Source organism: Rhineura floridana, chromosome 8 (genome assembly GCF_030035675.1).
Source record: "Rhineura floridana isolate rRhiFlo1 chromosome 8, rRhiFlo1.hap2, whole genome shotgun sequence".
NCBI lineage: Eukaryota > Metazoa > Chordata > Lepidosauria > Squamata > Rhineuridae > Rhineura > Rhineura floridana.
In genome coordinates, this window is record NC_084487.1 from 26624784 (window position 1) to 26768962 (window position 144179).

The 144179-nt window shown below is 42.8% G+C and overlaps 1 protein-coding gene across 1 annotated transcript; it reads right to left on the reverse strand.

Moving 5' to 3' along the window:
* Nucleotides 1–15493: 15493 nt before the first annotated feature.
* On the reverse strand, nucleotides 15494–94305 carry IQSEC3 (IQ motif and Sec7 domain ArfGEF 3). Its single transcript, XM_061582698.1, has 12 exons — nucleotides 94230–94305; nucleotides 68534–69627; nucleotides 59793–59954; nucleotides 40308–40430; nucleotides 32680–32846; nucleotides 32064–32203; nucleotides 28845–28970; nucleotides 23125–23224; nucleotides 19199–19360; nucleotides 16394–16486; nucleotides 15652–15695; nucleotides 15494–15568 (listed from the first exon to the last, which is right to left on the reverse strand). Exons 2-12 carry the CDS (start codon nucleotides 69619–69621, stop codon nucleotides 15494–15496), a joined length of 2280 nt encoding a protein of 759 aa, XP_061438682.1. The 5' UTR covers nucleotides 69622–69627; nucleotides 94230–94305.
* Nucleotides 94306–144179: the final 49874 nt, after the last annotated feature.

A 144179-nucleotide genomic window follows, 5' to 3' on the forward strand; every position in this document is an offset into this window, starting at 1 on the left:
GAGAAATTCAATTCAGTTTGCATTTGAAGGCAACTATATTAAAATTGCACTTTCTGAAACTCTGTGAGAACTGAAACACAGCCATTACTCAAAATTTGCACATTTGAATTTTGTGATGCAGTCTGCCAACCAAACAATGTTAGGGGAAAGTGTGCATAAATATGCAAATGAAAATAACATACAAAAATGCATTATTTGGTGAGAAATTGTTTGCAAGATGTGCATATTAGTCAAAACTGCCTACAAAAATGTGTTTGTTAGGAGAAATTTGCTCTAAAGCGCTGGAGAAATTTCATGATTTTTTTTTTAAAAAAATCACAAATTGCTGTTGAAAAGTGAACAACTAAATTTAAGATTGGAAAAAAATGAGAAACTGAAAAAAACGAAATTGACAAAACTTTCCATCCCTAACTGGGACCATGATATTTTCCTTACATGAGTGTACACTCATGTATGGTGTGTGTGTGGGGGGGGAGGAACTGTCCGCCATCACTGGAAGTTGATTAAGGCTGCAATCGCACAGACTCTTCCTTAGGAGTAAGTTCCATTAAATTCAGTGGGACTTTCTTCTGAGTAGACATATAGAGGATTGCACTGTAAACTGTCTACAGATGCTCGGCAACGTTTATGACTACTTGAAAGACTTCAGGTTTTTGCAACATGTTATGGTAATCAAATGTATTATGGTGCTTCAGGGGATGGTAATAATGAAGCCGCCCACAGAATTATTTGTAAAGAGCTTGCTTTATGTTTACTCTCATAATTCACCTAGAACTGAATGACTCCCATTGATTGGATTCATCCCCTGCTGACTCGAATGGGAACCACAGCTGGTATGTAAATGTTGGGCAATGTGTTAACATTAAAAGAAAAATTGCATTCAAAGGAAAGCGAAGGCAAACAAATGCAAACAAAGCTCCCTGTGAATCAGAAAAGGATACCTATACAATCTTTCTAAAGAAACCAATGCAAGCGCCATGTGGATTTTCATATTCAGACCACAGGGCACGAGCCACTAGGTAGCTGTCAAGGACAATACAATTGAATAGAAGCTGTCTAAGAGCAAAAGCCCTGCTATGGTCTTCCCCTCTACTACAGGGGAACGAGCAGCTGAGGAACATAAATGAGAGGAGGGCTCTGTCAAAAAACCAAATCCTCTGCTGCTGCTTCCACTGCGTCAAAAGAGGTTAAAGAGTCCTTTGATTTTCTCTTAGTTCTTATTGAAGAGATTCAGTGAGTGGGATATGGTGGCGATAACTCCATCCAGAGTTGTACATTCTGTTTCAATGGCAATTTCACAGGTGTATCGACCATCAGATGGATTGTGTCCATACTTTAAAAGACACCTTCTTAGAGGCTTCAGTAAATATCAGTCTGGGGTTTAATAAAAGTATTATCCTGGAAGGGAATTCAATCACATTTCTGTAAATGGCAGGGTACTGACTTTTTGTTTGCAAATAATGACTTGCTTTTCACAACTGGTGGCTGGTTTACTGTCCCATGTTTCATTTTAATTTATATGGCTATTTCAGCAGTGATGACCTGTCAGGGTGTGTGTGAGGGGACTTATTTCAAGCACACCCTTTCTCCTTCTGCCTCCAGATCAGTGCTATCAAAACTGACAGACCACCACCTTTTTGACACAGAAATCCTGCTGTCATTTGTGTGTGCAATGACTGAGGATTAGGTACAACCATTCCCATCCAGTCTTCACAAGACAGGATGGCTAAGCTGTGACTCTCCAGATGTTGCTGGGCTCCCAACTCCCACCTTCCCTGACCATTGGCTATGCTGGCTGGCTCTGATGGAGTCCAACAACATCTGGAGGACAGCCATAGGTTTGTTACTCATGTCCTAAGAGAGCACAAGGTCTCCTCTTCTGGAAACTGCTTTTCAAAAATGGCTGTCAGGCTAAACTAAACAGCATGTTTGTGTGTGACATAGTTTGATACTAAGATACAGGCATTTGGGAGTGAGCAGCAGAGGTGAATGAGGAAAAGGCTTTGGCAGAACTGCTGCTCAAGGTTGGGAAGACGTGGATTGCACGGAAGAAATCAACTGAGGTGAATAATGGCGGAGGGGAAAGAGAGATTGGAATCATAACAAGATTATGTTGAGGGCTTGACTGAGCCAGTGGGAAATGAGGCCTATCTTCATGCTGTGTTCTCGCATGTAGGGATTTGTGAAACGTTCTGAAAAGGGTTGCACCTTTGATTAAAACTGCGGCTTTTTCCAGAATTGACTGCGAAGGAACTTCCAGATATGCTTCAAGTTTTCATTTTGTCAAAGCCCAATGGCAACTTCAAGATAGGCAGAATCACTCTTGGAAGTTTCTCTAGTGTTATAATTCTTATGGTTCCCCCAGAAATTCAGTCAGGTTTTTCCTGACGCAAACTCTCCCCAAATTATTTTTGGATTTTGCTTCAGCTGTGATTCTCGTGGCAACTCAACTCACAAGGTGCCAAGAGCATTCAGGAGCAGTGGGGAAGGACACTGGATGTGGTGGAGGCAAAGAAGACATATTTGCACAAGTGACATATCTCAATATAATTTCTAAAACTCTATTAATTGAACAGATAAAATACATCTTGTCTATTTCTTTTACAAAATATTAGCCGTTTGGCATCTTTCCTAGATGTGAGCACACTGCTGTTCTCAAAGGAAGCTTCTCTTGAGAGTATGTACAGCAGGAAATAGGTACAGACAGACGAACAGACAGGTGCTCTCGAATAGCCTACACACATAGGTAAGTAACATCATTTGTTTTCTTGCTCAGAGAATGAAGAGACATTTGGTGGGTTGTGTTTCCAAGTGATAATTGAATGAAGAGAAATGAAACAAAAACAAAGCGATCTTTAAAGCTTCTGACCCAGGTGTGGCTGTTATGGAACAATGAAGGGACAATGGGCTTAACAGCCACTAGAGAGTTACAGACATCACTCAAGAACTACTAACAGTCCTAGGCTCTGGCTTCATTGGTGTGCTTACAGCAGATGGAATATACTATGAAGGCCCAGCAGAGCAAAATGTTGCAAATCCTTTCCTTCCCCACAAACTGTGATTTTTTAAAAAGGCAGAATCTTCCTGGCAGGCATCAGATCCAGAAATCTAAGGAGCACTGTTCATTTCAGATATCCCATAAACTTCTAACGATACTACAGGATGGTTTTAATAGAGTTAGACTAAAAAGAGACACTCATCCCTATCATAACACTACTGTGGAACAAAATTTGGTTGTGCCATTAATTACTGCTTTCGTTTAGAAGAAAAAGACGATGCTTCAGACGCATATATATCTTTAGGAGCAGAAAAGAGCAGAGAAAAGTGTAAACACATTTTCAAAATATGTCCTATAAGATCCTGCACTGTAATAGCCAGAGACCAATGGCTCAAACTATGATTTATTCTACATTTCAAATAGGGGAGGAAAAAGTAATTGAGCTTATGTCCTACATTCATTCTTCAGATACAACCAGCAGCTTCCCTTATTAAAGAATATCACTCAGAAAAGCTGGGGGGAAATTCTCTATGCAAGGTGCTGTAAGTCCATCTTCATTTACGACTGACAATACTGAGCTAGATGGATCACTAGTCTGTCTCAGAAACATGTCCATTGCAAGAATCCTAGGGAGCTAGCTACACTGCATACTTATGTGGCTTTTATACCAGTTTAACCATCCCGACTTACCCCAAAGAGACTTAGCAATGGTAGACTGGTGAGGATGCTGAGAATTCTCTGCTAAAGCCCCTCCCCCACTTTAGAGATCTATAGTGCTCAGGGACAGAGACTGAATATTAAATCAGGTTAAGTCTGTAGTGTAGCTCTATTCCTAGAGTTTTTTGACATCTTTTATTTTAAAGGGTATTCAAAAGGTGCATCAGTTATTGCAAATCATTTCAGACTCATGTAACATAATGGGCATTGCTCACTTCAGCCATTGTAGCTCTTGAGCAGGGATGTGGCTAGACTCCAACTCCCATCTGTCCCTGTGATCGGGCATGATGGTAGCTGTTGTCCAACAGCATACAGAGGGCTAGAGGTTTTCTATAACTGCTCTAAAGCAACCTTTGTCAACCTGATGCCCTCCATAGGTTTTGAACTTCAACTCCCATCAGCCCCAGTCAGCATACTCATGCTGATGGAAGCTGTGGTCCAAAACATATGGAGAGTACTGGGTTGGTGAAGACTGAAGGGTGCCCTTCATTTTGGCCTTGTTGGCCAGGACTAATGGGAACTGTAGCCCAAAACACCTGGAGGGCACTAGGCTGGTGAAGGCAGTAGAATTTCCTTCATTTTGGCCATGCTGGCCAAGGCTGATGGGAGCTGTAGTCTGAAACATCTGGAAGGCACCAGGTTTGTGAAGGCTGCTCTAGAGTGTACATTTTGAAAATGTTTATCAGCCTACTCTAGCTAACTCCTAATTTAAGGCTAGAGGGCTCCTTAACTAGAATGCAAGTGTTTGAGAGTGACTTATATGTGCAGATCATAATCCAGAAGTATGTGCACTCATGTCCCACTGAAATCAGTGGGTCTCTGCATGCACATAACCATGTGCTGCATTATGGCCCAAGAATCTGATGAGATGAACTTGCAGGTATTGATTTTATGGAATGCGTGATTGTCTTCTAGCCTTGGTAGATGATTATTTCATGCTTACCTCAATGGTGTTGCATGAATACACACTACTCCAGCTAAGAAACTTGATTATTTCTCTAAATAAGTGCTGTTTGTTTATCTTTTTAAAATACAGGATAAACTAAAGGCAGCAGCAGAAATCAGCAATGCGGCATGGCTTGCAGACTTTCTTCAAATAAAGCTCCCTACTGGAACTTGTGACCACAAAGTTTCCTGCTGTTCTCACCACTGGAAAAACACCATCCCCTAAGTCTGTGAATTGCTTTAGGCAACATCATCACACACAGCAAGTGGCATGTCAGGTTTTGAAATTCACTACTGATTTTTTAAACTTCCATCTCCCTAACTGCACACAACATAACAATTAGACTGGCTGCGGTTGTATATCTGGGAGGGTGTTGGTGTGAACATTTTCAAATATCTATTTGACCAGGTACTTGTGGCCTTTTAAACATGGGCTTTAATTTACATGTACTTCAATTAAATACTTTTGTGCTGTCCTCAAGAAGCTTTCAGGAACAGTATGGGGCTACTGGATCTCAATTCTGAAGGTGATGGAAAATATCTGATTCCCTTTCACACTATTATATCTCATTGCTTTCCTAAGTCATACCTTACTATATGACAGTTGGCCAGTCCTGAAACATGGACACACATAGGTGTGGTCATAGAAATCTAGAAACTCCTCTAAGGGCAGTCTTTCCCAACCTGAAGCCCTCTAGATCTTGGACTCCAATTCCCATCAGACCCAGTGTGTATGTCCAATGGCCAGGGAACATGTGTAATGCACAACATCTGGATGGTACCAGGTTGTGGCAAGCTGTCCTGGGGTGTCCTTGAGCATAACTTCAAAGATTGGCCCAGGTTCTAAAACTGCTCAGCCAAATCCGCAAACACATACTAGCCTTTGCCGCCCTGGGCTCCTGCTGGGAGGAAGGGCGGGATATAAATCAAATAATAAATAAATGATAAATAAGCCTATGTTATGGAAGCCATTTTCTCTTTTGCCTGCAACTATATCTGCCTAAGCCAGCCTTTCGCAACCTAGCACCCTCCAGATGCTTTGGATTATGACAGTAGAGATGGGGGAGAAATTCAATTCAGTTTGCATTTAAAGCCTAATCTATCAAATTAACACTTTCTGAAACAATTATGAGATCCCAAACACAGCAATCCTTTGAAATTTGCACTTATCCAAATTTTGCAATGCACTTCTCCAACCAACATTTTCAAAAATGCATATATTAAGGGAAAGTGTGCATAAAAATTCATATATTAGTGAAAATAACCAAGAAAAATACATTATATTAGAAGTTGCTTGTAAAACTGTGGACATTTATCAAAATTGCATAATGTATTTATTAGGAGAAATTTACACTAAAATGCTGAAGCTTTTTCATGAGAAATTGCTGCAGAAATGTGGCAAACTCAATTTCAGTGGAAATATGAGAAAGAATTGATATTGACAGATCCTTCCATCCCTAATTCATGCTAATCCCAGGTATCATGGCCAATGATGATCAGGGATTATGGGAGTTGTAGTCAAACATCTGGAGGGCAACATGTTGGGAAAGACTAGCCTATGTCTATCTAGATATGCTCAAGATTTAAGAATTGCCTGGAAAAAATGTATATACCATTAAACACAACATAATATATATGGCAACCATCTAAGTAAATGGCACCTACCCTGTGGAATTCCCTCCCTTTGAATATTAGGCAGGCACCATCTCTGCTTTCTTTTTGGTGCCTTTTGAAGACTTTCCTCTTTCAACAAGCCTTTTAGGTTGAGACCTATCCCAGTCTGAGTCTGTTAGAATTGCTTAATATATTTCTTTAATAATGTTTTTAACCATTTTAAAAGCTTTTTTAAAAATGTTTTTAACACTTAATGTATTTTAAGATCTGTTTTTATGGTGTTTTAACGTGTTTTTAGCGCTTTGTTTGCCACCCTGAGCTCCTGCTGGGAGGAAGGGCGGGATACAAATTAAATAATAAATAAAAAATAAGTAAATACTTTACTTAAATATTTAAAGGAAGTAGAAGTAGAAATTCTACATGGTTATTCATTATGGTTCTTAGGTTCCTGAGCACTGATATTCTGATTTCAATCCTCTAAACTGGAGTAATTTATCATCCAAGCATTCTACACAGAAAACAATTTCACAGGAGTACCAGGCCCTTGTTAATAGAAGCAACACTTTCTCATTCAGTAGCTTGAGTTACACAAGTTGTTGAGCTCATAGTAGTCTTATACACTCATTGTTTGTGGGTCAACTTCAGCCAAAACCCAAAACCCTAGAGAAGTCCTGGAGTTTCTGAACTAACAATACTAATTATTAGGGATGCAGAATAATTTCAGAAAAGGGGGATGATTGCACACTAACACCCTCCCTGCTCAGAAATATCATTTCCATTATGAGCTACATCCAGCCATCACACTCAAACCCTTTGAATTGTGCCATGGCTGGTGATCTCTGGTACCAGCCTACACTTATCAAACTTGGGAGGGGGGAGCAGAGAAGGAAAAACAGTAGTCATGTCTGAAACCAAAGTCTGTTTCCAGTAGGTCCCTGTACTCTAAGCTCTTCCTGCAGATGTGAATTCTGGGAAATAAAATCCCCCCGAGGATTTTTTCTTTTAAAAAAACACAATTCTCAGGTTTCTCTAGAACAGTGTTCTTCAACTTGGGGTCCCCAGATGTTGATGGACTACAACTCCCATCATCCTTGACCATTGATAATGCTGTCTTGGGATGGTGGGAGTTGTAGTCCAACAATATATGGGGACCCAAGGTTAAAGAACAGTGCTCCAGAAGGATTTGAGCATGCACAGAAACCTTCATTGCAGATAGTTCAAAACTTGGGTTCTTCTTGGTTGCTCTTTTCCCTCCTTCTCTTCCTCCTCCATAACCCCAGCAATTTGTATGTTTAGGGAACTCTGTGTGTGAAAGGAAATTGCCAGACACATCTGGTAGTGATGGTGAAACTCTCCCAGAATCTATTTTTCTGGGCTTTCGAGAATTCATACTCTGGCCTCTGCCAGTAAGGGTCACCGGGAGGCTGCCTCCCAGGAAGAACCCCATGGCAAGACCAAACTGGTCCCATCCATTGACTAGTGAAGGAGCAGATGCTCCAATGTTTACTTTCCTCTTCCCTCCCCATCCCTTTTCCCTTTTGTATCTTGTTTCTTAGATTGTGACCCAGTGGGCAGGGACTGTCATTTTTTAATATGTGGACAGTACTCAGAAAATGTTAGGTACTGTTAAATTGTCGTCGTCATCCAAAAAGGCTCAAAAAGACCCCCAATTCACTAATCTCTATGTAATATAGTGCCAATCAGTCAACCAACCTACCAGTCAAAGCCACAAGCAGGGATTGTGGAGAAGCATTCCAGATCTGAGACTTTAATACACAGTCATTCTTGAGGCCTAGGACTTTACAATTTAGAAATTAAACGGAAGGGAGGAATGGAAGAGACTGACATCTCAAACAAAATGTCCTATGATATCTTCACATCACCTGAAATCTATTATTAATTATCCTGAGCCTTCTCTCTCCTCTAAACTCCATACTCTCATAAAAAAACAATTATTTCATCAAATATTTCAAGGTTTTTGTTGCCAATTTGTGTTAAACGTCAAGTAAAATCCAATTTATTTAGCTAAACACATCAATCCTTCCCTGCTTTAACTAATGCACTGTGTGGAAATGTACATGCCTTCCAAGGCAGAAGATGCCAAAAGAGAAAACTGACAGTGCATCCTAGACCCTCTCAACAGAACCAGGTTAAAGACTTGGGCCCTAAAATTATGATCACAGCAATGATTAAGAGGAAGGGTTACATTGTCCTTTGCAGTGTAGATTGCCTCCATTTTTGCCCTGAGCCACATGCCCCCTGAAAGTTTGCCGAAACTGGGGTGACACCTTCATGGCTGCATATTGCTTAGAGCCACCTCAAATGATCTCAGTCTTAATTCTTAATTTTGCAGTTTCATGTCTCCTGTTCAAGGATGTTTGACCTGTTTCAGAAGCCACACCAAGGCTAGACAGTTGTCCATGCTGTAGTATGAACCTTGTCACAGTTCATGGGTGACAAGACCAAAGCAGCTGTCCTAAACAAGGATCGGCCTACCATTAGGCAAAGTGAGTGCGGTTATCTGATTTTGGTGTCATGAAAGTAGAAATGAATGGATCTGTCCATTTGGATTCTCTGAATTTCTCATTTTTCCAGTCTTAAATTCAATTCCCTGCATTTCCTCAACAATTTGAGATCATTTTTAAAAAAATCCTCATGACAATTTATCAGCATTTTAGTACAAATTTCTCCTAATACACACATTTTTGTATGTAATTTTGACTAATATAAAAACATTTTGCAGGGTAGTTTCCCCTAATATAATGCATTTTGTATGTTATTTTCACTAATATATGCATTTTTCCAGAGCTTGGAAAAGTTACTTTTTTGAACTACAATTCCCATCAGCCCAATCCAGTGGCCATGCTGGCTGGGGCTGATGGGAGTTGTAGTTCAAAAAAGTAACATTTCCAAGCTCTGTTTAGCACACAGTATATAGTTTTTTGTACTTATTACTTGGCTGAAGAACTGCATTGCAAACTTCAGAGAAGTGCGATTTTCTAAGGATGCTGTGCAGTGTTTCGGGAAGGTTCTCCTTTAAATGCAAATGGAATAGAATTTCTCCCCCCATCCCTACAGGAAAGGGAAGAACATTATTTATTGTTATTATTATTTTATTTTCACTGCCAGGGAAAGGGAGTGGACTGGTGGGATATTCTGCCTCAAAAGCCAAAATAACTGAACTGGCCTTGAGTACTCTGCACCTTGACTTGAGTGTTTTTTGTGTGTGCACCATTTGCAATTCCATCTCAGGCAGCAACATGTCTTGGGCTGGCCCAGCTTGGAAATAAGAGTTAACAAAGCACAACAAAGAAAGATAGTAGGGTGTGGAGTAAGTGGCCAGGGAGAAAAACCCTTCTCCCTTTGTCATAATACTAGAATCTGGGCTCACCGAACAATGCCGAACGTTGGGAGATTCAGGACAGACAAAAGGAAGTGCTTCTTGACAGTGCATAGTTAATGGCCACCAATTTGGACAGCTTTAAAAAATGATTAGACAAATTCATGGAGGATAAGGCTGCTAATCAAGACAACTATTTACTAGCTCCAGTATCCAAAGCAGTATGTCTCTGAATATCAGTTGCTGGAAACATGAACAGGAGAGTGCAGTCGTGATCATGTTCTGGGGCTTACCATAAGCATTTAGTTGGCCACTGTGGGAACACAATGCTGGGCTAGGTGGGCCTTTGGCCTGATCCAGCAGGGCTCTTCTTATGTATGCATTATGAAAAACAAGAATGAGATTGAATGAAAAGAATGTAATGGAAAGACTGAGTTGAAACTAATTTTAGCACAATTCAGTGATAACATATTCTTAATCTAAGCCAGAGGTGGGAAACCTTTTTCTGCCTGAGGACCACATTCCCTTCTGGGCAACCTTCCAAGGGCCACATGCCAGTGCTGGTTGGGGCCAGAGACAAAAGAGGGTGGAGCAATAAATGTAAGTTGTATTTTGTAGGCTTATTTCCACCCATACTCAGGTGAAGAACAGATAGAGAGAATTGCAGGGCTACATCTGGCCCCCGGTCCCGAGGTTCCACACCCCTGATCTAAGCCATACATTTTAAAGAAGCTCTAAACAGTCAGTGGGTCATGAAACCTGATGTGGAAGGCATTGCCTTATTCCTCAGCCTCTCTTTGTGTGATTAAGAGTCTCAAAAGCCCCAGAATAGCAAAGGTGCTGCTAGCAACCATCTGAAGTAAAGTCACACTGGGTCTATCTTAGAGCCACCTAACTTGATGACTCTATAAACAGCTCCCAGGATGGCCAGGGCAAGCCAATGAAACTGCAGCTTCGACACCATCTGACTCTTGTGTTTCTGCCTCATGTGAGAAGCAAAAAGCCAAATGTGTCTCTCTCTCACACACATTTATTAGAAATAAATAAATAAATAATAGACTTAAAACTTGTTGTGCCCTATTTCCAAATCCTAAACTTGATCTTCTTAAGCATTGCAGAGAGATAGAGTAAGCAAGAGCAAAGCCCTTAAGCTAATTAATACTCCTCCCTCATGCACGGGGAGATACTTTTTTTACAAATACAGCCAGAGCCTATTTTAATACCATCTTTCTGCATGTCAGCATCTCTGATAACAGTGAGGCTCTGAGAGCTTTGTTTTCTTCTCCTCCTTCTGCAACCCTACCCTCTTTGCCATTTGGGGGACAGGGGATTATGAAGAGAAGGAAGGCGGCATCGACCTGGTGTTAATCAGTTTGTGCTTACATGACTGGCTACACTGAGACAGTATTAGAGCCTGCTCTGAAAGGCAGGGTATAAATAATTGCAATAAATAAATAAACCCTTAATTCACTCCTGTATTTCTGATTTGTTTACATGTTCATAAAAGCAAAGCAAAGAGGCTTTGGATAATGAGTTGCTCCTAGCCTCTCCTCTATTTCATTTCAACAAACAATATTTCATCCCCTTGGAAATGCTAAGGCAGGTTAAGGTCAGAAACTCAATACAAGCACACAGAAATGTCCGAAACATGACCCAGCGTGTGGTGTGTTTCCTTGCCTGCATAAACAATACTACTAACATATATTGCTGATTCTTGGATAATGTCCCCAAACAAACATCTGAGAAGCAGGAAGCCCTGCATGTAAAGAGGGAGGCCTAAGGGAATGTGAAGGTGGAGAGGAGAACAAGTACACTCATGGCATGACAGTGAGAGTGATACAATTGCTACCCTACTTCTCCCATGCTCTGTTTCCCCTCCTTTTCTAGGGACATACTATAACACCCAAAGCAATTTGGGGGTCCCGTTACTTGTTTGTGCAGATTCTATGTGAAGGGAACCAAATGTTAGTGGAGAGGAGATAGGAGGATATTGTGGGAGTTTCCAAGGAATGGGAATATCTTTGCCAAATTAGCCCTGTTCTGTTTGGTGACATGCCTTGTGGGCCTAGTACAGGCTGCAAAGCAAGATATAATTACAACAAATCACTAAATACAATAAAACATATGAGAAAGGGTCAGCCTCAGTATGGGAGAACTCTGAGAAAATGGCTGTGTCAGGAAGATTTCTAGATCTAATCTCTGCCTTCACTCAGAACTGCCCAGGTCTTCCCTTAGTGAGCAGGGTCCATACACATTCAGTCATATAGGTGTATATTTACAAGGGGTGCATTTCTGACGGTGTCCAGCAAAGTTTTCTGAGTACAATGCAGAAGAATTTCTGCTCTCCAAAGTGAGGCTGCCTTTGAGTGAGTGGGGAAGGGCAGCCTCTGTCTTCTACTTGCCTTTCCTCTTTCTCTCTGGCTTTTCTCTTCCAATCAGCTTGCTGTGGGGGGGACAAGGCAGTCCCAAAAGGCAGTGAGAAGGAAGCATGATGAGTGGCACAAGACATTGTCAGCTCCCGTTTCACCAGCTGCAGTGGTGGTGGCTGCAGCAAGAGCGGCAGCAGTTCCTCAGCCCCAACAAGGTGGATTATCAAAGTCAACGCCCCAAAAGGAAAGTTAAGTCACTTTTGGTCAGAAACCTGTGACAGCTGGGAATGGTGAGAAAACAGGGAAGCTGAAGAGGTAAGGAAAGAGAGGCAGGAAATGGAAGGAACGGAAGACACAAAGCAAAGAAGGCAGAGAACAGTAAAGCTCATCAGAAGCAGGGTAGCAGAACACTACCAGAGGGAGGGAGGGAGGTTCATGTGTGCACCTGAATGGATGGATGGAAGGCTGGGCAGTACACATCTTCAGAAGCTCTCAGGCAGTTTCTACAGGCTGTCTCCTCACAAACAGAATCATTCCAGGAGATATGATAACCATCCCCATTTCCATAACAGTATATTTGTTGTACAACCTGTCATTTTATGTTATTTTATTTTTTGCTTTTCTCACCCTCTCTTGTTCTTTTTGTTCAGTTTTACTAAAAAATAAAGCACAAACTAGATTTTTCTTTGAAGACATAAAAGGGTCCCAGGGTAAGTCTGTGCTGTTTGGCCAGTGCTGGTGGAGCTGCTACACTAGACTGCGTGAGCCGCTGGAATACCGGCGCCTCTGAAGCAAGGAGCTGGGGGGGCAGGTCTGGTGTGGGTGGTTGTAGGGCGGTGGCGGAGGTGGAAGTGGGGGCTGATGGATGATTTTCACTGGGGTCCCTTGGAATCCGCTGCCTAGACTGCGCAAGGAGGTGGAGCTGCAAGAATCAGAAGACACATAGCGCGTCAGAGTCTGGTTGAGGGCTGGCTCCATGTGAGCGAGGCACGGCTTGTCCAAGACTATAACTTTGACAATCTGCTGGCACTGTACAAGTGTCCCTGCCGAGACAGGGTAGGAGGGCACCAATGCTGTCTCCAGCCGCTCCTGTGGCATGTTAGGATGCGTGCTGGGCTGTGTTCCACTCTCGAGCCCCAGGATAGAGTTGTGCTGGTACGTTTGAAGCCTGTTGTGAATTGACACCTAGTTTAGAAACAGTCAAAGAAGCATTAAATGTTACAAGACTTCTTCCCATCTCCTGCTATGGGCTGCCCTCTACCCTGCCACCCTCCTATCAATCTTTCTTCCCCCACAAGCCACAATCCCACCTTAAACATCACCCCTAAATTTCCTCCTCCCCAAGCCCCACCAATGCAGTTCTCCTTTCACCCAGCGTTCCCCCTCCCAAACTGCGCATGAAAGCTTCTTCTAGAAATAAAGATCCCCACTGTAGCAAAGGCAGCAATGCTGTTTCCACATACAGCACAACCTCAACTATCCAGGTCCAAGCAAATGCAATCAGATAGTGGCACTTAGAGCAGGTCAGGGAGAGATTTTAACTTGACAAGATGAAGGCAATTGATGGCCCGGGCCCTGACCACCTCTCATTCTGACAAGAGAAGTCTTATTATTTGAGTTATTTTTTCCCCAATTACATCCCCTTTGTCCCTTTTTTCCCTGTTGCTATACTTAGAGAATGAAAGCAATTTGGGATAGGGACTCTTTTATTTTTGCTTTGTAGTTATACAGCTTCCTATTCAATGGAGCTCTGTTCTATGAGCAGAGCTCCCAGGAAGCCTTGAATCATCATGCTATCCATAGGCCAACAAGGCAGAAAGAGGGGAGGATAATTGAGGTTGCACATCTTTGCAGGGAGGAAAATAATGAGATTTGCTGACGCTCAGAGAAAGACTTGAGCTCTTCCCAGCTCCTGTCTTTTTGAGCAGGAAGGTGCACACATGACTCACTAATCTGTTTACAAAAGGAGAAAATTAAAAAAGGAACAGGGACAAAAAAAAGCAGAAATCTAACATATTTCAGCAAACTTGCAGCTCGCTCTGATCCACTCAGTGGTTTGCAAGTGAAAGAAAATGATTTTACATATGCCAAAAAGGAAAAAAGTACCCATCCAACTTGTACAATGATCAAAAATAAGAAATCTGATGAAATGGCGGCAGATTAGATAATCTCAGAGGAAATGGAGATGCTCGCTTCTGCGGAGGAGTAAGAGGAGGGAGAGGGGTGGAAGAAGAGCTTGAAGTGTCTTCAAGGAAAAAGCCCACTGGGTTTCCCCAATCTTAGATTGCCAAAAGGAACTAAGATGAAATGGGGTTCCCTATGGAAAAGGATAATCTATGGGACAAAGGACAAAACTACTAGAAATAAAGAATTTTGATCACAGCTCTCCAAGAGACTGGGGACAGGAAAGCAGGGAGGAGAAGGGAAGTGGGAATGGAAGGAGAAGGATCTCTTCCACAGGCAGCTAATGACAGATCTTCAGCCCTGTCTACCTGATTCTAGAATTACCTTAAGGAACACATATTTGTGAACTGCCTCCTTTGAATTCTACAAGCCTGAAGTGAAAACCCTTCATGAAGAAATGCTTGCAGGCGCAGAAGCTGTGTATGAGGCCACGGAGATGCCCGTCTCTTCTCCACAGCAGCAGGGGTGTCAGCAGGGTAATGAAGTAGGTTTTATGAAGCACTTCATCATGGGCAGGGGCCTGAGGAACAAGCATAACTGTGGCAGTGGATTTTCTCACTGGTTGTGGAACAGAAAGCTGGGGTGGGGTAGGTGGCAAAATGCCCTCCGAGGTCAGAGGCCCAAATGGCAGCAATTGAGAAAGAAGTGATGGAGCTGGGTGCCAGCCTAGGAATGGAGGTTGACTGAGGAAACGGGTGTTCATGGAGAACTTCAATAGTATATAACACCTGCAGGGGAATGGAGATGGAGATATCTTCTAAGTGAAAGAATATTGGGAAATGACAAAGCCAGGGCAAATGAATCATTCAGGACATCTCTACCAGATGATAGTTTTCCTGGTGAGCTGGGATCCATAGAAGGACACCTACAATTGAGTCCTTGCTCCCAAATAAGAACAGATAATAAAGTTCCTCCATCAACCCTCTCCAAGTTGGGTAACGTTTAACCTAAGCTTTCAACCTACAATGAGTCCCAATGAATATGGGAAATGTTTGACCTACACTTTCAACATATGAAGTCCCAATGAATGCATTCTAGGCCCTGACACAGGGCCCAGTATCTAGGGGAGAAGAGTCTACAAGGGAAAGGTCTTAGCAGTCAGCTTTAGCAGGGGGGCTCTGCAATGGCAATGGCCTGTCAGGGGAGTTCATCTCAGCTACGTCTCTGATTTCTCCTGAAAGTGTGTTGGGTGGGGATGAGGAAGGAGCAGGTTAGTCTCCAGAGTTCGGGCGCTCGCTCCATGAAGGATGTGTTAACAGTTATAGAAACGGCTTGAAAAAAAATGCTTTGAAGTTTAATCTGGATTTGAAAGTTGTATTACCCGTCCTAGCAGTAACTTTTTATTGTATCTCTGGAAATTGGTAAAATTGTCAGTCTGGCAGGGGAGGCATTGATTAAAACCTGAGAAAAGAAACAACAGAGAATGTAAGAAGAGCTGGACTGAGGGAGGATTACTTACCTCAGCTGCTGTGCGTTCTACTTACCTCGACTGTGCTGTCCGGAACCTTGTCTCCCAAATCTTTTTTGCCTTTGAAAATAAAATAGACAACTTCCTCAGTGATGACATACAAGATTTATTTACTTAATTGTTTATGACATTTGTATGCCACCCCAGAACATAAAGTTCGCTGGGTGGCTTACAATAAATAAGCATACAAACAATTTAAATACAGAATAAGACATAAAACCAAAACCAGCATAAATACAAGGAAACAAAACTCACCGCAACCCCAAAGTTAAAGCACAGGTGTTAAAACTGAGAGGCCTAGAGTACAGGAGTTATTTAAAAGGCCTGGGTGAATGGAAAGATCTTACACTAGGTGCTGAAAAGAACACAAAGGTGATACGAAGTACTATGAGATTCTTTCAGTCAAGAGTTTCTAAAAGTGTTTCACCCTGCTTCTGTCCTTTCCTCTCCCAGCCAGCCATTGAATGGATGGTTGGTTATAAAAACTGAAACGTAATTTTGGAAAAACGTTTAAAATCTGTGTTTTTTCAAGTATTTTAGCTTGTAATTCCTTGGAAAATACAAGAAATCTTTTTTTAAAAAAGCCCAGCAACATCTTCTCTGGTATGTTTCAAGGATCAGCTCTATAGAATTACCCCTCAAAGAGACTGAAGACACTTTGTCATTCCTATTCCTACCCAGATGTCCTACATGCCATGTCTATAAGGATTAACTAATCTTCAGGGTAGGAAATGAAGTACCCAGAGAAGCAAGCCAACCTGTTGGAGATCCTTGCTTGGATTGTGCTTCCATCTGAGCCCCATTGGCCTTTAATGAAAAGTTCTTTGTCCCGTGTTGCTTCTCCAGCTCCCCTGAGATACAAGGAAACAACACTGTTTTAAAAAGAGAATGGAGACAGAGTTAAGGAGGAGAGCAACAGGAGAGGGGGGGAAAGAAGATATATAAGTGAGACAGAAGGAAGCAACAGAGAAACAATGAATAGAGAATGTGTATTCAATGCACACACACACACGCACACACATTACGGCTAAATCAGATTACAGACCCAGAGTAGACCCACTAAAGTTAATGGGCATAACTAACTTCATTGGGTCTACACTGAGCAGAAGTTGAATACAATCCTGTGTTTTGCAAACCATCAAACATTCTTAGTCTTGGAATCCGCATTCTCTGCCAAGGAAATGCAAATTCTACACCCTGTATAAATTATGCACAATAAACACATTCACATATGTTTATTTGACCTGAAGTATTTATTCTGTGGCTGCTGGTCAATTCAAAGCAAAGGGCATGGAATGGCAAGGCACTAAAACTCTGCCTTCTGGAAGTCTCAACCAAATATTCATTTGTAGCCCTGTTTATGCATTTCTTATGGCTTGTAATAAGCCCTCTGTGAATAATTGAAGCCAGCCAACAGGTTGGCTGGGACAGGAGTAAGCAATATGGGAAGCTGGCCACGGAGAAGTTCTTCGGGAGAAAAGGATCTAGTGGGAAGTATAAATCAGTGCTAGTACACAGGGGAATCTTGCAGGATTTGGTGCACCCAGGCAAGATTGATAGTTACTGATCAGGCAAGTCGGAAATGCACAATTTATAAGGTCCTTCCCCCATCCCCACCTGGTGGACCACTTGAAAATTGCTTCAGGGTTCAGCAGACCACTTAATTTTATTTATTTATTTATTTATTTATTTATTTATTTATTAAATGTATATCCCACCCTTCCTCCTAGTAAGAGCCCAGGGCAGTAAACAAAATCACTCTAAAACCTCATAAAAACAGACTTTAAAATATATTAAAACAAAATATCGTTAAAAACATCTTTTTTAAAAAATCTTAAAAAGCAATTCCAACAGTAGCAGACTGGGATAATGTCTCTACTTAAAAGGCTTGTCGAAAGAGGAAGGTTTTCATTAGGTGCTGAAAAGATAACAGAGATGGCGCCTGTCTAATATCATAGGGGAGGAAATTCCAAAAGGTAGATGCCACTACACTAAAGGTCTGCTTCCTATGTTGTATGGAATGAGCCTTCTGATAAGATGGTATCTGCAGGAGGCCCTCACCTGCAGAGCACAGTGATCGACTGGGTATATAAGGGAGAAGATGATCTTTCAGGTATCCTGGTCCCAAGCTGTATAGGGCTTTGTACACCAAAACCAGAACCTTGAACTTAGCCCAGTAGCTAATGGGCAGCCAACTTAAAACGCCATTAGTATTAGTATTAGTCAAATCAAAGCACATGCACAACTCATATTTTAATACCTTAGCCTCTTTCTAATGTGATAGATGTGGCTATTGTTCTGAACAAAGTTCTGTTTAAATTGGATGTAATTTAAACTGGGTGACCTTGGGCCAGTCACTGCCTCTCAGTCTCAGAGGGAGGCAATGGTAAACCCCCTCTGAATACCGCTTACCATGAAAACCCTGTACACAGGGTCACCATAAGTCAGGATTGACTTGAAGGCAGGCCATTTCAATTTTCAATGTTAGTGAGTTTTAGCAGGGCCAAATACAAATATTCCCATCTGTTCTGCACCTGTTCTGTGGAATCTGCCAGTTTGGGCAGACCTTGGAAAAGTTACTTTTTTGAACTACAACTCCCATCAGCCCCTGCCAGCATGGCCACTGGATTGAGCTGATGGGAGTTGTAGTTCAAAAAAGTAAATTTTCCAAGCTCTGAGTTTTCTCATTTTTTATATGGGTAGAGAGCCACAATGCAAAATTGAGAAGTGTAATTTACAAAGGATAGCTGTGTTTTGGTTTGTGTATTGTTTCAGAAAGTGTGTATTAGGTAGTTAGCCTTTAAATGTCAACTGAATCAAATGACTTCCCCATCCCCAAGACTACCAGTGGCCCAGATACCCTGTTATAAAGTATTTTAGAAATTATATCATCTTTCCTGATACGTGCATAACTCTATGAGGTACTTATTGTACTCACATATCAGATTCAGACAGAACAATCCAGTTTATACATTCAACTTCTAATAAAATTTCCCACCAAAGAAGATAGAGACCTCCCTTTACCCTCATCCAATCCCACAAACAAGGGCACCAATTTTGGATAGGGGGCATGGTGGTTCAGACCATATGTGATTATTCATTAGGAACATTTTATCTGGCAAATTCACTGGTTCTCACACTGAGCAATTAACAGTGTAAACAATTGGGGTGGCATGCCCTAGTTGCACATGCCAAAGTCATGAAACCCTTTGCTTAAAAACAGTGGTGCATGATGATCCAGTATTGATAACATTTTTATAATTGTTTTGTAGCATAAATGGTATTTTAAAGTCACAACAAATATTCTTAAATACACCATTTTATTTTTTGCATTTTGATTTAATCTTTAATCTTGAATATATTCATTTTTATTTAATCTTGCATATATTCAAGAGAGGATCTTTAAACCTTGTTGGGAATCTTGCCCCTTACTGAAACCTGAAATGGCACCCCTGCCAACAACAGACACACACACACACACACACACACAAACATGAGACACAGACATATGTACATACAGACTGAATGACTGCAAGGAGTTTGGACCACGCTGGGAGCCTTACATTCAATTCGAATCTGTTCTAGCTCCATCACCTCTGCTATTGACTCTTTTAGGTCTTCCACAAATTTCTGCATTTCCTCTGCGCCCAAAGCACAGAAATGGAGTACCTGTTTCTTCTCTGAGCCTGAAACTGGAGTCACCAAGGTGATGCCGTGGGGGTAATCTACAAAAAAGAAGGAGGGGGGACATAAAACTAGTCTTGTGGGTATATTAAAAAGATTGATGAAATCTGAGAAGGGACCATAGCTCAATGGCAGAGAACATGCTTAGTGCACAAAAGGTCCCAGGTTCAATCCCTGGCATCTCCAGTTAAAAGGATCACATAGCAGGAGATGGAAAAGACCTCTGACAAAGATCCTTGGGAGCCATTGCCAGCTGAGCAGACAAATCCTGGGTGAGACAGACAAATAGTCTGAGCTACTTAAAAGCAGCTTCCTACGTAATCCAACTAATGAGACCAATAAGTACAATAATAAACACAGCTATACTCTGCCAGGTTTGTACTTGCTAACAAGCGGACAAGTTAGGCTAAAAGAAAAAAAATCTCCAGAAGACCAGGCTGAGTTCTGGATGAGAGTGTGGAGGTCTAAGTCTGTCATCCTGTACAGTCTTACCAAAGAGTAAGTTCCATTGCAGTCAACTGGGCTTACTTCTGAGCAGACATGCTTAGGATTGCACAGTAAGATTCTAATAACCACCTCTTGAAACTGTGCCATTTTGTTGTAAATATATAGCTAGCAAAAAAAAGGTTCATGTATGCTGCCTGTGTGGATCTGTCCTCTCTACATTTAACCTCATCCACGGAAACAGACTGTGGCATGTTATTCCAGACAAACAGTGATAAATGCCTCTTGTTGCAGGATACTTACAACATTCTCTCCCTCTGAGTGTCTCCTAGGATTCTGTGGTTCCAAATTACCTGGTTTTGGTGGCATCAATGCAAACATTATCTGCCATTATTTTGAACTGGATTTCTAGATTTTGAAAACACTGGGTTGTATCAGCCAGATAGCATTATACACAGAGTAGACACATTAGAATCTATGGACTTCAGTTAATCATGCCCATTGATTTCAATGGTCTACTCTGAATATGACTTAAATACAACCTATTACTGTAAATGTGAAGCTTATTCTTGCTTCAACTTCACATTCCTTCATGTTTTTCCCTTCTCTGTAAGGATCAAACAAGATGTGACGCGGGAGATCCGTGTTTGTTTATAAAAATATTTATATACCACTATTTCATTAAAAACATCAAAGCGGTCTACAACATGTTAAAAACAGCCATAGAATTAAAAAAACATTAAAAATACAATAAAAACAAGGTTTGTTGCAAAAAAAGCATTGTCTTAATTGCCTGCATAAGCTGGGCAGGACAGAAAGGTTTTCAGCAAGAGCTTAAAAGTTAACACAGAAGGGGCCTGATGAATCTCTGTTGGCAGAGCATTCTAGAGAACTGGGCCGATGACACTGAAGGCTCAGTTTCGTGTCAATGTTAAATGATCCTCGCCAATGTGGAGGACAATCAAAGCCACTCCTGCAGATGACCTCAGTGATCAAGCTGGGATATAAGGGTTCTGGCAGGCCCTAAGATATCCTGGACCTAAGCTGTTCAGGGCTTTGTAAATTAATACAAGGACCTGGGATCTGGCTTGGTGGCCCACCTGGCGGATGGGCAGTCAGTGCAGATGTTTTAAAAGTGAGTCACATGTTGTCAGCCACATGCATTCTGGCTGCTGCATTTTGCACCAGCCAGAGCTTTCAAACCAGGGCCAAGGGCAGCCCCACATAGAGTGCACTACAGTAATCCAGTCTTGAGGTTACCAATGCATGGACTACAGAGGTCAAGCTATCCCTGTCCAGGAACAGCAGTAGATGATGAACCAGACAAAGCTTGTAAAATGCACTCCTAGCCACAGAGGATACTTGGGCCTCTAGTGACAAAGATGAATCCTAGGCTACAGACCTGGTTCTTCAGACAGAGTGTGACCCCATCCAGAACAGGTAACCTGCTTATCTCCTGGACATGGGAGCTCATGATATCTGAAAAGAAAGCTGCAGGGGGAAGTGGTGATGAGATTTGGATCAGAACTACAGTCTGAGGTGAGAGGGTCCAAATTATCCCCTATGCCAGCTGCTATTAGCTTCAGAGGTGAAAAGTTACGGGTTTAACTGCACAATCAACATAAGCCTATTCAAAAGTAATTTCCACTGAGTTCAGTGGGACTCATTCCCAGGTAAAATAAAGAAAAATACATCCGGAGTAGCAAACAGAGCTCTCATGCCTTATCTTGTTTGATCCTGAGTCATATACATAGTACATGTATGCATAGAAATACTGCACACGATCATGTTTGACAATGTGTTGTGCATACTTGGAAATACTTGAGAAGACAGCAGTCACTCTGGGTTGCATTCAACTAAGTCCTACTCAGAGTAAACCCCCTGAAATTAAGGAACTTAAGTTAGTTATGTCCATTAGCTTTAATGTGTCTATTCTAAGGAGGACTAGTGTTGAATACCACCCTTTGCATATCCACACCTGCATCACAGTGCTCTGCTGGCTGGCCTTGTCACATGGAAATGCATATCCTCGCTCCATCCTGGGCCCTATTTTTGATTGATGTGAACATTTCTTCACAGGTACCATTGCAGATTTCTTCTTTTCGATTCTTTTTTTTTTTTTTAAGTGTGCTGGTTCAATTTGCACAGTCACATGTGTGTGAATTACTTGGAGAGAGAAGAATCAACATGAATGAATGGAGGCAAAACATCACATGCAACAATTCCAAAATTAATTAGAAATTCTCCATATAAAAATGGAAGACGGATGGAGTGGAACACAAGGCACAGCCTACCCATAATTTAAAAAAGAGCTGGGGAAATCCACTTGTTCCTACTTGTTATTCATGATGTATTTGTTTAGAAAATGTATACCCTCTCCTTCCAATGCATTTGCATCACTCAGAGTGGCTCACAACAGTTAAAACAAAACAATGCCATAAAGGAAACAAAAGAACAGCGTAGAAATGGAAACAGCTCAGCAGGCAAAAACATTCTAAAATGAGGGTCTGCGACATAAAAAATTATCTACCTGGCAAGAAAAATGCTTGCCAGAACAGGGAAGTTTTAACCAGCTGCAAAAAAACAACACAAGAAGCATTCATTAAGGCATTATGCTCCAATAATTGCCTCAGGGTGAAACTAGGCTTACAATATAAAGATATCTCATCTCTAAGTGGGGTTCATAAAGTATGTTTGCCTTCTTTTATATTAAAAAATGATATAATTTTTATATTAAAAATTGCAACAGAGTTAAATTATCTTGGATACCTTTGTAGGTGGCTTGGTGATGTGTTACTTTGTTAATGTACATAGATTATATGTCCCTGCCATTATAATCTGTGATACCAGCTTGTTGATTTTGTTAGGGTTTTCCTGAAAATAAACTGTAGGAAGATGAAGTTGGTAGTATTTGGTGGGAAGCCAGTGAAACATAAATGTAACATTGATGGCAGCATTCTGGAGCAATTTGAAGTTTTGAAATCCCTAGCCATTTGGTTTTCAGCCAATAAAACTAGCCATGTATATCTAAGTAGCACCAAGACCAAAGCAACAAGATCCTTTCCAGCAGTTCTCCATTCCTTTGCAATACCTGATAGGAAAATCTTTTTGCCAACATTAAAAGGTTGTGGGGTTTTCCCCCCATCTAAGGTGCCTGCACTGTATGGTACCAAAATATATGAGTTATGGGTGGCAGATGTAACTGAAATTGTACCCTCAAACCATTACGTCATTAAGCAACAGGCTAAACATCTTTCCAACCCAAGGTGTCAAACTACTACTACTGCTGTATGAAAATCCATACTATGAATCTTGTCCTCCAACGTAATCTGGGAAATGACCAAGACTGTGACAAACTTACATTCATTCTCAAAGAGGTGGAACTGCATTCCTAAAAGGCCGACTGACTTGCAAAATGTGTATGTTGAGGAGCTTTTCTTCTTGGGACAAAGCTTGAGGATCTGTTAGAGGGCAGAGAAAAGAAGAGCGATTTTCAGAAGCAGTAGCAAAGGGCTTTGGGAAAGGGTGAGGCCAAAACAATGCAAAGCCTGAAGAGTGCAATTTAGGGGAGGTACTGCTCATTGGGCGCTGCAAATGCAACAGCAGCATAATAATTCAGGGTAACCTATGGTAAAGCTAGCCAACATGGTATCTCCCAAATGTTGTTGGATTCTAACTCCCATCAGTCCCACCCAGCATGGCCAGTGGTCAGGACTGATGGGAATTGTAGTTCAACAACAGCTGGAGGGCACCATGTTGACTGGAATGTCTGTAAGGTGATGTTCCTGCTTTGACTCAGACCAAGACCCTAGAAATCTCTTTTACTGAAGAGTCTATACCAGATACCTCAAATCTTCCCTGGTTCCTACAGGCTAAAACAACAACAACAACAACAACAACCCATCAGTGAGCTCATAGGCTATGCAAATCTTCTTTGATAAAATTCCAGACCTCACTAATAAAACTGGGAGTGTACAAAGGTCCCTTCACAAACCTTCGTCAACCTTTGTTTTCAATGATAACCTATGGAATTTGCTACCACAAGACATGGTGATGGCCACCAATTTAGAGGATTAGGCAAATTCAAAGATAAGCCTATCAATGGCTACTATCATGATGGGTATATGCAACCTCCTGATCAGAGGCAGCATGCTTATGAATGACAATTACTGCGGAACAATGCTGGGCAAGGGCTATTGCCTTCATGTCCTGCTTTGTGAGCTTCACAGAGGCATTTGATTGGCCACTGTAGGAAACAGAATGCTGGACAAGATTTAGTTTTAATTTAATCCAACAGGGCACTGCTTAGACTCTTGTGCAATTTTTTCCACTCCAAAGCAGTGGCTCATAAACAATGTTGTAGGGCAATGCAGACCACTGTTCTGGTTTGCTTTTATTTTGTAAACTACCAAGTTTGTTCCCTCACAGCTGCCTCATGGGAGGATACATGGGATGAACTCTCTCACCTACAGCATTTGTCCTTTGTGTTTATGATCCTAGGGACGCTTCCAGTCAGCCTGTTTATTGAGCATTTATCCTGATTTGTTTGTGAGGAGGTTAGATGACGTTGCGTCAAAGCATTATCCCACACTTTCCGATGCATTTTCCCATCACTTTCCTTATTTCAATAAAAGTCTGATCTTTGGGGGAATCAGCTGTAATTGCACAACCTGAATTAGCTGCTATGTGATAAAGCCATAGTGTGCACAGAGAACCACACACACACTGGTAGTTTCTTTGGAGCTTTCATGGCAGCACCTGCCAGCACTGCTGATGAAGGAAGCTGCTTTTTTCAGATGCAAAATAAGCATCAGGAGGGTGGGGGGAATTGATTGCTTCTTTGCTGTTTGGCCCTAGATCAGACCTCTCTTCATTTGCTATTTGCACTGGAAGGAGCATGCCGATGGAGGCTTTTCTTCCAATGCAAATAGTAGGCATGGCGCAGGAGGAGAGGCAACCTGGATCAAGCAATTAATCAGTCAGTCAGTCAATCAAATGTTTATCACAGCTGAGTGACCATTAAACAAAGTACATAATATAAAGTAGTACAAAACCACAGCCTCAGTAGAACCAAATATTAATTGTTAATTATTAAAGGTTTTAAGCTAGAAACTAACAATCATAAGAACATAAGAAGAGTCCTGTTGGATCAGGTCATCTAGTCCAGCACAGCGGCCAACTAACTGCTTAGGAGAAGCCCATGAGCAGAACATATGTGCAACAGCAATCTCCCCCTTGCAGTTCCCATTGACTGGGATAATAGCCGGTCTAAGAGATATTACAACATTCAGATATATTTCCACCGGTTTGGTAACAGATCTATTTGGTAAAAGATCTATTAGACCCCTTCAAGGAAGATACTCAAAAGAATCTCTAAGGATTGACCAGGAAACTGCCTCATTAGGGGATAAATTGTGCATTCTCTAACCCCCTGATACAATCAACAGGTGAAGAACGCATGAGAGACTGTTTCAAGCATTAAGTGGTTGCAAGGACAGCACCTGTCTTTGAACTGACTGACTGGATCAGACTGTCGTGGGGGCAAAAGGTTAAAGCCCCCTTCCCCCTCTATGATGGTCACAATCTAGATCATGCCCCTCACACCTGCTATTTACTTTTTAAAAAATGCAAATTGCTAATTGAATGAATGACATCATGTCAAGTTTGGCCCAAAGAAATGGTGCAATTTAAAAATCTGATGACTGTCACCATAAAAACACAGCATAGGCAATCTAGTGAGAACTATGCTGTAGAGAGGACTTTTGTCTACTCTCCAGGGAGCCCTGTCAAATCACCTTTATCAAATTCACAGATGTTTTATCTTATCAGTTTCACTGAGCTCCTGTGAAATTTATTCAGATGGAGATGCATTTTTATTCTGGAATGACTTTTCCTGTCACCATGCATGGGAACATGACACTGTATTCTCTGAGTGTGCATCCACAAAGTTGTTTCTTGCACTCACTTATGCACTGATGGGCAAAACCAGCCCCTTTGTTTCCATGAATAATTTTGACTTTTCAACAGCTGGCATGTCATGTTTTAAGCATAGGACAGAATATTAAACAGGGCATCTTCCCGCTCTGATTCTAAACTCCTTTATACTTCACATCTTAGTCTCAAAATATTTACTAACTAGATGCTAACAACCTAGTCCATGCAAGATTTTTTCCCTTCCAAATGCAAACACCCATGACCATCCTTAAGCAATGCACTTGTGTTGCTGATATAATGTGTAAACCAAGTCACCAGAGATACAACAGGCAGCAAGTCCCGCCATTGCAGGCTCACTGTTCCCAATCACCACTATGTAAAAACTGATATCAGCTGTATCTGGGAACACTCAACTCTCCTGTTCCATTATGAAGAACACAAGCCTAGGAGTGCTTACACGTAGACTAAAATGTGTGGACCAGCCTTTAGGGTTATCACTCCAGTGAATCAGGAATAATCTAAATATTTCATTGCCTATTGTTATTCAGCACTGGTATTACATCAAATTTGATGAAGGATAGGATCATCCCGTGCTGTTCTCATTCTGAATGAAGGGCAGAGGTGGAGTAACGATTGTGGGGCTCCCACTCCTATCTATCTGGCCACCATCACTCATAACTTGGGAAAGGTTACTTGAGAGACTGCCTTATCCCTTATATACCCGGTATGTCACTGTGTTCTGCAAGGGAGTTTCTCCTTCAAGTCCTGAAAATATCAGAAGCCCACTCCACAGTAATTCTAAGCAGGGCTTTCAATGTAGCTGCCCCTGTTTTATGGAACAGCATCCTTGGTGAGGTACGATAGGCGCCTACTACCTGTACTTTCCATAATCAGCTGAAGACATTTTTTATTTGTCATGTTTTTCCAGCTGGATGAAAAGGTCTCCGTCTTAGGTGTTCATTTTCTATTGTTTTTAAATCTAAACCGTTCTTTTTTATACCAGTTTTTTGTACCGTTCTTAAAACTATTTAAGCTGTTTTGAAGATAGTTGGTAAATCACCTCAAGACACATGTGAAACATGATTCATAAATTGAAAAATGGAAATGGACTGCCTTCAAGTCGATCCCGACTTATGGCTACCCTATGAATAGAGATTTCATGGTAAGCAGTATTCAGAGGGGGTTTACCATTGCCTCCCTCTGAGGCTAGTCCTCCCCAGCTGGCTAGGGCCTGCTCAGCTTGCCACAGCTGCACAAGCCAGCCCCTTCCTTGTCCGCAACTGCCAGCTGGGGGGCAACTGGGCTCCTTGGGACTATGCAGCTTGCCCACAGCTGCACAGGTGGCAGGGCACGAAACCCCTGAGCCACTCACTGTGGGGGTGATCTTTAGTTGGCCCTTTACACGCAGGAGACACAAGAGGGGATTTGAACTCACCGACTCTGGACTCCCAGCCAGGCTCTCCTCCCCACTGTGCTATACCAGCTGTTGTGATTCATAAATTAATAAATAAAAATAATAACATCAAGGTAGAACTACTGTAAGGCACTTTATGAAGAGCTGCCTTTGAGCAGTGTTCTGATACTCCAATTGCTTCAGCATGCAGCAAGAAGTTTACTGAGTGTACACATGGAGCAAACAACGTTACTTCCATGTCAACCTCACTGGCTACTAGGGACTGAAAGCTCCTGAGATGCATATTTTCAGAACCCACCCTATTATTGTGATTGAATTGTGTTCTAATTAATTTTAATATTGTATTTTAGATTTTGTAACCCACCCTATTATTGTTATTGTTGTTGTTGTTGTTGTTGTTGTTGTTAGAAGAAGAAGAAGAAGAAGAAGAAGAAGAAGAAGAAGAAGAAGAAAGAGGAGGAGGAGGATCTGTTAATTTTCTCTCTCATTTTTTCAATCTTAAATTCAAGTCTCCACACTTCTGCAGCAATTTGTAAACTTTCTAAAAATATTCTAACCCTAACCCTAACCCTCAGTTTTAGTGCAAATTCACACTAATGGACACATTTAATATTTATGCAATTTTAATCAATGTATACATTTTTGCAAGCAATTTCTCCTAATATAAGTTATGCGCACTTCTCCTCAAATATGCATTTTTGTAAACATTGGTTGGAGAATGGCATTGCAAAATTCAGATTAGTGTGATTTTGAAATAATGGCTATGTTTTTGTTCTCATGTTATGGAAAGTGTAAATTTAATAGGTTCAGCATTAAATGCAAAACTGAATCGAATTTCTCCCCAATCCCTACTGGCTCTTAATTGGTTTTGGGGACTCAGTGCAGGTTTTGAGCTTTAAAGACTGAGATGGTCTGGAGCCAGCATACTTGAAGGACCACTTTCTCCCGTATGGACCTATCTGTTTACTGAGATCATCTTTGGAGACTCTGCTCAAAAAAATAATAATCATTAACTGTCTGATATATATTAGGAGGCAGCAGCCTCTCAGTTATACACTTAGACTACTGATAGGGTTACCATCATTTTGTCATTTCAAAAAGAGTACATTTGGCTTTGATAAGTGAAAAGTAAGAGTATGCTGTTGCACCATCTCAAAAAGAGTACACGTACTCTTAAAAGAGTACAGTTGGTAACCCTAACTACTGAACTCCTTCCTGAAGGAAGCATGCTTGGGTATGGAACTTAGATAGCAAGATATTTCAGAGGACATCTGAGAGAGCAACAAAACAGTTCTTTTACTGTATGTTTATATTTTATTCTGCTGCCTTACTGTCAAATTGCAGTCTTTGAGTCATGGAAGGACACTGTACAAAATGGTCTTAAGGACTGGCCTATTAAAAAAAAAAGCAGCATGTGGTGCAGTGTTTGGAATGCAGGTAGAAGATTTCATGACTGAATGCTTCCCTGAGCCAAAGCAAACCAAAACAAACCTCCAGCACACAGAAAACTAGGATATCACAGAGAAAAGGGATCTAAGCATAATCTTCTCCTTGATGTGCTACCTTTCTATGTACAGGGAATTTTATAAGTTGGGGAGAATTCAACTATGTGATGCCCCACCTGATATCCAACCTGGCACAGTCCTAGGGGAGAAAAGTGCTGTGCACTTTTGCTGAATGCTGGCTCTAAGTCTCTTGCAATACTACGATTCTCAAGCCCAAAGGCCACTCACCACCAGCAAGTCATTGAAGAGGAAGACCTCCCTCTGGTGAGCAGCTTGCTTCTGCACTTTGTTCACATCCGTCACTTCGTAAAGGCGGCTGCAACAAACTAACCGGCGATGCGGCACTGACAGGACCTGGAAGAGAGAGACTGAGTGGGAACAGTCCCCTTCCTTATCCACCATCCCCAGACTACTGCACATTTATGACTCCATGCAAGTCCCTCAGCTCTGTGATTGCTTTGCCCTTCCCATCTGCAACCTGCCTTCGTCAGGAGGTGTTCTGCTTAGCCATGGCAAAACAGACCATGGCACTAAGCATTCCAAATCACAGTTATGACAGGCATTCATTCATTCATTTCAGGCCTTTCCCAGCTCTCCAGCTCCTCACCCTACCCAATGGGAGTAGAAGACCTACCCACCTGCATGTCCACAATAATAGAATATGTCCCCTAATGCAAAATCTGCTCTGCGTATTCCTTTTTTTGGAGGCGGAGCAAACTAACCCTCATGATAGCAGAGCGGCAAATGAAGAATGAAAGGGAGATGCTGATTATTATGGATTACAAGTGGGATCATCAGCGAAGTGTCTCAATTCTATCTTCCCACACAAAAGGACATTTTCTGTTCGGGGTTCCAGCCAGCCATTTCCTCCAAGCAGGCCTTTCCACCACCCACGCCCAGGTTTTCCATTTTTCTCTTCTAAAAGACTCTCAGCTTTCTGTGACTACTCAGCATGCTCAGTCCTTACTGGACTGATTTGAGGTTTATTTCTTTTAAAATACATTTTGTACGTCTCCAAACCTTGAGGTTCCCCGAAGCATGCTGCTACCTCACTCTTGTTTTTCAGTGGCTCCATTTTGGCACTCCTCCTGTTGGCATTCATCACCTGAGTTCACTATTAGGGGGCATGATTTCTACAGCACCATCATTGTATGTGGCACTTTGCAGAACAACAAAAGCAAAAAAAGACAGGTCTCTGCTTCAAGGAGTTTATAGTCTAAATTGTGAGGCAAGGAGAACAAAACAGTGAGGAGGGGAGAGAGAAGAAAGAGGGGGAAAGGAAGGAATATGTAAAAATTCAGTCATGTGCTGACGTTTAATTCCAGCAGGGGTAAGGACCAAGGAGCTAATTACTGCTCATGGCTAGGAATGGGGGAGAAATTCAATTAAGTTCACATTTAAAAGTGAATTTACCTAATCTGCACTTTCTGAACCAATATGAAATCAGAAACACAGCCATCCTTCAAAATTCACATTTCTCCGAATTTTGCAATGCAGTTCTGCAGTCAAGGAATGTATACAAAAAATGCATACACTGGGGTAAAGTGTGCATAAAAATGCATATATTACTGAAAATAACATACAAAGATTGATTATAGTGGGGAAATTGTTTTGCAAAAATGTGTATATTGGAGAAAATTGTCCATGAAAATGGTTATATTAGGAGAAATTAGCGCTAAAATGCTGAATTTACATGATAATTTTTTTAAAAAACCGCAAACTGATGTAGAAATGTGGCGAATTGAACTTAGGATAGGAAAAATGAGAAACCAAAATTGACATATTCACACATCCCCACTCATGGTTTAAAAATCAGAAGGAAAATAGCCGGACAGACATGACAATATCGACACACAATGGACCTCCAACTAGGGATAAACAAATTTGTCTACTTCAGCATCTCTTGGTTTCTCATTTTTCCAGGCTTAAGCTCAGTCCTTTATATTTCCTCATTAGTTTGCAAACTTTGTCAGCATTTTAATTTGTTATCTCTTAATATACAAATGTTTGCATACATTTTTGGCTGGTAAACACATTTATGCAAGCAATTTTCCTTATGTTATTTTTACTAATATATATATTTTATGCACACTGAATATTCACATTTTTGTACAGATTATTTGGTTGGAGAACTGTATCACAAAATTCAGAGAATTGCACATTTCAAAGAACAGCTTCATTCCGATTCATGTAATGTTTCGCAAAGTGTGAATTAGGTAGGTCCACATTAAAACCAGAAGTGAACAAAGTATCTTTCCCATCCCTAGTCCTTGTGCCTTTGCAGAACCCATAGTCCTGTACCCCAGGCTCCTACATAGCTACTCCCTATTACCACTCAAACGTCCAGTCATTCCTATCTTCCCTTGCCTTTCATAGCCTCACAGCTTTGATATCAGAACAGAAGGTGAAAACTGAATGAATGTGTGCAAATGTGAGTATGTTATGCAGTGTTTCCCGCCTACAGAATTAAGAAAGGATGGCTGCATCCAGTGTTTCCTGCTTGCATATGCAACTTCCATGCACACAGAATGGCCCTGAGAAACTTTTCTGCCTTCCTATGGAGCTGCCTTCCAAGTTATAAGAATGAATGAATGAATAAGTTATTACGGTGCATAGACCAGGAAAAGTTGCACAATAAAAAACCATTAAAAGAATATAAGATTTAACAATTAAAACAATTAAGCCAAAGATGCTGCCGTAATTGAGTTCATAATAGTGTCAGTATTACATTAGTCCTCCATAGTTAAACACTTTCTGCAGCATGTGGCAGCCGCACAGAAGCTTGCCACCTTGGCAGTCACTTGGGGGGTGGAACCAAGTTATAAGGGTCTGCAAAAACTACTGTTGAAAGGAACATCAAACCAATCAAGTCTGACCATTTGCAAGGTCGAGCAAACGAAAAAGTGATAATGATGGGGAAACATTAGAAACGAGATCAGCGAATAGCAGAAAGAAAGAAAAGATGACATGGGCATATTAAAGGAGAAAGAGAGAAAGAAGAATCATCATAACAAAGTGGTAAAGCACATGCTTTGAATGCAGAAGACCCCCACTTGGCATCCCTAGTTTAAAAGCAGCGTTGGACAGCAAAGACTTATCCTGAAATTCTGAAAGGCCCCTGCAAGTCAGTGTAAACCAGCGATTTGGATCTCTGGCCCTCCAGACTACAGTTCTCATCATCCCTAACACTGGCCATGCTGGCTAGGGCTGTTGGGAGTTGGAGTTCAACAAGATCTGCAGGGCCACAGGCTCCCCATTTCTGGGATAGACAGCACTGGGTTAGGTAGACAAATAGGCTGACCTGGCATAAGGCAGCTTACTATCTTCCTAAGGAAAAAGCAACTGCAGAGCAAACACGACTGCAAGAACAATTAATAAGGATAAGACAATGAGAGCAACAACAATAGCAACAAAGCAGGCTGCCATTTGGGAAGTGTAAGGGCTCACCGTTTTCATTCCAACAATGGATTTTTCTACTTTGGTGACATAGGTTACATGATCCTCATTAGATTTGAGCTCTCTCTGTTGAATCCTCTCATAAATTCCCACCACCAATTCCCGCGGAATATCGGCTCCATCATCCACTCCTGTGAAGAATAAACAATGTAGGACAGTGTACACAGAGAGAAAATTTGTATCTGAGCTACAACAGTTTTTTCAGAGACTTTAACAATATAAGATACAACCATACTTGTCTGTGAGCACACTTGGTCATTATTACTATCCCAGTAAAGTCTTTGGCCAAAGAGGCATTGCCTCTGCAAACCTGTTGGAAGAGGTGATGGTAATTTGCAATAACTATACATCTGTAGAACTATAACTTTCTTTTCAGTTTCATGATGAGCCAGTGAGCAATTTCAAATGTGCACATGCTTAAGAGATTAACAATGCAAGTGGGCAAAGGTTGTTGGCTTTTTCTCCTCTCTTGGAGAGAGGGCAACTCTGCTTTCTCTCCTTCAGACACATATATTTTAGCTACTTTGTATCCACTACTGGCTTTGATTCTACTTCATACAAGATTTAGGATAGTAGTGAAGATAGCTCAGCTAAGCAATGCCCTCACCTCTGAGGTTCCGAATGAAGTCCTCCAGCATCATCTTCCTGTCGGGTTTGATGTTAGGACTGTACATATCTGTGTTAAGAAGGATGATGGCAAAGGCCAGGATGAAAATGGTGTCTGGGTTATGGAACTGCTGGACCACATCTGGGTTACACATGCAGTACCGCTGGCTGCAGGTGGAGGGAGACAAAGTCAACACACCGGAATGAAAATCAATGGATACGTCACTAATATGCTTATGTCTGGGAATCTTCAAATTACTTACAGTCTGGCAATTATAAAACCAAAACTGTACCTACAATCCCTGAGCTGTACCTCAGAAGAAAATAATAATAATAATAATAATAATAATAAATTTAATTTCTGTGTTGCCTATCTGGCCAATGGCCACTCTAGGCGACGTACAACAGTTAAAACATAATATGATAAAATACAATACAATGATACAATATAAAAACAATATAAGAACAATACAGCAGCAGACAATAATATTAAAACAGGGTAGGAGGCATTCCAATCTTAGTAATTAACCCTCCCCGGAAATCCCGAAGGCCTGTTGAAAGAGCCAGGTCTTTAAGGCTGTACGAAATGTATTTAGGGAACAGGCATGCCGGAGATCTTGTGGGAGGGAGTTCCAGAGTGTGGGGGCCGCCACTGAGAATGCCCTCTCTCTAGTACCTGCCAATCTAGCTGTTTTTGTCGGCGGGATTGAGAGAAGGCCCTGTGTGGCTGATCTTGTCGGGCGGCATAATTGATGGCGTTGAAGGCGCTCCGTAAGATAAACTGGGCCGAGACCGTATAGGGATTTAAAGGTTAATACCAACACCTTGAATTGGGCCCGGAAAACAACTGGAAGCCAGTGTAGATCGAACAACACTGGTGTGATGTGATCCCGGCGGCGACTGTTCATAAGTAGTCGAGCCGCCGCATTTTGTATAAGTTGTAGTTTCCGGACCGTTTTCAAGGGTAACCCCATGTAGAGCGCATTACAGTAATCCAAACGAGAGGTGACCAGGGCGTGTACTACCAGTGGGAGCTGATGAACAGGAAGGTAGGGTTGCAGCCTTCGTATGAGGTGTAGTTGATACCAGGCTGCCCGGCTCACTGCCGAAATCTGAGCCTCCATGGACAGCCTGGAATCAAGTACAACCCCAAGGCTGCGGACCTGGTCCTTCAGGGGTAAACTCACCCCATTGAACTTCAAGTCAACATCTCCCAACCTTCCTTTGTCTCCCACAAGCAGCACCTCGGTCTTATCGGGGTTCAGCTTCAGCTTGTTCCTTCCCATCCATCCACTCACGGATTCCAGGCACTTGGACAAGGTCTCCACAGCCGACTCTGGTGAAGATTTAAACGAGAGATAGAGCTGAGTGTCATCTGCATATTGGTGACACTGCAGCCCAAATCTCCTAATGATTGTCCCTAGCGGCTTCATATAAATGTTAAACAGCATGGGAGAGAGGATAGAGCCCTGTGGCACACCACAGTTGAGAGGCCAAGGGTCTGAAACCTCCTCCCCCAATGCTACTTGTTGATACCTATCGGAGAGAAAGGAATGGAACCACTGTAATACAGTACCTCCAATGCTACTTGTTGATACCTATCGGAGAGAAAGGAATGGAACCACTGTAATACAGTACCTCCAATTCCCAATCCCTCCAGGCGATGTAAAAGGATACTGTGGTCGACAGTATCAAAAGCCGCTGAGAGATCGAGGAGGACAAGAAAGGAGAATTCTCCCCTATCTAATGCCCTCCTCAAATCATCTACCAGAGTGACCAAGGCTGTTTCAGTTCCGTGACCAGTCCTGAAACCCGATTGGTATGGATCCAAGTAATCCGTTTCATCCAAGTGTGCTGACAACTGGTTGGCCACCACTCGCTCAATGACCTTGCCCAAAAATGGTAGATTTGAAATTGGGCAGAAGTTATTGAAAACTTGGGGATCCAAGGAGGGCTTCTTTAGGATGGGCTTTACAATTGGCTCCTTGAAGGCTGATGGCATTACACCCTCTTTCAAGGATGCATTTACCACCGCTTTAATCCCCTCGCCCAATTTCTCTCTGCAGCTCATAAGGAGCCACAATGGGCAAGGATCAGTTAGACAAGTGGTAGGCTTCACAGTTGTAAGCACCTTGTCCACATCCTCAGAAGGGAGAAGCCAAAACCGATCCCAACTTACCGGCATGCAACTGGCCAACTCTGGTTCATTCACTGAATCCATGGCGCATGGAATCGAGCTCCGCAAGTGTTCGATTTTATCAGCGAAGTGCTTTGCTAATATGTCACAGGAGGCCTTTGACTGTTCCAAGGGTTCCTGAGCAACTGGACCGACCAGGCTTCGGACCACCTGGAACAGCCTCCTGGGACAGCATTCCGCAGACGCAATAGAGGCAGCAAAGAAAGCCTTCTTTCCTGCCTTTATTGCCACCTGGTAGGCAGCTACTGCTGCTCTAACCTGTGTCCGGACATCTTCAGAGCGGGATTTCCGCCACCGGAAAAGAACAAGTCAATCACTTAAGGTAGATTCAAAAGACCAAATAATAAGTAATAAGTTTAACATAAGCTGTTTATCTCGCACTGGTTTTTATTTATTTAATTATAGAAGTATTTATACACTGCCTTCTGGCAAAACATCACAATGGTGTACAGCAACTTGGTCCTTTTATTCGCATGATCAGAACATTCACCTGCAATGACTGATCCATGAAAACTGTTTTCTATCACACATTTGAAGCTTCTATCATGTGAGAACATGTCATCTTAATTTGCCATAGCTAAACATTCAATCATGTTTTTCACAAGATTATTTCACATCTGAAGCCTTTACCACACACTTGTTCTCTCTCTGATAGCGGCAAGCAGTTCTCTGCAACAAAAAGGTGTGCCTGAGATGAGCTTCTCTCTTAATTGTCTGAATTCTGCACTCCTCTGATGGAGGACTACATGCCCCAGAGGTGAGCTTAGTTTGTACTAGAAGCTGGGCTTTTAGTGCTGCAGCTCCAGCCCTCTGGAAACACTTACTACCTGAAATTAGTCATGATGTTCAGGTGTTGAGGCTGTTTTTGTTTCACTGAGGCATGGCCCACTCATTTATGTTATATTTAGCTCTGTAGAAATAGTTTTATTGCATTTAAACTTTGTAGGAATGGTTTTATTCGTTTCAGAGTGTGTAGTTTAGAGATGGTATAGTTTGTATATTATCTTACTCTTGTCTTCTTGTACACCACTCTGATGGCATTGGGCTCTGAAGTGGTTTATAAATTTGTAAAACAATAATCTTTTTTATTTATTTAAAAAATAAAATAAAAGACAAAAATGAAAAACAGGGAAGGCTGGTGACATAAAATAACATGACAAACAGTCCAAAACCAAATTATGAGTCCCAGATTTCTCAAAAGGCCAATGGGCAGGTGCTGCTGCATTCGATGTTATGAGGTATACAAATTAAAGTCCCACCATACCACATGAAATGCATCCAGTTTAGCTTTGCCTTGAATCAATTGTAAAGAAAGTGTGATTAAATAATAGTTATAGCAGATATCTTCTCTACTCACTATTCACAATTACAGCTGGTTCATAATTGCATGTACATCATTATTTGATGATTAGATCTTGAAATGTCTTGGGTTCCATCAAAGAACCCACATTTTAGCATATGTTTTTAAATGTGTATATTTGTTTTGAATGTTTTTAATTGCTGTAAACCACCCAGAGAGCTTCGGCTATGGGGCGGTATACAAACGCATTAAATAAATAAAAATAAATAAATAAGTTAGTAAAGTAAAATAATAACAATAATACATATAAGTGATAACTTTAAAAAACTTTTGCAGACCTGTGATCATTTCACTGAGACAATTGCCTCACAGATTTTGTGGAGAGAGGAAATAGACTTAAGGACTGGCTGCACTGCACTTTATGTTTTGTGGTAACAGGAGGAAGGGTCACAGTACCATTTTAGCTATTAAACAAAGAAAGTTGCCTAGGAAGATCTTGGTTTTCTAACAGATAAGTACAGTGCAGAAATATCAAACGTGTTAAAGTCAGAAGGGTAGCCTTGTTGTAGCAAAAACAACAGAATATCTTGAGACACCTTAAAAATAAAGTAATTTGTAATGGCTTAAGCTTTTGTGAACTAGAGCCTCTTCATCAGAAGCGACATGTAATCTTCAGTTGATAGGTATATATAATCATGGGTAAAAAGGAAGGGAATGAAAAGGTTGGAATTAAACAGCAAATGAAACTGCTGAATTACGTCTTATCAAGAAGTTCAATTCTTTTCATTTGGATGTCAACAGAGACAATGGTTTCCTGTCCCACCCAGCTATGTTAAGATTATTGTGTTATCACCAATTACTGTTGCTGTGAAGGATCTCTGTACTTATTTTACATACATTTAAGCTATAATTGAAATGTCAAACTATAGTTTTTGCATTTCTTAGCCATTTAAAGCAGCTGCTTTATCTTCGATTTAAAGATATATTAATCTTTCTGCCCTGGGTGGGATATAAATTTAATCAATCAATCTTTACCCAAATGTAAATGTGGCCACCTTAGTACAACAGAATAAAAGAGAAAGCCACTCACCTGAAATACCCCTCACCTCCCCACTCTCTCTTTCTCACACACACAGAGTTAAAGAAATCTTAACTCAATTAACAAAAAGGTTTTTAATCATTTGATCAGTTAATTAATGGACAAAACCTGCATAAGCCTGCATATGACTATATCGGAGTAGATGGATCTATCTCCATTCTGTCATTTTTCCATGTGTTCACTCATAAGTCTGTTCTGTTCTGCACTAATCAGTCATTGTTGTGGCCCAGGTTGGAAAGGGAGGCACTGACGAGAGCGATACTGACTTTGAGGACTGGGGTGATGAGTTGAGGGAGGGGTTGCGCAGTGAGGAGAATTCACAGTGCACCCAGACCCTTGGCCCTGTCAATTCAACTCGCCCCCGATCCTGGCCCCCCTGCTGGTGCGCAACCTAAGCTGTCAGAGACTGCCCTGTCAGAGATTGTTCCATTAGACATGCCCACCTCACCTGAGTTGCCACCTTGTCAACCTGACATTCCCCAGCTGAGTACCCCACAGCTTCCCACACTTGAGGAGACAGGTAGCATTTAAATACATACCTAAAATACACACCTCTAAACATATTTTATCTCAAAATATCGACTTCTGAAATGTATTTTGATATTTTTTTGAGCTGAGGACTGTGTGGCAATATTCAGAGAAGTGCCAAATAAGATGGATAATGACATTCTGATTTGCACATTAGTATGGGAAATCCAGATCAGGTCAGTTCGCATCAGAACTCACAACAATCATATTTCTCATACATCCTTATGATCAGTGCTTTCTTTGGTTAAAAAAAATGAGATGCCAGTACTTATGCATAATACAAGTGCTGTGAGTACCAACACAAAATGGGCAGCCAAAAAAAGAAGAGATGCCAGTACTCCATAACAGTGAATTCCATCACAAAAACCCACTGCCTATGATTAAAAGATTTGCTTTGAAGAAAAAAGGCACACAATTTAGATCCAAGGTAAACAACATGGGAACTTCTAGATCAGTGGTTCTTAACTTTTTTTGTGGTCACAGACCACTTTGAGGATCAAATGAAAGCTATGGACCCCCATAAATAAATAAATAAATTTTATTGCATTGGAAATTTATTAATTTTTTTTTTGCATCAGGTTCACAGGCACCCTGAAGCCTATTCATGGACCCATAGGTTAAGAACACTTGCTCTAGATGCTGTTGGACCACAACTCCCATCATATCCAACCATTGGCCATAGTGGCCAGGGCCTTTGAGATTTTGAGTCCAACAACAGCAGGACCAGACTATGTTGGCTACCCTGGTTTACTTAGTTACAGCAGGCACCGTCTTAGGAGAGGCATCCCTTTCATGGGAAAGTGGAGGAGGAAAGCTTCTAAGATGGTGCTTGCCATCTGCCATTTTCTATATATGTATAATAAGATAGTTAACTTTTTTTTAAAAAAAAGTATTGTCTGGTTAGTTGCCATTTTAGCCAAGTTTTTTAATCAATTGATTTAATTGATTGAAGGTGTCATGAACCCCAAGGAAAACCTTTGGCAAGATTGGGAGAATGCAGAGTGGGTTATAGTTGTCAGGGAGGGGGCTGAGGAAAACATGGGATAAATGTTTCCAGAAGTCTCTGGTAGCTCTGAGTCTGGTGACCATGACCCCCCTGCATCTATGACAGGAAGAAAGGAATTCCCACTGGCACCCAAGCCCAGGCATAGTTGTTGAACAGATAAAAGTTAATGAACACCTTGGAGTCTTCCAGAGGAAGCAAAGTGAAAGTGGTATGCCAGAGTAAGATATTACACTTTTGCCAAGGTCATGTAGATTAGACAAGGGACACCAGCAGTTGGTCTCTGCTTCTAGGAAAAGCCTTCACCTTGCAGCAAAAGCAGGAAAGTACTAAAGAATGCTTGGACAAGTAATGTGCCTGTCCACCTCTCTTATACTTAGGATGGGTGGATGAGATTAGGTCATTGCAACAGCAATCTGCTGTTGCCTCCATTTGCCTAGTTTATATCAAGAGAGATGCCTAGTCAGTTTCACTGATATGCCTAGTCTGTTAGCGTTCTGTATCCTGAATCATGCCTAGAATGCCTGATGCTGCATTCCTCTTCTAACTTCTGGAATAAAGATTTGTGTAAAACCCAGTTACTAAGTCCCTGAGTCTGCTTCTCTGGTTGGAAGCCAGGACAGAAGGTTGCCTAACACACACACACATACAACACACACACACACACACACATCTTTGCATCCTTGGCAGTATTGTGCCACTAGAGTTCAATCAGCAGCAAACACATCAGCAGGAGCACCAGAATGTCTCTGCTAGTGCATTTGCACTGTGCCAACCTCCCCACCCCACCCTTTCCCGGTAAGCAACAGCAAACCTGCCAGGAAGCTAGCACAGTGGCTCCGCCCCACTCAGCAAGCTGCTTCTGAGTACAATGGAGGAACAATCCCCATTGGCTGATACAATGTATGTGAGGACATGGAAAGGTGTCTGGGTTTTGCCCCCATTTTGTTCAGTATGACAATGCAGGGGCCTGCCCTACTGTATTTCCATGAAGCCAAATCAGCCTGAAACACTATATTCCCAAAAGACTATCATCCAATTCCTGGGATATAGACACTTAATTCTCATAGAGAGCTCCTCCTGCTTCATTTTTACCTTAAGAGATATTTCTGCTTTTTTCTTCAGCTTTATTACTCTCTCTGTTTCCTCCCACCATCTCCTCTTCTCCACATAGACTGCAGGTAGCCTATATGGTGCCTTCCAGGTGTTGTTGGACTCCATCAGCCCCAGCCAGCATGGCCAATGGTCAGTGACAATGGCAGTTGTAGTCCAACAATATCTGGAGGGTACCCAGAGCTTGGAAAAGTTACTTTTTTGAACTACAACTCCCATCAGCCCCAGCCAGCATGGCCACTGGAATGGGCTGATGGGAGTTGTAGTTCAAAAAAGTAACTTTTCCAAGCTCTGAGGGTACCACATTGGCGACCCCTGATATAGATAGTCAGTCTCCTACATCAAAAGGAGTAGCCAGTCAATCTGGACCACATCAGGGTTGCACTTACCTGAAAGCTTCAATTAGCCGCTCCACCTTCTGGGCCTCTCCCTGCACCCGGATATGGGCTTGAAATTTCCGCAAAGCTTCATCAAGCTCCATGCTGGAAAAGTCCATTTCATCTACTACACAGCTAAGGGAAAGAGAAAACAAACAGCTTCATTTTGAGCCCTCTGCATAACACCTTCCCTGGAGATATGCAAAGGAGAAGTAGGCCTATCACACGATCATAGCAGCAATCCTGCTAATCCTCAAAAATGAATCAAGATATTTATTTATTAGATTTATATCCCGCCCTTCATCCCACTAGGAGCCCATGACTACAACCCATCCTGCTTCCATCTTGCTGTCTTTCTGTTGACATTCTAGCTCACTCATACAAAGCCTTGGGTTGACAAGATACAGAATACAACCAAGAGGTCTTCTGTATTTAAAAGTTGTGCAGGGGGAAGGGAGAATTCCACCTTGTGGTTTTTCCCATTACAGTGTTGCAAGAACACCTGCACTTGGCTAACTTTCTCTTCTTCTAAAGATACCGGATCAGTCTCAGGCCCTGAACCTGGCAACCCTAGTCTACACTAGTCTTAACTGGTGCTCTTTGGATGCTTTGAACTATAGTTCCCATAATCCCTGATCATCGCCTATGCTGGCTGGGGCTGATGCGAACTTTAAAAAAAAAACACCTGAAAGTTCAGAGGAGAACTGAGCTCAAAATTGGAAAAATGAAAAACTGAGAGAAACCAAAAATGGACAGATTCAGCCATCCCTAGATGCATTCGCAGTTGTTATTATTGACAGCGCCTTCACATTTCATAGTGTCTGCTTTGGAACAGTGGCCACATGAGGCAACTTAAAGCATCCTGAAAAGCAGGGGTGGAGAATTTTTTCTGGCCAGCAGGCCAAATTGTTATCTCCCCACCCTGGCGTAGCAAATTTATGTCATAATGACATTAGGCATTATGTCATAGTGACATCAGGTGTTACTGCACTTTGGAAGTTTGGAGAAGGCTTTGCAGGTTGGAGAAGGCTTGTCTACATTGACTGGCAATGACTCTTCAGGGTTTCAGATTTTCTCAGCACTACCTGGAGATGCCAGGAATTGAACCTTTAACTTTTTGCATGTAGAACGAGCGTTCTTCTATTACTGAGTTATGATGACCCTTCCTTAAGTGGGAGCAAGGAAATGGGAACAGGGCATTTCAAGTTAGCCTTAAGGTGAACTGCTAGAACATTCAGTGAATGTGTATCAACACTAATGTGTTGCTCTGTGTGTGGACCCAAAATTGGGTGGAAAGGTGAGGTATAACTGGAGGACCCATAACATCAAAGCATAATTTCTATGACCACCTTAAACCAGAGCAAGGAGCCTCAGGCTCAAGGGCCAAATACAATCTTCCAAAGCTCTCTACTTGGCCCTCAAGACTTTCCCCAGCACACACCCTTCACCAGTCACACTCCATACCCTCCTTGAACAGGATGCATCTTGCTTTGAACTATGATCATGACTCTTGTTTGACTGGATAAAGGATAGAGAGAGATGTGTAGAAACCTCTGGCTTTTGTGTGGATGGGATGAAGCCCACTGTACAAAGTTAAGGCTCACATCCCTTTCTCCACCCACTTTTGCCTCTGGCCCTGCCCACCTTTGACATGTGGCCCCCAGAGGCTTCTTGCAAGAGAATGTGCCTCTGTCCTAAACTATCTCTCGGGGGTGGGGGGAACTATAAACTGTCTCCAGCTACAGAGACCTGGGGTTTTATTTCCTACGGTGTAGGAACTGTTGATACTGAACTCAAGTATAAAGGAGAGAAAAATCAATGTGACTATTCCCCCAAGACACTCTATTTTTTTTCCTTCAAGGGGCAGATCAGAGAGTGTTGGCAGAAGGAGAAAGAGCACTCAAGATCTCTCCCTCCTCCTTTCCCCTCCCTCCCTTTTTCTGTTTGTTATTTTTATTTTACTAACACATGCACTTCTGCCTCCCAAGAGGTCACATCATGGCTTCTTGCTGCTAAATGCTTAGCTTTGATAACTGCAGAAAATTTCCTAGTTAATCAATACCCGGTTCACTGTTGCAGTTACCTCTGGAGCCTTTAACATTTGGAGGAAAGAAAGAAAGAAAGAAAGAAAGAAAGAAAGAAAGAAAGAAAGAAAGAAAGAAAGAAAGAAGTGCTTGAAGTATATTACACTTCCTCGCACTAAGACATCATTAAAGTTTGACGCCTTGTCAACAGAATGGGGATTAAATGGGGACCCGTCTTCTTCATAATGGGAACATCTGACACAGCGTTCTTCATGCCACGGCGTGGTTCAAAGCCTCGATCTAAAGACCTATGAGTTTCTCAGCAGTCCTTTTTAATTTTACTTGGAGCAGCGCCATCAGTATCCTATGTTCCAGGAAAGGCAATCAGGCAGCCACATTCCCCTTTGCTTGGTATCAGGACAATTGCTGTACGATAACTTTTCTAACCCCTGATTAAAACAGGGAAGGACAGAAGGTGGGTGGAGATCTAATGGCAGATCTCTAGGTGATTTGTAGTAAATCAGCAAGGTTTTCTGACTCCCAATTGTTTAACAATGCCAACAAAGGAAAAGGGCTCCTCTGCCATAAACTAGACCACCAAGTCAAAAAATGCTTGGGCAGAAAGAAGGAAAGGGTTTGTGGGGGGCAAGAACTGTAAGCTCAGGTCTGGTACTGAAAACAAATTCCTGGGCTGAGCAAATGCACAGGTGTGTCCTGTTCCTTAATTCTGTGTTCTAACCCAATAGTTCCCAAACTTTTTTTCCTCATGGACAACTTGAAAATAGTTGTGCGTGTTGGTGGAACCTTTAAAAGATTTTTCTGCCTGTTGTGGCAATTGTATATTCTGTGCTAGATGCTGTATGATTTTTAATTGTAGTTTTTCAGACCTGCTGTTGACCACCTAAAGGAAGCTCATGGATCACTGGTGGTCCATGGAGCAGAGTTTGGGAAACCCTGCTCTAAGCCACTATGGGCCCACTTGGTGGATCTTGGAGTTCAAGCAAAAAACAAAGCAGATCCTGTAACAACCATGCCCATCCCTAGATTAAAATAGATATTGGCTGGTCAGGCTTGGAACGGTGGGCAGGGGAGCAGCCTCGCCTAGCTACTTCCTCTTCCTCTTGCCAGCAACAGGATCATAGAATGCAAGAACAAGTAGAGAGGTGGAAAAAGTAAGGATTCTACTTCTCCTGTTGCTTAGCTTAATTTTTCCACTAAGCAGCCACAACAGAGGCTCCAAGAAGCATCTTCACAGGGATGCCTGTCCTCTTAGACAGAAGCAACCCAAGGGTAAGTGTAAGGAGGCAGCATTCTGGTGCATAGTGCATAAGGAAAGTTTAGTGTTACAAGTCAGAAACATCACACTACTTTCTATATTACTGTAAGTTGGGAGGTTAGTCTAAATGATCCCTCAAGGATCCCTCCAACTGGTGCCTTCTGCCTGTTTTGGACTACAACTCCCATCAGTTCCCGCCAGTGCCAAAGGCTGCTGTAAAAGATCCAGGATTAGCAAGAATAAAGGAATTGGTTTGGACTGATCTTGCCCAGGCGTGTCCTGTATTAACTGAAGGTGAATGGCCCAAAGGTAGGAAGATGGCTCAGCGAGATTCCCCTCTCTCCCTCTCCTAAAGAATGCACTGAGTATAGTAGACTGGCAGTCCTGGAATTGAAAAAGACCTGGCATGTTGTCTGTGAGAATCCTGTGGCACTGTTAGCCCCTCAGAAACCTAATGGAGGAGTAGGATCCGCTGAAGTGTTAATGCTGAGATCTTCCCCATATGCTTAGCCTGTATATATGTGTAAATAAAACCATATATCGCTAAAAAGCCAACATTCTTGAATGACCTCATGCAATGGAACCTCTGCAATCTCTCACTGCTCAGAGATTGGGGTGCACATAATGATATGTTGTGACAAGTAAAATGCCCATAATTGTGATGAGCTGTGTGTGTAAGTTCACACATCCATGTACATGTGCATGGATGCCTTGAATGTTGCATGAACTTCTGGAGGAGGTGTTCCTGTGCAGAGACACACTACACCTTATGGGTTTTCTGTTAGTGAAGGCCTGGCTACCCAGTGTCAGGAGTGAAGGGCATGTTTTGCTCTCCACAAACAGAGGACTGTACTTTTCTCCATTGCAAAGAATAACCATTAACTTATGTGGGAGAAAAGAATGGGACACCATTGGAGTGGTGACTAAGAATCAGGACTTTTGAAGTTCCTGCAGCCACGCTTTTTGGTGATGTGTTCCCATGTGGCTTGTGGGGCCACATCTGCACGATGCAACCAAGTGGGCAGGGCAGATTCTGTGGGTCTTTCCCATTGCATCGGAACCTTATGGGTTAAAATTGATTGATTGATTGATTGATTGATTGATTGATTGATATCCTGCCCTTTCTCCTGGCAGGAGCCCAGGGCAGCAAACAAAAGCACTAAAAACTTTAAAACAAACAAACAAAAACATAAAAACAAACTTTAAAACATTAAAACAAAACATCTTTAAAAACGTTTCTTTAAAAAAAGCTTTCAAAACATCAACTCAGATTAAAAACATTTTAAAAAAGAAGGTTTAAGAACTTACTAAAAAGCACTTCCAGCACAGATGCAGACTGGGATAGGTCTCAACTTAAAAGGCTTGTTGAAAGAGGAAGGTCTTCAATAGGCACCAAAAAGATAACAGGGATGGCGCCTGTCTAATATTTAGTGGGAGGGAATTCCACAGGGTAGGTGAAATAAGAAAGGATGAAGGAAAAGTACCAAATGCAGGAACAAAAAAGAGGTGGCTTCAACGTGATGAGATAATGTACCACCTAATAAAATCGCCTGCTGGGTATTTCCTCTCCACCCACCAGTAAACAGGGACCTGAACTTAATTCACTAGGTTGGGGAAGTCAAAGTTAGGCAGATATGGCACTGGGCACATTCAATGTCAGCCACAGAAATTGATGTGCAGAGAGGACTATGCTTAGGGATAGAATTTTCTGAAAATCTTAATGTCAAGCTTATCAGCATAGTTTTTTTCTAATTCATGTCTCACTGCTTAATCTCAGCAAGAGGAAAGTTTCCCCCACCCTGGTTCCATTAAAAATACAATTTCCACATATTTTATGAATTATTATACATATTATTATACATATACTGTTATATGCATATTACACATATGTAACCCCAGATTTCCTAAAATAAACAGAACATAAATGGATACATACAACAATCCATATAACTGTATAAAAATACATATGTATTAATATACTTATAAAATTATGCTGCTGAAACAGAGTACAACATGGGTATTGACTCTTTTATACATATTATATGTATAATATACATATTATTTTGTGTGTAGGTTTACTTATAATTACTCGGGTTTTCTTTAAAAAAAATGCATGAGGGCTCGGTATAAGAGGTGGTTGAAAAGCAAGCAAAGCTCAGTTGGGTTGGAACAATGGAATTCCATGTATAAATATGTTTAAAATAGATTCCTCCTTCATCCCTACCTTCAGTGTTAAAGCTGAACAATACAGAATGGATTATCCCAAATATGCTGCCTTTAATAACCTTTGGGAATGTTTTAAGCATTATTATTCTGAAAAGGGAAAAAATAAGCATTAAGTCATAGAGACAATGCATTTTCAGATGAGGATTGATTCTGTATGTAACAAAGAAATAGGTTTAACAATGTAGAACTATGATTGAACCAATTGTTCAGATTTTAATATGGAATTTTTGTAAATGTGTTGATAAATTGCTAGCTACATGAAGCCCAGGCAATTCTACTCTTTGGCTGATTGTTACTAAAGACACCCTTGGGACAGTCTCTTTTATTTTTCAGAACATCCCTTTAATGCGGAGACGAGTTTTCATGAGTAACACTTAATAAACCTAAGTAACATTGAGTTCCAGGGGAGCTTTGGAAAAAAACCAGAAACAAACACCAACGATACTACTGCTTTTTAAAGGGAGAATGAAATCCAGAGCCACTATACCCACTGAGATCACTTTCACTGCAATTTCAGCCACTGTAATTTCTTTCTGGTCCTTCTGCCCACAGGCAGTATTGCCAGAAGCAACCTTCTCCCCAGCCGACCTGCATAGTTAGAGAGACATCATGCCAGTGCATATTCTGCCACGAGGCACCTAGAACAGGACTCCAGGACTCATCACAGCACCGGAGATTCATAGCACAAGGGTTTGGAAAAGGCAGGAAGCAGCTGTACCATTGTGGGCCAGGGATCTGCTCAGCCAAGCGCAATGACCTATTTTCAAGCTTTTTCCGCTCAGGAGACAATGCAGCGGGAGCCGGCTTCCCACTGAAAAAGTCTGTAAATGAACTCACAGCCCACGCTCAGGGAGGGAACAGAGGAGAGGCAGCCAGGTGGAAACTCTTAAAACCACAAGACACAAGGATATTAATAAATAACAGGCCCTTTCCCTCCAAAAAAGAAACATCTTCACGGCAAGCTAGGAGAAAGAGAGCTTGCCTCACAACATCAGGCAGCATCCTTGCACACCGATTATTCCCACAGTCGGGTCACTAATGAGAGAAATGTATATAAAATGTTGCTTTTTCAGAATATTCTAAGGATAAATAAAATATGTGATTTTATTGTTAAGAATAAATGGTTAATAGGTTAATAGACTGTTTGCAGTAGATAATTCTATAGAAGCTGGAGTTAACGTAGATAGAGAAAAGGGGCTTTTTCTTAGAATAGGACATCTGTCTGAAGTTCAAACAAAGCAGCCAGAACAGACAGTTTGTGGTCAAGTTCCACTTCAAAATAGAAAGGGGATTTACACTTGACTAATTCAGCTGATGTTTTTAGCCCTTCATTGCTTTGCTGGATGTAAAGGGAGTTTTTATGCTTAGTTAATGAGGAGGGGAGGGGAGCAATATACCATATATGGGAAATAATAAATAAGGGTATAAGGTAGCCTAAAACTGAGGAGTGGGAGATGTAAACAGGGGAGGAGTTTCATGTGACAGGGACAGGCGGATCTGATAGGCTGTGAACCCTGGAAGTACCTGACCAATGGGGAAAACAGGGGAGGGCATGAAGCGTCGGGCTAGGGGATAAAAGATTTGTACCAATGTCATTTGGGTGTGTCTGCCTTCTGGTAGGACACCCGTCCTTGCAAGTACAAAATAAAAGCTTTTAAAATTGATTCACGCTTGTCTCTGTCATGGGTCTTCCACAGGAGACCGTTTTTTGGGTCTCATAGGGGGTTTTTCCCTTAAGGAAAACCACGTTTCTTACAGATGGGGGCTCGTTGTCCGGGATCCAGTCCTTGAAGTGACCACTGGTCCTAATTCTACTGTGGGAAGACGCGTCCTGTTGACCTTTCAACAGTCCCAGGTAGTAAAGGAGACAGTTTGGTTCTTCAACTGACAAAATGTCCCAGGACCTAATTTAATAGACCAGACATTGTGAATCAGGGGGAAATTCTTTGGATATGTGTCTCTTGAAAAGGAAAAGATCTGGAACGGTAAACACCCGCCTAGATACGCGTAAAAGGACCAGGCAACTCTGTGCGCACGGATCAAGGTAAGAAAAACATTAGGGTTGATGTGAGTATTACCTTGATGGTCAGGAAACCAAAGTGTGAGGAGTTAGAGTCTCCCTGACTTTGGTGGTCCAGGTGTGAGGAGTTAGAGTCTCCCTGACCTGGCAAATAGCCAAGGTGTGAGGAGTTAGAGTCTCCCTGATCTTGGTGGCAGGGTGTGAGGAGTTCAAGTCTCCCTGACCTTGTTCAAGGACTGGACCTTACTATCCTGTGTGTGAGACAGGAGGAGTGGGGATAAAGTTCCGGGCTGGACCTTGTCATCTTGTTTGTAAAACAGGAGGAGGAAGGTACTAGCCTTAAAAGTGTGAGTGTGTGTCAGATCTGAATGTGTGTTACTGAGACGTGTCCTGAACACAAAAGGAAAGGAAAGAGTGAAAGAAAATCTGATTAATGAATAAAATGGAGTAATGTTGAGAGTATGGGAAGACTTGCCTTGTACAAAAGACAAGGACAAGAAGAAAATGATTAGATATTGTTGTTTTGAATGGCCAAGCCAACCCTTACAACCTCCAGCCATACTTTGGCCCAAATTTGGAGCCTTTGAGGCTTGGCTTTGTCAACGTTTAAGTTTTGTTGTTGTTGTTGTTTGTAAACAATAAAGAACCATTCTCACAGGAAGAATCAGATTATGCATCATGTTGGGTGGGAAATGTTAGTGAGAACTCTTATTCTTTAAGATTCAGAAAGAACCAGGATAGAACTAATAAACCAACTAAAAAGACAAGGGAGGTAGAGAAATCTAAAAGTCCTCCCTGGGACCCTCCACCCTATTCAGGAAATATAGAACTGACGGAACTGCCTGGAGTAGACCTGATTAATTTGGATAAATTAATGGTCTCCCTCAGTCCATCCATAGCTCCCTCTGGCCCCTCATCAACTTCCAGTAAAGTTGTAACAACTCAAACAGAGCCTGATACAAGACCCACTATTAATGACTATTCTACACAAAGGAAGTCACAGGGGGATACAAGTTATGGATGTATGGGTGTTTATACAGTAACTAAACAAGTTAGTTAATGAAAAGGCAAGAGAAACTGTCTTACCGTCAGAACCAATCACAATTAATATATTAGTTCCATCAGTACCAATTATAGAAATTGTCCCCAGTTTCATCAAACAGGAAATAAAACAATTAGAAAATTAGGTTTGAATAATCATTTGGTGTTGTTGGTGTTGGGAATTAAGGATGTGACAAAAGAGATGGACAATGTTGTGAAGTTAAGTCAAGGCCATTAATTTAAGGATCCAATAAGGGTGAGAATTGTGGTCTGGACATTGTATGTGTTAGAAAGGGTGGTGTGGGACAGGTAATGTCCACAACCACAGAAAATGAATTAAATAAGGAAAAGGAAGAAAAGGAAAATTTAGGAGACTATTCCCTTCACTCCGGTGTTTTCAATTGAGAGGTGAAGAAAATTGTTAGATAAAGAGTGGAATTTGAAACTGGGAACCAAGTGCAGGAGGTCATATTAGGAAGTTAGGATTCAGACCAAAATTAATGCACCCAAGTTAAGATAAACCCCACAACTCATCCTCTGGATTTTGTAAGGAACAAATGTTTAGATTCCAAACATTATCAAGGATTTGTTGTGGAGAAAAATAAATTGAGAACAAAAAGAAGTAAAATGTGTATAAAGGTGGTCAGTTTTACCCACTTGTCACTTTTGTAACAGAAAATAAGAAAGTAAAATGTCCAAAATGTATGAGAAGTATGGCATGTTTCCAGTAGAATTCTTGTCTTTGTGGCATACTCATATAAGTACTTAAAGCAAAAAGCAGCAGTTCCCAGAAGAAAGAATCTTTGATTTAGAATTAAAATCATTAAAAAGGCTTTGGAAGGTAGGACTTAGTTTTCCAGTTTTGACAACTAGGTCCCCCTAAATGAGAAGAGAGCCTATTAAATTTCTGATAAGTTATATGGTGAATATAAATTTTATTTGGGTTATTAGTGTAGGGCCAATTGCTTAGAAAATTTGGAACTGCCATATGATTTTACATGTATATCCCTTTTGAGGGAAATTACTCTATCCTACCCTTTTGTTGCCTAATGAGTAAGGATTTATGTATAAACATTCAGGTTCTTAGGAAAACTTGGAATGTTTCTCAGTAGTTATGAAGTAGTGCCTGAGTGGGGACACTCACTCAAGATTAAAAATAATTGGAATAGACAGTATTTGGTTATAAGCATAGACTCTCAGGAAAGTGAATAATGTCATGAGAAGAGAAAGGGGAGTCATGACTATAGTAATTATATATAAGGAGAATGAGATATAAATGAATTTGACTGATTTAATTAGGAAATAATGTCATAAATATTGTTAAATCAAACACTATTTTAAGACATAGATGAAAAACACTAAGAAATTCTGTATACAGAATTGGCACGTGTGTATACTTTAATCATTTGATAAGATAAAAATCATATTAATGTTAATTTATAAAAAGTAAAGGAGAAATATTTAAGAAATTAAAAGGTATTCCTACCGTAGAAACTTCACACCTGGGTGTCTACTGAAGTGGACTTTCAGCTGTGCCAGTTTCCTTAAAATCCAGTCCAACAGTCATCTGAAAAGTCCAGATCTGAACGGGCTTTTGGGATAACATCCAGTTGAAGAGATTACTTCATTTCAGTCTGTCTCTCTCAAGTGAGTGGCAGGGACTTTCCCAGCTGAACAGATTGCTCAGGGGAAAGTTCACAAGTGTGCGTTATCTTTGCTACAGCCTGACATTCAACTTGGGAAAAAGAATCTGAAACAATTGAAACAGACTTTTTGCTTTTTGTAAACTAGTAGTTTGATAAATTGTTCCAACACAGGCTGAAAAGACCAACCTTTTTGAAAACTGCCCACAAAGGAACTGTTTCTGTGCTAACACAGACAGATTCCTATTAACAGAACAGGAGGAAGTGCCTGTTTGTGACAAGGGGCAAGATAAGATAAGGGGCAATATAATCATAAAATCAGTATGGGTTTTAAGTTTGATAATAAGTGTTAAATAGTGTAGTCCTTTGTAGGGGGAAAATCACTTTGTAGGGGGAAAATCATTGTGTCTGGGCCGATGGATGTGGCAGGTGGCCAACTGCCTGGACCAGAGGACCTAGACTGATGTTACCCATTCAATGGATTATTATGCTCATATTGTTTTGCCAGGAAAAGGGGGTACAGGTAAAATTCATGGCAAAACAGCGTCGGGCTAGGGGATAAAAGATTTGTACCAATGTCATTTGGGTGTGTCTGCCTTCTGGTAGGACACCCGTCCTTGCAAGTATGAAATAAAAGCTTCTAAAATTGATTCACACTTGTCTCTGTCGTGGGTCTTCCACAGGAGACCGTTTTTGGGATCTCATAGGGGGTTTTTCCCTTAAGGAAAACCACGTTTCTTACACTAATAATTCAGATGCTGCTCCATCTTCACACAAATCCACCTTTCTTAGGCACCTTGCTCCCCTTGAATGAATACGTACAAACAGTGCATGGAGATGTAGTTAGGAAAAGTGGATTCAAAGGACTAAGGCAGCCTTTCCCAACTAGTGGGCCACCAGATGTTGTTGGACCACAACTCCCATCAGCCTCAGCCAGCATTGCCAATGGTCAGGAAAGATGGGAATTGTGGTCCAACGACATCTGGTAGCCCACTAGTTGGGAAAGGCTGGACTAAGGGGTCCGAGGATCTTCTAGACTGTTGCTATTTCTGGATAGTATTCACTCACCTACCAGCAAATTCAGATTGCACAATTAAAGTTGATTTGGTGCTCAAGCACGACAAACCCGCTTCCCCCCAAAACCAGCCTTTTTGCAATAAGGAAAGTGATCAGAAATTGCATGGGAAAGTATGAGGTCAAACTTGCTTGGTGCGATGTCATATAATCTCCTGCAAACGAATAAGAATGGATGCTCAGTAAATAGCCAACATGGTCTAACTTCCCTGTAAACTTTGTGCAAACAAATCAGGGTGACTATTCAATGAAGTCCCCTTAAAGACCTGAGAGCAAGAAGGAGTAGGACTTGTCTGGTGGAGGGGAGAAGCTGCTCCCACTGAAATTCCCTCTACTGCGTAACAGTTGACAAACAGATCCAGTTGGGTGGTATAGGACTCTCCATGCGACTGGGTGTTTTGTTTTGTTGGTTTTATTACGCCTCCTCCAGTGTTTTCAGAAACACAGGAATATAGGAAGCCGCCTTAGACTGCATCTGACCATTCGTCAATCCAGCTCAGTACTGTCTACACTGACTGGCAGTGGCTCTCCAGAGTTTCAGGCAAGGGACATCCCAAGCTCTACCTGGAGATGCCAGGAATTGAACCTGGAACCTTATGAATGGAAAGCAGATGCTTTGCCTCTGAGATAACGGTCCTCCCCTACAGCAGTCTAAGATCAGCCTGACATGTAAAAATTAAGCAGGCGAAGCTTTTCCTGTCACTTTTTCTTATGCCAGGGACAGTTTAATTTCTCCATGTTAAAGAGCACAGGAAAATAAAGAAAAGAGGTTTGCTGGTCTTACAGAGGAGACGCATTGCAAAGTGTATAGCTGTTTCATTGTGATGTCACTGGCCATGTGAAGCAAGGGCATTTCCTTCTTACACAGCACAGGCTGCATACTGAACTCCCTCAGTGCTCTGGGGGAGATGAGAACTTGTCCCTTGCACCTGTCAAGGTTATTCATGAATTTGTTTCCAAAATGTCTACCCCACATTTGCAACCCTCAGGGCTCTGACAGCAGCTTACAGTTAAATACAAAGCCATAAAAAAGGCAAGGCATGCAAAGCCCAATGAAAACAATGAAACAATGAAATCCAGGCTACTCTAATCTAGAACACAACAAATGTCTTCTTGAACAAGAAGGGCTTAGCCATCTTTCTGAAACAGGCAAGGAGTTCCACAGAGAGACTACTAAGCCTGCATAAACACCATACATTTAAAGCACATTTAAAGCACATGGCTTTCCCCAAAGAACTGTAGTTCATTAAGGGTTCTGTGAACTGTATCTCTGTGTAGGGAAAACTACCGTTCACAGGATTCTTTCAGAGAAGCCATGTACTTTAAATGTATGTAGCCTAAGAGAGCCCTGGATCTAGCAACCACTCGCCAAATCACCCTTTGTAAAAGGGCTGCAGCTTCCCAGTAGAGCACATGTTCTGTATGCAGAAGGTCCCAGGTTCAATCCCTGTCATCTCCAGGGATCTCCAGGAAAGGCCCCTATCTCAGATCATGGAAAGCCTGCTGCCAGCCAGTGAAGACAATACTAAGCTAGATGGATGAATAGGAAGAGAGCTTCCTCTCTTTCTTGTTACATTTTGAATCTTATATGCAGGGGTGTAGTCATCCAGGGTCTCGAGAGGTCTTAGACCCCTTACTTTTTTGGGAGCAGGGCCCAAGCAGAGCCCCTATGTCTCTAGCTTCCTATGGGTGCATCAGCATGCAAGAGGAGTATGTGAGCAACTGAGGAGAGTCTTCTAACATGTCTCCCTGTCCTTTCCTGCTGATTGGAGCCCATCAGAGTGACAGGAGGTGAGTCAGCCACTGAGAAGACACTTTTCAGTAGCTAATACTCTCCCCTGTCAGGTTTATTGGCTCCTAGGGACTTCCATTATTATAGGAGAAGACATTAACAAAGGTCTCATTCTCAACCTAGCAGCAAAAAGGGCGGAGGGGCATGGCTGTGACTATCATGAAAGGACCCTGCACTTCTGAATTTGCCACTACACTACTGATTATGTGGCTGGGAGAACTGAAAGCATGTCCTGTCATAGTGGTTGTGACACTTGATAAAAAACATTATTCACCTGATCACTGACCATGTTCAAAGCTCCTCCTGCATAAACTCTTATGCACTGCACAAAAGAGGCAGTGCTACACACCCATTTCCAACAAGCCTGATTGGCTGCTTTCTGCTAATTTCTCGGCAAAGACAAGGGAGGTACAAACTCAGGACAGTGAGGAGACCAGCTCGCCCTCCAGGAAAATACATCAGACATAGTGCCCACAATCTAACAAACAACCTGCTCCCATTCACCAGAATGTCTCTTACATTCAGAAAATAACCCTTGCTTTGAAAACCAATTGAAGACGACAGTTGCACCTGACCTTCCCAGAACCCACCAACCTGCACAACAAACAGCCCACCCCCAGTGAGGCTACCAGCTTCATTCATGGCACGAGCCATCCACTGCTTACACAGGAGAGCTTAAGAATGATCAGGAAGGGTGTGACATTCTTGAGACGAAACGTAAGGGCCAAAAGGTGAAGGCAATCGGGGCAAAACAGATGGACAAGAACAAAATGTTGGCATAGAAGGATGCACAGGAGGGCAAAGGAGAGAGAGTGAATAAAGAGCTAAAGACAGAGGGGCAGACATAATGTTGCCGATCTCTTAACCATGCTTAAGAAATTGGGAGTGGGCTGTGCGGGTGGCATACTCTCTCCTCCTACCTTCCCTCCCGGGCGTGTGTTCTCCTTCTGTGTTTTACCATTATATCTGCACAGATATTGACAGTGGAGGCTGGTCCATTCAGGTGAATGGGGCACTGCCCTCAGCCAGCCCCCACCTACTTTCTTACTTCCAACCACTCCAGGGGGTGATGCTCACTGACTGTCAGCTTCCTCCTCCTGAGTCTCAGCGCTGCTCTTGTAGAACTCGAGAAGAAGAAGGACGGGAACAAATGCAGAATGAGTTGGCTTTGCCTGTCATTGGTTCTAGCTTCATCTACCGTTGGCCTCTCTGCCTCCTGCCCTACCAGTCCCAATGGGCACCAGCCATCCCTGGATCCTAACCGTACTTAATGCTAACCATGTTCCCCATTGTGACTCAGGTTTGCAGGATTTGCAAAGACTAGTTGTGAAACATATTTTTATTGTATTTCTTATTACAGATGTGTTTGCCGCCCTGGGCTCCTTTGGGAGGAAGGGTGAGATATCAATTTAGTCCATAAATAAATAACAAAATAAAACCTTCCCAGCGTTCACCATGGTGAGTATCACTGCAGACGTGATGCTAAGCCATAGTTAAGGCAAACCAGGGAAGGGTGGAAGGAGGAATTTGCACCAGTGAAGGGAGAAGGGGAAAGGGGAAAGTACGTTGGGCACAAGGCTGTTGATTGCTTCCGCTTTCGTAACCATGGCTCAGACATCAGCAATGTTATGTCTCCTCCACAAGGCCTTGAACTGTTTATATAGAAAAAGCTCGATTCTTGGTAACATTTAGGAGTCAGGGGACAGGAAGCTGCTTCATATCAGATCAAACTATTGGCCCATCTAGCCCAGCATAGCCTGCTGTGACTGGCAGCTGCTCAGGCAGAGGCTGTTCTCTTTCCCATCACCTGCTATCTGATCCTTTTTCCTGGAGGTGCCAGGGATTGAACTCAGATCCTTCTGCATGCAAAGTGTACGATCTGCCACTGAGCTATCTGCCCTCCCTCATGAGTTAGCCAATCTTAACTGAAGTCCCTGGTGTAGTTCCTTGGCTGTGCAGCTTGTTAGTGAACTTTTCCCACCCAAAGTCATTCAAAACCTCTTTACTGTAATAGAACATCAGAGCTAAGCAAGGGATTTATTATGACTGCTGCAGGGCAACCCAGGGGCATACGATGGAGAGTTCCACAGCTTGTTCAAAAGGGATTCTATTATTCATTCATTCGGTTTGATTAATTTAAGGGTGCAACACTAGTAGGGTCAATTCTTCCAGTACACATCTCTGACTCACACATAACATTCTCAGGCGATGTTCATATGAGACTAAAACTAGACAGGAACAGAAAGAAGAGGTAATTAGAGGTAATTTCAAATTTGGGGTAGAGGGGAAACCCTTGGTGAATTTGGAATAGTGTGCATGTGTAATTTGCAAGTGCCACTATCACCATGTAGGGATGGGTGAGAAATTCAATTAGGTTCACATTTCAAGCCACATTTATCAAATTTGCACTTTCTGAAACAATATGACTACCGAAACATAGCCACCGTTTGAAATTCGCACTTCCTAGAATTTTGCAATGCAGTTCGCCAACCAAACAATGTTTACAAAAATGCATGGGCTAGGAGAAAGTGTGCAGAAAAAATGAATATATGAGTGAAAACACATTATATGACAAGAAAGTGCTTGTAAAAATGTGTACATTTGTCAAAACTGTGTTTATTGTAACAAAAATTATTAAGTGTGCATAAAAATAAACATATGAGTGAAAATAACATACAAAAATGCATGATATGATGAGAAATTGCTTGCAAAAATGTGTACATTAGTCAAAACTGCCTACAAAATGTGTTTATTAGGAAAAATGTGCATGAGAATGTTGTTGGTATGTTTGCCACCCTAGGCGCCTTCAGGAGGAAGGGAGGGATATAAAGTCAATAAACACATAATAGTATATTAGGAGAAGTCTGAACAAAAATGCACATGGGTTTTTTAAAAAGAAAAATTTGCAAATTGATGTGGAAATGGGGCAAGCTGAACTTCAGATCAGAAACTGAGAGAAAAAAAATTGACAAGATGCATTTAGCCCCCAGGTCATTAAACACCCTCTACTCACCCCCTCCCCACACAGGAAGAAATGTGCAGAGAGAGTAGAACAATAGAGAGACAAGCAGGGGCAGTTCCCAGTGAGGACTCCCTGTGAGCAAAGTGAAGGTTGTTTTGGATCTATTTCCATTTGTCTGAAATTTGGACGCAATCCCAACTCTCAGGTAGACCTGGGCAGTGCAGAAAATAGAGTTGAGCCATGTGGCCTTATTGATTGATTGACTGATTTCTAAAGTGACTGTATTAACAAGATGCTATACAAATACCAGAATGCAACACAGGACCTTCCCTTGAGCTTACAAGATGATGCACACACACACACACACACAAAGGAAAAGAGTGGAGGAAAAGGGAAGAGGAGGGGGATCAGTTTGACAATGTCAGGACAATTAGGGTTGTTAAGGGGCATTTACAGCCAATTAGGGTAAGGTTGTTTTTTTCCTTGCTAAAGATGGAACTGGAACAATCATAAGAACATATGAAGAGTCTGCTGGATCATAGCCAAATGCCTATGAGAAGCCCACCAACAGAACTTGAGTGCAACACAAGTGGCATTCAGTGGGTTTTGATCCTTTAGCCAGTGACTGAGTCAACATGCCTTTCCTCTCCTTTCTGCAATTACAGGACAACCGACAGCTGAAATGATGTTCTTGCTTTGAAGGGGAAGGGAGGGAGGGAAGAATTAAGCTTTCCTGCAGTTGCCTATTCTCTGGCCAATGACTGGAGCCAGCCTGGTATACTTGCTGGAAGGGGGGCAATTTCCCAGTGTTTCTTGGTCCTCTAGTGACCTTTTCTTTTCGTCCTCACATACTCATGTATCCTCTTCCTGGGACGCTGCCATGGCTTCTCCCCTAGTTACTTTTAATTGTGGTGCCTGACACGAGAACATTGAGGGGAACAAGTGCCTGGATTGTGTCCAGATCAATATGCATGCAACATATTACAAACAAAAACAAAAGTGGATCAATATTCAGTTCACCAGTTGCAAGGAATTAAACCTGTGACACGAAGTGAACCTTGAAATTAGAGTGCCAGCTCATTAGAACCTTCCTTGATAATCATTTCAAGTTGTGGTATAATTTGCTTTGGGTTTCTAGTCTGAATCAGTGCAAAGCAACCACTGAATTTAGATACATGGTGAAAAGAGAGAATGTTTACTATCCATCGCAGACAAAATATAGAGGAGAGGCAAGGTACATTTTGGCAGTGTGGGGAGCAAATCTTCTTTTGGGTTGGGGGACAGAACCATTAATAAGTGAAAGATGCATGCATGAGAACAACAGACTGTTTATGCATTCCTAAAACAACAAAACCCATGATGCAAAAATGAAATCCCTTGGTTAGGATTTGTACACACCCCTTGTTTGCTATTACCAGTGCTAGCCCAAGTCATTTTGTGTCATGGGACAAAGGACAAGATGGCATCTCCTCCAGACATTACAGAGTGGCTGAGAAAAAATTGTGAGATAACTTTGTCATCAGATCTAACATACAAAAGGAAAGCTGTAAGCAACACCTAGCAAGATAAATTTATTGGCAGATGGGCCTTGTTTATTCATTATTGGAATGAAAAAGTAAGCAGATAATACTATTACGTATATATTTTTTCATTAATAGAATATACTATCATTATGTAAACTTATTTTCTACTCTCTTCTTTTTCACACTTTTTCTTTGTGAATGTAAAAGTATAAAAATATAAATAATAACCAAAAAGGACCAGATGTGATGGATGTGCCATCTCCAGTATTCAACCACAAATCCACAGACGTGCCATGGACCACCATGGACCACAGACAACTGGTGGTCCAAGGACCACACTTTGGGAACCCCTGCTGTTAGACACATTTTAGATCAGTGTTCTTCGGCCTTGGGTCCCCAGATGTTTTTGGACTAAAACTTCCACTCATCCCCAGACAGCTTAGACAATGATCAGGAATTATGGGAGTTGTAGTTCAGCAACATCTGGGGACCCAAGGTTGAATAACACTGTCCTAGATGATCCCAAGTCAGAGAAAGCCTGGCCTGCATTCAAAAGACATAATGGGTTGTGTTCAGCATAGTGCTAAGGCTAAGGTTCCGTCGGTGCAAGGATTGTTTTTTGTGCAACTGAATGATCTCCCCCTCTCTTCGCCCCCTCATGCACCTAAATCTGTTCTGGGGGTTCAGTCAATCCTCCAGAGCAGATTTGGGAATGGCATGGGGCATGCTGGGGAGGAGAGGGGGTAAACCCCCATGTGCTAGCACAAAAAGTTAGTTGAATACTGCCCATTATATGGTCATCACAGGGCAAGGCCTTCAAGACAGAACAGGACACGTGAACACAGAGGTCTGTGAAGGGCAGGAGACAGATGTAAGAGAACAAGACAGCTTAGAGAGCATTGACAACACTCCGAGTCTACCTTCAAACCTTAAATGGCACACATATAAGCAAATCAAACACTGGCTGAAGCTTTATCCTTTCCTGCTTGCTACTATCATCTCCTCAACTTGCCTGCTCCTCCATTCTCTTTCTCTATGACCTCTGGTTGTGGGGTGTTTCCGTAGCTTTCCCCAGCCTAAGGCAATGGAAGATTGGGCAGGAGCAGAGCTTGAAAAAGTTACTTTTTTTGAACTACAACTCCCATCAGCCCAATCCAGTGGCCATGCAGGCTGGGGCTGATGGGAGTTGTAGTTTAAAAAAGTAACTTTTCCAAGCTCTGGGTAGGAGAAGGTTGCAGCAGGATCGAGCAATGGAGGTAGCAAGAAGGGGCAAAGCTTCAGCAAGTGTTTGATACACTGGTATGTCTGACAGCTCATGTCTGAAGACAGGCTCTGAGCTGTCCTTACATCTTACATCATTATATCTTATAGCCTCAGTGATGCACATCCAAGCAGTATTGATTTGGTGTTTCAAACTACAACTGCCCTAGGCACATTGTTTTGATCCTATGGGTGCCTGCCTGCCTCCTCTGCAGATGGTGTCATTGGCCTTGCTTGCATTGTGCCATATATTAGTGCTGAGTCAATGTACAGAAAGTGGACAGCAGGGATGGAATTTCCTGAAGTCTTTAATTGATTTGGGAATAAAAGTTTTGTGGATAGCTGCAGAAGGATAATTCAGGTCCCTTGACTCCCAGCCTACGCATCTCCCCCTTTCTTGAGAGGTTTCCCTTAAGTCTGTTTATTCTAAACCAGAATGCATAGAAATCATGCAGCCAGGTTTTTCCCTCCTTGTTGCTGATGGCTTCTCTTGTTGATTTCAAGAGGATTATCCGCAGTGTTTCCGCAGATGCAAACAAGAAAGAGATACATGTTTGTCTCAAATGCTGGAAAGAAAGCAGCAACAAATAGCTGTCAATAAAGGAAGTCATGGGTGATGGGTGGAGAAAAGCACGAGGTCAGGAAAGAACACTTACTCTAGAACATCCCGGTTGAACTGTTTCTTGCTGTTCCCCAGGAACTCCCCGATCATCTGCCGGCTGAGCCCCTTGCGCTGCAACAGGAAATGTGCCACTCCAATAGGTGTGTCTGGAATGAAGCCCCGAGAGATAAGGAACTGGATCCCCTTGTCTGGATTTCTGAAAATGAAAGGGGGTAAGAGTGAACTCTATACTCTTTTCAGAACTTAAAGGACAACTGCTATCTCAATCACACTTCTTGTGTCACAAGCAGCACAAGAACATAAGAAGAGCCCTGCTCCATCAGGCCAAAGGCCCATCTAATCCAGGATCCTGTTCTCACAGTGCCAGCCAGATGTCTGTGGGAAGCCAGCCAGCAGGACCTGAGGGCAGCAGCACTCTCACAACTTGCGATTACCAGCAACTGGTATTCAGAAGCACACTGCCTCTGACAGTGGAGGTAGAACACAGTTATCGTGCCTAGTAGCCACTGATAGCCTTATCCTCTGTGAATTGCTCTAACCTTTTTTTAAAGCCATCTAAGTAGATGGCCATCACTATATCCTGTGGGAGCAAATTATTATGTTTGTTTGTCGCCTCATATCTAGTGGTCTCCAGGCGACTTACAATACATTTTAAAAACATACAATATAAAACTAATTTAAAAACATACAATATATAAAATCTAAAACCCAAACAAAGAAGATTAAAACATTCCATCATTTAACTATGCAACGTGTAAAAAAGTACTTTCTTTTGTCTGTCTTGAATTTTCCAAAACTCAGCTTGGCCCCTGGTTCTAGTATTATGAGGGAGAAATTTTTTTACTCTCTTTACACTTACTCTTTTTACTTTCTTTTTTTTCCTAACAAAAAAGCCCCAACAGTTCCTCACAGGGGAGTTACTTCTACCCCCTGATCATTTTGGTTTCCCTTTCCAGGCAACACATTTTTTTGGCTTTTTCCATGCTTTTTCCATAGTTGTGGGGCAAAGTTAGGCAAGGCCAAGAATGGAAAATAATAACAACAAGGAAATTACCTCACTATATGGGAACTCCCACAAGGCCTCAGTTTAGAGCAGTGATTCTCAAATGGTGCGCCCAGGCACACTGGTGCGCCCTAAGAGGTGGCTAGGTATGCCTCAAATATTATGAAAGCATATTTTAAAAATGAGAAGAAACCCATTTGTATAGGGTAAGTAATAGTTTTCTATAGTTTGTTATTTTTATTCATAGTTTAAAATATATTAATATATTTTTAATTTTGTACATGAAGTGCGCCAGAAATTTTTTATATGTTTTACAGTGCGCCACGAACCAAAAAAGTTTGAGAACCACTGGTTTAGAGTCTCCACTTTTGAGAGATTGAGGCCTTGTGGGAGTCCCCATATAGTGAGGCAGTATTTTCTCCAATAGATTTCCTTGTTATTATTTTCCATTCTTGGTCTTGCCTAACTTCGCCCCACAACTATGGGGCAAATGTTTGGATTTCCCTGCTTTAGAACACTTCCACATGGCAGTGATAGAAGCATGGATATGAAATAGGAAGTACCACATTGCAGAGGTAAAATGGTTTAATTCTTACGACTTCCTCTAAAAGGGACCAAGACAGTCATAGTTAGAGTGTAGCCCTGACCTGGACTAGCTGTCACTTGGCTCCTCTCCTTCAGAACTGGTTGTTATCCCAGTTCAGGCATTAAAGGGCAAACAAGGGAGAGCAGGGGTGTGCGTACTGGCCTTACCCCTGTTTAGGGTTGCCAGGTTCATGGCCTGATCCTGATCCTGTATCTTTAGGAGAAGAGAAAGTCAGCCAAGTGCAGGTGTTCTTGTAATGAGAAAAACCACAAGGTGGAATTCTCCCTTCCCCCTGCACAACTTTTAAAGATACAGAAGACCTCTTGGAGGCCTGGCCTGGCAACCAAGAGGTCTTCTATATCTTTAAAAGTTGTGCAGGGGGAAGGGAGAATTTCACCTTGTGGTTTTTCCCATTACAGTGGTGCAAGTACACCTGCACTTGGCTGACTTTCTCTTCTCCTAAAGATACAGGATCAGGATCAGGCCATGAACCTGGCAACCCTACCCCTGTTGCTCGTCCCCACTGTCCACACGTGTTGGAAGAGTAGGGTCACATCCACTCCATACATTTAAAGCACATGGCTTCCCCCAAAGAATCATGGGCATTGTGTTTTGTTAAGGGTGCTGGGAACTATAGTTCTGTAAGAGGTAAACTGCACTTCTCATGATGGTAGTCATGTGTGTACAGCAGCAACACAAGAGATGGCACAACTGGATGTATTTAAAAGTGTGCCAGCTGCACACATGTGTGTGGGTAGTGTCACCTGGGACAGTGGATGCTGGCATGGATTGCAGAGAAGGATCTCCATTCTCCCAGCCCCAGCCTCAGGGGCCCTCAGCCAGCCACAGGGGCTCTTGGCTAATGTCCAACCTGGCCGCCTGCTGGTGCCAGGCCTGCTTTAAAGTCTGAATAGGCTTATTATGTAACTTCATTATGAATCAATCTGAAAGTTCGTGCTTGTGTTTGCTTATTTTCTTCTTCCTTCCCCATCGTTTATTCCTTTTATAGACTGTAGACTTCCTTTTAGACTGTGAGCTGTTGTTGAAAACTGTACATCTCCTTGAGTTCTTTAACAGAAAGGTGGAATATAAATATAGTAAGGTACACAAGTGACCGTTACATAAGTTTCTGTCTGTGGCGCCAACCTTTTTTTCTTTTTAATTTGCACATATGACAAAAGGAAATGAAATAAAATAAACATTAACAATAAAAATATTCTATCAGTCTTCATTTAAACCTATAGATTAACATAGGCACTCCATTTGTCCAAACAGGCATCTAAACAAGATTGACTATAAGTCATGCAAGTGCAGAAAGGGCAGTGAGGTCTTCAGACCACTGAGAAGTAAATGGCCGGTGTTTATCCTTCCAGCCCTGCAGTGTAGATCTCTCAAAAGGCTTGTAGATTCCACTTTCGTTGTCCATCTGTAACTTAGTCTCACACCACAGAGATATAATGGTGTCAGACTGTACAAAATGGCAACCTTACAAAGGTAAAGTGTGGCCTTGATGTGCTGTCTGGCTGATAGTGTATAAAGGTTTGGAACTGTCTAAAAGAGACTCCAGTGATCAACAATTTATATAAAGCTGAATTTGCTCCTTATGCCATTTGCCTTGACTAGGCAGGCTTAAGACAGCCACCACAGAACAACTACTGGGTAGGTTACCACACTGTAACATTGCCCTCACACACTTGCAGCACTCTGCACTATATGTTTTACATCACAGCCTGGGTTGTTTGTGGATTTAGCTGGCAATATTTCCTCCTGTTTTCCTGAGTAGCTAAGTCAGTTTTGCTATATGGTGCAGAATTCCTATAGCTGGCTTCCCCTCCACCTACAGAAATGGCCACCCACACAAATACCACTCTTATAGCAACACTGCATAATAAGGCTTTCTCCATTCCAGGAATTCCACCCACTCGCCATGGAATGTGTTGCCGTTTTAAGTGCTGAGTTACAAATGCATTCAATCAATTCATGGGAGGCTGTCACAATTCAGAATATTACTCAATAATTGCTCACGGGGGAGTTACATGATTGAAGACACGGAGAACCAGGCCACGCAGAAGACCTCTCGGGCCACATAGACCCAATTTGGCATTGGGCAGCAGTTATATAATACTGTAGGTAAACCACTGGTGTTATTAAATCCTGTCAGGAAGGTTTATATAACCAAGCATCCTAGCATTTATTAGTGGTAGCAATAACAGTTGTTGTTCTGTGGGGAGCATTTCCTATAACTGAAGGCTCATACACACAGCCACATGGTGAAAAGGAATGGCATTAAAGCCATTTGGCAACCAGAAGTCATTATTTTTTAGTGGCACTGAGGGTATTGCACAAGAGGTAATTAATTCCTTTGGGGGAAAGCAGAGCAAAAAGCAAGTTGTGAATGTGATCCAAAATGAGGTGTGTGTGCCTGGGGAAAAAGAAGACGTGGAATATAATCAGCTCCTAGTACTTTACCACAGACTATTATTTGCTTAAGCACAGGTCATTTGGATTTTAAATAGGGCTGATTTTTTATGTTGTTCTTCAGTTTGAAGTGGACAGGTTGCAGTATTCTGACTGGCTTCATTTTGTTAGCTAGGGTGCTAGGCAATGGGCTAATATAAATTTACAAAAAAATATCTGGATTAACATATTTATTTATTTATTGGAAAATGGAAATGGACTGCCTTCAAATCGATCCTGACTTATGGTGACCCTACGAATAGGGTTTTCATGGTAACCAGTATTCAGAGGGGGTTTACCATTGCCTTCCTCTGAGGCTGAGAGGCAGTGACTGACCCAAGGTCACCCAGTCAGCTTCATGGCTGTGTGGGGATTCAAACCCCGGTCTCCCCGGTCGTAGTCCAACACCTTAACCACTACGCCACACTCACATCCACTAAAGTACCTTAATAATCTAGGGCTGCCCCTCTGTCCCTCTGGATTGTCCCAAATAAATCCTCAGGCCCAGCAAGAATAATGCTAAAGTAGATTGTTTATCCTGCAGGAAAACAGGAAGATGCCTTACGCTGCATCTGACCATCAGTCCATCTAGCTCAGCATTGTTTACACTGACTGGCAGCAGCTCCCTGGGATTTCAGGCAGGGAGCGTCTCCCAGCCCTACCTGGAAACACCATAGATTGAACCTGGGACCTGCTGCATGCAAAGCAGACACTCTACCACTGAGCTATGGCCTCAATCAGAGCTTGGAAAAGTTACTTTTTTGAACTACATCTCCCATCAGCCCCAGCCAGCACCATGCTGGCTGGGGCTGATGGGAGTTGTAGTTCAAAAAAGTAACTTTTCCAAGCTCTGGCCTCAATACAGGAAAGAGGGAAGTAGCTGAGTAGGTTATGCAAGCCAGTATCTCCACTCCTAGGGGGTATCTGTGGCCACCCAGGGCTAACCTTGTATTTAGAGTTAGCTGCTCCTCCAATCTTTCTAGCTTTTTGGTCTTGGGAACCCCAGAGGAGGCTGCTGCCTCCTTACTTATTCATTCACTACTCCGAGTCCTGCTGGCACTTTACAAGCATCCTGCCCAAAGTTTCCTGTTTGCTGACAGCTCCCAGGACCAGCTACTCTACTACTAAGTTCTGCCATAATCCAGTGTTACCCACAACTGACATTATAAGAACATAAGAAGAGCCTGCTGGATCAGGCCAGTGGCCCATCTAGTCCAGCATTCTGTTCTCACAGTGGCCAACCAGGTGCCTGGGGGAAGCCCGCAAGCAGGACCTGAGTACCCAATAGGACCTGGGTGCCCAATAAAAGTTGGGTTCTCTCTTTGGCTGGGATGTGTTCTTGCATGCCTTGAACTCCTGCCCAGAGGCTTGCACGTGGCTCTCTAGCAGCCTCCCATCCAGGCAGCTTACTTAGCTTTCTGCATGTTTTTTTTAAAAAGGCCAGGTTTGCTTAGCTACCACAGTAAAACCACATCATGGGCATCGAGGCCTTTCTCTGAGCATTCTCTGGCCCACTTCCTAAGGTCCTACTTTAAAGAGGACAGTCTATCTGAAGGGCTGTCAGAGAATACTCCTCTTTTTGAAGGCATCCTCCATTCAAAGCGCTGTCCGGTCTGAGTCAGGTTAAAAGATAGAGTCTAATTTGGGTTTAAAGATAAAGAACCATAAAAAGGGAGAGCAGAGGCCTTGAAGTTGCCCAGCAACATTTGGCACTTAGGCAACAGATCAAGCAGGCACCCGTATCACCTGGACACAGTCTTCCCCACTGTGATGAGATGTGTTGTATTTATACTTAAATTATAGTAATTGTTTCTAAATCTGCATACATACATGAAAATTTCCATATGCAAATTTTATACAGAACTGTTTCCTCCCACAGTCTCTTTTTTGGCAATGTGTAAGTAATCCCTCCTTGCTACTTTCTCATGCAAAGTGGCCTCTGGATAAGTTGAGATGTGTGAGATTTCACACACCTCCCCCCTCTGAAAAATATCAATTATTTTACCTAGACTAAACATTACTCAGATATTTCACCTAAGGAGGAAACCTCACATTTGCTTTGAATTTTGCTTTAGGTGACATTTTTGTGACATACCCAATGCAACCGTGTCCATGCCAGTTACTTTCCACAAATGTCACCAACTCATAAGATAATATAGCCTAACAGACTTCACAGAAAACCAAGACACAGAGTGAATGAGTAGTCAGAATGTCCCTTCTGATTGCAAAGGAAGGTGCCCTGAAGGCATCTAGGCAGAGAGCAAACTAAAACTTTAATATCTATAAACAGAGCATCTCAGGGCTGCTGCCCATGTTATGATTTTAAGTCAAAGGAATATTCCTGCAATTCTCTCCCATAACTTCCAAATTACAACTTCGAAGTGCTGTTTTAGGTAGGTCCAAACACTTGGCCAGAAAGGTGACCTACACAGTAAGAGCTCAGTTAAGGTAGGAATAACATGGAAGAATAGAGATAGGTTCCTACACCACAAAAAAGAAGAGCAGTTCAACATCTTTCGACAAACTTTTTATTCAAAACCAACAGTACAAATGTCTGAAGTGAAACAACAGGTCAGGTAAGTCTTCCACACAGATCACTTGAAGGCTTCTTCCAAAATGCATCCAGGGATGCTTGCCTTGCCTTTTTTTCTTTTATCATGTAGTATCTTGCTACAAAGCTTTGAGCACAGTTCTCCTCTCCGTACATTTCAAGCAGACAGGCAAGGGGCAGCCGCCATCACTCTGTGCTCTCTCTCTCTCTCTCTCTCTCTCTCCCCACACACACACTCAAGCACACAGTGCTTCCAGGCCACCTGACAAGGAATACCATTCCAGCCGCGCATGAGAGACCTGCCTGCAGCAGCCACAATCCAGTAGACAAGGAGCTACATTCTGACTATGAGTGTGCGCCCTTCCCACACACACCTCGCACCTCAAAAACACTTTGTTAAAAGAAGCTTCTTTTCTGGAGGATTTGTTAACTGAGGTATTACTCAGAATAGAGGACAGAAAGATCTGAAAGGCAAAACTAGCGTAATGTTTCTCTGAAATCTACTGTCACCATAATTCCTGCTACACATGAGTTTAAAAGTGGGTGGTGTGACCTAAGATATGCAGTTGGCAAGGTGAGGCCTTTTTGGACTTAATCAAAGAAATCAAAGCAATTATAATCATCGACAACCCCTTAGTAGTACATTTGATGTGGACAAATACTTTACAATGGACATAATCCAGCCAAAGTTGAGTACTTGTAAGTTTCAATTGGACAGTTAACCATATGCTTCATTATCTCCTGTTGTGATAAAAGAATAGAAATGTTAAACTTTGATTACAGTTCACAGTTTCACAGATTTTGGCTGGCCATGGTAACCAGATGCTACATGGGCTGTTTACTGAGCTCATTCAAGGCTCTTCTCCAGACACCCCACCTTCAGGTAGGTAGTTACAGGGACAAAGCCTTCTTGGTGGTGACTCCCAGGCTCTGGAAAAAGCTTCCCTAAACACATCCATTTGATGCTCCTCTGTTCATTTCAGCACCAAATTACAACCATTTCATTTGAAGGAGCTTTTAATGTGTAAGAACTGTGGCTTCTCCACACAGCAAGTGCTTCTGAGCAGCACAGTCACAACACTAAGGCATCAATTTGATCCACGGTGGCCACAGTGCTATTCGTATGAAGCCACCCAAATTTTGGTAGAATGTTTTTTGAATGACAGCCAATATGTGCAATGGACAGAATGCTAGTCCTGGATCCAAATCCCCATTCAGCCAGGAAGCCTATTGGCTAGCCCAGGATCAGCCACATTCTCTCAGCTGATGGGAATGTTGTGAGGCTAAAATGGGATAAACCCCTGTATATGCTGCCTTGAGATTCCTGGAGGAAGAATGGGATCAAAATGAAATAAAATTTAAAAATACATGTATTCCAAGTTCTATATTTGTGTTAATATTTGAGGCAATAAAATGAGCAGTCCCAGAGATACACCATATGGCATTACCATCCAGCAAATGGAATAATAACCAAGTGTAAAAGTACATGATGAAGCTATATAAGGGCAAATTACAATATGCCCTTGAGGGTTACTGAGGTTCAGAGAACCATGCTGAGGGCCAATAGAAAACCGAATCCAAAATATAATGCTTTTTACCTCCTCTGGCTCCAGTTTCCATGCTGCTGTGCCCATGTTTTTTTATACCTACAGCTGTTTTGCACAGTACAGTGGCCTTCATTGAACGAGGGCGGAAGAGAGAAGGGGGGAGGGAATGAGATTAAATTGTTGCTATCTAGTGCATAATTCTACCAAGTCCACCAAAATAAAAATGGTAGCCCAAATGTTGTCAATGTGGCAAATCTCTGTGGAGAGAGCATGAAAACTGAGGTGATTCTTCTTTTTAAACTCTTTTTTAAAATCCCACAGATGATAGCCGGGATATTTATCCCTCATTCTCACACAGCCTTATCTAGTTAGCAGTCAGAGAACTCACTCAAGCATTCTAGACGCTAAACATGTTGAGATACTTTCTTTCCACTTCTGTGGCAGAGATTCAGTGCAGCAGCCTGACACGTAACATAATATGGTCTTTGGTCCCCAGGTCGGCTGAACCCCTAAACATGAAAGCTGTGTAACTCGGAGGAGGCTCATCTAATTGTTTGGCGATAGCCTATTATTGTCACAAACTGAGGAAAGCCACGAGGGATTAAAAGGTTTATTATTATTAGCCACTTACATGTTAAAGAGGTTTAGCCCGATGCGATAGAGCCGCTTCCTCATTGTGTCTGTGGAAAGAGTTGGAGATTTGCAGATGGCTGGATTCTCACAGTGGTACCGTGGAAGGCTCAAAATCATGGCTTGCAGGGCTTCCTTTGAGGATAACTCTGAGGCAGACTTGGCTGAGGTGGAGGTGCTGCTGCTGCTCAACTGCTCTGAATTATCTACATTTTCTGCCTCTGAACCCTTGCTCTGCCCAGTCTCATTGTTAGAGCCAAACTCCAGCTTCTGCACCATCATTTGTTCTTGGTCCGCCTCCCCTCCCACCAAGCCGTTGGTGTTGACATTCCCCTCAGTTACTGTATGGCTATTCCGGAGGATTCCAGTATCAGGCTGCCCTTCTGGGACAGCTTGAGAATCTTGGCCTTCTTTCCCAACTTCCTCTGGGATTTCTTCTATTTTAGCAGCCTGAGAACCCCCAGCCTGGGTGTTGTTGGCGAGGCAGTTTGCCATGGACACCGAGGTAGATGAGGAGACAGAGATGTTCTTGTTGTCAATCTGGACAGTGACATCCCTGAAGGCCATCATGAGGGTGCTACTGCTCTTTGGCAGCGTATCTGGCAGCAGCCCTTCCTCTTTCTGTTGATCCTTCAGTTCAGCTTCCAAGTCTTGGTTTGGCTGCATTGAGCTGGTACTGAATGTCTCCCTTATCTGATAAGAGCTGCCATCTTGAAGGGAACACATAGTCTTCAAGCTCCACGTACTGAGGGCATCATCTATAGATTTAGCCAGTGACTGGACTTGCTCAGTGAAAGAGTCCTCCAGTTCAGTCAATGCCCCACTGATAGTAGCTGGCAAAGATGGAGACCTCACTAAGGGGATGCCAACAAAGTTATATCCCTCCATGAGGGCTTTCTCAGCAGAAAAACTTTCAGAGTTCTGGACTCGGACTTTCCTCAATGATATCCGTCGGGGCATGCGACTCTCCAGGAGCGAGTTCCGTATCTTCTCAAAGTTTTTGCTGAGCTGGTACTGGCGGAAGGCGGTCTGGATGGTGCAGGCTGCCCTCCGAGAGACCAGGTGGCCTCCATATTTGTGCTCTAGCATTTCGATCTGAAACACATAAACAAGATTTTAAAAAATGATTTCTGAAGTGTTTGCATGACCTCAGTTTACAAACAGATTGCTTTCTAAAGATACTGTCAGGAATTCAATACTGCATTTGGGAGTCCCTTTTTCACCCCTTGCACTGTGGTGCTCTGAAAACTATTTCCTCAGTTTTCTGCAGTGCCCATATCTGGTGACAATTAGGGGAGAAATTGGATGATACATCTCCCCCAATCTGGTCCATCATGTGAAGAGGAGCCAGTGGCCACAGCTCCTCCCCACCCACCCATGAGAGTGGCTTCACCTCTGCTATCTCAGCATGTGCACATAGGGACAGAATGTCAAGATGGTGCTTTTTACCTATACACACATGGGCAACATTTGGGTGTTCCATCCCCACGCGTACATATGGGGCCAGCAGAAGTGGGACTGAAGCACCAGGTGGGCAGAGCACACTAAATCCCCTCCATGTGGTAGGCAGAATCAGGGGAGGTGTATCATCCAGTCCAGCATTATGTATCTGCATATTCTGGGATTCCAGCTATGTGGTTTAAAAATATTTACTACATGTATTTTTAGAACAAACAATCCTAGTATGTACTAGGATTCTAAAGGCATTAAAAAAAAAGAGGCACAAAACCAGCAATTAAAAAAATTAAAAAAAAATTACATGTTCAAAGCTCAGCCACCACCAGCACTGAACCCTGTCACACAATGCTAGCTGAAGCAAGATCTCGCAATACTTCCTTAGGCTTGCATCTGGGAGAGTCTCTGGGTATTGAAGTCGTAGGACAGTGAAGCAATCACCCAAAATGAGTCTCTATATGCATGTTGTAGCTTGGAGTGTTAATGGTATTACTAAAAGCAGAGCTTGGAAAAGTTACTTTTTTTAAACTACAACTCCCATCAGCCCTAGCCACCATGGCCACTGGATTGGGCTGATGGAAGTTGTAGTTCAAAAAAGTAACTTTTCCAAGCTCTGACTAAAAGAGTGCCATCTGAAAGATAACAATGAAATGTATAGGAGGAGGCTGTCTTTTAGGTAATTCTGGGGCCCAAGCTCTTTAGGAACTTTAGCCAGTGTGGTGCAGTGATAGAGCAGTTCCGGCACCAGCAGGCGGCCAGGTTGGGCAGTGGCCCCTGAGGCTGGGGAGTGTAGCTCCTACTCCACAATCCGTGCTAGTTGTGAGACACAGAGCATGCCCCCTGCCCCCTGAAGCTGGTATAGTTTGTGGAGTGGGATCCACCCTCCTGGGCAACACCCTGCCACTGATGGCACAGGATGGCCACACAACATACTGTGTCACCACATCAGCACACTGTGCATGCATTCTTGCCATCACCTAAGATCACTGCCGCCACCTTCGAAGGCCTGCTGCAATTTGATATCCAAGGGCCCGCTGCAGTCTGGTGCCCACCCTGGGTTAGAGTGCTGGACTAGAACTAGAGGGAGCAGAGTTCCAGATGCCACTTGTGGCCTCACTTACGCCAATCACTGTCTCTCATCTAACTTACCTCACCAGGTTGTTGTGAGGACAAAATTGGGGGGGGGGATTATGTATGCCAGTTGGAGCTCCTTAAAGAAATGTGCTATATAAATGTACTAATAAATACATAGGCCTTTATTGGTAAAGCCAGCATGCACTGAAGATGTGTCTCTCAACACTGGAGAAGTGGTATAATGTGTTTGAGCCTAGAAGCATATGAACGGTCTCGCCTGTGCCCACAAGACCTGCTTAACAGGCCCTACTCTGGCTTGCCATGAGTGAATATTATAAACTCCTATCAGTAACAGTGCAATCTCAATCATTTTAGTCAGAAGTAAGTTCCACTAAATCAATACGGATTACTCCCTATTAAAGCCCACTTACGACTAAGACATCATTCAGCAAAGCTCTTAAGTGGTGATAGTTTGTTCAAACGATGTTACTTCATAAGATTCCAAATGGTGTCAAGGTTCAAATCAGAATTATATTTGATCAACAACTTCCCAAACAGCCCTTGTGTCCCTCAGCAGGAAAGGGCAATCTATGGAAAAACTCTTTTAAAACATTGTCTCTTTTGCACATACTGATCAGCAGTGGAAAAGCCATCAACTAGGAAAGAAAAAATGATGACAATGTGTCCCCCACCCCAAAAAGAGCTGAAAATCTATTTTAAGAGGTAAGAAAAATCACAAGGAATAAATGTCAAGAGGGGTGAGATTATAAAAGAGCCCTAGCTGGGCTGGTTACTGATACATGCCCAATGAAAAACCACTGAAATTAGTCAAGGAGGCAATGACCAAACTGGACATCACACACTGGCACTTCTCTGCCTGAACATTCTGCCCAGTTACTTAAAAGAATCCTTGTACAAATAACCTCCTTCTTATTGCCTTGCTGATAATAATAATAATAAAATTATTATTATTATTATTATTATTTAATTAATTTAATTCCTCCCTGTAGGAGCCCAGGGCAGCTACAAAAGCACTAAAAACACTCTAAAACATCATAAAAACAGGCATTAAAATATATTAAAACAAAACATCTTTAAAAACATCTTTTTTAAAAAAAAACCTTTAGAAACATCTTAAAAAGCAATTCCAACACAGACACAGACTGGGATAAGTTCTCCACTTAATAGGCTTGTTGAAAGAGGAAGGTCTTCAATAGGCACAGAAAAGACAACAGAGATGGCGCCTGTCTAATATTTAAGGGGAGGGAATTCCAAAGGGTAGGTACCACAACACTAAATGTTCACTTCCCATGTTGTGCAGAATGGACCTCCTGATAAGGTGGTATCTGCAGGAGGCTCTCACCTGCAGATCGTATATAAGGGGTAAGACAATCTTTCAGGTATCCTGGTTCCAAGCTTTGTACACCAACACTAGAACTTTGAACTTAGCCCGGTAGCTAATGAGCAATTCTTTCAGCAGCAGGGTGACATGTTGGCAATACCCTGCCCCAATAAGCAATTGTGCCATTGCATTTTGCACCAGCTGCAGTTTCCAGACCAACCTCAATGGCAGCCCCACATACAGCACATTACCGTAATCCAATTTGGAGGTTACCAGTGCATGGACAACAGTCCAGAAAAGGCTGCAGCTGTCTTACCAGCCAAAGCTGATAACAGGCACTCCTAGTCACTGAGGTCACCTGGGCCTCTAGCAACAAAGATGGATCCAGCAGCACCCCCAGACTATGAATCTGCTCTTTAAGAGGGAGTATGACCCCATCCAAAGCAGGCGACTGACCAATTATCTGAACTCCCGATAAAGGTCATCCATCAGGGCAACCAAGGCCAATTCAGTCCCATAACCAGACCAGATTGGAATGGGTCAGGATAATCTGTTTCATCCAAGAGTACTTGTAATTGCTGTGCCACAACCCTCTCAATCACCTTCCCTAAAAAGGAGGTATTTGCGACCGGGTGGTAGCTGTCACAATCCAATGGGTTCAGGGTGGGCTTTTTCAGGAGCAGTTGGATCACTGCCTCTTTCAGGGAGGCTGGAACCACTCCCTCCTGCAACAACACATTGACCACACCCTGGATCCCCTCAGTCAAACCCCCTCGGCAAGCTTTAATAAGCCAAGAAAGGCAAAGGTCGAGAGGGCATGTTGCTGGCCTCATCATTGAAAGTACCCTGTCCACGTCATCAGGCCGCATCAACTGAAACCAATCCCAAGAAGTTGCAGCAGATATATTATCCCAGCTTTGGTCCCAATAAATGACCATTAGGTGACAATGGCACTAGCGGTGGTAATGCAGGTAATGGGTGGAAACAGTGAAGGAAAGCGAAAAGGATGAATACTAATTATTCCCATAGAGATTTACTACTGATATATTGAAACCAGCGTTGATTTCTTCTCTTGCCTGATGAAGGACTTTGTTCTTCAGAGTTCTGGTGGCAGTTGGTGTTTGTCAAATTTCAATTTAAAAAATGAACAAATTTGAGAGGGGGAGCAAGAAGAGATTATCACCTTTGCATAGATGAACAGACAACCACATGGGCATTGACTTGATCATGCTGCCCATAACAAACGGCCACTCTCCACTCTTACTAATGATGCCTTATTTAGAACATCTACATAAGGATGAGCAACTTGCAGCCTGATTCCCAAGAAATGCCCACCTCTAACCCCACCCCAGTTATTTGGCTCCTGCAGAAGTATGTGCCTAATCCCTCTATTTCCAATGTTCAGATTGTGAGTGTCGTTGCTTATGTAGCCCAAATGGCTATTCATGCACAAGAGGGAGACATATGCAGGCTTGGGGGAAGCCAGAGGTTTGCAGAAGTGCAAGGCAACTTGGGATGGGAAGCTAGGGGAACATCCAAAAACAGCCCAATGAGAACTGAGCATGCTCAGTCACCATAGAATGTTGAACTGCTGAGGGGAGTACAGAAAATTGGATGGCAGCAGGAATGGAATGGAATGGCTGGACACATGAACAGAAGCCCTTCACTCTGCAACATTTTGTTGCAGGTCCCACTATAATTATTGTGAAATTTTTCAAAAAATAAAACGTGATGTTGAAAAATGACAGACAAGCAAATCCTGCACATGTGTCTTAAAAGGACAGCCCATAAGCTAAACACAAACAAAAGAAAATGAATTCTCGTAACAGCAACAGGGTGGGTTCCACAATATAGCCTTGGAATTTTCTTTTCTTTTCCTCTGCCTTGTCTATCAGCAGCTACTAGTAATAGAGACAGCAAGGGACACGTGTATGGAAGCAAGCTTCCACATGTGCAGCTGGTGTTAGTGTATGCACATATATTGATGTGCATGTTTGTAAATCGCAATGGTTATCCAGCGCCCCCCCCCCCCCCGAACTGGCTGGATGCATTGATCACATGTGCTGAGTGGTTAAGTGCACTAGCCTTGAGGTATTTACATTCATGGTCAAAATAGTTAACAATCTTTGCCCAGCATAAACAGAGCAGACTGAATCTGTAAATTAAAACTGAATATCATGCTTGTTATAGAAATTCAGGGAACTGGAGATATAAAACAACACAGATGCAGTGAAGTATCTCTCTTGTTGCCCTGCTTGCTGCAAGCAGCACTGTTGGGGGTAAACAGCAGCTTCAGGAGGCAATCTTTTGGAAGGAAAATAACATGAGTTAGACCATAGATGGGAAACATTTCGCCTTCCAGATGTTGTTGAACTACAAATCCTATCAGCCTCAGCAAGCATGGCCCATGGCCAGGGATGATGGAAGTTGTAGTTCAGTAACATCTGGAGGGCAGCAGGTTCCCCACCCCTGGGTTAGACCTTCTTCCCCCTCTACCCCATGCTGTAGCCCCAATATGGCTCCAGACCGTTACATCTGCTTTTACTAAAGAAAGAGAGCCTAGTTATAAGCACACTGTTCAGTAATGTGTCGCTCAGAACCCTGCACCGATGGTCTAGTTATTATGAAGCTGAATAAAGCATATTTTGCTATTAATAAAAGATCAAAATGTCACTATGACCACATGTGTAGTTTTAGGAACCACCAGCTATGCGATTGACCATCTAAGGGTTCTAATGAAGCAGCGGCTTTTTTAGGAGTCTGTGTACGTAGGAGTGAGTGAAAATCATTCAAGCTCTCTTATTTGAAGCCATGAGGTGCAATTACTAACTTGAAATAAAAGAAAAACTGGTCTTCAATATACAGCCCTGCACAAATAGGCAGATTTAACATGGCGCCATGACAGCGTGACTAGATTAAATAGGGTGAGTGACCTGCTTGCGTCGTACAGATTTCCAATATCTTTTCCCATCAGAGCATGCAGCATTTCATGCAGAATAGCGTATCTGTCATCTGGGGCAGGAAGGAAGACACAACGTGATAGGATCAGGAGATGAGAAACTTTCAACAGGGATGCCAATTCCCGTGGCTAGTGCAGAGCCTGGAAAAGTTACTTTTTGAACTACAACTCCCATCAGCCCCAGCCAGCATGGCCACTGGATTGGGCTGATGGGAGTTGAAGTTCAAACATTTTTTTCCAAGCTCTGGGCTAGTGTAATGCACACACCAGCTGCCAGCAGCCCCTTGAGAAGTAGGATGCCACCCTAGGCTCCTACTGGGAGAAAGGGCAGGATATAAAATCTAATAAATAAATAATAAATAAATAAGTACTTGTTGCAGGACAGAATCAACTTGGACTGAAGTGTGCACAGGACTCACATGTCTGAAAGCTCCCACATGTACAAAATGCTTCCATCTCCATTAAAAACTAGTATGCGAGTGCAGAGGGAGATGAACTCCTGGTAGATGCAATTACACACTGGTAAGTGCCTATGGTAAGCTGTATTTAGGGGCAGTGAGGGCAGCATAAAACACAATATTTTGCTGCCACTATCAAATCATCAATTTGCCGCCCAGTGGAGCTCTTCAGAATTGTCCAGGGGCTATTACACGCTGGCCCCAAGGACATGGTAGAACCATCTGAGGCCCACTGTAATGAATTTGCTAGGCACTTCCAGGATAAAATCTTTAGCATCCACCAGGACTTAGACTCCAGTGTTATAGCAGGTGAATCAAGCGAGCTATCCAGGACACAGCCTTGTCCTGATTTCTTGAATGAGTTTCAGTTGGTACAGCTTGAGGACGTTGACAAGGTGCTTGGACAGGTTCGTGCAACCACTTCTGTGCTGGATCCTTGCCCTTCTTGGCTAATAAAAGCTAGCAGAGATGGAACAGCCGACTGGGCCAGGGAAGTGATTAATGCCTCTCTGTGAGAGGGGATGGTCTCTGGTTGCTTGAAAGAGGCGGTAGTGAGACCACTCCTGAAGAGACCCTCCCTGGACCCAGAAAATCTTAATAACTATAGGCCAGTGGCAAATGTTCCATTCCTGGGCAAGGTCCTGGAACGAGTGGTGGCAGGCCAGCTCCAGACACTCTTGGATGAGACCGATTATCTGGATCCATTTCAGTCGGTTTCAGGCCTGATTTTGGCATGGAAATAGCCTTGGTCGCCCTGTATGATGACCTTTGTCAGGAGAGAGACAAGGGGAATGTGACTCTGTTGATTCTCCTTGATGTCTCAGTGGCTTTCGATACCATCGACCATGGTATCCTTCTGGGAAGACTGGCTGAGTTGATAGTGGAAGGGACTGCATGGCGGTGGTTTCGCTCATACTTGGTGGGTCGGCTCCAGAAGGTGGTGCTTGGGGAACACTGCTCAGCACCCTGGACTCTCCAGTACGGGGTTCCGCAGGGGTCAGTTCTGTCCCCCATGCTGTTCAACATCTACATGAAACCATTGGGTGTGGTCATCCAGAGCTTTGAAGTGTGTTGCCATCAGTATGCTGATGACATGCAGCTCTATTTCTCCTTTTCATCTTCTTCAGGTGAGGCTGTCAATGTGCTGAACCAGTGCCTGGCTGCAACAATGGACTGGATGAGGGCTATAAACTGAGGCTCAATCCAGAGAAGACTGAGATGCTGTTAGTGGGTGGTTCTTCTGACTGGATGATGGATGTCCAACCTGCCCTGGATGGGGTTGCACTCCCCCTGAAGGAGCAGGTTCATAGCTTGGGGGTTCTTCTAGAACCATCTCTGTCACTTGAAGCTTAGGTAGCCTCGGTGGCACGGAGTGCCTTCTACCAACTTTGGTTGGTGGCCCAAATACGTCCCTATCTGGACAGGGATAACCTGGCTTCAGTTGTCCATGCTCTGGTAACCTCCAAGTTAGATTACTGCAATGTGTTCTACATGGGGTTGCCTTTGAAGACGGTTCAGAAACTGCAGCTTGTGCAAAATGCAGTGGCCAGATTGGTAACAGGGACCAGACGGTTCAAACATATAAAACCAATGTTGGCCTGCTTGCACTGGCTGCCTGTATGTTTTCAAGCTCGATCCAAGGTTCTCGTTTTAACCTATAAAGCCTTACATGGCTTGGAACCACAATACTTCATGGAACGCATCTCCTGACATGAACCCACCCATACATTATGCTCAACATCCAAGGCTCTCCTCCGGGTGCCTACTCGGAGGGAAGCTGGGAGTCTGGCAACAAGGGAGAGGGCCTTCTCAGTGGTGGCCCCCAAATTATGGAATGATGTTCCTGACGAGGTGCTCCTGGCACCAACACTGTTATCTTTTTGGCGCCAGGTTAAGACTTTCCTCTTCTCCCAGGCATTTTAACATGTTTTTAAATTGTTTTTAAATTTGTATATTTGTTTTTAATGTTTTAATTGTTGTAAACTGCCCAGAGAGTTTCAGCTATGGGGCGGTATACAAATGCAATAAATAAATAAATAAATGTGAGTTTACTGCAGGAGATCCAGATTGCTCCTGACATGCTCTGCCTGGTTCCCTTCTTCAGAAAGGGTCTGCATATGCTCAGTGGATAAGGCTCTTTATTGGATGATTTCCCTTCACACCATGAAGAAAGTCACAACACTAAACTCAAATGTAGCAAAGAGATTGACCCCTCCTCCAAAGTGGGTCTCTGCATTTAGGGTACAAATTTCATAGAATACTCCTAGCTCAGTCTTGGCTCTGGCACAGATGTGGGGGCTTACTCCTTTCTCTCATAACTTACTTTTGCAGTATCTGTTTTAAACTAAGCTTCTCTTTTTTTTCCTGCTGACCTCTATCTGCTTCTTCTGTCAGTAGGGGTGTTGTCGTCCAGGGTCTTGGGGAGTCTTAGACCCCATACTTTTTTGGGAGCCAGATGCCAGCAGAGTCCCTATGTCTCCAGCATCTTTTGAGCCAATCAGCATGAAAAGGAAGTGTGTTAGCCACTGAGAAGAGTCTTCAAACTTGCTTCCTTGTCCTTTCCTGCTGATTGGGGCCAATCAGAGTGAAAGGACGTGAGTTACCCACTGAGAAGACTCAAGCAGCAGGCAGATAAACGTGTAGAGACACTGAATCCAGTAATTCAAGCAATATCTGTGGGCAGTCAAATGGTGACAGTGATAGAGAAGCAAAAAGCAGTATTCAAGCCTGGCTAGATTATTCTCTCATCTTAGAAGGTTGTATAACAATAGAAGGGGGCAGGACTGTGACTGTTATGAAGGGACCCTGCACTTCTGAATTTGCCACTGCGCTACTGTCTGTCAGTCTCTGTAGAAGCCTCTATTTCCTGCTCTTTCTCCTCTATGGTGGCCTTGTGTTCTCTTTTACAGAGGAGAGTCCACTATTTGTAGGGCTATCCCAGTCCAAGTCCAGTAAAAATAAAAAGAACCCTATGAAGGGAGAGCAGCATGGGCCCTGAAGTTGCCCATCAATATCTTAGTATCTGCACAGCAGTCTGAGCAGGCATACACACCACCTAGTCACAGTCTTCCCCACTATGATGACATGCATTGTATTTCTGTTTAACATTATAGTCATTATTTCTAAATTTGCCTCTATGCTTATACAGCAGCACATGCAAATGCTATGCAAATTGGTGTCCTCTTTTCACCTCTTTTTTGGGGCAATGTGTAGGTGGCTACCTTACTCTCCTCCCCGCTAGCCCCTGGTTCCTCCCTTTTCCTCTCTACTTTCTGCACCGGCTCATGTATTCTGATCTAATAGCATTTTCTTCTCCTGATTTGGGTTGTTCCTCTTCGCCAATCTCCTCATTTAGAGGAAAGGTTCTCTCTATTGATAGATGGAAAGAAGGCTAAGCTAGCATTTGTCTCTTGGGAACGCTGGTTTTCTATGTGCTTTTTCAGAAAATGTGTGAAAGCGTGCAAACATTCAGTGCCCAAAGAGATCTCAGGTCTATTGTGTCCTTCAGCTATTTCTTGGTTTCAATAAAGTCTTCTTCTTCTTTTTACTTCCCCCACCCTTTTGGGGAACGAGCCATAACAGTGGAAGAGCATCTGCTTTGCATGCAGAAAGGTCCAGGTTCAATTCCTGGCATCTCCAGGCAGGGCTGGGAAAGACTCCTTGCCTGAAACCCTGGAGAGCTCCTGCCCAGGTTCTCCAGGGTTGGAGAACCTGAAACCTGGGGGCCAAAGGCACCCCTCCAGGCCTATCTTGCCCTCGGAACTCTGCCCAGGCCACACACCCCTCATTGGCCCTGTGTTGCACCTTCCTTGAGTGTTTTGGCCTGGCTCTGATCATGCCTCTTGACTGCCTGGAGGGAGGAAAGAGCAGGATGTGTGAAGAAATGAACAACTTATTGCTCTAGCCTCTTTTGCCTCTGTCCCTGCCTACCACTGGCATGTGGCTCCCAGAAGTTTGCCTAGAAGGGAACGCGGTCCTTGGGCTGAGAAAGGTTCCCCACCCTCGGTACGGACAACATTCAGCTAGAATGACGAATGGTCTGACTTAGTACAAGGCAGCTCCCTCTGCTCCTACCTTCCTTTTCCTTTGAGAAGCCAGGGTCTTACTGAGCAGCCAAAATAAGAAGACTTAGGATGCTGCTTATACCTTGTAAGCCTGTCTGCCCAACTAAGGCAGTACTGTCTACTCTAACTGGCAGGGGCTCTCCAGCAGAGGTTTCTCAGATCACTTGGAACCTGATTATTTTAATGTGGTGGTCCCAGGGACCTTCTGCATGCAAAGCATCTGCTCCGCCCTGGAACAATGGTCCCTCTTCAGGGTCCCTTTGCTTTGCTGCTGCTCAGGCAGGAATTGGCCATGCAAACAAATCCTTGCAGAATGCTTAGTTTCTAGTCTTTTGTGCATAGTCTTAGCACGCACCAGGTCACCCAGGAGAAGCATTTCTTCTCCACATTGTCAGCTTTGGAACAACGAAAACTGAGATCCGCTGTGAAAGGCAACAACCTGGTCCTCTGAGAATGTGAATACACAATCTATGGTTATCATGTACTCTTCACAAGAAAACAACAGAAGTGTTGCCTTGCTAGATCAGACCAAGGTATTCTGTTCCCAACAGCACCCAGACAGATAGGTCTGAAATCTGGTATTCAGAAGTATACTGCTTCTGAATATAGAAGGTCTACATCATGCTTAGAAATACTAATGATGACGTGGTATTGAAATGTCTTAAACAAATAAACAAAATAGATTTATCCTTCATTACTTTATCCAATCCTTTCAGAAAAAGCCATTTAATAACATGTCCACCTGCCCTCCACCTGAGTAGGCATCATAGGAAGCTGCCTTACCCCATTAGCCCATCTAGCTCGGTATTGTCTCTGACCAGGAGCAGGGGAGCCTAAGGTCCTCTAGCTTCCATCGCTCCTCACAATTGGCTAGGACTGATGGGAGGTGGAGTCTAACAACATCTAGAGGGCCACAGATTTCCCACCTCTGGTTTCCAGTGCCTGGCAATGTGGTCCTGCAGGGTCTCAGGCAGGAATCTCTCTCCGCCCTACCTGGAGATGCTGGGGATTGAACCGGGGAGCTTTTGCATGCAAAGTGGATGCTCTATACCACAGAGCTACAGCCCTTCCTCCATATAAATAGAGCTGTCTTACCTCTTCTGGTTTGAAGAGATCTGCCCTGTGTATTTGTGAGTTAAGAAATTGGACTGCTTGTCTGTCATTCTAAAAAGTGACAGGCTAATGAAAGTAATTGCCTACCACTTAAAACTCCTGTTCTTGGAAAATAATGATTAACTCAATACATTTCTGGATCCCAACACACAAGTTCAAAGGAAACTAGAAGCTACTGGAAAATAGCTAGGGTTTGCAGAGAGAGCTTTTTAAAATATGCGGACGGCTGCTGAGATTCCAGACAGTTACAGAAGGAACTGTATGCTGTATGACTGGTATAGGTCTAAATGGCTTGGGACCAGGCCACTTGAAGGCTCACTTTCTCCCACACGAACTGGCTTGCCCACTGCATTTGTCATCAGAGGTTTTGCATCATGCCCCATTGCCTTCAGAGGTCTGACTGACTGGTACATGAAATGGGACTTCCTCTTTAATGGCACCCAGGTGATGGAATTTTCTCCTTCGGGGTGTGTGTGTGTGTGGGGGGGGTCTAATTGTCCCGCTCATTATTAATGACAGAAAGATAAGGCCTTTTTCTTCCACTGAGCCTTCAGTCAGTTTCCCCTCCTCACTTTAGCTGCTTTATGCCTCTGCTTTATCCTGTGTTGTGTGTTTTTTTGCTTCTGTTTTCTTTAATCTTAATACTTTATTCAGTTGGCTCCAGAATTTGGGGAGCCCTTGAGCAACATACTTTACAGGTAGTAGCAGTCCCTGTATTGGAGTGGAGCCACCCTCCCAACACTGGTTTCCCACAGCTTACTTGGACAGGGCTGGGGCAGGGCAGAGCAGCAGAGAGGTTGGGCATGCACAGGTGCTGAGCATCTGATTGGTTCCACCAGGGCATCCAATAACCCCAACCTTGTCACCACCCTGTACTGCCCCATCCCAACCAAGATCAGCTGCAGCAATGTCAGTGTCTAGAAGATGGCTCCGCTCTACCATATGGGCCACTATTGTTTGTTGGGATCCCCTCCATGACTGAAGACCACATCCTCTTCACTCCTCTCATTACTAGCTTAAGAACACAAGAAGAGTCCTGCTTGATCAGGTCAAAGACCAACTAGTCCAACATCCTGTGGACAATCAGGTATCTATGGGAGGTCTGCAAGCAGGATCTGAGCACAACAGCACTCTCCCCAACTGTGATTCTCAGCAACTAGTATTCAGAGGCATACTTTCTCTGAGAGTGGAAATAGCAGAACATCGTCATTGTGGCTAGTAGCCATTGATAGCCTGGTCCTCCATGAATTTGTCTAATCCTCTTTTAAAGCTATCCAAGTTGGTGGACATTGCTATAGCTTGTGGGAGCAAATTCTATAGTTCAGCCATGCACTGTTGAAAGACCTACTTCCTTTTGTCTGTCCTGAACCTTCCAACATTCAGTTTCATTGGATGGCCCCAAGTTTTAGTGTTATGAAAGAGGGAGAAAAACTACACTCTATCCAATGTCTCCACAACATGTATCATTGTATACATTTCTATTATATCCCCTCTTACTCACCTTTTTCTAAGCTAAAAAGCCCCAAATGTAACATTTTCTCATAGGGGAGTTTTAAAAAAAAGTATTTCAATTAAAATATGCTAATCTGTGGCTCAGTTAATCAGGCAGCTTTTAGTTAGGTTTGCCTAACCAATTAATTGATTAAACATTGAAGCCTTAACATTTGGGGGAAGTTACATAGAATTCTGTGCCAAAGTTCTCCATCACAGACCTACAGTTTTCTGGAACTGGGAACGACGCCACACCAAGACATTCTGCTGCTTGAAGTGGTGCTCCAATGACACACACACAGAGAGCTCTGGCCAAGACTTTAAAAAACTTCTGCTGCATCAATTGCTCAATTCACAAAGACTCCTGAAGCAGGTTGCTTGTCCCTGCTGCATGGCAGGGCCAGCTTTTACATAGGAGAAGGGCCATGCTTTGCATGCAGAAGGTCCCAGGTTCAATCCCTGGCATCTCCAGGTAGGGCTGGAAGAGACTGCCTGCCTGAAACCCTGGGGAACTGCTGCCAGTCAGTGTAGACAATGCTGAGTTAGTGTGACCAATGGTCGAATTAAGTATAAGGTGACTTTGTATGTTCCTGTAGGAGCCATGAGGGTGAATAGGTTTAAATGCATGATGTAGACTTGATCAATCATGCATTTAGGGAAAGAGCTGTAGCTCAACGGCAGAGAAACTGTTTTGCAGGCAGAAGGTACCGGGGTCAATCTCCAATGGGATCTCCAGGCTGGGCTGGGAATGTTGCTTGCCTGAAACCCTGGAGAGCCACTGCCAGTCAGTGTAAATATTGAGATAGATGGACCAATTGGTTGGACTTAATGTGCCGATATTTCTTCTGTTCCTGCTTAATGCACTTTAGTGCCAAAACAAAATGAAGGATGGGGGAAACTTGTGCAAAATGAAGGTACGAGTATGACTTTCTAATTAGCTACCAAGTTAAGTTCAGAGTTTTGTTGCTGACATTTCAAGCTCTAAACAACTTGGGACCCGGATACCTAGCAGACCACATCCTCCAGTATAGATCAATCCACTCCTTAAGATCTTTGAAGTGAACCCTGCTGGTCATTCCATGGCCAGAAGATTATCACCTAGTGACAACACAGAAGCGAGTCTTCTTGTGATAACGGCCACCCTCTGGAATTCCCTCCCTTTGGCAATCCATGAGATGGAGACAATAATGACCTTTAAATGCCTCTTAAAAACATGTATGTAGGGATAGAAGGATCTGTCAGTTTCTGTTCTCTCAGTTTCTCATTTTTTTCAATCTTAATTTCAGTTTTCCACATTTGTGCAGCTATCTGCAATTTTCTAAAATAAAAAAAATCTTCATGAAATTCTCCAGCATTTTAGTGCAAATTTCTCCTAATATACACATTTTTGTATGCAATTTTGACTAATGTACACATTTTCGCAAGCAGTGTCTCCTAATATAATGCAACGTGTGTCTGAGTGATTTTTGTAAATTTGGTCAGAGAACTGGACTGCAACATTTGGATAAGTGCAGATTTTGAAGGATGGCTATGTTTTGGCTCTCATATTGGTTTGGAAGTGTGAATTTGATAGATTCGGGTTTAAATGCTAACTGAATTGACTTTCTCCCCCCTGCCTCCCTCCGTGTATGTTTAGCCACGCTTTCCTGACCTGAATTCTTTGTTTTGTACACTGCTCAGTTTTATCTGTGATATATAGTTTTGTTCTGTTTTACCTAGTTTTTTGTTACGTTTATTGAATTTTATTGTTTGTACTTTATTTATTTATTTGATTTGATTTATATCCTGCCCTTTCTCCTAGTAGGAGCCCAAAAACAAAAACTTTGTTTTTATGTAAACGGCTTAGAGATTGTTATTATATTAAGCCAGCTTTCACCAACCTGGTACCCTCCAGATGTTTTGGACTACCACACCTATCAACCCCAACCAGCATTACTCTTCCTGGGCCTGATGGGAGTTGTAGCCCGAAACATCTGGAGGGCACCAGGCTGATGAAGGCTGCATTAAGCAGCATAGATTTTTTTAAATGAACAAATAAAATATAGCTGGCTTATTTTTTTATGTCAGACCTCAAATGTTATGCATGCTTACCTTGGAATAAGCTCCACTGAACACAGGGGGACTTATTCCCATGCACATGATTGTGCTTTTAATCTTCATTTTTTCAGAGTATGGCTGCTCCCTGATGCTACTTTAGTTTTAATTCTTTATTGTTTACTGTAGATTTATTTTCTTCATCTCTAGATTCATTACATACCAACTGGATTGTACTTCCCTGGGTTTTTTGTGGCTTTCTTTGATTTTGCCTTTATCCTTTTTCATGCAATATATTTTCAATTATACTTTGTTTCTTTATTTTGCCTTTCTCAAGGGGGGGGAATCATTCAAACTGTTCCAGTTATACTTTTTCTGAGTTAAACTAATAAGAAAGCAATAAGTAAGAAGATTATAGGGAGTTTTTGTTTGTTTTGATGGCCATTCTCCTAAGCATATCAAAAATTGCAGGATTCTTTCCGTCTTCTCAGGGAGCAAAGCTATGGCTGTTTCTGACATCCAGGCTTCAATTTGGGTCAAGATTATACCACGGCACTTAAAATGTGAGCAGCATAAGGGAACTGCTTCCAGAAAAAAACTGTGAGGGGAGAGGGACTCCTGTGTTTCCCATCAAGGGATAGCTGTTTCTACCTGCAGTGCCATACCCTGTGGCCCTGAGAGCCTTCTTAAGGAGGCTGCTTCCTGAAGAATCCTAAGGGAACATTTCGGACTTTTGCACTGAGGCATAAAAGATGGGGTAGAGTGATACTAGGTACTGATGTCATCATCTCTGGGGCTACTTTGGATGTGAAGTTATTGGATTTTTTTAAACTTCTATTTGTGAGCTTCATGCTCACTTAAATTTTGATGTATGTTAAATAATACTTTTTATTATGTGTTATTGTATTACTGCGTTTAGACTTTGTTTTTTATGTGAACTGCTTTGAGCACAAATGTATTTGTGGAAAATGCAATACATAAATGAAGTGACTACAACTATAGATTTCACCTTGCATTCTACCATATTTATTCCTGAAGCAGCTGATAAACCCGATTGCAGGTGACCAGATGCAGACACTCCTATACTTTTAATAGTTGTGCAGAAAAAGCAAATATTGGGGATATGCTGCTTTTGTGTCACAGTGCTGCAAGGGTAAAGAAAAACACTGCTGCCACAAATTCAGCTGGCCCTACTATAAGGCATGACGAGGCCCCTACCTCAGGTGGCGTATGATGGCTGGTATGTGTAGGTGCCATTAGTGGGAGCCCCTGCTCCAGCCATTCGTCTGGATTCCCCCCCCCATTATTCCGCTCTGTTGGAGGACAGATCTGTGTGCGTCACATGGTCTGCCCTGTGCCCTCTAAGCCAAGGTTTTCCAACCTTTGGGTCCCCAGATGTTGCTGGATTACAATTCCCATCATTCTTGACCAATGGCCGTGCTGGCTACAGCTGATGGGAATTGTAGTTCCGCAACATCTGGGGACCCAAAGGTTGGCAAAGGCTGCTGTAAGCTATCCTGCTGCCCTCAGTTGTGGTGGAGGGTGCTGATCCATCTCTAAAGTTGAAGTAAGTTTCAACTGCCAGCCTAGGAGACGCCATCTTGTCCTTTGCTTCAGGCACCACATTTGTCTTGAGCTGGTCCTGGTTCTGTCACACTCCTGGCCAGCTAGAATTTTACCTCTACAGCTCTATAGTTATTGCAGTTATCTGCAGAAGGTCTGCAACCTTTCTGCTGCTTCATATGGAGTGTGTGTTTCTAACTGAATTTAGATGAGGAGGTCCTGCAAGAAACCCTAAGACAGGTGATCCAGACAGCCTCCCCATACAGGGTCACCAGACAACTGGGCAGGGGAAGAGATCAGGGCTGGATTTATGTACAAGCTAAACAAGCTACAGCTTAGGGCCCCACATTACGAAGGGCCTCGCGTTAGCAAGAAAGAAAGAAAAATTAGAATATTTCCACCGGGAAACCATAAACATCATACAAAATGAAGATAATTTTTGGTAGGTATTGAATATCATTGTTGCGGCTCGCTTGCTGACAACAGTAAACAGTACACAATTCTATAGAACGTTGTACACATGCGGCTTTTTGGATTCTTGCAGAAAACAGCCTACGTGTATATGTAAATTATATCTAATTTATATATTATAACCTTATATTATATTGTTTAATTGTGTTATGTTTGACAAAGTCCTAAATAAAGAATGTGCACACATGTGCCTTGCATTTTTAATACCTATATTACACGACTATCAAATTCCGTTTAATTGTACAGCCCGTATTTTGCATTTAAAATTTTTATTATTTGTTGAAGAGGGAAGGGTCTCACTCATGTTATAGCTTAGGGCCAAACAAGTTTAAATCCAGCCCTGGAAGAGATACTATTGCCTAGCATTGTTGCTGCCATCAGGGGGTTTCAGAGTACTCCATGCTACATCTCTTGCTGGGCTAGAGTTGCCAGGTCGGAACCATCCAAAAACCTGAGAAAATGGGGGCGGGCCCTAGTGACGTCATGGGGCAGGCCCTAGTGATGTCATGGGGTGGGCCCTAGTGACATCATGAAGCATGATACATTGTATCAACCATGCTTGCGTGCAGCATACCATTCAAAAAAATATTTCTGATTGGAAATTAAAATAGAAATCTTACCTAAAAGAGGTCCAGCTGAAGTGACAAGGTCATTCCTTCTCACCATCTTAGGGAGTATGGATGGAAAATGGAAATGGAATGCCTTCAAGTCGATCCCAACTTTTGGTGACCCTCTGAATAGGGTTTTCATGGTAAGAGGTATTCAGAGGTGGTTTACCATTGCCTTCCTCTGACTTTGGACACATATACTTTGGACACATAATGAGAAGACATGATTCATTAGAAAAGACAATAATACTGGGGAAAACAGAAGGGAGTAGAAAAAGAGGAAGACCAAACAAGAGATGGATTGATTCCATAAAGGAAGCCACAGACCTGAACTTGCAAGATCTGAACAGGGTGGTTTATGACAGATGCTATTGGGGTCGCTGATTCATAGGGTCACCATAAGTTGAAATTGACTTGAAGGCAGGCACATTAACAACAACAACTGAATTAAAGATACAAAAAAGGAAAGTGGAAGGTGTTTTATTTTATTTTTTACAGCCTGGAGAAGTGGTAAGAGGTAAAGTCAGGAATGAATGCATTTTTTTAATGAACAAGATAGCATGTTGAACTATCTTGTAAAAATGAACTAAGAGTGCTTGCAGCAGCTATGCTAATGCAGAGTGAGCTAGTTGTTATCTGCATGGTGCTATGAAGTCAGTTGTATGTTAACTGTATGCTCATGCAACAGATGGTATAGCACAGTGGGGAGGAGAGCCTGGCTGGGAGTCCAGAGTCTATGAGTTCAAATCCCCACTCGTGTCTCCTGGATGTCAAGGGCCAGCTAAAGATCACCCCCACAGTGAGTGGCTCAGGGATTATGTGCCCTGCCACCTGTGGGCAAGGTGCATAGTCGCAAGGAGCCGTTTCCCCCAGCTGGCAGTTGCGGACAAGGAAGGGACTGGCTTGTGCAGCTGTGGCAAGCTGAGCAGGCCCTAGCCAGGTGGGGAGTACTAGCCTTAGATGGTAAACCGCCTCTGAATACCGCTTACCATGAAATCCCTATTCATAGGGTAGCCATAAGTCGGAATCAACTGGAAGGCAGTCCATTTCCATTTCCATGCATATAATTAAACAGATGCAGTCAAGTTTTTGGACTTTATTGTGATTGCTGGCCAAGCAGGATAGGGCTCATGGGAGTTTTAGTACAATATCTGGAGGATGCTACTTTGGCTGCCTTTGGGATAATAGATGGCAGCCTTAAGTCTGAAATGGTGTTTGGAATTCTGTAGAGACCAGCCAGTACACATTATGTCATAAGGCCAATTCTTAACCATTTGGCTGTGGCAGTTACCTGAAATTGCTCTTTCGTGGGCTCTCACAAACACCACCAAGCTTTTCTTTTAAAACAGACCAGCTTGTTTAAGTACATACAAAGAATAAAAAAGGAAGTCAACTGACAAGAACAAGACACTTTTTTTCTAAGCAAAATTGATCAAAGAAAAAAAGTATGCTTGTGTGTGTGCCTGTGCGTTTGTGTGTAACACACACACACACACACTTACATGTAGCATAGAATCACAGAGCTAGAAGGGGCCTTTTAGTCCTTCTAGTCTAAGCCCCTGCTGGAAGTCCAAAACCCAGAACAAGATCAGGTCTGTTCGCTTAAATTGCCACATTAGAGACTTAATGAGACAACACCGCTCATGGGGTCTGAACTGGCGGTGACTGACCAGGAGAGAGACCTCGGGGTTGTAGTGGACAGCACGATGAAAATGTCGACCCAGTGTGCGGCAGCTGTGAAAAAGGCAAATTCCATGCTAGCAACAATTAGGAAAGGTATTGAAAATAAAACAGCCGATATCATAATGCCGTTGTATAAATCTATGGTGCGGCCGCATTTGGAATACTGTGTACAGTTCTGGTCGCCTCATCTCAAAAAGGATATTCTAGAGTTGGAAAAGGTTCAGAAGAGGGCAACCAGAATGATCAAGGGGATGGAGCGACTCCCTTACGAGGAAAGGTTGCAGCATTTGGGGCTTTTTAGTTTAGAGAAAAGGCGGGTCAGAGGAGACATGATAGAAGTGTATAAAATTATGCATGGCATTGAGAAAGTGGATAGAGAAAAGTTCTTCTCCCTCTCTCATAATACTAGAACTCGTGGACATTCAAAGAAGCTGAATGTTGGAAGATTCAGGACAGACAAAAGGAAGTACTTCTTTACTCAGCGCATAGTTAAACTATGGAATTTGCTCCCACAAGACGCAGTAATGGCCACCAGCTTGGACGGCTTTAAAAGAAGATTAGACAAATTCATGGAGGACAGGGCTATCAATGGCTACTAGCCATGATGGCTGTGCTCTGCCACCCTAGTCAGAGGCAGCATGCTTCTGAAAACCAGTTGCCGGAAGCCTCAGGAGGGGAGAGTGTTCTTGCACTCGGGTCCTGCTTGTGGGCTTCCCCCAGGCACCTGGTTGGCCACTGTGAGAACAGGATGCTGGACTAGATGGGCCACTGGCCTGATCCAGCAGGCTCTTCTTATGTTCTTATGTTCTTAACACGAGTCAGTTTAATGGGAACTTTCCCACAACAGGGTGACCATATGCTTAGATCCGATAGACCTGAAGCAGCTGACAATTTAGGGCAGACTTCCCCAGCTTGGTGCCCTCCAGATGTTAGCTGGTGGCAGCTGTATGCCCAAAGATATCTGGAAGGCACCAGGTTGGGGAAGGCTGCTTTGGGGAGATGGGAAATGTGCAGAAAAATGGAACAATGGCACACATTCCTATTTGTTGTCATTTCAATCTCACTCCCACATCCTGTCAAGAAAAGACAATTACATGATGATTCTGTCCGTTTCCAGCAGTGCAATTATCCAGAGGAAATAGTAAGAAACTGAGGATTAGGGCCAAACTCTCTCTTTCTCTCTCCAGCCTCTCTCTATTTCTCTCTCTCCAGCATCTCTCTTTTTCTCCAGCATCGCTCTCTTTCTCTCTCTCTCTCTCTCCAGCATCTCTCTCTTTCTCTCTCTCTCTCTCAGCATCTCTCTCTTTCTCTAGCATCTCTCTCTTTCTCCAGCATCTCTCTCTTTCTCTCTCTCTCTTTCTCTCTCTCTCTTTCTCCAGCATCTCTCTCTTTCTCTCTCTCTCTCAGCATCTTTCTCTTTCTCCAGCATCTCTCTTTCTCCAGCATCGCTCTCTTTCTCTCTCTCTCTCTCCAGCATCTCTCTTTCTCTCTCTCTCTCAGCATCTCTCTCTTTCTCCAGCATCGCTCTCTTTCTCTCTCTCTCTCTCTCTCTCCAGCATCTCTCTCTTTCTCTCTCTCTCTCAGCATCTCTCTCTTTCTCCAGCATCTCTCTCCTTCTCCAGCATCGCTCTCTTTCTCTCTCTCTCTCTCTCCAGCATCGCTCTCTTTCTCCAGCATCTCTCTTTCTCCAGCATCTCTCTCTTTCTCTCTCTCCAGCATCTCTCTCTTTCTCCAGCCTCTCTCTCTTTCTCTCTCTCCAGCATCTCTCTTTCTCCAGCATCTCTCTCTTTCTCTCTCTCCAGCATCTCTCTCTTTCTCCAGCCTCTCTCTCTTTCTCTCTCTCTCTCTCTCTCCAGCCTGCTACCCACAGCAGCAGTGGACGCCGGACGGGGCCAGCTCCTTCTTAGCCCCAGGACGCCCAGCTGCTTCACCCCTCGTGCTGTGGGCGCCGCTGGGCGGCAGCGGCCGTGATGCGCTCCCCAGCCAGAGAAGCTGCGGCCGCCGCCGCTGCCACCGCCGCTGCCGAGCTCCATCGCGGCCACTCCCGCCCAGCGGTGCCCACAGCAGGAGGGAGAATGACAGCGCCACGCTTGCCCAACTGGCCTTTTAAGCAGTGCCTGCCTCGCACGCCCAGGGCCAGCCCCTCGTTGCCGCTCCCGCCCGCCCCTGTCCAAGACAGGCTGCTGCCTGGGAAGACAGAGCCCGGCCCCGGCAGCACCAGCTCTCCCTGCCTCAATGACAAATGGCAGGAAGGCGGCCAATGAAAAGCCGGAGATCATCCAGTTTAAGCAAAGTATTGCTGGAGGCCGGAGACGGCCCCTTTTTCCCTGAAACTCCGGCCAAAAACCGGAGACCTGGCAACCCTATGCTGGGCAATTCTTTTACCTCATTCTTTAGGGTCAGCAGAATGACATGCTAAGGTGTCAGAGAATGGCTTGTCAGCAAAGTAGATTTCTCTACTCTCCAAGTCAGTAAGAAAGTAGAGGAATCTTGCTCAGTTGCAGCCAAGACTCAAGTAATCATGGAGTTGCTGTTCCCCATCTAAGCAGAATCTCCCCTTTGGCTACTCATCCATTAACTATTGTCAGGGGTTCTTGCTCACCCATGCAGATGGGACACTATAGCTTCGCTTCCCCTCTGCCTGTTTCTGAAGGCACTCAGCTGGTGACAGGAAGGAATGGGATGCTTAGATAAGAGGTTGTATCTGATGGCAAAATGCAAACAGTTATGCCCTGGAGCAAAGGCAGGCATGTGCAGTCCTCCTTTACCCCCATTCTTGGGAAAGTTAACATATTTTAGCGGGTTATTTTAAAAAAGAAATCTACTTCTGCACACACTGGGGTTCATCCGGATATACAGAACCCTTCCTATTGTGGGTGGGTAGTACTGTTTTGGCTATATAAGGAGAATGTTTTTAAAGATTTTTTATCACTTGTTTACTATGCTGGGCTCCATTTGGGAGGAAAGGCAGAAGAAGAAGAAGAAGAAGAAGAAGAAGAAGAAGAAGAAGAAGAAGAAGAAGAAGAAGAAGAAGAAGAAGTTGACCCCATTTTGCCTCCAAACCAATTAGGACAGTGCTACTGATGTTGCTGTTAGAGGTATCATTTTGCCAACCAGCCACAATTTCTGGCCCAACCAGTAAAATGTTGTTCTGTGGCAAGCAAATAGTATGGAGGTGTGAAAAGCCATGCTCTGCCTTGTTCTGCCCTGTACCATCAGATTCTGCTAGGCTCCACCCTGACCTGCCTGATTCCTCAAGACGCTGCCCTGACCCACCAGTTCCGCTTCTGGGCAATCTCCATTGGATGTGGTACCACCTCATCGTGACTAGGATTTTTTTTTTAAATCAAAAGTTAGAAATCCTAATTCAGACTTGCATCTTTGGTTCCAGAATCCCATCTGGAAGAATCTTGTGTCTGAACACTATCAAAAGTAGGCTGGAAAGAACACATTGAGAAAGCAGCCAGAAAATGGCCAGAAATGCTTTTTTTTTTAATTGCACAAAAAGAAAATCAGGCACAACATCAATGTATAACTGAAAGACACTTATTCCCATATGGTGCATATCATAGATTCCATTCTAGGCATTAACCTTTTACAGAGACCTCAGTCTGCCACTCTGTGGTGGCTCCTTCTCCAACCTGGCGCCCTTTAGATGTTTTGGACTACAACTCCCATCAGCCCCAGCCAGCATTATGCTGATGGAAGTTGTAGTCCAAAACCCCTGGAGGTCACCAGGTTGGAGAAGGCTATTATACAGGTATCAGTGGGGAAGTTGTGAAATATAACAACATGGATTTCATTTGGAAAATCTGGCTCTCAGGAAGAACCAAAACATTCACCTGGATGAAAAGGTTTAAAATAACAATGACAATGAAGAGATAAACATGACTGTCCTAGGCACAGCTACTCAGAAGTAAGTCCAATTGATTACAGTTCATTGGAACTTACTCCCATTGGTGTGCGATAGGAGTGCAACCAAAAACACATAAAAAGATATTGTGAGATAAGAAGCCAGGCCTGTCTGCCAGAAATACGGTGATGGTAAGAACAGAAGGGAGGGCACCATCCCAATGAGACACTGCAAGACCAAAATGAAAGTTCTCTAATACATTGGAAGTCATTTGCCGCAGTAAATAATTTTAATCAAAATGCTATTTAACATTCACTAAAGCAGTGGCTAAGGTTGTTCTCAGGTCCAGAACAGAAGAGTATTTTTTAAGAGATCTGTAGAAAATAGTATTTTACCCACTGTGACTTTCCCCATCCCAATGATGAGAAAAGCCATACTTGGTAGAATTTTCGGCTTACAAACTAGCTGTGCTTAGGGATGCCCCCTTTTTTTTTTAATGAACAAGCTACTGTTGCATGACAGCAGCACCATTTTCCCTGCATAGGAATGCAACAACAGGAAACATTTCAGTGTTGCATTTTCAACCCATGCATGCAGCTGTTAAAAGCACAGGAAGGAACCTATTCACACAAAAAAGAAAAAAAAGACCTTTACGCAGAACAAATCTGCAAGCCCTTCTGCAGTGTAGCTCGGATATCCTTCTGCCAGGTGTCAAATCTCTGCTAGACCCAGGCACGTACCACAGTGATCTAACAAATGCCATCCCAAATCTACATCTTGTCGTTTTATTAGGGTCTGAACCCCGTGATAAATACGGTGCACACAGCAGGATTTGCACTGCCGGCTTCAAAAAGGTGGGGAAGAAAGATAAATATATATTGCATTCCTCCTCCTTCTTCACACACCTTTCACTGTGGGAGCAAAGTAGAGTAAACAAAGGCTCAATCCTCTTTCAGACGAGTTAAGGGAACCTCCTTTACATTGTGGAATATGGCTTGGATAGCATCTTTTTTAGAAAGGCCTGTGGGTTTAACGACGTGTCCCTGGGTACTGTAAGCCAAAAATAACGGGCCCTGAGAGCTGGTCTATAGGTTGGTTTTGTGTCAGAGATCAGCATCCTGAAGGCAAATTTCTCAAACCGTGCTGAAATTCTAAAAAGGCAGGGGGCATCAAATAGGAATGCAGGAAGCTGCCTCATACAAAACCAGACTATTTTCTCATCTAGGTCAGGATGGTCGGCTCTGACCGACAGCAGCTCTCCAGAGTCTCATGTGGTGTGTGTGTGTGGGATCCTTTTGAATGCAGATGGCAGGAATTGAACCTGAGACCTCCTGCATGCAACGCATGTGCTCTGTCACTGAGATGTGATCCTTCCCACATACATCTGCCCACTCCCAACCCATGTCAATGGCGGTGGTCAGCAGCAGGGCAGTGATGCGCATGGAGACTACGCTAGAAAGAGTGGATAGAGAAATGGCCCCAGCCCACCCTAGCCCCCTCTCGCATGGCATGAGGAGAAGCTGGTATACCTGTTTATTCTTTAAGTCAAGGGAGAGCTCATAATCAGAAGCAGCTGCATGGGAACATGTGGCTGCCCCTTTGCTGCGCTGCCCTCTCACAGGGGAACCCGTGTGGTGGAGGCTGGCCTTCTGCACCATAAGGGAGCACCCCGCTGCCTGATCCACCTGCTCTTCCTGCAGCTCCGCATGCTGGGCTTTTAACTTCAAGGTGTCGGACCTGCCTTCCTGGCCACTGTGTCTGCCGGCCTCCTTCGGCTCCTCCACGTCACACCCGGGTTTCTTGCTGGCTGAACCGCAGGAATCGTCACTGTGAACAAAATGCAACGTTTCTCTTTTATTTGCTTTTTTTAAAAAAAAGTATCTAGCCTTCAGTAGCTAATTGGCTTCAGGAACATCCACAGGGCTGTTGTGGGGCAGAAGCATGAATGCTCCTGGGAGTGGATTAGAAAGTTGAGGCTGAGTAGGCCTAGTGCCACTAGGGGGAATGCGGTAGGAAGGAACCATAGCTCTTTCCTCTCCTCCACTGTGTTACATTTCAAGGGTGCTTCATACAGAAAAGAGCAAGGGAGAGGGCTACACAATTTGGGACTCACCAAGCCAAACACACAATGTATGGTAGCCTGCTAGAGCCAATTTAAATCCCATCTAATTGCTGCTTCCCTGGGATGGCAGAAATGGGAGGCTTGTCAAGCACCTGATAGGCCAAAATACATAGCAGATGGCCTTTGTTCAGTGTAGCAGGGCATAGGTTCTGCAGGCCTCAGGTTATATGTCCCCATATCCTAGATATGGGGAGCCTTTAGCCCTCCAGATGCTACTGAACTACAACTGCCATCATATCTGGCCATTGGCCATGCTTGCTGGGGCTGATGAGAGTTGTAGTTCAGCAACATTTGAAGAGCAAAGATTCCCCACACCTGCCATATCACATATATATCATAACACATGAGTCAGATGTAAGTCAAACCTTTTCAGCTGAAGCAAAAACAAAAAAGTAAATGTATATAGTCAACTTACATGTTTCAGGATATGCCTCAGATATGTGCAGTGTAACAGCTAAACTGCAACATGAAGGCCCCATCTACACTTTACATTTAAAGTAGTATCATATTACATTACACATTTCATGGCTTCCCCCAAACAATCCCAGAAACTGTAGTTTGTTAAAAGTCCTGAGAGTTGTTAGGAGACCCCTAATCCCCTCAAAGAGTTACAATTCCCAGAATGGTTTAACCGTCAATCCCTCCTCCCAGGGAACTCTGGGAATCGTACCTCTGTGACAGGAGTAGGGGTTCTCCTAACAACTCTCTGCACCCTTAACTACAGTTCCCAGGATGCTCTGCGGGAAGCCATGACTGTTAAGGTAGCATCAGAGTGCTTTAAATGTATACTGCAGCTGAGACCAAAGAGGCCCTGACCAAATTGGAGCTATTCAGTTCTCTGATGCCTTATATGACGTGCGACCCAAAGGAGACCAACTTTATTAGTATGGAATGGTGACAGTACAGATTGCATTTTTTATGGGTCTAACTCTAGAACAAGGTTGCGTTAGGCTTATCTGTATGTCTACTTGTTTCCAGTAGTGGCAGAGCATGAGGTCATGTATTTGTTCTTTTGGGGCTTGTTTTATATTTATACTCTTATTTTTATGGAAGAGGGCTTCTTTTGGTGGGGTAGGGTGGAGAAGTGTGATTCAACCAGTTTGACAGATCTATTGAAAAAGAAAACCACTGCTGTTAAAATTGCTGCTCATCCAACTGCCACTTGAACAAAGTTGCTGAATTATGATGAATCACTGGTTCCCTATTTGTTCCTTTTATTGCATGAAACCCAAACTTCTAAATGTTTAATCACCTGTAAAGGCCCATTGTGTTCAGTGAGACTCCCAGGCAAGTTTTAAGTGCAGGCATTTTCTTTCCCTATAAACCTCTCAAACTGAGATCCCAAATTCACATCTTGATTTCCCTCCCCCATTCTCAAAACAAAATAAAATATAAATTATATCACTAACAGTCACATACAAAGTCTATGATCCAACAGAGCCACTGGCACATGCAGAAGAAATTCAGTGTGCACAGATCTGAGGGTGTTTTCCCTTTCAATTTTCACCAACACACTACACTTCCATAACACATCAAATGGGAGATTTCCTTTTAACTTTGCCCAGTTTAAAATATGTCTAGTGGTTTGGCAGGAGAGGAAATCATTGCTACTATAAAAATGAAGGGGGGGGAGGGACAGGTACAAACATGTATTTTGATGGCACTCTTTGGAATGTCAATGATTAAAATCTCCTTTGCCTCACGTTGGTTGTGTACTCCTAATCACTTCCTACTGACTGCTCTCAACCTACTGCTGATCTGCACAGCAAATCAGAGCCAAAATCATGCTCCAAACTTCATCCACCTTTTCAGCGAATCCATAATATAATTTTTGTGACATTACAATAATTTCCATGGCAACACACTATGATGTCATGAAGACAAGAATGTTAATGCATTGAGGGTTATGGAAGGGACAGCTCTCCCAGGGAGAGACAGAAAGCTTTTACAAACTCAAATTTTCCATAACAGCAAGATGAAGGCAAAGAGGAAATAAGCAAAGGAACTTCATCATTGGGGGGGAGGATGTGCAACAACCCATATTATGTTGGCTCTGCTAAAGATCAACATCCTCTGAGACACACAGAGGGCATCACTCCTCAGTCTTTAGTAGGGTAACCAAGAAAGACAGGACTATTGTGGGTGGCAAAAAAAAGTGCAGAAAAGAGGCTCAAAAATGATCAAGGGACTGGAGCAACACCCCTGCAAGGAAAGGTTACAGCGTATGGTTGGGTGTTTTTTTTTAGTTTAGGAAAAAAGTGAGTACCTAGTGAATAGAGGTTATAAAATCATGCCCAGACAGAAGAAAGTTTTTCTCCCTCTCTCATAATACTAGAACTCGTGGCATCCAATGAAGCTGAATGGTAGGAGGTTCAGGACAGACAAAAGAAAGTATTTCTTCACACAGTGCACAGCACTATGCACCACAAGATGTGGTGATGGCTTTAAAATGGGATTAGACAAATTCATGGAGGATAAGGCTATGGATGATGGCTATTAGTCACAGCTATATGCTGCCTCCAGGATCTGAGGCAGCATGTCTCTGAATACCAGTTGCTGCTGATTGTATGCTGGAAAGTTTTACTGCCCTCATGTTCTGCTTATGGGCTTCCCATAGGCATCTGGTTGGTTACTGTGGGTGACAGGGTGCTGGATTAGATACCAGGGATGGAAAGATCTGTCAATTTCAGTTCTCACCGTTTCTCATTTTTCCAAACTTCAATTCAGTTTTCCACATTTCTGCAGCAATTTGCAATTTAAAAAAAAAAAACCCTCATGAAAAATTTTCGGCATTTTAGTGCTAATTTCTCTTAATAACACATTTTTGTGTGCTGTTTGGAATGACGTGCACATTTTTGCAAGCAATTTCTCCTAATATAATACATTTTTGCATGCTGTTTTCACTAAAATATTCATCTTTATGCACACTTCCCCTAATTAATACAATTTTGTAAACACTGTTTGGAGAACTACATTGCAAAATTCAGATAAGCGTGAATTTCAAAGAACATCTCTGTTTCGGTTCTCATATCGTTTTGGAAAGTGCAAATTTGATAGAACCAGCTTTAAATGAGAACTGAATCAAATTTCTCCCCCATCTCTACTAGATACAAGCTTTCAGTATGATCCAGCAGGGCTCTTGTTATGTTCTCATGTACCTTTAGTTGCATCAAACAGCAAATTTTGACCAATGTAGCTTGTTATTCAGAGAATGAAAAAAGTTGTCCCTACTGGAATTCCTTCTTTAATGCAACTAATCAAGTCTCAGAGGGCTCCTGTGCTCCTTTGCATCTGGGCACCCTAATCCAGACTTATTTATTTATTTTAAAAAATTATTATTTTATTTATTTATTATTTATTTAAAATACTTATACCCCGCCCTTCTTCCAAGGAACTCAGGGCGGCTCACAATTAAAACAATAAACAATCAGAACAACCAATATGCATGTTAAAAACAATTAAAAATAAATTAAATCAAATAGATTAAAACTGTAACATTTTCAGTTAAAAGCCCGCCTAAATAAAACAGTCTTCACCTGGGCGCGAAAAGACGATAGCGAGGAAGCCAACCGAACCTCGCTAGGGAGGGAATTCCACAATCTAGGGGCAGCCATCGAAAAGGCCCTATTCTGTGTCTCGGCAAGAAAAACTTGCGAGAAAGATGGAATAGTAAGGAGGGCCTCACCGGATGATCTTAAAATCCGGGCAGGTTCATAGACTTGCACAACTTTTGTAAGGATGCCAAGATTTAGGCTTTCACCCTAATATTCAGGTTTAGGGGTTAATTCTCAGGCTGACAGAGCACCAGACTTGTGAGCTAGTGAGGCACATCTGCGCACTCAATCATTTGGAGGTTGTGCTATGCTAGCTGTCTTGTCACCTGCCTCTGGTAATTATTGCACATGTAATGTGCATATGCAACAGCAACAGTTCTATAAGCAAACAGCACTCTTTCTGGAAGGAGAAGTTAGGAGAGAAGGGAGAGGTGCTCTAAAATTACCTCAGATGATTGGGTTGTATAAAGTTCTTTTTTAAAAAAAAATTAATTGCTTATTTTTATATTGTAAGATTGTATCAAAAAACAAATAAAAAAGTTTTGTTAATAAAACTTACAATTACCTCACTCGTCATTCAAAACTAGGGATGTGCAAAGGCAGCGTTCCAATCCATATTCATGATAATCAGGACTGTTTCCATTCCACTGCACTTCAGTTCCTGCCAAACACTATGTTATTTGCCTCACTGTCTGCTATTTCATGTAAGTTACAAAAGCTACATCTCTATTTATGTGTAACTTACATTCATTTCAACATAAAGGAAATGTTGAAATGATGTAAATAAAGTTGTTAATTGTGTATCATTTGTGGATTTAAGAAACAACAGCAGCAACAATGTGAACCTTGATTGTATTTGCTTGACTCTGTTCCATTCCTGACTACGGATAGACCCATGAATCGCAGCAATTTCCTTTTCCACTTTCATTAGAATTTTTCCAAAAGCCTTACTCAAAACAGGTTTTCAGAGGGTTTTGTTCCTCCGCCTCCTCCAAAAGATAGGAAAAAGCACTGAGGGGGTTCTGATTCCCCCCCACTCCATTTTTTTCTTGGCTTCTAATTATTTTAGAATATTTGATGGCTGGCATATCAATAAAGTCCTGGGGATAGTTCACACCAAGTTCAAAGTGTTAAAGTAATTAAAACAATTAAAATGCTAACCTATTAAAACATGAATTAAAAGCACTGGAAACATTAAACATTGTTCCATTTCCCACCTAAAAAACAACACAAGCGCATTTAAAAACTCTGCTGAAAGAATCTGTTCCACTGGCGAAAAGGCTGTAGCACAATTGTAGAGCACGTGCTTTGCATGCAAAAGGTCCCAGGCCCAAGTCTCTGCATCTTTAGGGAGGGCTTGTAGAAATTCCCACCACAAACCCTGGAAGGCCACTGCCAGTCAGTACTGACATTACTAAGCTAGATGGGGCAATGGTCTGACCTGGCATAATGCACCTTATGTTCAACAAATACCAAAAAGGTCATTGAGCTCTCTGCCATTGGTTTCCTCCACTTATTGCTAGGCTATGCTCTCAGCCCAACCTATACATCACATTTTTTACTTTCCAATAGCTGGAAACCTTATGGTATTACTGGATCCCACTGCATGTTATTACACAGCCCTCTTCTTGAGTCTTGGACTATGTGATGCTGGAAACCTGAGCAGTCATGATGAACACTGTCCACCACCCATGCATCATGTCCAACTGTCATGTAGGAATCTTCAGGTTGAAAGGCAGGTTACAAATATAATAATAAATAAATAAATAATGGTGGCAATGATTACAGTGTGCTTCACAATCTCCCTAATTTGCAGCTCAAGAAGGCAGCAAAAACAGAAGGTTTATTGAATCGCCATACATGGCTGTACAGTGTTTGGCTGCACAAGTTATACAGGCCTGCCCTACTGTCTTCAATCCATCAATACAGGTCCCAACTATGGTTGCCAGGTGTCTGGTTTTCACCTGGAGACTCCGGTTTTTGGGGATCCTCTCTGGGTCTCTGGATGAGTCACCTTAATCTCCAGACTCTTAGCTTTCACATTAAAAATAAATAAATTTCTAGGTCTGGTTCAAGAGATATACACCAAAACATCAGCCCCCCCCCCAACTTCTGTTAGAAGCTGGCTGCTCTAATCCCCTCCCTATCAGGTTTTTAGCCAATAAGTGAAGTCAGGGTTGTGATTGGCGAGAGATTTGGGGACCTCCAGGCAAGAAACAGAACTCATTGCAAATCTTGAAAAGAGTTTCCTTTTTCCTGTTTGTCTGCACATCAGAAGTTGAGTGAGTGCATAATATGTTATCCTTTTCTAATTGTAAGGAGTCAAACAAGTTTAAATTTTACTGGGCTGTTGAAGAGGGCAGTTTATTTGTCTAATTCATAGCCTGTTTTGAAAACCTTCCCAACATGAAATTTTAATCCATCACCCACTTTTCTGGGAATAAAGCTGCAATGCTAATCCCACATACCTGGGAGTAAACCCCATTGAATTCAGTGAGACTTACTTTTGAGTAGACATGGCTAGGCTTGTGCTGTAAATCAGAGGGACTTTTGAGTGAATGTAGCAAAGGATTGTATTGTAAATCTCTATCTCCCCCTCCAATCATTTTTTAAAAAAGCAACTAGGCAGGGCTTACTTAGAATTTTTATTAGAATTAGAATTTATTGCCTGCCCTTCACCCAAAGGTTAATGTTTTTATTTGGTAGGAAACTAATACTGGTTTTTTTAAAAAATATTCTGCAATGACCAACTGGTTTTGACAATAAACTATTATATGGGATGTATGTACATTTACATCTTCAGTGTGTGTGTATATGGAATCTTTCCAACAACCCTATGAGGTAAGGTGGGAAATCAAGGCAGCTTACAAGAAGAAATAAATCCGCGACTTCCGGGAAGGGTGACTTCGCTTGTGCCTGCTTTTGGGACGGGCTCCCGCCTCAAAAGAAGCTTATTCAGATATAAATCAGTCAGAACATTTTTTTTTTGACTGATGAAATTTCTCCCGGGCAGGGAGAAACGTAGAGATCAACCTCAAAAGCCTGTTTTTGTTGGGAGGACTGGATTTCATTAATTTATGAGATAAGGTCCAGCCAACAATGCCGGACGGACTTCCGAACAAGCTCTATCTGTTTAAGCGATACGTTTATCTTTTCTTTAAAGAGAGAACGGACTAACAGGCAAGCACCCTTCTTTCTATTATTTTTTTTACTTGATTTAAATTGTTGCAGCAAAAGGAGATTTGTCAGATTGATCGGCTTTGGACAACTTCTGGGTGAGCTATAACTCTTCTCTGTTATTCACGAAATTAACAGCTTATCTCTGTTTCTGTCGCAAAAAGCTGTCCTGGAAGTGCATTCTAAAGATAATAAACAGAAGAGGGATTTCTATTCCTGATTTCTATTCCAAGGAATATTATATTGTCTGGGACTATTCTCTTTTTGGTCTATTTTATTTTGACGAATCTGCTTCTTCACAACGCCACTAACTGTTTTGATGCTGGGAACTAAATTTGTTTTGCATTCTTGAACATAGAGAGATAAGGCAGGTTGCTCTGTTTATACTGTGATGTCATCAAGCCTGGAATATTAACCCAATTGTTGCTGAAATAAGAAGTGGTTCTTCTTTATTTTTGTTTTGCTTTGTTTTCGTGGTTTTAAAAATGGCAATCAAGAAAGTGGCTGAGAATCTGGAAGTAACTATGTTTCAGAAAATAATGGATGAGATTGAGATAACGAAACAAACCCTGCGACAGGGTAGTAAGGAGCTGAAAATTGAACTGAGCAAAATGACGCAGGAGCTTAAAGAAATAGGGGATCCTGTGAGAGAGGAGAATGAGATCAGAGATGAGAAAAGAAAAAATAAAGGGAAGATACAAGCCCTGGAGATTGGAACAAATGTGGAATTGGAAAAAGATCTGGAGTTTATGGATTTTAGAAATAAAATCTACTGTTTGGAATTTAACGTTATCTCTGAAGAAATTAATGAAGATATTAGAGATAAAGTTATCAATGGCTTGGATAATCTTCTGGACTGGAATGATGTGATGGAGCTTGATATAGAGAAAATCTATGGAATTAACTGCAGCCATGTGACAATGGAAAAACTCTTAAGAGATGAGCCAGTGCATTTTGTAAAAAAGAAGAACACAGATATGACTTTACAACAGTATTTCAGCAACTTATTCAGAATGGATGGCAAGAAAATATTTGGGATAGAGGAAATTCCCATCAGACTCTTATTATATGACTATGGCTACAACAGCAAGATTATTATGGAATACTGATAATGGAAGATTGGACACTGAAATTACTGGACTTAACAGGACTATTGAAGATGGAAGATGGAACTAATAGGGATAATGGAATAATGGCTATTGAAATTATTGGACCTAACAGATTCTGATGAGATGGATTAATCGAAATGTTTATTTGGACTATGGTTATGACAATAAGATTATTATAATTATTAACGAGATGGATTAATTGACATGTTTATTTGGAGAAAAAATGATAGATACATTTCTTAAAGAATTGAAACCTCTCTTTGACTTTTTGTGGAAAGAATAAAGTAATGTTTATGAGATTTGATGATTAATTAAGATAACTACTGGAGGAAAGTGATTTTATAATATGATTTAAGAGACAGGATTGTTATATATTGTAGACCTATAACTGATTTGATATGTGACAAATGGGAAGTCAACATTTTATTTTATTTTTGTTTAATCATTTTTGTTTTGTTTTGTTTTTTGTCTTTGAATGTTTTATGATTTTGTTTTCTATGTTTTATGAAAATTTGAATAAAAATTATTGTAAAAAAAAAAAAACAAGAAGAAATAAATCCATTTAAAATCCAATAACCATAAAACAAGTTTAAACAGTTGCAAAACAGCTCAAAGTGGCATGATTCTGAATTTTGGGTTGGGTGAGTGAAGTTCCTTATCATTTGAGGTTGCAGTGCTGTGCATGCTTCCCTGTTTCAACACAGGCATACCCTGCTTTAACGTACGCAATGGGACCGGAGAGTTTACTTTAAGTGAAGCTGTACTTAAAGTGAAGCAATTATCTTCACTTGTACTGCACGCAATCACCACTAGATGGCAGTGGCGTCATGCCAATAAAGTGTCCGTTATTGCGAAGCGCACATACTTTAAGCAGGGTATGGTGGAGTATGGAGCATGTACTTTATAGCGATGTTACTTTAAGTGAAGCTACTTTAAGCGGGGTATCCCTGTACATTGATTACATTGGGACTTGCTTCTGAGTAAATATGCAAAGGATTGCATTATAAATATATTTACAGGTTGTGTAAATAATAAACATCTTTGACATTTATGCTTATATAGATATTTCTTCATACTATGTCTCAATATGTATCTGATTTCACACTATGGTTGGATATTACTATTTCCTCTACATTTTAAGTATTCCCTTCTTCTTTGGGGTGGTCATGGTCCCCTTCCATTGTTTTCACCCTGAGGGGCAGAGATAGGCTGAGAAATGATGAGTAGCCCATGGTCACCAAGTAAACTTTGTAGCTGATTTCCATTTTAAAAAATAATTTAAATGATTTATATGCAGGAAAAGTTTATGAAGTAATGCAGATCTACATAATACATTTAAAGCACATCCAACTAGCATTTAAAACATGTGACTTCCCCCAAAGAATCCTGGGAAGTGTAGTTTCCCCCTCAGTTATAGTTCCCACCACCCTTAACAAACTACAGTTCCCAGGTTCCATGATTCTGTGGTGGGAGTCATGTGCTTCAAATGTATGTTGAATGTGCTTTAAATGCATGGTATGGATCTGCCCTAGGTATGTTGTGCATTCATTAGTGAATTGAAAAGAGCAATTTTAAAAGATAATTTTTAAACAAGGGAAGGGCTGTAGTGCAGATTTCATAGAGTCTCATTCATGTCAGCAATCGTGCCACAGCATTCTGCACTAACTGCAGCCCCCAGGTCAGGTTGTGCTGCACGGGGATTTCTATGACCTTGACTGACTGGCTGCCAGGTTTTTTTAGTTTTGTTTTTTGGTTAGGAACCCTCACTGCTTGCTGGATGCTGAGTTTTCTGCCTTACTTATAGAAATCTTGTTGTGGTTGGTATGGTATTGCATTTGGGGAATCATCACAGTCTTTTGTTTGTCTTTTCTATTTGCATTTCATTTACCTCTGACCTCACTCCCTTACATCCATGAAAGCAATAACAGTAGTTCCATGTGCTCAGCTCAACCCCCTTAAGCCCACTGATGATGCACCTTATTATCTGCATGAAGGTTTGTTTCTTGCCCAATAGTGGTAAAAGAGAATTCACATACTGGGAAGTATGGCTTCAATTGCTGTTGTACCCAATCTACTGCCTGAGAAGGTAGACCAAACCATGTGTTTTTTCTCTTTCAATTATTACTCATTGGAATTGGGTTGGCTGTCAAAGTGAGTTTATAGCAGCCCACAGAGTAGGCAGGAAAGAGTAAAGAATCTTCTTAACTCTTATTCATTTCTCAAACCTCTCTCCATACAGTGAAGGGTCAAGTCTGTAGTTTGGAGTCAAGTCTGGAGCAGCCATGTAAAAAGGCAGGCAGGGCATTCCAAGCAGAGGGTTGCCATCCCTGCTTTGATATGGATATCATTGCAGAGGATCCTTAGCCAAGCCTTACCAACAGCACAATCCTAACAATATCTACTCAGAAGTAAGTCCTGTAGAGTTCTATAGGGCTTAGTCCCTTAGTAAGTGTGCTTAGAATTGCAGCCCTCAGAGGCATCCACCTTTACTCCTGAATGCTCCCATCTAACATCTCCACAACACTAGGCTCCCTTCTTCCCACAATGGCCTTCTGGTGACTGGCCTGGCCTGAGAGCATTTAAACCATTCTTGCCAGAAGCAAGTAGGCTAGATTAAATGTTCCCTACCCAGGCTCCCTCAACAGGTGAGAAAGAATGATCTCATCACTTCAGTTGGACCAGGGAACACCTTCATTTAGCTAAGGTTTCTATATTAATTGCCAATCTGAGTTTTTTGTTTGTTTGAGTGGTATGCTCCAAGCAACTGTAGTTGATGCTTAACATATCATGCTTAATGACATCACTAGGGCCCCACTCCCATGACATAACTAGGGCACAGCCCCATGACTTCCCTAGGGTTCACCCCTGAAATCTCAGGGTTTGGGAAGTTTCTGACATAGCAACTCTAGTCCCAACTCATAGGCTTCCTGACATAGCTGTTGGACAGGAGGAAAGGAGATGGAAGGGGAACCTTGTAATAGTTCTTGCCAGCCTGGAAAGGGAAACCTATTCCACACAAGTGCTGGGTCCTCAGACGTTCTTCCTGCAGTTCCTGTCCTCTCCCATGCCCTGAGCTCAAAGCTAAACAACAATTCTATACCCATGGCTTTGAACTTATGATTGCCCACTTCTAGGCTAGGCTGTTGTGTTTTTAACACTTGGAAATTTAGCAGGTGAAGTTTTTCTTGACATGGAGACATGCTGATGGAGAAAGCTTCACTTGTTAAACTTCTGCTCGTCATGCAGCTATTAAAGTCACAGGTGCCCTGCCAGAAAAAGTTGGCAATCCTATCTGAATTGGTTTTAAGAGACAGATGCAAGGAAGTTCTGCAGTAAACCAACTCTTTAAGCAGCTTTTCTCTTGCCAACAGAAGATGGGATCTGGGGCGCTTTCAGAGTTGGGTTAAATTGCAAAGTGACAAATTCAGATTGGACTATTATAGTTGATTAGGAAGTGATGCAGCACAACAAACTCACTGCTCCAAAAGGTTGGACTTTTATAATGAGGAAAGTGATGGGAAAATGACTCTTCTGGGTAGAGTCTGCACAAAAGTACCTTGGAAATTGTAAGTGGCAGCAATTCCCTCACCCTTCTCTAGCACATCATCAGCTTAATCTTAATACCAGAGAAATTTCCATTGTACTTCAGCTTGATGAAATTCTGGGTCTCACCCCGTCACTGCCACTTACATAGTCCAAGTGCTGCCTGCTTTTCGGCTTCTATAATGGTCATTACGGATACTGTTTACATATTGCAGGAGTGGAGAACCTTTCAAGGGCCAGCAGTGGGTGTGGCCAAAACAAGCCTGATCATGTGCAAAGTGGCTGTGGCTACCCCCATATTCTCTCACACGCATTGCATACGCACACCTATCACACACATACAACCCATGCATCCAGCATACATGCATACACACCACACCCACAACACACAGCAATTAGGCTAGAAGAAAGCATTTCAGCTTTTCTCGCACCTAATTGCTGCGGGGGTGACCTTTATGGAGATTGTAGCTGGGGAGGGAAGGATTAATTACTGGCACTCATAGAAGGCCATTTTCAAGCCTAATTGGAGAGTCTGTTTTCAGTGGGAAAGCCACAGGACACTGGGAGGGGAGGATTAACCTCTCCCCAGCTGCAGCCCTCCTCCTCAAAATACCCCCTTTGCCACAAGTAAGCTCAGAAAAAAGCCTCCTAACAACACAAACGAGGGTCCCCCCACCCCAAAACAAAAACAGAGCAAGGAATTCTGGGGGCCAGATGGGAAGGCACCACAAGCTGCATCTAGTTCAAGGGCTGCTGGTTCTCCACCTCTGATCTAACGCCATAAATCTGCATGGTCCTTTACCAAAGTAGAAAAATGGGTCCCAGCCCCTGAAGGACATGCAGTCTAAGATGCAGCGTATGGGAGATAACAGAGAAGGGTAGATGAAACATAGCTAGCAGTAAACAGAGGAAGATATGCATTTATTTCAGTTGCACATCCTTATGCTTGGTTACAGTAGAGTATATGGGAATATAAGGGCATAAGAAGAGCCTGCTGGATCAGGCCAGTGGTCCATCTAGTCTAGCATCCTGTGCTCTCAGTGGCCAGCCAGATGCCTGTGGGAAACAAGCAGGGCCTGAGCATGAGAGCACTCCCTCCACCTGCAGTTCCCAGCAATTGGTATTTGGAAACATACTACCCCCAACTGTGGAGGCAGAGCATAGCCATCAGGACAAGTAGTCACTCATAGCCTTATTTTTCATGAATTTGCCTAATCCTTTTTTAAAGCCATCTGAGCTGGTGGCCATCACTGCCTGAAACTAAGAGGATGTGCCAAAGACTTCTCAGAAAAGGCAAGTTTTGAGGAGGAATTTGAAGGAAGTAAGAGAGGTGACATCTGTGACGTCCTCCCCTGGTTCTCCCTGTCAGGTTCCCACCTGCTTGTGGCTACTGCCTTTCACTAGGCACCACCAGGGATACCACCAGTCTGGGCCGTCCTTTATATGGTTTCTCACTCTGCTCTAGCACAGATCTCACTAGATCCCCCTGCTAGGCAGCACCACCAGTCACGTCCTATAACCAATACTCCCAGAGACTTTGCCTGAGTCTCTCTCTAGCTGGTTACTTTTGTGACTGCGTGCTTATGCTGTTCCCAACCCCCTTGTATCTTTATAGATAACGCATACAACTCTGGGTTGCTCTGGATACTTGAATTGTTATTATTTCTCCCTTCACCGCTGCCACCATTAGATACTGTTTCTGTTCAGCCTTGGTAATTACCTTGCCCTCCCTTCTGGTATGTATATCCCCCAGCCAAGGATCAGGCCTTTGGTAAACCAAATAAGTATTTATTAAATATCAGAAATAACAAGATTAGTTTTAGAATGTTTCACAAGCATATGGTTTCATCTATTCCTGTTTTGTACTTGACTTATTATTAATCAGAACTCCAACTCCCTCTTTCTCCACACTCCTGACCTCCACCCTCAAACACCTCTTTCTCCACACTCCCAACATCCACCCAGATTCAACTGTCATTCTTCCATTTATACTCCCAGCCATTCAAACGCTCAGCCAATCATCCAGCATTCTACTGCTCATGTACTCCCCCCTCCTCTTTCACTCCACTTACCATATGTCTTCTATATAAACAGCACTTACCATATTTACACTATAAGCAGGAACATCACAACATCACACAAATGTTACCAGTCCCTTGCTGTGGAACACTATTCCAGCAGAGATTCGGCAGGCACCCTCGCTTTTGACTTACAGGCATCTGTTGAAGACTTTTTTGTGCCAACAGGCCTACGTAGTTGCTTAAAATGTCTTTTGAGTAGCCCACCATTTTAAATGATTGTTTTGTATTGCTTTTAAATGTTTTTATGTTGCTGTACACCACCCTGATATTTTTTAAGAGAGCAGCATGTTGTTGTTATGTGCCTTCAAGTCAGTCACAACTTATGGCGACCCTATGACTCAGTGACCTCCAATAGCATCTGTCATGAATCACCCTGCAGATCTTGTAAGTTCAAGTCTGTGGCTTCCTTTATGGAATCAATCCATCTCATTTGGCCTTCCTCTTTTTCTACTCCCTTCTGTTTTTCCCAGCATTATGGTCTTTTCTAATGAATCCTGTCTTCTCATGATGTGTCCAAAGTATGATAACCTCAGTTTCCTCATTTTAGTTTCTAGTGATAGTTCTGGTTTAATTTGTTCTAACACTCAGTTATTTGTCTTTTTTGCAGTCCATGGTATGCGCAAAGTTCTCCTCCAACACCACATTTTAAATGAGTTGATTTTTCTCTTATCTGTTTTTTTCACTGTCCAACTTTCACATCCATTCATAGAGATCGGGAATACCATGATCTGAATGATCCTGACTTTAGTGTTCAGTGATACATCTTTGCATTGAGGACCTTTTCTAGTTCTCTCATAGCTGCCCTCCCCAGTCCTAGCCTTCTTCTGATTTCTTGACTATTGTTTCCATTTTGGTTAATGACTGTGCCGAGGTACTGATAATCCTTGACAAGTTCAATGTCCTCAGTTGTCAACTTTAAAGTTACATAAATCTTCTGTTGTCATTACTTTGGTCTTCTTGACATTCAGCTGTACTCCTGCTTTTGTGCTTTCCTCTTTAACTTTCATCAGCATTCATTTCAAATCATTACTGGTTTCTGCTAGTAGTATAGTATTGTCTGTTTATCTTAAATTATTGATATTTCTCCCTCCAATGTTCACACCTCCGTCATCTTGGTCCAATCCCACTTTCCGTATGATATGTTCTGCATAGAGATTAAACAAACAGGGTGATAAGATACACCCTTGTCTCACACCCTGTCCAATTGGGAACCAATTGGCTTCTCCATATTCTGTCCTCACAGTAGCCTCTTGTCCAGAGTATAGGTTGTGCATCAGGACAATCAGATTCTGTGGCACCCCCATTTCTTTTAAAGCATTCCATAGTTTTTCATGATCTACACAATCAAAAGCTTTACTGTAATCTATAAAGCACAGGGTGATTTTCTTCTGAAATTCCTTGGTCCGTTATCCAATGTATGTTTGCGATATGATCTCTGGTGCCTCTTCCCTTTCTGAATCCAGCTTGGACGTCTGGCATTTCTCACTCCATATATGGTAAGCGCCTTTGTTGCAGAATCTTGAGCATTACTTTACTTGTAGGGGATATTAAGGCAATAGTTCAATAATTACTGCATTCCCTGGGATCTCCTTTCTTTGGAATTGGGGTGTATACTGAATGCTTCCAGTTTGTGGGCCATTATTTCGACAGTGGCCTATAAATAAATTAATAAGTGTTCTGGGAGGGAGTTCCAGGCAAAAGGGATAGTGAGATAGAAAGGGTGGGAAAAACCTCTTTACACTTTTTCCTACATGAACATAAGAAGAGCCTACTGGATCAAGCCAATGACCCATCTAGTTCAGCATCCTGTTCTCACAGTAGCCAGCCAGATCTCTACAGAAGCCCAAAAGCAGGACCTAAGTACAACAGCACTCTCCTCTCCTGCAGTTCCAACAACTGGTGTTCAGAAGCCTACTGCCTCCATTAGATTAATAGCGTTATCATCCATGAATTTGTCTAATCCTCTTTTAAAGCCATGCAAGTTAGTAGCCACCATTACTGCTTCCTGTGAGACAAATTCCAAATGCACTGCATGAAAAAGTACTACCTTTTGTCTGTCCTGAATCTTCAAACATTCAGTTTCATTGGATGTCCACAAGTTCTAGGGCTGTGAGGGACAAAGTCTTTTCTCTGTCCACTTTCTCTACGCTATGCATACACTTCTAGATGAGTTTCATTCCCATAGAGAAATATAAAGTGATGTCTTAGGAATACTATGGGGGGGGGAGAGAGAAACCTTCCTTCCACTCCTGACACAAAGGTGTGAGTAGTTGCTTCTGTAACACTCAGACCTGTTCTTTACTGTAGTAAGCTGCCTTGTACTGAACTAGATGATCAATCCATTCAGCTCAATATTGTCTATCCAGACTGGCTGCAGTAATCTAGGATTTCAGACAGGGGCCTTTCCCAGCCCTAGCTGGAGATTGAAATTGGGACCTTCTTCATGCAAAGAAGCTGCTCTACCTCTAAGATGTGGTCCCTTCCCAATTCAGGACTTTACAAACAGCTTAAAATCTAACCTGTGACAATGAAGAGTATAGCTGAAATTTGTCATGATTTAGTGCATTTCAAGATCTGAGATGACTGAGTAAAATACTATGTACATAAGAATGTTGGCAGTTTACATATGCTAACTTATAGTCTCTGTTGCACTACCTTGACTTCTTGTTTAAGTATGATTTATGGTGTCTGTTTCCAACAAGTTACTACAAAAAATACCAGCCCATGATGTGTGTGTGTGTGTGTGTGTGTGTGTGGAGAGAGAGAGAGAGAGAGAGAGAGACAGACAGACAGACAGACAGACACTATTCTAGAAATCCAACAGGCACAGCAAAATTTCTTTTTTCCAATAAAGAAAGCTACATCCATTGACTTTTTTTTTTTTTGCAAATTAATCTCTGTCACAAAAAAGAGGCAACCCTCATGAGTAAAAATAGGTTTCCATACTGGGGGAAAACTGCACCTGTTGGATTTCTATATATTGCACAACTCAGTCTTAAAGAGACCATTTTTGTCAAGAAAAAGTGTATGTTGAGGAAAACCCTTACCAAAAAAAACCACCACCACCACATTGGGATGCCTTGTTGGGATTCCCATATTACAGATGCCTGAACTTGCCTTGCTCAGTATTCCCAGAAAGGAAAAGATCCATAATCACCTGTGTCCTTGGCAGGATCAAAAGCAGCAGAAGCCTCTGGCTTTGTTTAGAATATAGAAAAACTCTTAGACTGTTGCCTATTAAGTGATGTACCATAACATTAAACAAAAATTAGTAGGGGTTGATGCCTTTGCCAAGATCATGGATTGGACTGATTCCACCACCACCCCCTTGCAGGGCAAAGCAGTCTCCATGTCTGGACTCCATACAAAACACAGTTTCTCCCATAATGGGCTCATGTACCAGCTGAGGTCGGGTCAGCTGGCTTTGCCTGCTGTTCTGTCCGTATGGCAAGAAGCTGGGCTTTTGTGACAATGGCTCCTACACTTTGGAACTGGCTATCTGAGAAACATAGGAAGCTGCCTTATAGAAAGTCAGAACATTGGTCTGTCTAACTCCATATTGTCTGCACTGACTGGCAGCAGCTCTCCATGGTTTCAGGTGGGGGTCTCTCTCAGCCCTACCTTCATGTGCTGGGGATTAAACCAGGGACCTTCTGCATTCATGCAAAGAGATGCAATACTACTTAACTACAGCCCTTCCCCTGAGGAGGTTCAAAAAGCTCTGCAGGGATTTCAGAAAGGTTGCAAAAGTTTTCATTTTCAGCAAGCACTTGAATGATTTAGGATTGTGTAGCTAGTTTCTGTAGTATGGTGTAGTGTTTTATTTTTACATGTTGCTTTATTTTTTATATTGATTTTGGGTTTTAAAAAAATGTTTGTTCACTGCTTTGAATCTTGGGAAAGCAGTTTTATCAGTATTTACAAAAATGAATTAGTCAGGAACCCCTATATTTGGGGGGAAATATTCAGGAGCTCATTAGTTTACCAATCTGATTATTGTTATTTACAATTAAATGGACTCCTGTATTAAGCATGCATGCCAAAGTCACAAATCCTTATGCTTAAATTAAAAGAGAGGGGTGTGTACCATGACATTTTGGGCCGATGTCCTTGTTATTGTTATTGGTTAAAAGGTAATCACCAGCACTCATTAATTGTGCTGGTTTTTTTAGCATTTAATTCTAGAGTATATCCTACAGCAGGTCTTTGAACCTTGTTGCAAATCTGGCCCCTACCGCTAACATCTCTTTGTTTCACTCCATAATCTGAAATAAAACAGTAGGCCTTGCAAGCTGCTTCAGCACTGTTGGCGTGTAAAGGCTGTTGATAGTGGGGAGTCCAAAACAGACAGAAACATATTCAAATGCATGTGTTCCCTTATTAGAAGGATAATGCATAAACTGAGGTTGCGTCTTCATAGGTATCCAACGCAAGTGGAAGTATGCAATTCCTCATGCCAAGCAATCTCAATTTGCTGTGCTCTTTAACATACAGTAAGCCCTCCCATTCAAATTTCCAAAGAGTCTGGGCATGTCCAGCAAGAGATTTTATAAGGGTCACAACTCGGTCAGAGAGAAACCAAACAGAGCTTGCAAAACTCTGAGGCATTTTGCAGTGTGAGTTATTTCTATGCTAAATTTAAACTTCCCAATCCCCTACTGTTTCAAGCTGTCTGTATGGTCAGAGAATGGTTGCAAGGTTTATTTTTAGAACAGGAATTACAGGGAGAGTCCCCCCTGCCTTTTTTCACTGTATAGAGGAAAGAATGTCAGAGCCATTTTTATTCAGAATTTTCTAAAAGCTGCACACACACAAAAACCTTCTTATCCTCAGGCAAGACACAAATATGTTGACATGCCAGCTTAGTACATAAAGGGGGCCAAAGCCCCATAGTTCAATGTATGCTCTGCATGCAGAAGATCCCAAGCCCCTGAGTGAATATGTTTGGTGTTTTTCTTAAGGGCTGTTCGCTCATTCATCCATACAGTATGCATGGAGGAGGAATGGAAGCACAATTTCTGGCCTCACTCCCTGCATGCAGCCTACCAGTGGTGGCTGCTTCAGCACCTTGGACAGCTCCTTGAAAGGTCGGACTAAAATCCAGAGTAGGTTATCCTTCCTGACATTTTGCGGAATGTGTGGACACTGAAGGACAAAACCAAAGGGCCATGATGCCATACAGTGTACATATGGAGTGCAAAACTTCCTTCAGTCTGTGGGAGAAGCCACTTCCTTCAGAGCTGGTGGTAGCAGCTTCCTCTTCTCCCTGGACTTCACTCTTCCCCTCCCCCTGCTTGATGGGGCTGCTCTTTCAATATCTAAATTGACCCCTATAATGGGATCCTGTGTCATGGTCAGATCACCTGCTGGAGAGCTTTAGACTCACAGTGGCCTTTTCCCTCTGCAGGACCTATTAAGATGGTCTGCCCCAGATGGATCCTATTGGTTTTCAGAGGGCTCTGGGGAGTTTTCCAGTTGGCACGGCTGGCTCTTCTGTCAAAGCCCTGACTGATCTGTGGAATACACAGATGACCCAGGCGATAGACACGATTGCACCTGAGCGTTCTCTCCCAACTGGCAGAGCTCAGAAAGCTCCATGGTATACCCCAGAGCTAACAGCAATGAAGCGAGAAGGGAGACGGCTTGAGTGCAGGTGGAAGAAAACTCCTAACGAATGCAACCGAACACTGGTACATGCTCATGTTCAAGCCTATTCAGTGGCAGTGAAGGCGGCAAAGAAAACTTACTTCTCTGCCTCCATTGCATCCTCAGCTTGCCATCCCACTGAGCTGTTTAGAGTGGCTAAGGGCGTATGGTATACTGGCCCTGGGGAGGTGGTAGAGCCATCTAAAGCCTGCTGTGACATATTTGTTAAGCATTTTGAGGATAAAATCATTTCCATCCTCTGGAATTTGGACTCCATTATTGATGCTGATGATCATAGTGAGGTGTCTGGAGTGCTTTCTTGTCCAATGTCATTGGATGAGTTTCAGTTGCTGCGGCCTGAGGACATAGACAAGGTAACGTGTCGGGTCCATGCAACCACCTGTGTCTTGGACCCTTGCCCTTCATGGCTGATAAAATCTGCCAGGGAGGTGACAGCTGCATGGGCCAGGGAGATAATTAAAGCTTCTCCCCAAGAAGGAGTGGTTGCAGGCTGCCTGAAAGAGATGGTGAAAAGACCACTCCTGAAGCAGTCTTTCCTGGACCCAGAAGATCTTAATAATTTTAGACCAGTAGCAAATGTCAGATTTTCTAGATCCATTTCAATCGGGATTCAGGCCTGGGGTTGGTACAGAAACTGTCTTGGTCACCCTATGTGATGACCTGTGTCAGGAGAGAGATGGGGAGTGTGATTCTGTTGATTCTCCTTGATCTTTCATCAACTTTCAATACCATCAATCATGGTATCCTTCTGGGGCAACTCTCCAAGTTGGGTATTGGAGGTGGTTCCATTCTTACTTGGATGGATGGCTCCAGAAGGTGGTTCTTGGGGAGCATTGCTCGGCTTCATGGGTGCATTAATATGGGGTCCCACAGGGGTTGGTTCTGCCCCCCATGTTGTTTAACATTTTCATGAAACCACTGGATGGGGTCATACAGAGTTTGGAGTGCATTGTCATCAGTATGCTGATGGCACACAGTTCTATTTCTCCTTTTCATCTTCTGCAGGTGAGACAGTGGATATGCTGAATCAGTGTTTAATTGCGATAATGGACCAAATAAACTGAAGCTTAATCCAGACAAGACTGAGATACTGTAGGTTGGTGGTTCCTCTGACCGGCTGAGTGGTGTGCGGCCTGCTGTAGATGGGGTCACACTTTCTCTGATGGAGCAAGTTCGTAGTTTGGGGGTTCCCCTTGATCCACTGCTGTTGCTTGAGGTACAGGTGGCCTCAGTGGCGTGGAGTGTCTTCCATCAGCTTAGGCTAGTGGCCCAACTGTTACCCTATCTGGACAGGCATAACCTGGCTACAGTTATCTATGCTCTGGTAACCTCAAGATTGGATTATTGCAATGTGCTTTACGTGGGGCTGCCTTTGAAAATGCTTCACAGGCTTCAGTTAGTGCAGAATGCAGCTGCCTGACTGTTGATGGGTTCAGGATGAACAGAGCATATAACACCTAACCTGTCTGATTGCATTGGCTGCCTATACGCTTCCGAGCCCAATTCAAAGTGCTGGTTTTGACCTATAAAGCTCTTTACGGCTCAGGACTCCAATATGTTTTGGAATGCCTCTCCTGATGTGAACCTCCCCAGATCTGTAGATCTTCCTCTAAGGCCTTCTCCAAGTCCTCCCCTTTGAGGGAAGCTCAGAGGATGGTGACAAGGGAGAGGGCCTTGTCAGTTGTGGCTCCCCGCCTGTGGAATATGCTCCCCAGTCAGGTCTGCCTGGTGCCATCATTGACATCTTTTTGACGCCAGGTAAAGATGTACCTTTTTTCCCAGGCATTTGATGGATTGAGATGATGTTTTGTTTTTAATATGCTGCCAAATCTTCCTGTGGCTGTGTGTGTGGGGAGTATTGCTATTGTTTTGTTGTTGTTTATTGTTATGTTTTTATAGTTTGTTTTATTTGTTTTGTTTTAATATTGTATAAGTCGCTTGGGCACCTTCGGGTATCAAGCGACTAATACATCCAATATTTATTTATTTATTGTACTTATATACCGCCCCATAGCCAAAGCTCTCTGGGTGGTTTACAGTAACTAAAAACATTAAAACAATATACAAATTTAAAAACACATCTTTTAAAAACAATTTAAAACACATGCTAAAATGCCTGGGAGAAGAGGAAAGTCTTGGCCTGGCGTCAAAAATATAAGTGTTGGCGCCAGGTGCACCTCGTCAGCAAAATCATTCCATAATTTGGGGGCCACCACTGAGAAGGCCCTCTCCCTTGTTGCCATCCTCCAAGCTTCCCTCAGAGTAAGCACCTGGAGGAGGGCCTTTGATCTTGAACGTAGTGTACGGGTGGGTTTGTATCAGGAGAGGCGTTCCATCACGTAATGTGGTCCCAAGCCATGTAAGGCTTTATAGGTCAAAACCAGCACCTTGAATCGAGCTCGGAAACATACAGGCAGCCAATGCAAGCGGGCCAGAATCAGTTTTATATGTTCGAACGGTCTGATCACTGTTACCAATCTGGCCACGGCATTTTGCACAAGCTGCAGTTTCTGAACCATCTTCAAAGGCAGCCCCACATAGAGTGCATTGCAGTAATCTAATTTGGAGGCTACCAGAGCATGGACAACTGAAGCCAGGTTATCCCTGTCCAGATAGGGGCATAGTTGGGCCACCAACCAAAGTTGGTAGAAGGCACTCCGTGCCACCGAGGCTATCTGAGCCTCAAGTGACAGAGATGGTTCTAGGAGAACCCCCAAGCTATGAACCTGCTCCTTCAGGGGAAGTGCAACCCCATCCAGGACAGGTTAGACATCCACCATCCGGTCAGAAGAATCACCCACTAGCAGAATCTCAGTCTTGTTTGGATTGAGCCTCAGTTTATTAGTCTTTCAACAACCAGGGACCACCCCCTCTCGCAGAGAGGCATTAATCACTTCCCTGGCCCAGTCAGCTGTTCCATCCCTGCTAGCTTTTATTAGCCAAGAAGGGCAAGGATCCAGCACAGAAGTGGTTGCATGAATCTGTCAACACCCTCAAGCTGCACCAACTGAAACTCATCCAAGAAATTGGGACAAGGCTGATAACAACAACAATAATTCTGCCTAGGGATTATTCTGTCCATTTTGGGGTTTCTCATTTTCCCAATCTTAAATTTGGTTCTCCACATTTCTGTACCAGCTTGCAATTTTTTAAAGAAGTTCTCGTGAAAATTCATCAGCATTCTCCTAAAAAAACATTTTTGCATGCAATTCTGCCTAACATGCATATATTTGCAAGCAGCTGCCCCTGATATAATGCCTTTTTGTATGTTATTTTCACTAATATATGCAAGTTTTTGCTCACATTCTTTGGGCTGGACAACTGACAAATTCAGAGAAATGCATATTTTGGAGGATATCTGTTCTGTGTTTCTGTTCGTGTACTGTTTAGGAAAGTGTGAATTCAGTAGGTTCCCATTAAAATGTAAACTGGACCAAATTTCTCCCCTATCTCTAATCCTACTGCACATCCAAATCACCTAGGTCCTGCCCCATTTGAAACATGCCTTCTGTTCCTCCAGTGCCTTCTCCCATAAGTGCAACCACCGCTTCCCTCTACAGGCGTTCCAATGGACAGGGCTGGACAAAGCAGCCACAACAGGCAGCTGATTTGGGGACTCATAAAAGGGTAGCAAATTGCTAGTTATTTAATTTATTATTGTTGGGGTTTTACTCCTAGGGGTGGAGGGAAGGAGATGTTTGTGAGATGTTTGTGAGATGTTCTGCCTAGGGTGCCAAAATAATTTGGCTGGCCTCAGGGTACAATGCTGGGTTTTCTCCAGACAGGCAACAGGTATTTAGATTACAGCTGTGTCAAATTTTCTCTAGCTTCCGTATTCCTTATAAAACTGAAGCCTTGAAATACCAAGTAATTGCTATTATCATGAATGATTACTAATAACCATAATTGCTGCATGCCTCCAGATTCAGAAGGGTGATTTTTCAAGGAAGAAATTATTTTTGCCTGTTTATCAGTTAAGAGAGAGAGCAAGCTCCATTAGATAAAAATATGGCCTACAGTGAGATGTTGAGGCTGAAATATTTATTTTAACGAGTTTATTCATCAACAGCTCCATGAAAAAAGCAAGACAATGAATTGGCTAAAAGCATTGAAACAGTTGACAGCACCATTAAAAACCCATAGCACCTATTTAACAAAAAGGCAACATTTATTCAAATACAAAATTGTTACCCTGTTTAAAATAAATTTAATTAGGCAGCATCATTTACACATTGTCAAAAGGAGTCATTGGGATTTATATGAAACAGATGTAGACAATTTGGTGTTGGGAATTCAACAGTGCTTTTTTTTCTTTTTTGCTGATGGCATTCCAACTTTATAAGAGCCCTGCTGGATCAGACCAATAGCTCATCAACTCTGTTCCAATAATGGGCCAACCAGATGTTTCTCTGTTATTTGCTCTCCCCTATCCACCCCATACAGCTGGTATAGCACAGTGGGGAGGACAGCCTGGCTGGGAGTCCAGAGTCTGTGAGTTCAAATCCCCGCTTGTGTCTCCTGGGTGTCCAGGGCCAGCTAAAGATCACCCCCACAGTGAGTGGCTCAGGGGTTATGTGCCCTGCCACCTGTGCAGCCATGGTCAAGCTGCATAGTCCCAAGGAGCCCAGTTGTCCCCTAGCTGGCAGTTGCGGACAAGGAAGGGGCTGGCTTGTGCAGCTGTGGCAAGCTGAGCAGGCCCTAGCCAGCTGGGGAGGACGAGCCTCAGAGGGAGGCAATGGTAACCCCCTCTGAATACCGCTTACCTACTCATAGGGTCACCACAAGTCGGGATCGACTTGAAGGCAGTCCACCCACCCCATACCCAGCAGAGACATGCTACTTTTAATAACAGAGATGCCATTCAGGAGCCGAACTAGACATGTTAAATGAGCGTTTGCCCATTTTTAAAAATGCAAATTTTTACATTAAAAAAAATGCATATAGTAACTCACACTGAGGGGTGGGGATGATATATAATGGGATCACAAGAGGCAGGGAGGGAGAGGAAAATTCCCTCAGCTGCAGTCCCAATTAAAATCACTCCTCCAAAGTTATTATTTGTTTCGGGATAGAAGCTGGTTTGCACATAAAACTAAGCCATGGCTTAATAAACTATAGTTTACAGCCTAGCAGCTTAACTATGGTTTGTTTACTGAGAGAAAAACCATGATCTGAAGCCATGGTTTGTAGTTGGCATATGCAGTTGGCATTATGTTTAGTTTTGGCACCCTTCCTTATCCATGTTTTGTTTAACCACCTCACCTCAGAAGCTCACCAAACTACAAAGGCATGAAGTGAGTGCAACTGCAGCAAACCAAACCAAACTTTGGAGACAAGCCGTAGTTTGTTAGATCATCTGTGGAATAACTCATGACCCATGGTTTAAACAAACCATGTGTGAACCAGGCCACTGCACCAATGGCAGCATTCTTCACAATGCAAATACCAGCTTCAGAGGGGCAACTTTTGTCAGGATTGTAGCAAGGTGGAAAGAGTTAAACTCCCCTTCCCACCTGCAATCCCAATTCATTCTCTCTCTGTGTGTCTCTCTCACTCACTCACACACACACAGAGCTGCTATTTGCATTTTTTTTAAAAAGGTATATAAAATGCAAAGATGCATTTAATGCCACATATAACATCACATTGAGTTTTAACATCGCACTGAGCTGAGCTATCATGGTTAGTAGCCTATGAACAACCTCTCCTGCATTAATTTGTCTAATGTATGGATTTGACACTCAGCATTAGCTTTAGTATCTGGTAACCACTGGCAGCAGCAGCAGACAGCTATTATGAGGAAGGGCCATAGCTCAGTGGTAAGCATTTGCTTTTCATGCAGAAGGTCCCACATACAATCTCCATCAGCTCCAGGTAAGGCTGGGAGAGACCCATCAGAAACCCTGAAGAGTCCCCACCGCTCAGTGTACACAGTACTGAGCTGGAGGGCCACATGGTCTGGCTCGGTATCAGGCAGCTTCCAATGTTTGCATTTTAAGTTTCCAAGCTGCTTGAAGAAGTGTGGCTCACCACCTGCCCCCTTCAGCCTTGCCCATCACGCCTTCTTAGATCTAGCCATGGGGGATCGACTGGATGGGTCCAGGGAGTGATCAGTGCTTCACTGGAGGACAGTAGAGTACCATCCACTTTGAAGAAGGCGGTGGTGCATCTCCTCCTTAAGAAGTGTTAAATAACTATCACCCAGTGGCAGATATCTCTTTCCTAGGCAAAGTGCTCGAGAAGGTAGTGGCAGTCCAACTTCAAGCATGCTTGGAGGACACTGATTATCTGGATCCATTTCAGTCTGGTTTTAGGCTCAGTCATGGCACTGCCTAGGGTTGCTTTTATAAAACACTCAAATAACTCCTGTTCTAAAACAGTTACATTGGTTGCCAGTTCGTTTCTAGGCCCAATTCAAGGTGCTCACATTAGCATTTAATCCCCTAAACGACTTAGGCACCAACCTGAGAGACTGCCTCCTTCCCTACAGACCCTCTCAAGTTTTCAGATCAGCAGAGGGAGCCTTCTTGGTAATTCCGCCACCCTCAGAAGTTCAAGGGTGGGTGTCCCCAGAGAGGGATTTCTCTGTGGCAGCCACTACGTTGTAGAATTCCATCCTTACAGAGATGTGTTTGGCACCTTTGCTGCTCTCTCTCTCTCTCTCTCTCTCTCTCTCTCTCTCTCTCTCTCTATCTATCCCCTCCCTTCCTCCCAGAAGGAGCCCAGGGTGGCAAATACTGAAGACACACCTCTTTACCCTGACCTTTGGCACTTGAGATGTATGTTTTTAGGACCTACCCTATTCCTGTGAATGTGACGTGTTTAAATGGTTTTTAATATTGTATTTAAAATTTGTGTAACCCGCCCTGGGACCAAATGGTGAAGGGTGAGCGATGATGATGATGAAGAAGGGCAATAATAATGATGGTGACAGCCCAATTTCCATTCCTATCCTCTCTTGACATGTTAGAATCAGGATGCTTGTTATCACTACTGAGGAAATATACACAAGAACCTATCCTACATGGCACCTACCCCCCCCAAACACACACATAAGAACATAAGAACATAAGAACATAAGAAGAGCCTGCTGGATCAGGCCAGTGGTCCATCTAGTCCAGCATCCTGTTCTCACAGTGGCCAACCAGGTGCCTGGGGGAAGCCCGCAAGCAGGACCTGAGGGCAAGAACACTCTCCCCTCCTGAGGCTTCCAGCAACTGGTTTTCAGAAGCATGCTGCCTCTGACTAGGGTGGCACAGCACAGCCATCATGGCTAGTAGCCATTGATAGCCCTGTCCTCCATGAATTTGTCTAATCTTCTTTTAAAGCCATCCGAGCTGGTGGCCATTACTGCATCTTGTGGGAGCAAATTCCATAGTTTAACTATGCGCTGAGTAAAGAAGTCCTTCCTTTTGTCTGTCCTGAATCTTCCAACATTCAGCTTCTTTGAATGTCCACGAGTTCTAGTATTATGAGAGAGGGAGAAGAACTTTTCTCTATCCACTTTCTCAATGCCATGCATAATTTTATACACTTCTATCATGTCTCCTCTGACCCGCCTTTTCTCTAAACTAAAAAGCCCCAAATGCTGCAACCTTTCCTCGTAAGGGAGTCGCTCCATCCCCTTGATCATTCTGGTTGCCCTCTTCTGAACCTTTTCCAACTCTAGAATATCCTTTTTGAGATGAGGCGACCAGAACTGTACACAGTATTCCAAATGCGGCCGCACCATAGATTTATACTACGGCATTATGATATCGGCTGTTTTATTTTCAATACCTTTCCTAATTATCGCTAGCATGGAATTTGCCTTTTTCACAGCTGCCGCACACTGGGTCGACATTTTCATCGTGCTGTCCACTACAACCCCGAGGTCTCTCTCCTGGTCGGTCACCGCCAGTTCAGACCCCATGAGCGTATATGTGAAATTCAGATTTTTTGCTCCAATATGCATAATTTTACACTTGTTTATATTGAATTGCATTTGCCATTTTTCTGCCCATTCACTCAGTTTGGAGAGGTCTTTTTGGAGCTCTTCGCAATCCCTTTTTGTTTTAACAACCCTGAACAATTTAGTGTCATCAGCAAACTTGGCCACTTCACTGCTCACTCCTAATTCTAGGTCATTAATGAACAAGTTGAAAAGTACAGGTCCCAATACCGATCCTTGAGGGACTCCACTTTCTACAGCCCTCCATTGGGAGAACTGTCCGTTTATTCCTACTCTCTGCTTTCTGCTTCTTAACCAATTTCTTATCCACAAGAGGACCTCTCCTCTTATTCCATGACTGCTAAGCTTCCTCAGAAGCCTTTGGTGAGGTACCTTGTCAAATGCTTTTTGAAAGTCTAAGTACACTATGTCCACTGGATCACCTCTATCTATATGCTTGTTGACACTCTCAAAGAATTCTAATAGGTTACTGAGACAGGACTTTCCCTTGCAGAAGCCATGCTGGCTCTGCTTCAGCAAGGCTTGTTCTTCTATGTGTTGATGACTCTATGACTCCGCCACCAATACGTCCTTCCCTGTCCTTCCGATATAGTTTATATCCAGGGATAACCGTATCCCACTGGTTTTCTCCATTCCACCAGGTCTCCGTTATGCTCACTATATCAATGCTCTCCTCTAAGACCAAGCACTCCAGTTCTCCCACATATCAATGAGGCTTGAAAGCACCAGCAACATTAAGCAAATGTTGAAAGCAACATTAAGGAAGTGGATGGAGAGAATAATGTTTTCTTCACCGCAAAGTGTAATTACTTTAACCCAAACTTCTCTTGCCTTTGCATTATTTGGTAAACATGACCTTTTAGAGAAGGAAGAAACAGATGGCAGCCTGAATTTGTGTTAACCGCCTGCTCGGGGCACCAAGAAAGAAAAACTTGGCTTCTCAGCAGCAGCCTTTCTGCCAGTTCGAGTCATCTCTCTCGGCTCCTGGTCCCTGAGGAAGACTCAAACATCACCAGTTTTGCTGACAAAAGCCTGCTGGCACAACCAAACTAAAAAATAATTTCACTGTTATGATGAGCTGAGCTGAGTGTGGCAAAGCAGCAAGGCCTGAACAAGGAAAGAAATATATTCCATACAACAAAAAGATATCCTTACATATAAAGTTCATCATGTCATCAGCAAGGTGCTTTTCTATACCATTCTCAATGCAAACATAGATAAGAGTTATTCTTTGTTCTCCTAGCAACAGCCAATAAGGTTTATTACTGCTGTTCCCATTTTACAAATGGGAGAACTGAGGCTGAGAAAGTATGATTTAAGTTACTTCAAGACTCACCAGTTTCTTGCTATGCAGATGTAAGAAGCTATCCACTGTCCTATCTATTTTAAAATATATTCTTTAAGCCATTCCATAGGCTCATGGTGGATGACAATAAATTAAAAATTCTTACAGAATGTGCAATGACATCTACTATATTGAAAAGCCCTTTGGATAAGGGAGATCCACTAGTTTCAGAACCACATTTAGAAAATTTTGCCCCTTAAGTGACCTCAAAAATGAAACCCCACTCCTGAGATAGACATGATGCCCTCCAGATGTTGACTACAACTCTTATCATCCCTTACCGTGGCCATGTTGGCTGGGGCTGATGGGAGCTGTCATTCAACAGTATCTGGTGGGCACCAGTTCAGCTATCTCTGCTCCACTCCATCCATGAAGAATAATCAAAATCTACCATACTGCAAATTAGCTGCTAACCATCATGTTTTGGAAGCAGTCATGGATATGTACACACAGATTGTTTATGAGATTAGAGGAGATATTTCACCATCTCCCTGCAGTGAACACAGTACAAAAAATAAAAAAGATGACAACCATCTGTAGTGACTACCCATTCCTTGCAAGAACCGCAGGAGAAACAGACTGTCACAATGAGCAGCAACAGCCGGCATAACCTCAGTTCACAAACAGCAGATGCATTTCATTCACCATCAATTTGATGCAGATATGACCTTCAGACTCCAACCTAGATTCTCAGGAAATCTGAGACCCAAGACTTTGGTTTGACCTAAGACTATAATTGCCAACATAAATGATTGGCTCTCCCTTCATGAAAATCACCCTCCTGAACATCATCCCTATAAATTGCATGGATTTCTTCAATCCAACTATGCCATTTACGTTCTCATACCCTTTCACGTTTATTTTTATCTAAATCTTCTATTTCTCAAGCCTTTTATTACAGGCAAATGAGATGACAGGGTGCTCTATGAAATGCTCTCCCAGAGAAACGCACCTAGTCCCAACATTGAGATCTTTATGGTGCCAGACAAAGACGTCTCTCTTTTCCCAGGCATTTAGAGACAATTTTCTCTTTGCAGCAGTTGGATGTATATATGGCTGGCTGTGGTGGTTAGTCCTATTTTTTTAGGGGATGGAGGGATTATTTTTATGATTGGATTACCTCATATTATGCTTCACTTTTAATTATTGTTGTGTATTTTGCTATTATTTATAGCAGCAGCAAGGCCTCTTAGCCATGATTTTGTATATTGCCATCACACAAATTTCAACAGCCAGTCTCAACAGTCTTGACTTGACTCAACCCCTGCAACTTTCCACAGAAATCCGCAAATCTGTCACATACTGCATGCACTGCTCAGGTCTTCACCTGAGGGCCATTTCACATATCAAGCAGAGGCCCACTGAGGTGTCCTGTTGAGTGTTCAGTCCCAGCTTCCTGACAACTTTCAAACATACATTTGCTTCATTCACATTTTATATTTTTAGGTATACACACACAAAAAACACAACTTAGGTTATACCTAAAAATGTTACGTGGGAAGAAGTTTTAAACGTATGTCTAAAATGGTCATGAACAGATGTGACAAACATGTTCTTGCAAAGTGGACGTATCACTCAGGTACTCTCAAAAGAGAGTCATGACTGGCTGCAACTGGCTGCTGAGCGCACCCTCTGCTTCAAACCCAGGTTTGCCTTTGTGGAATGCGTGAACGGGTCCTGAAAGTGAGACACAGTGGCTATGATTCAGAGATGTGCATGTGCAGTGCATCTCGGGATCCCCTCGGAGCAGCTTCCCTCCCTGCATGCAGTGTTGCCATCATGGCAGGACTTTGGAGCCAATGTCGAGGACCCCACTAAGCAGAATGAGCAGGAGGGGCCTCAAATGCAGTAGGGCTGGCTGACCACATTTTGAAGTAAGTGAAGTAATATGCATGACCATCTAGAGATGGGACGAAGGCACACAAGTCCATTAAGTCCAAAGTCTAAAATTACCTGACAACCACTGACCCACATATCGCCTCACCAAAGGATATAATCGGAAAATGGCTTGAGTGGATTGAATTGGCACAAATGTGTATATGAGTAAAAACAATAGTTCTGAAGCAAGAAGCAGATTTTCTTTTTCTATTTTTTAGACAATGCACACCTTTGTGTCAAAGCATCGTGGAAGAGGTATTGCCCTTCCTCTCTCTCACACACACAGGAAGGAATGTCTCTTGAAGATGGCGCCTCCCACCTGCAGTTCCTATTCTTATCTCCAAAGTAATTTAATGTCTGTTGACAGTTAATTGAGAGCACTTTTTAAGCCTGTTGAAAAGCCTTTAATTGGATTCACCTAACTGATTAATCTACTGCAGGCAGCCCTACTTTTAATCTCTCTCTTATTTTAAAGGTTTGGCCAGTCTTCTATGCCGATTTTATATGATTTTTCAAGTTTGTGCTCTTCTCTGTATGATTCATATCAGGGGTGGGGAGCCTTTGTGGTATCAAGAGCCACATTCCCATCTGAGCAACATACCGGGGGGGGAGCACATGCCAATGGTGGGTGGGGCCAGAGGCTAGTATAAGCAGAGCAGTAAATGTGGATTTGATCTTTGTACAGTAAGCTACTTTCTGCACACAAATACTCCTCCCCATCCCCCACCCAGGCAACCAAGAGGCATTTTCAGAGTTCAAGGGCACACTCCAGCCAGGCAAGGACATTCAAGGTGGTTATGAATTAAGGCTGGTGAGAAGTGTGGCCTACAGAGAGTCCAAAGGCCCAGAGAGATTGGCCTTGGTGGCTGCATTTGGGGCTAGACCTGAGCTTCCCCACCCATGAATTATATGTGATTCTGTAACCCTGGTTAACAACAATCTTTGTCAGAGGGCCACTTTGAGTTATTATGAGTGGCACACCAGTCACGACAGCACCCATGCAAACAGATATCAAGACAGGGCAATAACAGAATACACCTTTCAATGCTATTCAAACAGTATGGAGAATATATGCTAGAACCTTAGAAAAGGAAAAGAGTGAAACAAGGTAACTCAAAGCCACAAAATAGTTTTCTCTGTGTTTATCAGCCTGAGGCTCTCACTGTGAGTTTCCCACAAAACACAAACAATGTCTGATCAAAGGGAATCCTCCAGGATCCAATGTACAATGATTCTTAATGTATTCTGACTCCTTCCTTTGAAACTTGTTTCCTTTCTGCTTCCTTTCTCTTTGGAGGAGAGCACTCGGGGAGAGCTACAATTTTGAAAAAGTATGACGTAACTGAATTCTGCCAGCCCACCCCACCCCACCCCACCCCTTAAGAACTCCCCAGTTTGTTCACAAAAACCTTTTAGTCTCCTGAGGACAGACATAGAATCCTTCTACAGGCAGGATGAAAGTAGCTATGGCTACTACAGAGAACCAAACCTTCCGAGGCAGAGCCAATCAATCCCAAACAGCTATGGACTACTACTACTACTACTACTACTCATCTTAAAATGGAAGTACTATATAATAAATAAAACAGCTTCCTCCAGGCTTAACCATCAAACTGACAAAAATATAGGGCATGGGAAAGGACACCAACTGCGATGCAACAGTGGAACTCTGTGTAGAGAGCATAGAGGCAATATGGCTTCCTTACTGAGACAAAACATTGGTTCTCTGTCTCATATTGTTCCCTTTTGCTAAGAGATGGCTCTCTAGTGTAGGTGTGGGGAATCTTTGGCTCTCCAAATTTTGCTGACCTGTACCTCCCATCAGCCTCAGTAACCATGGCCAATGGCCAGGGATGATGGGAGTTGTAGTTCAGCAACATCTGAAGGGCCAAAGGTTCCCCACACCTGCTTTCGGTCTTTCCTGGGATGCTTTAGCTGAAGGTGCTAGGGACTGAACCTGGGTCTTATGCATCAAAGATTATACATGCTCCATCACTGAGCTGTGACTCCGCCCCCTCAAGAGTCTGTGCGATATAGGGGCTCTGTCTCCACTCAGGCCACAACTGGATGGCAAACCTGGACAAGACACAGGAAAACTATAGTTAGTCATCTCCTCCCTGCCTCTGAAAAACAACCACGGTGCGTGTTGGTGTCAGGTAGTGTTGACAGGTATCCAGTTTTTACCTGGAGACTCTGGTTTTTGGGGACCCTCTCTGGGTCTCCAGGTAAGTCACCTTAATTTCCAGACTCTTAGCTTTCATTTTTTTAAAAAAATAAGTTTCTAGGTGGTCTGATCCAAGAGATATACATCAAAATGTCAGAACCCCACCACCACTTCTGTTAGTACCGGCTGCTCTCACCTCTGCCCTTTCAGTTTTTTATCCAATAAGTGAAGTCAGGGTTGTTATTGACAAGTTTTGTTGACCTCCAGGCAATACCTAAACCCCATTTCAAATTCTGAGAACAGTTTCCTTTTCCTCTGTGTCTCACATCAGGAATTCAGTAAATATATAGCTTTCAGTAGCATAAAGAGTACTTTCTCTGCATAGGATTGGAACTTGCTTCTGAGTAAACATGCATAGGATTGCACTAAAACAAAAGATCACAGCAGGATCTTTGTGGGCATACACAGTAAACAATTTTAGTTATAATTATAGTAAAAGTGTACATGCAGGGGGGTTTTAATTACTTCCAAAAATGGCATTTACATTTTATCTTTCAAATAATATTTGAACATAAGTTTTGAAAAGTGTACATGCTGCAGTATTATACTTTTCTAATTAAGGAGTCAAACAAGTTTAAATTTTACTGACTGTTGAAGAGGGCAGTTTATCTATCTTATTCATAACCTGTTTTGAAAACCTTCCCAATATGAAGCTTTTCTGGGAGTAAAGCTGCAATGCTAATTCCACATACCTGGGAGTTAACCCCACTGAATTCAGTAGGAATTACTTTTGAGTAGACAGGATTGTACTGAAAATCAGTGGGACTTTTGAGTGAACATAGAAAATGATCGTGTCATAAATCTTTCTCTCCCCTTCTGAACCTTTTTTTTAAACAGTTAGGCAGGGCTTACTTAGGTGTCACTGCTTTTATTTGGCAGGAAACTAATGCTTTTTTTAAAAAAAGAAATGTTCTGCAATGGCCAACTGGTTTTGACAATAAACTATTATATGGGATGTATGTATTTTTACATCTCCAGTGTGTGTACATACAGAATATTTCCAAGAACACTGTGAGGTAGGGTTGGAAACCAAGGCAGCTCACAACAAGAAATAAAGCCAATGCTAGTCCATGTCATCAGTACTGAGCTAGATAGTATCAAATGGCCTGAGTCAGTATAAGGCAGATTCCTTTGTGCCTAAAAGAGGAAAGAGACCCAAGGGCCACAGTGACTCCGAAATTTGTTCATGTATTTTATTTACATTTATATATCGCTTTATTGTAAAAAAAACCTCAAAGTGGTATATAGAAGGAATTAAAACAATAAAATTATTGGCAACAACAATTAAAGACAGATATTTAAAAACATTCAAAATAATAAAACCAACGATGTGTTAAAAACAGATTAAAAACATAATAGCTTCTACATGCCTGGATAGGCTTGTCTAAACAAAAATGTTTTCAGCAGGTGCCAAAATGAGTACAATGAAGCACTTGCTTAATTTGAACTCAGTTTGAAACCATGCTCAGTACAAAAACCTATTTTAAATGTGACTGTACCACTCTTGCAGGTTGGTCTACAGGGGTTTGTTTATTAATTTTATTCACAATATTTATATATTGCTCAATAAAAGTTCTCTGGGCACGTTTGTGTCCAATTTGCTAAATATCATTTCTATGTACATCATATCTGAAAACTCTCTACTGAGATCATCCAAAAATGCCACACCAAGAAAAACAGAATTCTGCAGGATGTATAACTTATGTAAATTTGCCATTGTTTTGCATAATTTATTCAGCTTCTGCTAGTCATAGAGGAAAGCTTAGGCAAGGCATTGTAATAGTGTACACTGGAAATCATTGTTTTAAAAGTTCACCAGCCACTGCCCACACACTTTCAAGCCTATCTGCACTGGCAAAAGTGCTAGGAATGTGAAAGGGGCAGGGACCATAGCTCAGTAGTCTAGCACATACTTTGCATGCAGAAGGTCACAGGTTTAATCCTGGCATCAGCCATCTGAAGAATCAGGTGGTGGCAGGTAATGGGAAAAAAAACTCTACCCGAGACCCTGGAGTGCTGTTGCTGGTCAATGCTAGATGGACAAATTGACTGACCTGAAATAAGGCAGCTTCCTGTGGTCTTAAAATTCTCCACTTCCACAAATGGAATCCAATTGCAGAAAGAACACAGATTTCACCACTACCCAGGGGCTCTGCATAGCCACCTACTCTTTGTCAGAAATTGAACTACAGAAAGTTAATCAACCTGAATTATTATTTTTAGACTAAGCTCACTATCTTCTGTCTTTTTCAGCATCTTTTTAGAAGCTGAACCTGAGATACTCAAGTTCAACTTTCAGATCAAGTAGTAGCTCAATGGATGATTTGGAGGCTGTACATATTTACCTTAGCCTCCCATCACCTTTTGTAATATTAAAACATTAGGCATTATGCTGATCTAGTGCAAAGGCAAAAGACATAATAAAAACTGTGCTAAGTAGTATTATAACAATTATGAATAACCTTAGAAGCATCTAGGTGTGCCTACTCTTTGGCTTAAGGGGTGGTTTAAGGGATAAGAGATATAGTGGAAATCAAGGAAAAGGCCCCATTACTCTCTGCAGAACAATTGCTGCTCACATCATAAAAACTGCAGATACTTCCATAGGTCATGAACTCCAGGGGAGCCAACTAGCACAGCCATCTGATGCTGACCTCAAGGGCAAGCTGAGGATTGTCTTCTTTTCTTTTTTAGAACATCAGTGCTACATCAAGAAAGATTCCACCAGGGAAATTCAGTTTCAGACTGAATTGTCAACGAGCCTTTTGTGGTAGTATATTTTTTTCCTTCTAGGTTAGTAAAGTCAGGATCTGCATTTCGGTGCTGGTTTATTTTCGCTCTGTCAAACTTTCTTCTGGTACCACTTTGTAATGGATCAATGTTCGCTATTTGCAGTAAGTACCAATTTGGCTTTTTTTCTGCAAAAATATCAGTATCAATACTGATACTTTGACACCTCAAGGAACTCTCTTTCTCCCATATGCTATGCAGAGGGGGGGTTCCTTTTTAAACTTTGCATGGGAGGAGAGAAGGTATTAAAAGGTAAAGTCCCTCCATCCCAAGGTAGTAATTCACCACATCCCAAAATGGCCACTTCTGTTTCTCTGCTCCTGTATAAGGTGGTGATACAGGGAGGGGCACACCAGCTCAACCCTTAATAGTTTAATCTCTTTCACAGGAGAAATGCTTCACTGCTCCATTAAATGTAAGAAAAGACTACTATTGTTCTATAATGGGCATAGTTCAGATACCACTTCCTCTTTGCGTGGCTTCTTTGTCTGCCTTCCTTCACAGACACTATTGGTTGACTTTATGGCTCTAGGATACTTTGGTCCTTGAAAGATCAAATTAAAGCCTTCGCCAGCTACTCTGTCCACAATTTGTGTGTCCTTTCATTAGCAGCATTTAGCAATCCAAAGTGATGCCGAGGGAGGCAGCAGTTCAACCAAGCCTATAGACAGAATTGGTCCAGGGACAAGACTGAAGAAAAATCGATTACATTATGTTTCTTCGCCCCTAATTGGTGCTGAGGCTGCAGGCAGCAGCCTGGTTGCCCTGATGAGTAACCCAGTGGACACTTTAGGAATGAGTGCGCAGCTGTTTGATGCCTAAACTGTATTGAGCTGAAATTTAATTGCTCCATAATCATGAAGCAAACACTTGCCAGTTGCATTGATCATGTTTCAAGTCTGATCTAAGCAGCACTCCATACATGTGAAAATTAAACTTCAAAAAGAAAGCTACCGCATGCAAAACCCGTGGGCAGAGCAGTTATGCGTTCCCCTCCCCTTCTTACAGTAATTAAAAATCCAACTCTACTGGATTTCAATTTCTGGCACCTTTTCCAGGTGCAACTCAAAACCCCTCTTCTGTCCTGCAAAGCTGTTGCTTCCCATATCCAGAATAGCATGAGCCTCAAATTCTGCATCAAAGTAACATGATGTCCAGCATTTCATGGATGGATACACTCCAATCCTCACACCAAGGATCACTGTCTGGCTCATCCACCCACACTATTGCACATTGCTGAAGAGTATATTCCCACCTGCTTTCCCGGCTTACACTGAAGTAGCATAATCCTACATTTATTTAATAGCCAAAATAATATAATACACAGTTGTCCAAACATACATTATCCGCAACGTATAACTCAGCAGCTGCAGCATGGGAAATGGCAACCGCACATCACCTGTATGTTTATGCACAAACATTTAGATGGGTCTGTGCAGATGCATCCATTACCCACTCAGGCGTCTGTCTTTTAGAGATGCTGGGGAAGGAGGAGCTCAGCCTCAGAGCCAGTGTAGTGAAGTGGTTAAAGTAGTGGACTGTGACTGAGGAGACTCTGGTTCAAATCTGTGCTAAACCACAACGCTTGGATCACTTACTACCTCTCGTCTTAGTCTACTTCACGGGATTGTTGTGAAGATAAGTGGGAGGGAAACCATATACTTCGTCTTGATCTCTTTAGAGAAAGGGTGGGGCAAAAATGCCATAAATAATCCCTCAAACATGACAGCTCTAGCAACTCAGGAATTTTTTAAGAAGGCATCACCCCAAAGGCAAAAAGTCAGGGGGATGCTGAGTCACAATACCTCTGGACTAATGTCTGTACTTAGCAGAGGAGAGCTGAACTATGGAACTCCCTGCCGGAAGGAAATTGCTAAGATAAAGAATTTAGCACTTTCAAAAATGGATTAGGTATCAATAGAAAATGGTATCAGCAACTGACAGATGATTATACCAAACTTCACCTCCATCTGCCTCCATTTTGTGACTGGCTCTACTGCTGCATTGCCATTTTGTGTCTGCTGGGCCTCAGTAATTTTCAGTCCTGCCAAGTGAGCCCTGGGGGCAGTAGGTTTGAGAACCCCTGCTATAAGTGATACTTATAAAAAAAACCTGGGGGGAAATTGTACAGACAGTGTTTCCCATAGAATAAGGGAGCAAAGGCATGGGTTCAATAATATCTAGTAATATGGCTATTAAGAAGAATTTATTTGAGGGTTTGTTCTAAAGGCATTACACATCAACTACATTTTTTAAAAAAAAGGAAAAGATAATGTATAACACTGTTTCTCGGAGCTGCCCTGAATAGCAGTATTTATCTCAGGTGTGGGGAACTTTGGGCCCTCCAGATGTTGCTGAACTACAACTCCCATCATCCCTGGCCATTGGTTGTGCTTGCTGGAGCTGATGGGAGTTGTAGTTCAGTAACATCTGGAGGGCCAAAGGTTCCCCACACCTGATTTATCTGATACAGGGGTAAACCAGCATAAAACATTTGGTTATCTATATTGAGGACAATTGTTGTTGTTCCTGGGGCTCAGGAGTGGGGAACCTTTTTTTGCCCAAGGGCAGCATTCCCTTGTAGGCAGCCATCTCAGGGCTGCATTCCATTGGTGACTGGGCCTTGGAGTCAAAAGGGATTGAAGCAATGGATGTGCCTCTTTGTGCAATAAGATATATTTCAACCACACAAAAGTTATCTCTCTCTCTCTATGCCAGTGGTTCTCAAACTTTTTTGGTTCGCGGCGCACTGTAAAACATATAAATATTTTCTGGCGCACTTCGTGTACAAAATAAAAAATATATTAATGTATTTTAAACTATGAATAAAAATAAACTATAGAAAACTATTACTTACCCTATACAAATGGGTTTCTTCTCATTTTTAAAATATACTTTCATAATATTTGAGGCACACCTAGCCACCTCTTAGGGCGCACCAGTGTGCCTGGGCGCACCGTTTTGGAATCACTGCTCTATGCAAACAAGAGGCATTATCAAATTCAAGGACACATCCTAACCAGACAAAAATACTCATGGAGAGCGTGGAGCAGGGCAGCTGAGAGTTGGGGCCTGGGCAAAGGGCATAGCTTGGAAGGCCAGACAGAGAGGCCTGGATGGCCATATTCAGACTCTGAGGCTGAGGTTTACTCCTGTGGGGCTAGAATGAACTTTACAAGTTGTCCCCCGTATTGATTTAAGGAATTACGTCAGGAAATAACAGGATTTCGTGAGTAAAGTGCCTTCAGTTGAAGACCGGTGTAAGAAAATGTAGATGATTAAGCTTATGTGCAAAATAACTACACTGCTCAAAGTTCAATGCTACATCTAGTTTCCCAAAGGACTGGAGGAAATGTTCGGTTTTCTGGAACAGTGTCCTTTCATAAGAGAACATACCTGTTCAAGTATTATGAACACTGACTACTGTGGAGAAGTTTATTGTTTATCTGATAATGAAGAATGAATGTGTTCTCTGAATGTGGGTGTCATGGCCCCGTCAGAGGACTCCTCAGATGAGGACGACTTGGGAGTAACAGCAGCAGACCCAGGAGCAGCAGACCCAGAAGGAGACACGGAGGAGACTCCTGAAAATCCAGCTCCTTCTCCCCCTCAGCTGCAGAGCACCCCAGATACAGCGGAGGCCCTGCAGCCAGACGCAGACAATGAACAGGATACTCCCCCCTCACCTGCAGAACGTAGACAGCAGAAGGTCAGGCAGAAGAGAGGCAGGCCTGTCCCCTTAAGGCCAAAACGCTGAGGGCTCACACCTGCTGTCAAACCTGCTCCTTATAAGGCACACCTTGGCTTCAGCTTGTTGCTGACTGCAACGTCAGGCGTGGCTTCGTGTATTCCTAGTTTCCCTGCAGCATCTCTTGGACTGACCCCTTGGCAATTGATCCTGGACCTCTACTGACCTCGCTTCTGGACTTCTGACTTGGCAAGTAAGCTTCAGACAGGCCTGGCCCTTATCAGGTTCCCTCCTCGTTGGCCTGGCAGATTTACAACCAGACTGCCGGCTAAGGACTTCCCTTCCCTGCTAACGACCCAGGAATTTCCAGCCCCCACCGGCACTGCTGACTCAGTGCAGAGCTGACAGTGGGTCCTCTGCTTTAAAACAGCATCATCCTTGCATAAGAGGGAGGTATTCGTAGGCTTGGAGCATTAGTGGCTGGCGTGGTGGGGCTGTTCTGCTCATCTGACCTCCCTCCTGCAGCATACTGGGACAGAGAGCGGGAGGGGCAAACTTGCTGCAATGCAACCACACTGGCGGAGCCAATTCAGTGGTCCTGCTGGTGTGTTTGCACTGTGTCAACCTTGCTGGTACCTCGTTCCTCCCGTCCCCCTCCATCCTGGTATGTAGCAAAGACTCAGCTGGAGGGAGGTGAGGTGAGTGGTGCACCCCATTACACTGTCTGCTGCTGGCCTGGAGGAACTCCAAGGTTTGCGACATACAAAAAGCTTTAGAAAAAGAAACTAGGGTGGGTGAGCAAAACCAAAACAGCCCAATGGGGACTGAGCTTGCTCAGAAGACACAGAATGCTGACTGATTGTTGGAAGGGGAAATGGGAAATGGGGGAGGGGGATGGATGAATGGCATGGCTGGTGGCACCTGAACAGAAGCACTCCATGCTGCAACATGCTGTTCCAGGTCCCACTTGTTATTTATGAATTATGATTATGACAGCACATTGGTCTCTTTGCATGATCCACTGTATTTATAATACTTGTTGACTCAAAATAACAATACCAAATTGACAACTGGGATGTTTTCTGCAAACAGCTGGGATCTTTTACAAGCCCTTGAATGTTGCGCCCTGTGGATGACACCCAGCTCTGTATCTCCATACCATGAGAATGAGATGTGGCTGCATTATCTAATAACTTATAAAAATATTTATAGATACTGCTGACTTGTATAAAATATCAAGGTGGTGTAACAATATATACTATAAAACATACAACACCATAAAAACAGTACAAAATCATAATTAAAATGATTGACTAATCAACAGCTGCACAGGCCTGTCAGCATAAAAAGGTTTTCAGGAGATATCTGATAGTCAAAAGCCAAATCTCTGCTGGAAGAGTGTTCCACAGCATGGGACTGGTGACACTAAATGCCCAGCTTTTAGTTGAGGCCAGTTGGGACTAACAGTGCTCCTCCGGATGACCTCAGTGGTCAAGCTGGTATATAAAGGCTCAGGCAATCCTTAGTGCGATATTATTGCTGAACCAGGATCTGGAGACCGTGATGGAAAGGATGGCAGGCAAAAAACTGAAGATGAATCCTGAGGAGATAGAGGCACACCAATAAAATGGTGTTCAGTTGTACTCCCCCTAAACAGCAGATTTGTAGTCTAAGGGGGCTCCTTGACTCATTTCTGTCCATTGAGATCCAAATGGCTTCAGTGGCAAGGAGTGTCTTTGTCCAGCTATGACCATTCCTGGACCAGGATAGTCTTGGGCCACATTCACATCAGATATTTATTCCACTTTTATTCCATTTTAAACAATCATGGCTTCCCCCAAAGAATCATGGGAAGTGTAGTTTGTGAAGGGTGCTGAGAGTTGTTAGGAGACCCCAAGCCTTCTCACAGAGCTACAGTTTCCCAGGGTGGTTTAACCATCAATTTCCTCTTCCCAGAAAGTTCTGAGACCTGTAGCTCTGTGAACGGAACATGAATCTTCTAACAGCTTTCAGGACTCTTCACAAACAACACTTTCCTACACTTTCTAAACTTTCCTACACTTAATAGTGGAATAAATGTCTGGTGTGAATGTGGCCTTGCATGTTCTGCTAACATTCCATCTTGACTACTGTAACACACTTGAAGACATTCTTGAAACTGCAGCTAGTACAGAATGTTGCTGCTGGAGTACTGACTGGCAGTTCAGTGTTTAGCCATATTACCCCTGTTCTATGAGATTAACACTGGCTACCTATATATTACTGGTCCCAGCTTAAGATATTGTTAGTATACAAAGCCCTGAATGACTAGATGTCTGACAGAGCACCTCTATGCATACTAGCCTGTCTGGCCTTTGAGGTTAGCAAAAACGACCCTTCCCATTGGCCTCCTAGTGAGCGCTGCTTGGTGTGTGGGGACATGAGATAGAGCCTGCTCAGTGGTTGCACCTCAGCTGTGGAACTTCATCCCCCTGGAGGCATGAATGGCTACCTCTTTGCTGAGATTCCATTGCCAGCTCAAAACATTTCAATTCACTAACGCTTATGGTGGATTTTGTTAGTCTGTTTTGGATCAGGAGATTGTGTTTTTGCCACAACACCGTGCTGATTTACTGAACTAGTGTATTGAATCCAGTGCTAGTGCTACCCAGAGAAAACCCACTGAAATTATAGACATAGCTAACTTAGGTCTATTCATTTCAGTGGGTTTACTCTGAGTAAACGTTTGTTGGACACAACCCTATCTTTTTACCTGTTGGATTTTGGTTGTTGTTGCTGTTTTACACATTGTATTATTTTGGTTGATGGATTGTTCTACTGATTGTTGAGTAACCCGCTTTGTAGTCATGTATGGTGAAAAGCGGCCTATAAATATTGGAAATAAACAAACTGGGAATAATGCATTCCTCTTGGCTCACCCTACACACAGATCTTCAAAAGGACTGTAGAGTTCATTGCCTGAGCAATTCCACCTCAGTATCTTTGGCTTCACGTAATTTGGAATGCTTTTCTCCGTTGCGTGTGGAGTGCAGAGTTTTTGTGCTGTCATTCCATTCATCTCCGCAAGGCAGCCCCCCATGCAGCAGCCTCCATTGTGGACTGTGAAAAGCCATTGCATGTGCCATGCCTTCCCTTTGTGCTTTTGGACTTTCCCCTTATTATTGGGACAGACATGGACCTCTCTCATCTCGATGCCATTGACTTGCACAAAAGCAAATGTGGAAAGCAAATCTTATCAGAGGCAGGTTTTTGCCAGGCCCATTTTAAAGGTCATTGTTCTGGGATGCTAAAGTCCACGGTGTGAGACTTGGAGAAGTGGTGAGGCAATTACTGGCCTATTCAAATTCCCAGCATGCAGGCCTGTGGCTGGCAGATAAAACTGCAGGGAAATACAGGCACTTGTTCATGGGGTTGGTTCTATATATTCAGCAGCCCAGTAAAGCATGGGGCACACTGATGACAGGGCCTTTGCCAAGTCTTCCTAACAGTTTGTTGGGACCAGTATCCCATGGATCTGTCTAAAATGATGTTTGGCTCAGGGGTGTTATAAGCAAAGGGTGGGCCTGTGTTTTTGAGATAGTATATAGCCTATTCTGCTCTCTTAATTTGTTGGGTGATGTGTTTTATTATTTTACACAATTGTTCTGTTTTTTTATTATTGTTATTATTTTAAAGATGTAAATGCAGATTCATCAACAGCGATCCAAAACAACACCATATACAGCAGAAAACAAAATCAAAACAACTGTAAAACATAATACAATACAATCACATGATAGGCAACGGGCAGCACAGTGGGGGAAGGTATAATATAGTTGTTCTGTTGCAGAGGCTCCTAAACTGTGGCCTGTGGACCACCAGTGGCCCATGAGCTTCATTTAGGTGGTCCGTGGTATGTCTGTATTAAATATTCATACTGATTTTATCGTAGAGTTGGAAGGGGCTGATAAGGCCATCAAGTCCATCCCAATTTTAATTGTATGTTGTTGCTTCTTTTATTTCTTATGTTGTATTTCATTGTATTACAGTTTGAATTCTATTGGTTGTATGGTAATTGCGACAACAAGGAGAAAAATCATGAAGTGGTCCGCCAGGGCCCTCTGAACTTTTCAAGTGGTCTATGGGGGGGGAATTTGGGAACCACCGTTATATAATTGTTCATTTTATGTTCTGTATCCCTCCCTGATGTCTATAGGTAAAGGGCGTGTTGTAAATATTTTCAATAAATAAATAGTAGACTAGATGATTATTTAAATTGTAGTAATTATTTCTACATTTGCAACTATACATATAAATTAACATATGTACATTTTATGCAAATCTGTGTCCTCCTTTGCCATCTTTTAAAGGGATTCCTAAGTAGCCATTCTGCATGAGTCTACTAGTCAGATGCTCACCCCCCCTCCTACAAGCTGCCATCACCTTTCCTTTCCACTGTTCCAAGTCCAGGAAGCTTACCTTGGGGCATGGAAAGGTGATAGCAGGCAGGCCCATGTCCCAGCAGAGCATATTTCCCCAAATTTTCCCAGTCCCAGGATTCCCTGTAAGAAACTGACGCATTACACAACATTCCCACTGGGGAAGGCCCTTGAGAGGGCTTTCTCCCTGGAAGAAGTGATTCACATAACTGGCACATGCAGAGCAATCCATACTATAAGAAGACAGCATAAGTTACGCCTGGATAAATTATCAGGCTGAGCCAGCCCAAGCCTGGCTAAGGGACAACAAGCCTTGAAAACAGAGTTTGACTTACACCACCCTTTTTGCCAGTGTAGCTTCTTCTGGGTTGCTAGGTCACATAACTGAGCTGAATGGTGTTTGGAACAGGGGTAAGTCTCCCCCTGCCTGCCCTCACCACTCCCCTGGAATGCCCCCTTTTCAGGACTTCACAAATGACAGCTCCCATGATTCTTTGGGAGAAGCCATGACCGTTTAAAGTGGCAGGATACTGCTTTAAATGTATAGTGCAGGTGAGCCCATAGTGCAGACATGCGCTAAGACAGTGCATTTGACATTCATTTTATAGAGGAAGCCACACAGTGTTCCTTGGCCATTCCCTTCTTCCCCCATCCTGGTCCACTGTTCCTTAGTGTTGCTCAGAATCTTGCCGCTTCCACGAGCCACCCATTCTACAGAAGGAGGAGCCAAGCCGCCCACCCACCCTGCTGCTGAGGCCTCTGGGTCCCTCGAAGAGAGAAGAGTCACTTCTCCGTTTATTCTCCTTATTAGTCCCTATTCTATTTAATCGGCTTAGAGTGATGAAGCGAGGCAGTGCCAGGGATCAGCCGGGCTGTTTAATTAAAGGATTGCAGCTCAGCCCTGCAGTTTGGGGGTTTGTGTAAATGAGCTGCAAGTACATTATTTAATCCAATGCACGGAGATGAGATGAGTCATTAATGAAGAAAACTCTAATTAAAACTAGATGGCTGGCAGTTATTAGCAGCATCACTTCTGACAGGCTCTCTCATTTACCAGGAAAAAAAGTCTGATCCAAAAAAGGAAAAGAGGAAAGAATGCACTCTGTGTTATGTAATTTACGATGCAGCAGCAATTGGGGAAGGGGGGGGGGAGAGAGAGAGACAGGCCTCCGAATCAGGGCTTAGACTCATCAGGAAAGCCAGCTAGGCAACTCTAGAAATATGACTGGCTCAGCATGAGTTCTGTTGAGCTTATTCTGAAGATGTGATTGGCCCCAAGTGAGCTGATTTAGCTGACTGCTTATTCAGGGTACCAGGCTGGCTACATTTAAGTCCTGATTGGTCTCATTTGCTCCCCAAATAATCTCAGGTCCCCCATAAATTGTAGCTATTCCAGAAACGGAGTCAGGTCACAAAAGGATGACCTCTCACAAAAAGATGACTATATTCAGGTGATAAAACGAGGGTCATTGCACCTGTTCTACCATTAGGCAGAACCAGGCTGCCTCCTCAAGTGGCAGATTCTGGGGGGTGGGCAGCAGCGGTGAGGTGTTGGAGGACAGACCTGTGCGTGCCCTACACCTCCAAGGTAGCCCTCAGGTGTGGCGGAAGATGCTGTCCCACCAACAATGCAGCTGGCTTCAGTACATGGAATGGGATGCATGCCTCAGTTATCAGTATTTCTTAGGCCAACTCTGTCCACAAGTGTTGATACTAGACTTTGGAGATCCCTTGGAGAAAGAGTCTTATGAAACGGCAACACAGCATGCTCTGGAATGCTTCATAGGCTGACTATCTCGACGTGGGCCTTGCTAAGAACATAACGAAGGGCCCTGCAGGCTCCGACTCCAGGGCTATCTACCCCACCACCCTGATTTGCACAGCAGCCAAACAGATGCCTCCAGGAAGCTCGCAGGCAGGGCCTTAGCTCTCCACTACTGTTATTCCCCAGCAACTGACAGTCAAAGGCGTTCTGCCTCTGCACCTGGAGGATGCCTAGAGACATCATGAATAGTAGCCACTGGTAGAGCATTCTCCATGCTAAAGTGAACAGGCATGCCATTTAACGACAGGCATCTATTCCAGCAATGGAAAGCTGCATCTGGAAGCCAGCTTCCAGATACACTGCCAGTACAGGTGCAATACACACCTGAGTGTGCATCTGCTTGCATAACACAATGCTCATCTTGATCCCACTGAATTGGCTTGACTCAGATGGTGATGAGACTCCCCACCCGGGGACCACTCACCTTTGTGTATTGCATGTAACTAGCATCAGTCACAGTGCCAGGGAATGCATATGAGGCAACTGTGTCTGAAAGCGGCATTAGTGGGGCAGGTTTACGTTGCACCTGTTTCTGCAACCTTGTCAGTACAGGTTTCTGTGCACCTCTTCCTGGATGCTGCCTTCTCGCTCTCCCATGACGGCTAAAATTGTGAGATGAGAGCCTGGAAGTCCCCTATTCAAATCTCACTTCACCACAGGAACTAAGTGATCTTGTGCAAGCTGCTGTCCCTCAGCCTCATCACTTCCTTCCAGCTACAACACAGGGATAATAATGCTACCTCACCATACACAGTCATCGTAAGGATTCCTGAAATAATGTATGTGAAGTGCTTTGACCACTTAAAATCAAAATGCTGTATCCATGCTAAATACTTGTATTAAAAAATCAGAAGATGTTGCACATAGATCAGAAAATGGTTGTCTATGTACAGAAATGGCCCTATACAGGCTTTTTAAAAAATCTGCAAGACATTTGCAAATAGCAATTATTCCCCGCCTTTCACCAGACTCCCCACAAGCTCAGGTTCCTCCCTTTGTCCTTGACCATGGGTGAACATTTCTCTGGTACTTGCATTAACCATGCTTGATGGGTTCCTTTTACCCTTGATTTCAATTCTGGTTGAGAGAGACATCAAAGTAACTTTATCCATAGTTGATGACAGTACTACAGTGGTGTATGCCCATGGTTGGGGGGAGAGGGGGGTCACACCTGGGGAGGGGGACCTTGAGAGAAGGATCAGTTTTTGTCGGACATGCCATGAAATGCTGACACTGGATCTGCAATGCACGCATGCATCTGTCACAAAAGAAGCCTTTTTAGGGGAAGAATTGCAGAGTAGTCCCTGGATCTTGCCCCTCTTCCCCAAGAAAGTCACGTGCATTGCAGATCCATCATCTTTACCATGACAGATCCATCAGTCACCAAATCCATATAAGCTAATCACACTATACATAAGACTTCAGGTGCAAAAACACATTGCACACTGCAAAAGCCTCGTTGCATTTGCCATGAAATTAAAGAGCATTTCTCTATCAAGCGAAAACAGACTTGGCATTTCAAGAACAGGTTCCGTTCTGGTCGGAGAGTTCTGCACAAGCGTGTGAATTCAGTGATCGAGACAGGCAGACAGGAGAAGAGATTGTGTGTTACATGATGTGCATGTGTGACATTAAGATAAAAAATGCAAGTTGGGCGATCCAGTTTTTTGTCTTTGCCAGAAAATCTTTGCCAGAGAGCTATATTTTTTCTTGGACACAGCAGGAATTAGTTACATACAACTTTTCTCTGTTGGAGCATCTCAGCTTGTTAGAAACCATCAAGGTGTTGCTGAGGAGGGAGTTTCTGCAGTCGCAGCTATAACTCCACCAGATCCCTAGTGAGAGTGCCTCAATGCAAACTACTTGGGGGTGGGGGGTTACAAGCGACAAGGTATGTTGTAATTAATTTCCCTACATTCCTCAATTTCATGGTGAATGCAACTTGGCTACTGCAGTGTTTATTCACAAGGGGAAAGTGTATCCGTTACAATATTACTTTTTGTAACTGCTTCCTCAAGGGCTCCACCCGCCCTCTCTGTTCCCAAATACTCCTTCAGTTCCTTGAGAGGTCTGTACATGTGAGGGGAACTGCATTAGTACAGCATGTAAGATAAATATTAGAATATTATCTAATATTTTAGAATATTAGTTTTAATCTGCTCTCTGCTGAACCAGGAGCCTGTGTGTTTCGCTTAAAGTATGAGACAGATCTGGGTAACATCTGGGCTTTACATTTTCAAAAAGTGGAGATGGGCCATTGTTTCTTAATCCCAAATCCTAGGTGTAAACTGATACTTGCAAGCACCTGGGATAGATTTATTGTTCATCCACACCATACTTTTAAAGCACTCTTATACCACTTGAACAGACATGGCTTCACCCAAAGAATCCTGGGAACTGTCGTTTATTAAAGGTGCTGACCTCACAGACCTACAGTTCCCAGCACCCTTAACAAACTACAGTTCCCAAGATTCTCCATGACTGTTAAAGTGGTACAAGAGTGCTCTAAATGTACGGTGTGGATGATGTGACACTATTCAATCACTATGCAATCTCTAAATGCAGTCCCTCATGGCTTCAACAATCCAGCCTAAGGCCCTTTCGGAACATCCTGTATTTAGCGCTATAGTTACTGTTTTTAAGGATTTTTTTTTCATGTTTCCAGATGATGGTGTTATTGTTTCTTCGCTATTCTGCATGTTTAGGTCATCAACCCATTTTTTCTTCTATCGCAAAAATAAATAAATAAATAAATCCAACATTTGTGAATGATGTGGAATGTTTCTTCCATAGTGAAAGGTGTTTTGTGCAATTTTCAAAATTTAGTGATGTGATTATTGGGGAGTGTGGTTTGATGATGTGTTGGAGGTGTTTCTGATATTCCAGAGAATCTGGTAGTAACATCTCCCTCACGAACAGAATTCTGGAATACCAGGAGTTAATTTAATTTTTTTAAGAAATCCACAATAGTGCTATCAGCACAGTGTGTGCATGATTATAATTCTGACATTTACTGGTGGGAGGAACAAGGGAATGAAAGGAGTGTGACCACAACCCACATACTGTTTCTTAGTGTGAACCAGTGCAATCACTCTGAAAAACAACATGCAAATGGTGGTGTGGAAGGTCCGTTACAATTTTTCACCAAGAAAGAGCAGGACAAACGGCAAGTATAATACTACCAATAGTACATCTAGAAGGGCCCTAATTTTTGTACTTTGTGTGTATGTTTTTCCTCATCTCCCTCCCCTCCACACAATCCCTGTTTTATGTAATATCTAGACTGATTCTGATTCTGGAGATCTTGAAAGCTTCCACTCACCGTTTTTGTGACATTTTGGTTGATCCAAATAAAGAGATTCCCCCAGCTGTGGATTTTGGTTTCAGATATATATTGGAGGCTGATCCATGAGAGCAAGCAGAGCTTTGCTCCACCTACTTCAGTCTCCCCCAGCCAGTCCTCACCTGACTGACTTCCTACTTGCAACCAGCTCTGCCTGTCATTGGCTCTGGCTCTCCCTACTGCTGGTCTACTATAGGGTGGCCTAGAAATCTTCTAGCTAAATAAAGAATCGCCAGCATTTGTGTGATTCTAAAAGTCGTGCATGGAAGAGTGTGGGAAACTGATGTTCTGAAACCTTCAGATCTTGCCCCATGTTAAGGATTTCCAGCCAGTGGCACCATTAGGGTTGGACTTAGGGGCTTAGATCCAGAGTCCTCCAGCCCGAGGAGCCCAAATGACCATAGCAGTCACCAAAGCATCTCCCCCAACCACTTTTAGATCACTTTTAAAGAACAGGCCTCCAGCTGAGTGAAGCTCCACCTTCAGTTCCCCAGAGTGCTTCTGGGCCCCACATGGGTTTCAATGACAGATTGATCTGTACTGCAGATGCCACTAAGATCAGGGGTGAGGAATCTTTTCCAGCCCAAGGGCCACATTGCTTACTGAGCAACTTTCTGGGGGCCATATGCAAGTGGTGGGCAGGGCAAGAGACAAAAGTGGGTGGAGCAATTGATGTAAAATTTACTTTTGTGAGTAGGCTAGTTTCTACACACACTTACACACCCCTCTCTATCCTATGTTCAGGCAAGCAAGAGGCATTATCA

Bases quoted from the DNA above. Each gene is read 5' to 3' on its own strand.
- IQSEC3 (XM_061582698.1), bottom strand. From the start codon at position 69,621: ATGCTAGAGCACAAATATGGAGGCCACCTGGTCTCTCGGAGGGCAGCC. The intron at 59,955-68,533 runs GTAAGTGGCTAA...TTTCATTTTCAG, and splicing joins GGGCTAAACCTCTTTAACAT to AAATCCAGACAAGGGGATCC. The intron at 16,487-19,198 runs GTAAGGCTCCCA...CTTGTATCTCAG, and splicing joins AGAACAGATTCGAATTGAAT to GGGAGCTGGAGAAGCAACAC.